The sequence below is a fragment of the Phyllostomus discolor genome, chromosome 15 (genome assembly GCF_004126475.2).
Source record: "Phyllostomus discolor isolate MPI-MPIP mPhyDis1 chromosome 15, mPhyDis1.pri.v3, whole genome shotgun sequence".
In the NCBI taxonomy this organism is placed as follows: domain Eukaryota; kingdom Metazoa; phylum Chordata; class Mammalia; order Chiroptera; family Phyllostomidae; genus Phyllostomus; species Phyllostomus discolor.
Window position 1 is genome coordinate 14927387 of NC_040917.2, and position 141864 is coordinate 15069250.

Below are 141864 nucleotides of genomic sequence, written 5' to 3' on the forward strand. Positions count from 1 at the left end.
CCGTTGTCCTTGCCCAGAGAATGGACCAGCCCTGCTTGTCTGGAGTCGAAATCCTTTGCCAGATTCCAATGGTTCTGGTGGTGATTCCATTCCTCCTTGGGGTGGTGCCCAGAACAGAGGGGGAACGGCTCCAGCTGGCCGTGGCAATCTGAGATCCGCCAGGGCTGCAGCCTGGCCTCAGGCACCTCCCACGCTCTCCCCAGTGCAAGGACCACCTCCAGGCAGGCCCTGGCTTGGGGCAGCAACTGAGGAAGCACATTGGACACACCTGCCAACCTAACGGACGCTTGACAAAACCCACCTCATAGTGTTGTGTTGAACAAGCTCAACTTTAAATCAAAAGCATTGACTTTCCTCCCTCTGCCCTTCTAAGGTGGTTCAGTGAGGGACTCTCCTGTCACTGGCAGGAGATTCTGCAGGCAGGCCCAGTGACTCCTCCCCTCCGTGGGAGACAGATGGGCTTTCACACCCACCGTGATTCTAAGATCCACACAGTTTCAGCCCAGCACCTGGCATGCCCGGTGCAAGATCACAACCAAACCTTGGAACGTAACTTAGCATGACTGTGACTGCTTCCCTTGGCTCAGGTGGGCCTGCTTCAGGCCGGAGGCCTGCGGTGGGAAAGAAAGAGGCAGCTGCTCTCCTCTGTGTCAGCCTCTCAACTTCCTGTCCCAGATTCTAGGCAGTTTGGGGGGGCCCCTGGGAGGTGAGGGGGCAAAGGCTGGGTGACAGGAAGGGTCTTCCCTGCACTGACTCCTGGCTGACCTGGCTCATGCAGGTATGTGACACCGCCCCTTAGGGTGCTTTTGTCAGCTTTTCAGGGGGTTCCTACTGGGCCCCTCAGACTGGCAGGTGCATGTCTGTTGTGGCCTCAACGCCCGGGCACTCCCCTCCAGCTTCCTGCCGCCAGGCGCCCCCGGTCACCCACACATCCCTCGTTCTGCCCATCTCCAGGAGCGTGCCCACTGCCCAGAGCCGTGCTCTGCCAGCCTCTCCTGCCAAGCAGGCCAGCCCCATGTCTCCCAGGAGACAGGCAGGCCCCGGCCCTCCGGGCTCCCACCTGAGAGTTACAGATAAGCCCTCCAAGGAGACAGGCCACCCACCGCCCCTTTGTAGGGAAAGGGGATGGGCTCATGGTGCAGGTTTCTTCTAAGACAGAAGAAACAGCCTTCCTACGAAGTGCTGTCTCCACACACTGACCCCCTTTTCCATCCCAACCGAAATCCTGAGCGTCTTGAGTCCTAGAACTCTTCTCTCGGACTGGATCCTTTTCATACCTATTGTGTTTTTTTAGTCCTCACCCTAGGATATGGTTATTGATTTTAGGGAGAGAGGAACAGAGAGGAACATCCATCGGTTGCCTCCTGTACACACCCTAGCTGGGGATTGAACCCGCAACCTAGGTATGTTCCCCGATGGGGCATCGAACCCACAACCTTTTGGTGTACAGGACGACACTCCAACCAAGTGAGCCGCCTGGCCAGGGCCTCACACCTGTGTCATTTTGAAGTCCTCCTCAGCTTTCCCCTCGACAGACCCTGGGTGCCCTCAGCCCCAGACAGAAGGCAATGCGGTCAGGCACACAGGCACCTATGGGTGGCTTTCTGCTGGTGCCTCTTCAAGGCAGTCAGCTGCCTGCTCCTTAGGTACTTCGGCTCAGGCAGCCACCGGAAGTAAAGCCAGCATTTCCAGGTCAGGAAGAACCCCCCGGGCCCTGTATTAAAAACCCTGTGCTCCGTCGGTATTCTGCCCCAGTGCTCGGCTAAGACATTTCAAGGGCAGTGAACAAGCATGTTAGATTTTACCCCTTGGATCCATCACAGCACTGGACTGAAAAAGCCATTTTCCATCTAGAAGCCTTTAAATACTTCCCTCCAGTTTGAAAACAAAATCGTTACCAAGAAACGATTTTGTAGAAAGCCTTGAAAACCATCCAAGCAGAAAAATCAAATCTATTCTCATTGCAAGGAACCTTCATGGAACCACCATCTTGGAAATTATTCCCGTTTAGTAGAAAGCAAGTAAGTGGACAAATTAAGGTGTCGGGGACTCAGGGAGTGGATCTGGGTGCCTCTCTTGCCGGGCTGTCCTTCGTCTTCTCCGACTGGACGTGAGAACCACCCTTACTTGCAAAGTCCACAGTCCTGCTTGCACTGCGTCTCACAGCGTGCAAGGTCTCCAAACCTCAGGCAGTCTTCCTCTTGAACGGAGTCTCAGTTCCCGATCTGTCCGTGTCGGCGGCTGGGCATCTCTGCTCTCCTTCGGAATGAAATACAGTGACAGAGTAAGTTGCAAGGACCTTGGATGGAAAATCCAGAAGGAGGAAAAGGTAAATAAACTGTGAAAGCAAGAAGGGCTTGAACAATGGCAGGGGTGGAATCTTGAGGGTTTTGTTGCTTGGGCCGGTTTTTCCCTCTCCTTGCATTTTCCCTAATCGTGGGCTATTAGATTGTATCTGTGGAGATGGAAGGAACCTTAGAGGCATTTAACTTAGCAATCCCACAAAGAGGCTCTGGAATCTGTGAAACCTCTACTTGGACGCGTGAGGTTTTGTTGCATGTGGGTGTGATTTTAACGTGTGCACAGTTTTTGATGATCCTCTCCTCAAACAGTGGAAGTGGATTCCTCTCCCCTTCGGTGTAGGCTGTATTCGGTGACTTGCGTCCAGCACACGGGTCATAAAAGGTGTGGCTTCCTCCTTGCCCTCCCTCTCTCTTAGACCGTTTGCGCTGGGGGAACCCAGCCGCCAGGGTGCGAGGGATGCCATCTGCCCTCACCAGCCTAGGAAGGAGCCAGCTCGGGAGGGGGTCTTCCAAACCCACTCAGGACTTGGGATCAGGCTCTCTCCACCTTGGCACTGTTAACATTTGTGGGGGCTCTCATGAGTTCTGGAAAAGGTCTAATGGAATCTCTGGCCTCTACTCACTAGATGTCCATACGCCCTTAGTGACCGAGAAAAATGTCTCCAGAGGTTGCCCAGTGTCACCTGGGGGGCAAAGCCACCCCTGGTTGAGTGCCGCTGTATTGGATGCCTGAGGCCTTCGTTAACATCTTGACTTTAACATCATGAGCTAGAATCACTCAGCTAAACTGCTTCTGATTCCTGACCCACAGAAACTGAGATAATAAGCCACTAAATTCTTGGGGGTGATTTATTATATAGCAACAAGTAACCAATTCAAAGGGCATGTGCATTTTTTCAAGGAAAAGAAGGGTCCTTACCTTTAGTTTTCTCAGGGGACTCCTGACCCTAACAGGTTTCAGACCCTCACATCTGGTCCAGCTTCCTAGCCAATGTAAAAATCCTTCCCAAGCATCCGTAGGTGTTGGTCAGTTCCTAGAAATGCTCATGCAATGTTGGTTTGACCTTTTCCAGTAATCCTGCTTCAGGAGGTCACTGTCACACAGAAGAACTTGACAGGCTCTAAGCCAAAGTCTCCCTGAGTCCACTTGTGTAGCTGGGGACCTGTGTTTTATTCGGATTGCCTTCCTAGCTCCTCAGTCCCTGTCAGAATTTAGTTTTTCTCTGCCCTGCTTTGGGTTTTTTTGGTTTTTTTGGGGGGGAGGGGTTTGGGTTTTTTTTTTTCAAGACCCTTGCTAACTGGTGCACTAATTCTTTTTCTGCGGGTTATCAGCCAGCAAAAGGCAGTGCATGGTCTGTCTAGCAATTCCAGAAATGAGCGCGTCAGGCAGATCAGATTTGTGACTGGGCCCTATTGGTGCACACGGGCCCTGCCTGTGTGCAGGGCATCAGCCACTACCAGCTGCTCGTCCTTTCTGTCCGATCCCCTGAGGTCGTGCCCATCAGTCCCCTGGACTGCAGTGATGTTTACGATTTTCTGCATCAAGTCCGAGGACTCCCACCAATCCTCACTCACCTGTTGATCCTCCTTGCCTGGACTGCTTCCTTGCAGGCTTCTCTCTCCTCGGCTGAAACCCAATATGATGCTTTTCCTTTGCCGCTTTGAAATGGGTCCAGCTCTATTACTTCTAAAGCAGGCCAGTGTAGGTCAGAACAACTTGCCAGAAACAAAATAGGTGCAGGAAGAAAAGCCATAGAGGAATGAACCCCATCTTTGCAGAACTCCTACAACCCCGGAGAATGCATAGGATGGGCATTCATTGGCTGAGAGCTCAGGCTGTAGGAGACACTTGCTTGTGCTCATTGGTTCAGGGTGTGCACAGCGCAGCTTGCTCTCATTGGCTAAGAATGCATGCCCAGTACTCTGAGAGCAAAGAAAGTTATTAATAAAGTACTGTGAATAATTGTGTTGGTATTGTTTTTAAAGGAACATATTTCTAAAGGCAAATAACCTTATAATGAAATTGTTCTATGCAGGATGGCATGTATAAGGGTATGCATGTATTCTCACTCTCCTAACTAGAAAATAGAGTAAGGGAATTAAAGGCATTTATCTCTGGTAAAGGCATAAAAATTTAATTTCTTTAAAGATTTTTGTTTTAGAGGGAGAGAGGGGAAGGGAGGGAGGAAGAGAGGGAGAGAAACATCGATGTGAGAGAGAAACACGGACCGGTTGCCCTTCACACGTGCCCCAACCAGGACCAAATCCACAACCAAGGCATGAGCCCCGACAAGGAATCAAACCGGAAACTTTTCACTTCGCAGGACGATGCCCACCCCTCTGAGCCACACTGGTCAGGGCTAAAAATTTAGTTTGATTCTTGAACCTTCAGATGCCTTCTGCTGTCACCCCTGATAAACTTGACAAACTGTCAAGAAGCAGTCGATATGACTGTGTGTTTCCCCCTTTCAGACTGCATCCTGGTGGGCGGGGCCCGTGTCCTGTGTATGTTCGTGTTCCTCAGGCCTCCCTGCGCGGTTAGTGAGGCTGTGCACTGCCCAAGGCCACCCACCAAGGGGACAAACGGCAGCTGGAATCCAGCCTGCTCTCCCTAACCCAGCTCTGTGCCTTGGGGGTCCTGATCTCCCTGGAGGGGGTATGCTTTGTCTGTCTGACCCGTACCTTGTTCTCATTCCCTAGCAGTGCCTTTTGGTTTCTCCTGAGCATTGTGGGAACCCAAAATGTTGTTTGAACAGGAAATGAATCAATGAATGCATGAATGGACATACTTTGCTTTCAGTGGAGGTGAATGGGTGAAACAGACACTATTTTTTTTTTTGCCAGCCCAACAATCATTCCTCTCCTTCCTGGTCCCATTTTTTTCCTGGTACCCACCCCTCCTCCGTTCCTTCCCCCAAACTCAGGGTAAATTCCTGAGGAGTCGTAAGACAGTGGTTCTCAGTCTTGGTTATATGTTACAATCACCTAGGGAGACTTAGAAAATCCCTATGCCCAGGGCACACCCCAGACCATTTCCCCAGGTGATTCCACATGTCGCACCTGGTTGATGAACTGCCGCCACTGATCCAAGCCACAGGCGGTGATCCCATTCCCTTTGCTGGCATGTCAGTTAGGAAAGAGCACGTGGCCCAGTCCTGGCCAGTGACGCAGGAGGGGAAGTCTGCTGAGGGCTTTTGGAAATGAGGTCCTCGCTGATGGGAAGTAGAAGAGGCAGCTCCTCCCATCAGGCGTTGCGGGACCTGGATGCCCAGACTCGCTCTGACCAGCGGTCACTCCGAGAGGAGCCCTGCAGGACAAGCAGATGTGCTGGGAAGGGCCAGGTGACGAGAGAGAAAGGCCCTGTCCCTGATAGCCTCCCCAAGTGCACGGCCTCCTCCAGGAGGCTCATTACCTGAGACAGTACCGTTCCTTCGTTGTTTCAAATCATTCGAGTTGGTGTGTTATGTTACTTAGAAACATATCAACAAATAATTAAGACTCTCAATACATAAAGGACTTTTAAAGATTTTCCTCATTGGAGGCAAAGTTCAGTGACTCTGTGTGTGTGTGTGTGTGTGTGCGTGTGTGTTTCCCCCCAGAGGAACAGCCACCTGTGAGAAGCAAATGCAACAGAGCATGAGGGCAGAGGAGGAGAGGGACAGAAAAAGCCAACAGCTAAATATAGACAAAATTCCATACACATAGTTCGGGAGGAAATTATGCTTTAGAAGAGGGCTTAGAATGAAGCAGGAGGAAGTTAAAAATGCTGATGATTAATGGAGATGGCCTATGGTCTGCTGAACACACAGGCCCGGGGGAGGATTAGAATGAGAGAACTACAGTGGTAGGAGACGAAACAAGTGCCAGGGCCGGGGGTGGGAGCCGGTGCACGCACAGATAGTTGTTAAATATCTGCGGCCTTTGTGCACGCAGGTGACAGTACCTCCAGGAACACCTGCAACCAAACTACAAGGTCTGCTCTCAGACGGCGATTGGAGAGCACTCTGCCCTACACGTAAGATGCACAAATGACTGTCGCTGGAATCCACCAGCCAACTGGTTGATCGAGAAGCCAGTTGTTGGCTCAGAACGGGCATGCCTTCGGAGTGCGGAGCAAGGAAACTCAGCACCGGTGCTGGAGTAATTCTGGAAGGGACTGGGATGTAGAGCTGGGTCTTGAAATGCACAGAGGGTTGGTTTGGGCATAGAAAGTGTGAGGGACTGAATGACATCACAGTGGGCGAACTCTCGGTGACCGCTCCCTGGCCGTCGCTGCAGGCCAGCTCACTCCTGTGACTGTGACGCTCCAGAGACAAGTACGTTATTGACGCAGTAGAATCTGCTGTGACTAAGTGTGTTTGATTTGAAAAATGCCAAGTATCCCATTCACACAGAAGAATGTATGAACTCGAGAGTGCCCAGTGTAACCCAGCACCATTCTTTTCGATGTTGTCAATTTTTTAAAAGATTTTATTTATTTATGGGGGGGGAGGAAGAAAGAGAGGGAGAAACATCAATGTGCAAAAGAAACATTGATCAGATGTCTCTCATATGTGCCCCAACTGGGGACCAAACTCACAACCCAGGCATGTACCCTGATTGGGAATTGAACCGGCAGCGTTTTTGGTTCTCAGGCTGGCGCTCAACCCACTGCATCACACTAGCCAGGGTCAATGTTAGCAATTTTTATATATTTTTTGTTTATATTTTATTTATTTTTAGGGAGGGAGAAAGAGAGAGAGAGAGAGAAACATCAATGTGCGGTTGCTGGGAGTCATGGCCTGCAACCCAGGCATGTACCCTGACTGGGAATCAAACCTGCGACACTTTGGTTCACAGCCCGTGCTCAATCCACTGAGCTACGCCAGCCAGGGCGCAATTTTTATATTTTTTCATTACTAAATGGGCATCACGTAGAAGCCTACCCGAAGGCCTCTGTGAAGCTTGGTGCTCTGGCTGGTGAGGAGTTAGAGCTGCTGCACCATCCTGTGGGAGGAGCGGAAGCTGCCTGACTCTTGCCACTAACGAGCTGTACGATCCCAGGAAGTGTCACAGGCTCTTGGAACAGGAGTGAAATGAGGACACTAATGGCGCCTCTCTGAAAAGGTATGAGGAGGTTAACTGAGAAAAATGCAGGTACTATTAACTAGTGACTTGTACGTAGCGGGTATTGTGTAAGTGTTAACTATTAGCTATTACGTAAATGCAGAATTACCGCAGGTATGCAAAAAGAACCTAAGACTGAAAATCAAGGAGGCCAGAAAAAGAAAAAATTAACCAATAATTACCAAATTATCATCTAATAACCAAAACTAGCTCTATTAACAATTTTTATATGTTTCCTTGCAATCTTTGTTTTGTTTTTTTTTTAATATAAAACATTTTGGTTATAACCCTAGTGTATCTACAATTTTACAATTACTTTTCTGGAAAGAATTTTTAAAACTTCATGACCTTTGGCCCTGGCCAGTAGCTCAGTTGGTTAGAGCATTGTCCCAATATTCCAAGGTTGTGGGTTCAATCTCGGTTCAGGGCACATACAAGAAGCAACCAATGAATGCATAAACCAGTGGAACAACAAAGTTCTTCCTCTCTCTCTCTCTTTCTCTCTGTCTCCCTCCCTTGCTGTCTCTAAAATCCAAATTACAAAGAAACAGATGGAAGGTCATCATTTTAGGATATCGATAAACGATGTCCTAAGCTGAGACTGAGCTTATCTGCTAATTTGAAAGCAGGTGTATCTGTTTAACTTGGCTACAGTGAATAATCAATATGGTCAGTTATCTCTTCAAGAATAAATATGATTACATAAAGTAAAATAGAGATCTGACACATTTTAGAAAAGGTCATCTCAAAGAAAACAGAGCAGTGTCTACATAGTTGTTTTGTTTTATTCAGTAATCAAGCGGGTTTTTTAAAAATATTTTATTTATTTTATTTTTAGAGAGAGAAGGGAGGGAGAGAGAGAGAAACATCAATGTGCGGTTGCTGGGGGCCATGGCCTGCAACCTAGGCATGTGCCCTGACTAGGAATCGAACCTGCGATGCCTGGTTCGCAGCCCGCGCTCAATCCACTGAGCTGCGCCAGCCAGGGCATAATCAAGTGTTTTAAAAAGATAAGTACTAAAGAGCCAAAGGAAGGAAGGCCCACCTCAACAGGGATGTTAGTACATGAAATGCTGGAAATTTTAATTATTGAGGGGGACTTCTCCCTCTAGTCATGACAGAGTAACAGGTACTACGCATGCTCTCCAGCTGTAAGGAAACTGAGCGAAACATAAGGAACTGATGTTCTTCTCCATTGTACAGCAGGCAACACAAAGCCGTGATCCTTGGGAAGGGACGGAACTAAATGAGCCGCAGGATCACCTAGGCTTTCTGCCTGGAAATACTCACTCCCCAGGCCACGGTGGTGCGAGAAGAGGGAACCTGGCAGGGTGGCAGTGTCGCTGGGTCGAAGGACAGAGATTGGCCTCAGGAGGCTAAGGTAGCCGGTGTTGGCAAGGCAAAGTAACACAGAGAAAGGAGCCCAGAGAAAGAACCTAAGAAATCTGTGTGGGGATTCCTTTGAGTCTTCTGCTGAAGGAGACTAAGCTGTCTATATCGAACATGAAACTGTGCAAAGCCAGGAAATAATAATAATAATAATAATAACAGCCATGGGAGAAATGTAAGTGGGACAGTTCCCAGCGCTCACGCTGTACAGAGAGATGTCTGAGTTCTGTCTTAGTACGTCCATGTTGCTATCACAAAGTATCATAGATGTACAAACAACAGAAATGTCGTCATCACAGCCCTGGAAGCTGGCAAGTCCAGTATTCACATCCTGGCTCATAAATGTCTGTCTTCTTTCTTCATCCCCACATGGCAGAAGGGGCAAAGGCGCTCTCTGGGTTGCCTTTGTCGGGGCACCAGTCCCACTCACGATGGCTCCGCCCCCAAATACCCTCCCGCTGGGGACTCGGTTTCAACATTTGAATCTCAGCAAGATACAAACATTCAATCGGCGGCCAGTCCTAACCAATCAGAGAAGTAGAAATAGCGAAGAGGTAGAGTTAATAAGTGAATAGAGATGGGGAAAATGGAATCATGAAAAACAGTCAAAAGGCAACAAAAAAGAATAGATGAGAACATATAGAAAACAACTACTAAGTGGCAAACTAATATTCGACCATACTGACAATGATTAAATATACATGGTCTGAACATTTCAACTAAAGGCAGAGAGCGTCAGACTGATTTGAAGAGCGAGACCAAACTACACAGTGTAAAGAAGTGTACTTTGAATATACAGACACAGGCAGATTTCATTCATCCACTTAAAAAGATACATAGCCCTGACTGGTATGGCTCAGTTGGTTAGGCATCATCCCGCAAAGCAGAGGGTCACCGGTTCTGTTCCCAGTCAGGGCACATGCCTGAGTTGGGGGTTTGGTCCCTGATCAGGGCACATGTGAGAAGCAGCCAATCAATGTTTCTCTCTCACACTGATGTGTCTCTCCCTTCCTTCCCCCCTGTCTAAAATAATTGATTAATTCTTAGTAAAAAAAATATATATATAGTAGTACCTTCCTTATCCACAGTTTTGCTTTACAGTTTCAGTCACCAGTGGTCAACTGCAGTCTGAAACTATGAAATGGAAAATTCCAGAAACAAGCAATTCAGAAGTTTTAAATGGCCCGCGTTCTCAGCAGCGTGACGAAATCTCGCACCGTCCAGCCTGTCCCACCCCTCAGTCACGCAACAGTTGTCTCAGCCAGCAGATCAGCGGTTGAGGTGTCACCGTGCTGGTTTTAAGTCACCCTTATTATACTTTTTTTTAAGATTTTATTTTTATTTATTTTTAGACAGGGAAGGGAGGGAGATAGAGAGAGAGAGAGAAACATCAAAGTGCAGTTGCTGGGGGTCATGGCCTGCAACCCAGGCATGTACCCTGACACCCTTATTATACTTAACAATGGCCCGGCAGCACCAGAGTGGTGATGCGGGCCACTTGGATACGCCAACGAGAAGCCATAAAGTGCTTCCTTTAAGTGAGAAGGTACGTATATATAGGAAAGAAACATAATGTGTACAGGGTTTGGTGCTATTCGCACTTCCAGGCTTCTACTGGGGAAGGGTGTCTCGAAATGTCTCCCCCACAGGTAAGGGGAGACTCCCATGCTATGCAAATGTGACTCATAAGTAATTTAAATTAATATCAGATGAGGCAAACTTCAGAATAGGGAATACTACCAGAGATGTTTTTGAAATAATCTCATAATGACAAAAGAGGCAATTCATCAGGAAGAGTCCTAAGTGTGTTTCTAATGACACAGAGGTTCAAATGACAGGACGCAAAAACGGACAGAACTGAAAGGAGAAATGGACAGATCCACAGTTACAGATGCGATTTCAATAACCATCTCTCAGTCATTGATAGGGCAAGGAGAGAGAAAATCGACAGGCCAAGATTTGAACGTTATCCATCAACTTGACCTGACTGGTATAGAGAGAGCCCTCCAGCTAACAGTTATAAAATACACATTCATTTCGAGTGCAAACACAACATTCACCAAGATAGGCCATATCCTGGGCATAGAGTAAGTCCCACACTGAAAAGGATGGGAAGACTATAGAGAATGCTCCTTGACCACAAAAGAATCTAGAAATTGATATCACTACACATCTATCAGAATGGCAAAAAAAAAAAGCTGATTAATACCAGGTGCTGACAAAGACACAAAGCAATGAAACCCTCAGGCATCGCTGGTGGGAATGCCAAATGGCACAATCACTTTGGAAAGCTATTTGGTAGATTCTGATAACATTAAACATCTACCTTATGGCCAGACATTTCACGCCTAGGTGTTTACCCAGGGAAAAATGAAGACACAATCACGAAAAGACCCGCGCACACATTGTCATGGCAGCCTTATTCACAACACTGCAGACGGTGAGAATCCACAGGCACGCAGGCACGCACACTGGGGTGTCCATACCATGGGATGCTACTCATCAATGAAAAGGAGCAAACCACTAATAACGGGTGACCACATGGACAAGTTTCAGAAACATCACTGTTGAGCTAAAGCATCTAGATCCTAGAAAATGACAGCAGATCGGCGGTTGCCTAGCGCCAGGAGGGGTGGGACTGAGTGCAGAGGAGAGTGAGCGGAACTTGTTGGTGACGGAAATGTATCTTATAGTGATGTATGCACAGGTGTCAAAAGTCACCGAACTGTACACTTAAAAGGGGTGCGTTTTATTTGTTTATCACAGTGCATTCTATTATGTATTAGTGTTACCTCCATGGCGCTGATTTTTAAAAAAAAATTGTCAAGATGTTAGCTGTTTAAGATTTGGGCACTTTACTAAACATGCATTAAACTTCAAATTTTTAAATCTTGATTTGGTACCAAGTATTTAAAGAAATAAAAAATAAGATGAAAATTCCCCCACAACCCCACCCTGTAAATAAACACAGCTGTTCTCACCTTTCTTCGTAGCTCCCCACCCTTTGCGCCTGCGCAGTTTAGTTTTACTACAGCATAGAAATAAGGTTAGTGGGGCCTCAGGTTGCAATGAACCCCAGGGCAGGAGTGCAGGCGGAGAAAGGGAACCAGGCCCCCGGGTTGGCGTTGGGGGCGGGGAAATCACTGCTGCGACTCTCTCCTCACTCAACAGCTTCCTGGGAGTCCAGCACTTTCCTTTCCTTGGGGACTGGCTTTGTCTGCTTTTCCTAGCCACAGGGCAGAAAACAGAGGCAGAGAAAAGGACAAGTTTCAGCGTTATTGTGTAGCCACTTGGAAAGTGACCAAATCCACTCTTCTGGATCCCATTGCACAATCCCTACGGGAGAGACTCACTGACTGAGCTTCCTATCCTCCAACCGGTTAACTGCAGCAAAGAGCGGGAAAGGAAGGAGACCTTGGGCAGACCCCAGGGGAGACACAGTTGCAGCCCCGCAGCCTGCGCTTGGTTCTTGCTTCTGATGCAGCCACGGGACCCTCTGCTGGAGCCAGATCACAGACGTTTAGGACGGAAGAGACTTATGTTAACATGCCTGGAATAACCGGTGGCAACTTTGAGGAGAAACAGGTTCATTTTCTGACAGCGGCGTGCATTCTTATTAATGAAGGTAACAATAAAATTGGACCTAAAACCAAAACAAATTGTCACTTGAAAAAAAAACATTGAGAAAAGACTATTGCATCGAACCTTAAGTGTCATTTTATTCAACATGGAAAATAAGCTACTGCCATGATGCTAAAATTTCCTTTTCGGGTCGTTTTCCCAATACTTGTAGTTATCCATTAAGTTTTCCAGAACAATGGGAAGAAAACAATGCAATTGGACAACAGGAGGAAGAAGGCAGCACAGAGCCCTGGGCAAAACTGAATTAAAAACTCCCATGGGCCCTGCCAGTGTGTCTTAGTTGGCTGCAGTGTCGTCCTGTAAACAGAAGTTTGTGGGTTCGATGCCCTGTCAGGATACCTACCAAGGTCTTGAGTTCAATCCCCAGTTAGGGCGTGTGGAGTCTCCAGTCCCGGCACATACAAGAGGTAACCAATCAATGCTTCTCTCTTGCATCGATGTTTCTCTCTCTCCCTTCCCCCCTCTCTAAAAGCAATGAAAAAAAATGTTCTTGGGTGAGGAATAAAAAACAATTCCCATGGAACAGGTCTCCCCAGAAGGTGTTAATTATTTACCACAAATTCCCCACAAGGCTCAACCTGAAGATATTTAGAGCGAACATGATGTTGACTCCATTGCATTTGGGAGGAAGACGAACCTCAGACCCAGATGCCTATGAGATTAAGAGCTATTGTTATCTGTCACAGGGAGAATTAGAACTCCTGAGAAAAGCAGCCAAGCGGTTAAATCAAGATAACGTCATGGTTTAAAATGACTTTACAGACTTTTTTCTTTACTCGGTGAGATAACTTTTTTTGAATCAATTTGTTGAACATGAAAAAACATGAAATGTGAGGGCATGGCTGAATGATTGTACAAGTAACTGAACCAGATTTTTAAAAACCAGATCCGAGATGTGACATCCTTTAGTGGTGGCGCTCATCTGCACCATCGCCACCCCCAGGATCTGACTTTGTTTTTTATTTTCTATTTAGTGGGGAAGGGCAGAGGGGAATTTCAGAGGCAGCTGGTTGCCCCGTTTAACCTTTCCCATTACCGTAGCTGTTACCCCACAGGCCGAGGGCTCAGTGAGGGAGGGGCTTTCTCCAGACCCAGGCTCCAGTCTCAGAGCCTGCGGAAATGACCACCAAGGGTGTCCACAGACACCCCCCCCCCCCGGGGCCTGTTGCAAGCCAGCCTTTGTCACCTCCTGTCCCCACCCCATCTTTATAGGGGCGTTTTGATGACTGCGAGCCGGTGACTGTGGGTGTGCTCTCAGACTCTGCATCACTAGTCCTTGACACACCTGGGCATTTATTTCCCCTTCCTCAGAGCCCAATCACCTGAACACATCGGTCCCTTGGAGGAATGAAATCACAGTGTACACTTGCCACCCTGTTGCTGGTTCTTCCTGCATTCATCAATGAGTACCAGAGCCGTGCGTTTGTTACAAATGATGAACTCCCATGGACACAACATCATCACCCGAACCCCATAGTTTACCTCTCGGCACAGAACAAAGGATGCACGCAGGGCAGTAACAGCAGGAGAAGTTCTGCAACAACAAGGGCTGGAGCTCCCGGCATGGGCGTCTGTGCCCTCCCCCTGCTGGATCCCACAGGATCCCTCCCGTAGGGTGGGGAGCGCTTAGAGCGAGCTGATCATGTAGGCATATTCCAGCTCCACCACCAGCCTTCCCCGGTAATCGTTGAAATCCCCAAGGCTCCACCGAAAAGCTGCAATTACCAAACAATGCTGACAAGCTGGTATATCCTGCTCTCCAAACAATCCACAGAACAAATGGTCACAGAACCTCAGTTCATACATCCTACACATTGGCCGAGGGTCACCATCGTGTGCAGGCAGCTCTGTAGGTAAGCATGCAGCCAATCCAGACCATGGTGTGCAGCAGCCCCAAGATGAAGATCACCCACTACAGGAGGCCAGATGGTCGGGTGCAAATGGCCATGCTCAGTTATTGCCAAGGGGCAGCCTGGGGAGGGCATGGCAGTGGCGTGAATGCTGTGTCAGATCTTAGGGTGCAGCAGCTGGAGGCTGTCAGCCAACGGCACTCCTCACAGTGGGAGAGCTGAGAGCCATATCTCCATAGCTACCAAAACCCACTTCAGGAAAGGTTTTTTTTTTTTTTAATTTAATCTTTATTGTATTTTTTCCATTCCCATTTAGTCCCCTTATATCCCCCTCCCCCTAAGGAAAAGTTTTTAAACGTCCCCCCAACTTTTGTGTGATCCCTGTTTATCGCTCTTCACCTACCTCTTGCCGTTTCTGAAACTCTCCAGCCCCCCTGAACTACTTAGAGTCCCTGGAATAAAGGTCATGTTCTTTCTCACCTCTGGGCCTTTGCCCGTGGCCCTCTGCCAGTAGTACTACTTTCTTCTTCCCTTCTTTTCCCCTAACTTCTACTCATTCTCCAGTCTCAGTTCAGAGACCATGTGCCTGAAAAACCTTTCTTGCTCCTGGCCCCCACACCTGCTCCTTAAAGCACCCTGTCCTCAACGCTACAGTAGCACTCTTCACACTAACTGTATTGCCGATAGAATTTGTCTGCCTTCCATTAGACCATAAAATCTATAAGACGAGGCACTATGTCACATTGAATTTTGCCTAATGTCTGCCATAGGTAAAATATTTGCCGCCCAACTACTGGATAATTGTATGGTGTTAAATGGCTCAGAATACCGGGTGTGAAGAAGAGGAAGAGAAATCAATGACATTCAGCTGTTAATGTTTCCTGACACCCCATGGACACATCCATGTCCTGAAGGAACAATCTTTTTGGTTTGGGCAGCCCTGATGACAAGCTCCCTCCGCCTTGGGGAGCCTGGTCACATGTGCCCCCTAGATGATGTCCCCTGATTCATTCAGAAAATTCTGGATGATTATGTTCACGTGTGGGGGAAATACGGCTCTCGGCTTTCCTTCCCATGGGATCATCTATCATAACTATTTCATCTTTTTTTAAATATATTATTATTTTTTAGATTTTATTTTATTTTTAAAATTTATTTCTAGAGAGGGAAGGGAAGGAGATAGAGAGAGAGAGAGAGAGAGGGAGAGAAACATCAATGTGCAGTTGCTGGGGGTCATGGCCTGCAACCCAGGCATATACCCTGACTGGGAGTCGAACCTGCGACACTTTGGTTTGCAGCCCACACTCAATCCACTGAGCTACGCCAGCCAGGGCTATTTCATCTTTTTTTTAGGCAAGATATCTGATGAAAGAGGTTGCTATTATTCCTTAAAGGAATAATAGAGTCCCTGGAAAAGTCCCTGGAGTCCCTTAAAGGATGTGGTGTTTTTCCTTAACTTTGGCTCCATGTTGCAGACTAAAAAACAGAGACCTCCACAAATGACCTGGGATACACCAGTGAGTTTTGCAAGCATACTGTCTTTAGAAGTTGTGTCTTAGAAATGCAACTAACAACATTTAGTTCCTTCTGGGTACCATTTAGGGAAAGAGGATACAGCAGAGTGGTGGTGAGGGGACGGTGGAGCTGGGCCAGGTATTTTACATAAGTGATCTCATTTAATTCTCACTACTACCTTAGGAAATAGATTTAACAATCCCTTCTATTTTTTAAAAAAAATAAATACTTTTACCTGAGTTGCAGGAGACACAGGTATTTGATGCCCCTCCTAGGGGCTGGGTTATTCCAAAGAAACAGGGTCTGTCGAGAATGCCCTTTGCATCTTTCTGTAGACACTTGGGTCCACAGGAAGGACAACCTGTCTTTCTAGTACAGTTTGCAGAATAGTAAGTAGACTGTCTGGCAGAAAAGATAGAGTGGAAAGGAAAGCAGTTTGATATTGGGGTTTTTTGTTTTGTTTTCATAGCTATTGTTTAAAATGGCCCAGTGGAGTCCTGATCAGTGTGGTTTAATTTTTTGAGCATCATCCTGCAAAGCAAAAGGTCACTGGTTCAATTCCTGGTCTGGGCATATGCCTTGGTTTCGGGTTTGGTCCTGGGTCGGGGCATGTGTGAGGGGCAACAGATCGGTACTTCTCTCCTCTTTCTCTCTCTCTTCCCATCTCTCTGCAAATAAATAAACAAAACCATGAAATGGCCCAGCAGAGTGCCTTTGACTTTGCATCTTCATTACCTGGCTTAGAAAAGGATTCCGTAAAAAGTGATTACCAAAATCTTTAGATCAAGACAAAACCTAAAAAGTCTGAAAAGTAAGATTTTTCTTGTAGCAGCTTTATTGAGAAATAAAAGTATTGAGATACACCTTTATTTCAATATCTGCTTTTATTAAAAAAGTAATAAGAATGTTACTGTAGAAAAATGGTAAATACAGACACAAAGAAAATAAAAATTGGCCATAATCCCACCACCCAGGTGTAGCCCCTACTGGATCTCTTTTATTCTGGATCCTTTAAAAAATATTTTATTTATTTATTTTTAGAGAGGGAAGGGAGGGAGAAAGAGAGAGAGAGAAAGATCAATGTGTGGTTGCTGGGGGCCGTGGCCTACAACCCAGGCATGTGCCCTGACTGGGAATCGAACCTGCGATGCTTGGTTCACAACCCAAGCTCAATCCACTGAGCTACGCCAGCCAGGTGTTATTCTGGATTTTAATCCCTTGCCTGTATATTTGGGATTATATTGGGTAAATGGGATTATATTGTATGTATTGTCTTTGCAAAGAATAATTTTTTATTGTGATAAAATATACATAATATGAAATTTACCATTTTAGCCATTTTTAAGTGCACAGTTCAGTGGCATTATGTACATTCACACTGCCACGCAGCCATGACCACCATCCATCTCCAGAACATTTTCATCTTTCCCAACTGAAACTCCGTCCCCACTGAACAGTAAATCCAATTTCCCTTCCCCTCAGCCCCAGGCAACAACCATTCTTCTTTTGCCACTGTGAACTTGACTACTCCAGGTACCACATATATATGGGATAATAAAGCATTGGTCTTTCTATGACTCCTTTATTTCACTTAGTGTAAGATCCACAAGGTTCAAGCACATTGTAGCATGTATGAGAGTTTCCTTCCATTTTAAGGCTACATAATATTCCATTGTATGTGTCTACCACATTTTGTATATCCATTCATCTGGGGAGGGACATTTGGATTACTTCCACCACTTGACCGTTGTGAATAATGCTGTGATAAACCTATGGGTGTACAGATATCTAAAGACGCTGCTTTCAATTCTTTTGGCATAGACAGGCACACCTCTTTACTGCACTTCACTTGATTGGGCTTCACAGATTTTTTAAAACAGGTTGAAGGCCAGCTCCTCCAAGCAGAAAAATTATGACTTGCTTTATTTTGATGCTCACTTTATTGTGGTGGTCTAGAACCGAACCCACGATATCTCTGACATGTGCCTATATTCAGAAGTGAAATTGCTACATCACATGGTACTTCTATTTCATTTTTTGAGGGACTACCATAGTGACTGCATTGTGTTCCCACCAGCTGTGGACAAGTTTCAATTTCTCCACAACTCTGTCAACACCTGTTATTATTATCTGCCTTTCTGATTATAGCCACCCCAGTGGGCGTAAAGTAGTATCTCGTTGTGGTTTCGATTTGCCTTTCCCTCATGACTAATGATGGGGAGCATCTTTTTGTGTGCTCATTGGTTTATTGTACATTTTTTGAGGCCTTTCCCCATTTTTGAATTGGACTATTATTTCTTTTAATTATCAAGTTGTAAGATTCTTTATATATTTTGGTTAGAAGTCCTTTATGTACTTTGGATATAAGTCCCTTTCCATATATGATTTGCAAATATTTACTCCCATTCTGAAGGTTGTCTTTTTGCATTCTTGATAATGTCCTTTGAAGCACATAAGTCTACACAGAAAAAAATGCAATATTTGATAAATGGGCCGTGGGACTGGAAATGATCAAACCTGATACGTCTAAAATGTGGCTGTTTATTTTTCTTATGGTGTATTTTATCTAGATTTTCTATGACTTGGTATCCTTGTCCAATTTTTTCCTTAAAGCAGTAACTCTTATGCAATCATGGCATTGTGAACTGAAATACAAAATTTAGAATGTAACAGTCCTGTGGCGGATCTTATCATCACATCACAGAGGAAGAAAATGAAGTGAGAAAAGGAGGCCGGAGTCCTGATTCTATCATCTGATGGAGGTTGTCCTTGAACAAGTTACAACGTTTTGGAGAGAATCGAGTAAACCAGAGACTTTAAAACCCCCTCTCATAAATATCTAATAAAGAGCATCATTGAGAATAATAGTTAAGGGCTTTGTTTGGGGTCACACAGCGAGTAAGGGGTAGATCTGCTGCAGGGATACGATTCCAGGCTTCCGAGTGTGAGAACTCATTGAAGGTTTTTGTTTAAAATGCAGATCACCAGAGGCGGGGTCTAAAAATACATATTTAAACAGCAGACCTGCTATGGTGTGTGAAAACCAGCTTAGCATAAAACCCGATGTGCATTGGTCTGAAGATGCCTTGACCATGGTTTACATTTAAACTTTTACTTCCACTCCCCTAACCTGATTTGTGTGTGTTTGTTTCTCTCCTTTCATTTCCAGAGGGTTGACCTTTCCTTGTATTCATCTCCCAACTGATAGTGTCCTATTGCTCACCACCCCCAGGGGCTCACTCCAGGGATCAACTGTTCTTCATCTTCTTAGAAGGTGGATCAGAATGTGCTTAAAAGGCACAGGAGGGGGTAAGTTATCCAGGAAGGGTTACTTTGTAAAACTGAATTTTTACACCTCTGCTCACATCCTGCCTTCCCCGCCCCGCCCCCAGCAAGCGGCAGCACCCAGTTACCCGAGGCTCCAAGCCGGCACCACCAATCACATTCCCTGTTCTGCAGTAGTGGTAGCAACAGCTCACCTTTGAGCCAGAATGGGTGCTGGAAAGTACAAGGTTTTTACAGCCATCGACTCATTTAATCCTCAAAACCGCCCTGTTACTATCTGCATTTCACACATGAGAAACGGAGGCACAGAGAATTGAATGAAGAAACAAACCTGCCTGAGTTTACACACCAGCCCCCCGAACCCTAGCCGGGCCTTGGACTCCAGAGCCCCCTCTCTGAAGCTCCAGGGTAGCTCGCCGCGACCTCTCCCTCCTGTCCTGGGCCTGCCCGCCCCAGCAAGCTTCCTCCCGACTGGTTCCCAGGACTGTCATCTTGTCTCCCTCCAATCCATCCATCATCCACATTTTTGCTCCCCAGCACTCATGGGGGAACGTGCCGCCACCGCTGTTTAAAAGCCGACCACTCCATCGCTTCAGGTCTCCAAGCAAGTTCAACGCCGGGGTGCGCTGGCCTGTGTTCTGCTGTCCTCATCTCAGGCTACCACCTTTTAACTTTGTAGTTCTTGGCATTCACCCCTGTTGGATTTTCAGTGGCACTGCCCTATCCCCCCACTCCCGTTACACTCCGGGGTTGAGAGAGCTGGAACGCCTCACATTTGTTAAATGGATTGTGGAAAAGCAACAGGGGTTCATCGCTGGGCAGTGCCACAGGCGGGCATGGTGAGCTTCTTCTCCCGGCTCCGTCCAGAACTGGCTGACTTCTCACCCAGCGTCCTCGTAACACGCCGCTCAGCGGACCGGACTGTCGCGTGGTGTCCCTGCCGACTTGGCTCGGCATCCTCCACAAACCTCTGCCGCTGGTTTTGTAATTCTCTGCCAGCTCACCGCCTCGTCTAGCGCCGACTGGATGAAAGAGCTGAGCAAAACAGTTCTTGAGCCGCTGACCTAAATGACTAACTTCGTGACCTCTCAAGGTCTCTCCTCCACGCTGGGATTCCGACATTAGGGAGGAGGGTGTCCCCGACCGGAACCCGGAGTCGGGGACGGACCAGCTGTGGGGCTGCGGCCTGAGCCCTCCTCCCCGCTCCCTCCCCCGGCTTTTCCGGAGAAGGGAGGGGACGGCGACGCCGGAGAAACGTGGGTTCTGGGGACCGTGCAAACGGACTGGGAGTAGAGCCCCCTCGGGGAACGCCACCCGGCACCAGGGGCTTCCGTCCCCGCGCGGGGCCCACAGGTGCCGCCCCCCTGCCCCGCCTCGGCGCTCCCGGGCCTCCCTCCCACCTTCCCTCCCTTTCCCACTCGGAACAGCCTGCAGTTCCCGCAGCCGCAGCGCGAGACGCGAACCGCGAGCCGGGAGCGAGCCCCGGAGGGGGCGGGCGGCGCGGGCCGGGAGTGGGGCCGGCGGGACTCGGGAGCTCGCGCGGCCCCCCACCCCCGCGCTCCCGCCCCGGGCCTTCCGGCTAGACGTCCTCTCGCTCGGCCTCCCCTCCTCCTCCCTCTCCTTCCGTTGTCGTGTCGCTTGCTCCTTCCCGCCCTCTTCGCCCCCTCCCCCTGCGTGCTCTTCTTCTCCCTGCCCCCCTCCTCCTTCCCCCCTCCTTCCTGCCTTCGTTCTCTTCGCGACGCTCGCCGCGGGCAGCGAGCTCTGCATTCGAACCTCCCTCGCAAAGACAGTCTCCGCCCCACAATGCACCGCGGCGGGCAGCCTTTGAAAAAGCGGCGCGGCTCGTTCAAGATGGCGGAGCTCGACCAGTTGCCTGACGAGAGTGAGTAGCACATCAAAGCACCCCCCGCTTCCCGCCGGCCGCTTGCCGCCGGGCGCCACCGGCCGGGACTGGCGGCCGTGCCCCTCTGGCCGGCAGGTGGGCCGACTGCCAGCCCCAGCCGCGGGCCCCCTAGCGTCCACCCCGGTGGTTTGCCGCCGCGTCGCCGCCTTTGTTATGGTGTCTGTGTGTTGGTTTCTGGGGGTTGTGGGAGCGCCAGGGCCGGAACTGAAGCCCGGGGGCCCAGCCCGTGCGGGGGCGGAGGCGGTGGCTTGCTCCCCTGGCCCGATTCCGGCCCCGGTGCCCGAGGGTGGGGGAACAGGGGCCCCCGGCCGCGGGAACTGTCCTCAGCTGCCGGCAACCGCTCGCCGAGCGCGGAGGAGGACGCCTGGCAGGTTATGTAACCCCCCTGTCCCGTGGCCGGGGAAGGGCTCGGGCTGCGGAGGGTGGGCACGGCCCCTTCTTCTCGCGGCAGCCTCGTGATCTTGGTCCTGTCACAGCTCCTGCCTCTACAGGCACTTGTGAGCTTCACTGTCCGCCCCCCCCCTCCCCGTGTGTCCACCCTGGAAGCGTTTCCGTGTCAGAGGGCTGGCCCCCTTCCCCTGGGACCACAGGTGGCCGTGGACCCTTCCGAGATGATCCAGGCGGGGTTCGCAAGTGTGCGTGGGGGGGCCCTATCCCACCGACTTTCTTCTGTGCGAGTGTCTTAGGACTCGCGTGGACACCTTTATCCACGGACGTGGCCGGCCCGGCGCGCCACTCGCTGTGCCTTCCGGACACCCACCCCGCGCACTGCCTCGCCTCCCCTGCCTGCTCGCCCCGCCGCTCCCACCTGTGTGCTCACCTGTGCTTGGCAGAACAGCACTCATTCCCTAGTTCGAGGCTAGGGAACTTAATGTTGTTGTAATTTACTATATTGCGTAAAGGATATGAGAAAGCAAGTCATTTCTTTAATTACAAGGAGGTCCCGATCCCCACTGCTCACTCTTCAGTGGTATATATTATAATCATTTCTGAGAGTTTTAGTGTAACAAAAGCAAAAGGCTCAATCACTGTGAAGTCTTATCTGGACGAGAGGCAAACAGACACTTTCAAAATGAAAGCCGATTGGTTTTCGTTGTGATAGACTCTTAGAATGTGCTGTAAAGTTAAAATAACAGCTCAGTGGTCAGACTGGTGGAAGGTTGCATTCAAAGACTTGCGTGTTACGTTGCCCCGGGCCAGTGCTGAGTTCCAGTGGGACTTTCACAGGTGAGGAGAGTGTTCTGTGTGGCCACATTGGAGAGGGTCGTGACCAGCCACCTGCCGCTGGCCAGAGCCACCGAGGAACTGAATTTTGAGGTTTATTTTAATTTTCGTTCATTCGAACATAAGTCGTGGCTCGTGGCTAGTGGCTGCTGCATTGGGTAGGGCACAACTGCAGAGCCTCCAGGGATTTTATTGTTTTTTGTTTGGAGGCAGACAGTGGCTTGTGGTTTAGGATGCCTCCCAGGTAAGGGTGGGCCTACTAAGCACAATGTATTGTCTCCTGAAAATCCTTGCTGTCCTTCATCACAAAGGTGTTTCATCACTTCTTAGAAGTCACAACCACTAGCGCTGTCGCTTTGGTTACTGCAGTCATCCTGTTCAAAGGAGAGGCGTTTTAAGTGGTTTTCTAACAACTGTCATCTGGAACATTTGCTCGTCATTCGGTGTTCAGTGAGGACTTACTGTGGATCTTTGTAGCGACTTGGGACTCAGGGTTTAATTCCAGCTACACTCTCAAATTGTGTAACATTGTCTTGGCTAGTTTGTGGCATCTCTGGTACGTTGGTGGGGGGCAGGTGGGGCGTGTGTGGTGTGCATCTTGTTCCCCGAGACCACAGCTTGTTGAAAGCAGGGATTGCCGTATCTGGCTTGTCGCACAGTGTCACACAGCAGAGACAACAAACACTTCAATCAAATGTAGGGTAAGAGGCATTACTAATGTAAGCTGGAGCTGAGTCTTGAAAAGAGGTGGCAGGGAATAGCTTATATGTTTCTTTGCCAGTTTAGTCAAGGGGAATAGCTAATAAATTAGCCAATAGCTGGTATAATATTATCAGTGTTAAAAGCTACCATCTATTGAGTACTTAGTATAACCAGCTGCTGTACAAAACATGATACCCATTTGCTCACTTAATGCTTACTTCATTGAGGTAAGTACTCTTACTAGTTTAATTTTACATACGAGGAGACTGAGGCTGTCTTCAGCCAGATCTTCCTCTGAGCTCCTGTTCTTGATGTCTCTTGCCTGTTTCACATCTCTTAGATGCCTGGGGCCCCTCAAATGTCACGGGTTCAAGGTCTACCTCATACTCCATCCCAGGACAGAGATACTTCCAGTGCTTCCTCTCCTAATGAATGGCTTCACCGTGCCTTCAGCTGAAACCTGGAGGTTACATTTGGAACTTGCCCCGTTTTTACTTGCCATATAAGGCTCACTAAGCCTTGTAACATCTACCTTCCAAAAAAAAAAATTCCACCCACTTCTCACCATCACCCTAGCCCAAGCTGACAGCATTCTTTCCTTGAACCAAAGCCTTCAGCCTCTCATAATCCGCCGACTCACCCCTACCACCCACCTCAGCCCTCACAGAGTGATCCTTATAAAATATATTGTGTATGTTAAAAATGTGTATATAAATATATGTTTATATGTGATATATATACTTGTGCACATATACATACTCACATATAATGTCATCCTGCTGCTTCAAACACTTTAGTAGCTACAAGACCCTTCGAGGTCTGGCCACTCCCCACCTCTCCAGCTTCGTTTTATACCACTCTTCCTCGCATTCCGTCCCTTTGAGCTCAGCTGGATCTTTTTCATTCCCTGTACTCACCAGGCTTTCTCTTTTTTCCTTTTTCTTCCCTTTTTTTTTTTTTGCAGGGCCTTTGCACACGCCCTTCTCTCTGCTTAGAGTGTTCTTCCTTCCCCTCACTTCTGGTTAACTTCTGCTTGTCCTTTAGATCCCAGCTATTTTCTGTCCTCCCTGACAAGATTACATCTTCTTATTAAATTTTTGTGTGCCACTGTGCACTTCTGAGTGGCAGCTGTCCATGGTTGCAGCTCATATCTGTTAATGTGGTTGGGAGCTCGGGCTGGAAGCTGCACTGAGGAGGGTGCATTACTGTTCTTCTTCGAGTGTGCGTTCCAGGCCCGTGTGCAACACCAGGCCTCTCTGACCTTTTTCATACCATTCGCCCCTCCGTAGCTACTCCCCAAGCTTGATGGCCTCCCTCCTTCCCTCCCTCCCTCCCTCCCTCCCCTCCCTGAATATGCTGAACTTTCTACTTCACGGCTTTTTTACCCACTGCTCCGCCCAGACTCACTGGTGTGCCCTCCTGCTCTCTCATGCCTGGTCCCTCCAATGTTCGCTCCTGAGAAAAGCCTTCCCTGGCTGCCCCGTGTAAAGTAAGTTCCCACGCTGAGATCGCCTTCCTTTATAACAACCGCCACGAGGGCGGTTGTTTTACGTGCTTATTTACCGTGTGTCTCTTCCTAGAGTGTGTCTCTTCCCACAAGAGAGCAGAGTCTGTCTTTTCCTTTTGTTAACCCGGCCTCTTGGAACAGTTCGTGTCAGGCACTCAGTGAGTATGTGTTCAATGAAATGAATGAACATATCCAGTTAGAGCAGGATTCTAACTTAATTCCACATGTCTGTAAAATCCATGTGTTGTTTTTTTTTTAAAGATTTTTATTTATTTATCTTTAGACATAGGGGAAGGGAGGGAGAAAGAGAGGGAGAGGAGCATCAATCTGTGGTTGCCTCTTGCGTGTCCCCCTCTGGGGACCTGTCCTACAACCCAGGCACATGCCCTGACTAGGAGTCAAATCGGAGAGACCCTTTGGTTTGCAGGCTGGTACTCAATCCACTGAACCACACCAGCCGTGGCTAAAATCCGTGTTCTTAATCTAATAGATATTTTTTAATTGGTCAAAGTAACGCTAATAGCATAATATAAAATTAGCCATGTGCTATGTTCACTGTTTCTAAGCACTTTTACATGTATAAATTAATTCAGTTCCCATTTTACAAGTGACGAATCAGCAGCACAGAGAGGTTAAGTAACTTGCTTAAGGTAACAGAGCAAGGATGTGGCACAACCAAGATGACTAACTAGTCTCAATCTGTGCTCTCAAACACTGTGCGATACTATCTCTCAAAAATGGAGAAAGGTTAAAAGTGGTGGTCAGAATCCCCAAGGTACAGCTCCTGGCTTCATGGGGCAGGGATGGAGATCCTTGTGGCTCACCTTTTCCTTCAGATGTCTGCTCAAATACCATTTTTCAGAGAACCCAATCACGAGGACTTTGTAGAAAAACAGTCTTTCCGCCCCAACCCCACCCTACCTTCTCAGTTCTTACGATCCTGCAGAATGTTTTTTCAGGTAGTGCTTGTCTGTCTCCCTCACTAGACCGTAAGTTCCGTGTTCGGCTGTGTTGCATGCTGTGTTCTCCCAGGTGCGGGCGGCAGGGGCCGGGGTGCAGCCGGCAAGTCTGCAGGAGCCCAGCGCATGGGTGCACGATCACTGCTGCTTCCCAAGAGAGCCGTGTTCCTCATGGTAGCCACGGGGATCTGTGTGGTCTACTGCTGCTGCGTCCCAGTTGTGTTGTATGAACTGGTTTTGGGCGAGGCTTTACAGCATTTCTCCCTGACTGCTTTCTCCCACAACGCTCCTGCCTTTGGTCATTGAACTTTCAGCTTGCCATTCAGAAGCTCTTAAGTTGTCCTGTTAAGCATTCTCCACATCCAGGAAGAGGAGTAGAGTGAAGCGACATTGGCTTTAATGTTGATGGGTTGTCTGTTATTCTATAAGCCGCTCAGACTGCCCTGTGGAGGAAAAGTCAATTGAGGTTTAAGGATCTGAAATGCATAAAATGTTTCATAGCCAGAACTGCAGTACTTTCTCTGTTGCTTTTCATTTAAGGTCTGTTGCCCATTTATGAGTTGTAACTCTGCTGCTTTTGTTAAACACCAAGGAGAACTCATCTTTCTTCACTGATTTATGTGTAAGTTCATGTTTCTTCTTTATCCCCTGAGATCACCCTGTATTTATTGATTTTATGTGTGTAGTATCATGATGACTGGCTCCTTAAAGATGTGTACTCACATTTTGAACATGCCATTTAAAAACTTGTCTTTTCTCAATGCAAGTAACTGACCACTTTTCAAATAATTTCACTACTGCTTGATCTTAGATTATATAGTCTCTGAAACATAAATGGATATCACAGTAACCAAGATGAGAAGTAGCTGGTTATAGCCCTGGCTGGTGTGGCTCAGTGGGCTGCACGCCAGCCTCCCATCTAAAAGGTCACCGGTTCAATTCCTAGCCAGGGCACATGCCTGGGTTGCAGGCCAGGCCCTTGGTTGGGGGCACGCAAGAGGCAACTGATTGATGTTTCTCTCTCCCTTTCCTCTCTCTAAAAATATAAATCTTAAAAAAAAAAAGTACCTGTCCCTGGCTGGTGTAGCTCAGTGGATTGAGAGCAGGCCTGTGAATCCAAGGGTTGCCAGTTCAATTCCCAATCAGGGCACATGCCTAGGGCATGGCCAGGTCCCTCAGTAGGAGGGTCGAGAGAGGCAACCACACATTAATGTTTCCCTCTTTTTCTCTTTCCCTTCCTCTCTCTAAAATAAATAAAAAAATCTTTTATAAAAAAAAGCAGCTGGTTTATAAGTAAAACAAATTTGAAAAACAAGTAATTGGTAAATAATTTGACTATAGTAAAGAAAAGCAAAAGATGTTCTAAACAGTTTTAAAAATTTTATTTATTGAGTTGAGAGAACTGGGGGAATGGGGAGAGAGAGAGAGACATCAATTGTTATCCCGCTCATATATGCATTCATTGGTTGATTCCTGTATGTGTCCTGACCAGGGATCGAACCCACAACCTTGGTGTATCAGGACAATTCTCTAAATGAACAACAATCCTCTAATGAATAGAGCTATCCAGCCAGGACTAAACAATTTTTTTTAATTTAAAAGAAGATTTACTAATCTATAATTCTATGAATAATTTTTTGTAGCACAGAAAAGGTTTTTTTCTGTTACATTCTCTTTAAAATTTGAGATATAACTGGCATGACATTATATGTTTTAGGTGTATAATATGATGATTTGGTGTATGTCTATATAACAAAAGTTACTACCACAGTAAGTCTAGGTGACCGCCCATTACCACACTCATTACAGTTTTTTTCTTGTGATGACGAACTTTTTAAGGTCCACTGTTTTAGCACCTTTCACATCCACCATGTTGTGCATTATATCCCCAGGATGTATTTGTCCTTGTAACTAGAAGTTGTACCTTTTCACCTATTTCCTCCACCCTGGCAGCCACTAGTCTGTTCTTGTATATATACCCGAGTTTGTTTGTTTTAATGCCACATACAAGTGACTGAGATCACCCTTTGTTATTTTTAGAATGACGTGACTTTTTTTGCAACTCACATTACACAATCTAGAGATTTTCAATTTAAAATCTTTCCTCTTTCCTAAAACTTCTGTCGATGCTCCTACTTGCCCTCACCTGTAATCCTATCCTGTGTTCACACCAGCAGTAGCCCGTTTTTCCCACAGTGAGCCTGAGGGTACCTGCAACAGGGTCCCCTGAGGACCCGAATTAGTTGTACACGTTCTGTGTGTTTGAGGAGCTTTATGGTGATTCTAATACACACTAAAGCTTTTTTAGGCAGTGATCCCCTCCAACTCTATGCTAGTCCCTCTGGCCCGTTCTGACCATCTTTTGCAGCTTTGGATCTGTAGGTGCTGTGCACACCTGCATTCTAGACATCCAGGGGACTTCCTGCCCGCTGGGACAGTGCCTGGGTCATGTCTGTCTTCTCCACTCCATTTCCTCTTCTGAACTTTGCCTCAGTAAACATTGGTTCCCTTTCTCTTTTCCTTCTCCAACACCAGCACACTTCTGGATGGGGATCCAAAATTTGCTTCTGTCTGTAGTCTACCTCTTTCCTCTCTTTCTACATTTTTCTCCCTAGGAAAAGTCTCCTCGACTTACAACTTCAGTGAGTCTTCCAACTGTTTCTCTAGTTCTTCATTAACCTCATCTGAGCTCTGGTCTATAGCTTGAATTGTCTACTAGTTATTTCTGATTACACGACCCACCCCTCACTTCAAGGCAACGTTGCTAAAACTAAATGGATCGTTTTTCTACTCCCAAGCTCTTGAGAACTTTCAAGAGAAAGCCAAGTTCTTTTTCTCTCAATCTGATTATGAAATAATATTGATTTGTTTTAATTGCAGGCTCTTCAGCAAAAGCCCTTGTCAGTTTAAAAGGTAAAGATTCACAGCATGATTCTTTAGGTATGGCATAAGCTAGAAAATTTAAGAGTCATTAAATTAATTTGGATATAGTGTTTCTTTTTCTGTTATGACTCATTATAGCTTTTATTATTGGGTTTCACTGATGATAACTTTAAATTCATATGCTGTTACATGAAAATTGGTGCTTGGTTGTTAGAAATTACTAAGAAAATATTTCCCTAGAATTACTGATTAGAGAACTTTCTTACTAGATTTAAAACATTTCTTTTTGTAAACATTTCTTAAACAATTGTTCTAAGCTGTGTTTTTACATAGTAGTTTATTTTTTAAGAATCTTACCTTCTCAGTAATAATGCAAGTCTCTTAAAAATAAAAGAATGACAGTAGTCCTCTTTTTAAGAGAAAAAGATATGTTTCCTTGGTCTTGCTATTTCTTTATGTAAGTAGTATTAATCAGACCAAACCCTGTTAATATAGTTCATTTATTAAATTTTACCTTAAGCAGTGTTCTGCTGGGTAAGTACGTTTGGAACCAGGCTAGATACTCTAATGTCCATTAGTACTCTTACCTTTGAAACTACTTTTTCGTACTGGGAGTTGGTGACTTACCAGGTTCAGTCCTTCTGGCCTAAGGAAGGCTTCCAGTTACCCTAATTTATTTGCCTACCAAAATCAACACCATCCCACCTCTTTTTTTTTTTTAAGGTTTATTTATTTGCGCCCTGGCTGGCGTAGCTCAGTGGATTGAGCGCAGGCTGGAACCAAAGTGTCCCAGGTTCGATTCCCAGCCAGGGTACATTCCTGGGTTGCAGGCCAGAACCCCGCAGCAACCACACATTGATGTTTCTCTCTCTCTTTTAAAATATTAAAAAATATTTTATTTATTATCTTTAGAGAAAGGGGAAAGGAGGGAGGAAGAGGGAGAGAAACATCAGTGTGTGGTTGCCTCTTGTGCACCCCCTACTGGGGACCTGCCCTGAAACCCAGGTATGTGTCATGACTAGGAATTGAACTGGTGACCCTTTGGTTCGAAGGCTGGCACTAGTCCACTGAGCCACACCAGCCAGGGCCACCTCTTTTCTTTTGTGCTTATTAAAATAAATGTTTGAAAAAGTATTTCATTATTTTTCCTGAATATTAAAATCATGTTCTTCACAAAAATATTAAGTGACATAAATTTCTAATAGAAAAAAATTAGAAAATGCAGATATGCAGCTAGGAGGAAACGAAACTGACTATATTTGTCTAAGTCTCTGTATAAACACATCCCTTATATAAAAATTAAACTCATCTTTTTCATAATATGTCTAGTTACTTGTTTGAAATTTTTCTGGTTGCATACAACTCAAGACGTTTCTTTGAATTAAGGAAAACAGAAATGCTGCACATTTCATTTTTTTTGATATCAAGGGTTTTACATATTGAAGCAGAAAACATTTAGATATAAGCTTTAAATGTAAGGTTAGAAGAAGCTTTCTTCATTGCCCCATTTTCAGTTAGATTGTACTTATGAGGTGGTTCTCAGATAATTAAAATGGAGGAATTATTAAAAACCAAAAAGAAAGAAGCCACATGTTTTAATTAAAAAGTTGAATATTTTCAAGATATATTGCCAAAATTATGGCAAATTATGCTAAAAAATACAGAAGAGAACTTTCATTTGTAATAAACTAAAATCATTACAGTCAGCGTATTTTTTCATATTGGCAAATATTTCATATATATTGCTGTTATTGAAAAGGCAATGTTCACAGCATGAAATCCTTTGAACTAAACTTAAATCTTATCAGTAATAATTATTTATTACAGAGGGAAGCTTATCTAACACATGGAATGAAAAGTTCAGTTCTTTACAAAAAACGCCTGTTTGGAAAGGCAGGAATACAGGCTCTGCTGTGGAAATGGTAAGGAATTGGTTTTTCTTACACTTTGAAGTATGAGCTAAATTGTCCTGTATTATTGTCATTACAAGTTTTTATAGCACAGTAGACATTGTTCAAGGTTTTTCCGCCAACTTCAAGCACTTGAGTCTTTTTCTTTTTTATTGATTGATTTGAGAGAGAGAGGGAGAAACATCACATTTTGCTGTTCCGCTTATTTATGTATTCACTGGTCGCTCCTTGTGCGTGCCCTGACGAGGGACTGAAGCTGCCACCTTGGCGTGCTGGGATGACGCTCTAACCAGTTGAGCTGCCCAGCCGAGGCAAGCGTTTGAGTCTTTAAGTGTCAGTATATGATCATATATAGATAAATAACCTGTAGTCTGTGATAGTTTGGTCATTATTAAGCATTTGTAGTTTTTTTTTAAATAGACAAAAACAGAGGAAAAAACTCTTAACAACCCAAAATCATATTATTAGTAGGTAGTAAAAATTTTACATGGTTGTGGTCCCTACAAAAAGACGTATAGGACTTCCGGCAAGATGGAGGAATAGGTGGACGCACCGTATCTCCTCGCACAACCAAGAATAGAAAAACAATAATTTACAGACATAATATCACTCAGAACTGACAGAGGATTTATCTGAATGGAAGTCGGACAGCCAAGAAGTTGAAGTAGACCCATACATCCAGACTGGTAGGAGACGACAAGCCGGGCTGGCATGGGTCGGCGGCGCGCGGAGGTCGGGAAATTTGGCGCAAAATTGGCGCGACAGCCATCCGGGTGCAAGAAGGCAGCGGTGATCCCTGAGTACGCAAGCTGCGACTGGCGGATCCAGAGGTGCCGCGATTGTGGGCCAGGGCAGAGCTCGCAGCCCAGGATCCCAGGCAAGGAAGGGTCCTGAGCCCAGGAGAACGGAAACTACCGCCATTGTTCCCTCCCGCTCCCGCCCCCGCCCCCACATATAACGTCACAATCTAGCGACCAGAGTGGTGAAACACCTAAGGCTCCACCCCCCACCGTAACAAGAGCAACCAGACCGGAAAAAAAAAAATATAATAATAGGAGAGACAGGGAAAGACATAAGATATGTTTCCAGCAGAACAGATCAGTCCCCCAGGACTCATCCTTTTGAGCGACCAAGAAATAGCCAATCTATCAGATGCACAGTTCAAAACACTGGTGATCAGAAAGCTCATGGAAATGGTTGACTTTGGACGCAATTTAGATAAAAGATGCAGGTTACCATAAAAGAGATGCAGGAAGATACGCGGAGGAGAGCCAATAGTGAAAGGAAGGAATCTGAGTCTCAAAACAATACAGTGGACCAGAAGGAAGATAGAATCAACCAAGCAGGAAAGCATGATGAAATAAGAATTCAAAAAATTGAGGAAAAGCTTAAGAGTATCCAGGACACCTTTAAACATTCTAACATCCGAATTATAGGGGTACCAGAAGGGGAGGAGCAACAAGTGGAAAAGTTATTTGAACAAATAATAAAGGAGAATTTCCCCAAACTGGCAAAGGGAACAGTCTTCCAAGAAATCCAAGAAGCTCAGAGAGCCCCAAAGAAGTTGCACCCAAGAAGAAACACACCAAGGCACATCATAATTACATTAGACAAAGTAAAAACGAAGGAGAGAATCCTAGAAGCAGCAAGAGATAAGGGGACAGTAACCTACAAAGGAGTTCTCATCCATCAGACTGTCAGCTGATTTCTCCAAAGAGACCTTACAGGCAAGAAGGGGCTGGAAAGAAATATTCCAAGTCATGAAAGACAAGGACCTACATCCCAGATTGCTCTATCCAGCAAAGCTCTCATTTAGAATGGAAGGGCAGATAAAGTGCTTCTCAGATAAGGTCAAGTTAAAGGAGTTCATCATCACCAAGCCCTTATTTTATGAAATGCTAAAGGGGCTTATCTAAGAAAAGAAGATAAAGAAAAGACATGTCTAGTAAAAGGACAGCAAATTCACAATTATTAACAATCACCCCTAAAGCAAAACCAAAAGAAACTAAGTAAACAACTAGAACAGGAACAGAACCACAGAAATGGAGGGCACATGGAGGGTTAGCAGCAGGGGGCTGGGAGGAGGAGAGAGGGGGGAAAGGTATAGAGAATAAGTAGCATAGAATGTAGGTTGAAAATAGATAGGGGGAGGGCAAGAATAGTACGGGAAATGTAGAAGCTAAAGAACTCACAAGTATGACACATGGACATGAACTAAAGGGGGGGAACGTGGGTGGGAGAGGAGGTACAGGGTGGAGGGGAGTGAAGGGGGAAATGGGACAACTGTAATAGCATAATCAATAAAATATATTTAAAAAAAGATGTATAAATAAGTTGTAAGATAATAAAATCTTTTTTTTTAAATATCTCTGTCTCCTTCCTTAAAAAAATTTTATTTATTTTTATAGGGAGGGACAGGGAGGCAGAAAGAGAGGGAGAGAAACATCGATGTTCAAGAAATGCATCGATCAGTTGCCTCTCCCATGCCCACAACTGGGATCCTGGCCCACAACCCAGGCATGTGACCTTACTAGGAATCGAACCAGTGGCCTTTCAGTTTGCAGGCGGTACTCAGTCCACTGAGCCACCCCAGCCAGGACAAGATAAAATCTTGTGCAGGTCAATGGCAGGTGCATTTCGGGGTGGGAAGTAGAGATGAACGTACAGTCGGCAGGACTAATGATTTGGGGGACCTCTGCTCCTCCCCTGCCCACTTAGGTAACCAGGAGGCTTTAGGGATCACTCATGAAACAGGTCTGGAGCTGGGGTGGACAGCACTGGTCACAGTAACCTGGGCATCTGGCCACAGTGAATATGCAGGACTTTCGGCCGTCTATCAATTCTATCGCCATCCTTCTCTCCCTCCTCTCAGGGGGAGGAGGAGCAGGGGAGAGGGCACTTCCTGCCAGGGCTGTGGAGTGTTGACACACTCTGCAGATTTAATTTCAAGGATCTATACCTCTAGCTTTGACCCAATTGGGTGCTGTCCACATGTTGCTAGTAGCTCTCTGGACCTGCCTCCCTTCCAACTAGGTGTGAAGCTCTGTCTTGAATAGTGGAAGAAGGATTTGAAAAAGGATGCAGGTACTATTGGGGTATTATTTCTGTCATTCTTTATTAATGAGACTTCTGAACATAGAATGGACTATAAAATGTTTCATATTATAGATCCTTAAGTGTATGATGTACTTTGGGTACTTAATTTTTTTTCTTAGTTCTACAGGCATTTGTTGAATATCTGCTATAGGTATCTTGTATTTTTACTTACAAATGGAAATTCAGTTAATAATTTTTGACAGCAGATCTAGTTTAATAATATATACATTTAGATTTACCCTCTAGAATGATCTAGTAACTTTGCCCAGACCAGCCCTGTGCAAAAGGTGTATTATGTGATACACCCAGCTGGTGTTGATCCAAACACCAACACAACAAGAACTGGAATTTCCAGAATTTATTATCCCATCTTCATTCCAGACTGCCAATGTGCTAAGAAGATTTAGATTCTGGTTTTAGTCATCAGCTAGGTGTGTTTTCCTTGTAAACCAATTGCATAAACATTTATCTTATTACTCTTTAAATCTAAGATCATTTGTCTTTGACCTTGCATGTTTTGTATTACCCATACTTCATCCTTCTGTAGTGGTTGCTGATAATCCAGAGTTAGCTGTATTTTCCAAGTACAGAATTATATTTTGGAACAAAAAGGGGAAGTGTTCAGTCTTTCCATGAAATAAAAAAAATTTTCTGTCATAGCCTTTCAGAAATTCAAAACGAAGTCGACTCTTTTCTGATGAAGATGACAGGCAAATAAATACAAGGTCACCTAAAAGAAACCAGAGGGTTGCAATGGTTCCGCAGGTATGTGTGTGCTGACATTTTGTTTCACGTGATAGGAAGTAAGCAATTGCTCTGTGCAATAAAGTTTATGTTAATTCTGTTACATTTTGAGTAACAAGTTCTTTTCTTTAAATCAGTGCTCCAGCTCCGCTCCTATTTTAGTTACCTAGAAAAGACCGTTTCCACTCTGGTTTCAGACGCACTTGGAACCGGAGTAGAAGGCCAGTCCTCAGTCTTACACACTTTTCCCTTAAGCATGGAGATAGTGGACTGTGAGCAAACGGGTTTGACAGCATGGAATCAGCTCGGAGTTTGGCGTGCAGAAAATACACAGCATGAAATTTTATCTCCTTTTTCATTTTTGACATCTTTTGAAAAAATTCTAGTGGATATGTAAGAATCAAAGGAATGAATGAAAATTGGATAACAAAGTATTAAAGAATAATGTAATTTTTCTGATCAAATTTATAATTTTTGGTATAGTTATTTTCTACTTCCCTGTCATTTTTTCCCCAAAAGTGTTATAAGATTTTCCAGTAGGATGGGCCATAGTAGAGGTGATTTTTCTCAACCATGGATTGGGCAACAAAGGAATTAAAGGTATGACTAGCAATTAACCTCCCCCCCGCCCCCCGCCGAAAAAAAACCCCTAAAAAGTCTTACATACCTTTATGATAATATAAAATAGTAAAATATGTTCATGTTCTGTAAAATGAACAAAAATGTATTTTGAACTTTTTTTTAATGTCAAGGACAAATGTACATAAGCATCTAAAATTCGATTGAAAATTGAAACGAATACATAATGAGCATTGTTTGACTCAGTAGGTATTGGATACAAGGTTACATGAATATAAAAAATAGTTAAATAACTCTTGTATTAACTTGAGTAGAGCTGTGTTATTAGGATGATTTGAATGACTTAACTCTTTAGTTTTTAAAATTTTCTAAATGTGGATGTTTTTAAAGTTCTTTTTTTTCCTCCAGCTTTTTATTAGGGAAATTTCCAAGCACACAGAAAACAGCAGTCTTTATGACTGTAATAGAGCCAGCCTGCCCCACTCCATCCACTGCCTTTCCCTGCGGGCACATCATTCCTCGCAGGACTATTTTTCAGAGTCCTTTCTGCTTCTGAGCATGACAGGAGGCTGCTCGAGCCTCCGTGTTTCCAGCCTCGACATGCCTAGTTCTTTCAGTCTTCATTCACGTGACGTGGCTTGTTCCCTTCCGCTCCTAATCACACCCTCTAAATTCTTGTATTCTGTCTGTGTTTCTTTTTTATTTTATCCTCACCCGAGGACATTTTTTTATTGCTTTTAGACAGAGGGAAAGGGAGAGAGGAAGGGAGAGAGAGAAACATCAGTGTGAGAGAGAAAACAGGGGGGATCAAACTACAACCTAGGTATGTGCCCTGACAGGAATCGAACCTGCAACCGTTTGGTTACAGGACGATGCTCCAACCAACTAAGCTACAACCGGCCAGGGCTGTCTGTGCTTCTTTAAAGAGCACTGCCCAAAGCTAAAAAATTACAAAAACCAAGTTTATTGAGTTCTTAGTATGTAGATCTTGTTCTGAGCACCTCTTTTGTATTACTTTGATTTAATCTTCAGCAATCTGGTGAGATAGGTTACTGTTATATTATCTCCCATTTTTCAGATGAGAAAACAGACCCACAAGTATCTTGCTTAGGATCACAAGGTAGGAAGTAAAGGCTGATTCTAAAATGGAAGGCATCCTGTCTCCAGAGCCCTGCTTTTTGTATTTATTTTAAATCACATATCATGCAATTGAGATACAGTTCACGTATCATGCAGTTCATCTATTTAAAGTGCGCTGTTCAGTGGTATTAGTACAGGCACAGAGCTGAGCAACCATCAGAACCAATTTTATGACGTTTGCCTCACCCCAGAAGAGACCCTGTGCCCAAGAACAGCCGTTCTCCGTTTTCTGTGGGTCAGATAAGCCCTAGAAGTGTAATTGCCACAAGGGTATTAACATTTAAACTTCAGAAGACAGTGCCAAAAAAAAATCTACTCATAAAAGTTGTGATAATTTAAATTCCCACTAACAGTTTGAATATATGTCCCCACACTCAACAGGGATCTTGAATGCAGTTTTGTATCCAGTAAGCCATCGATGCCTCATTTAAGAATCTGGGTCAGTAACTCAATGGAAAGAAACAGAGCACTTTTTCTGACAATACAATTTTATAGTAATTTGGTTATTTATGCTTAACTATTTTTGCATTAAAAAGTACAAAAAAATTTTGCATTAAAAAGTTAATTTTTTAAGTACAGTGTGGATTCTGGGACAGAAAAAGGACACGAATAGAAAAAGTTGAGAAACCCAAATGAAGTCTGTAGTTTAATTAATGGTATCGTACCAGTGTTAATTTCTCGGTTTTGGCAAACCTTGGTTATGTAAGCTGTTGATGCTAGGGAGCGCTAGGTGACGGGCAGAGGAAAGCTCTGCTGTCTTTACAGCTTTTCTATAAATCTACAATGTTTCCAAAGTAAAAAGTGTATAATAAAAAAGTTAGTGGTGCTTACAGCTCTTTTTGAATTTGTCTAGTAAGTCTTCCTGTCTTTACCAGAAGACCCGCTAAAAAATAATAAAATAAAGATGTTAATTTTGACCTTTGCCTGCCCTCCAGATCTGCTTCCCTCATCTACGGGCAACCACTGTAATTAGCTCAATTATTCCTTTTGGCCTTTTTAATACTTCTAAAACTGTGTTCACAGAAAATATATAGTATTAATATATGTAGTTTTAAAATTACATTTATAATTTCAACTTCATGATACTATGTCATGCATCATTCTGTAATTTATTTTTTTCACTTGAAACATTTTGAGGTCTGGTGTGCTGGTTGGTTTAGATAGATGGATGGAATGGTAGGATAGGCAGGCCTTACTATTCCATTTTTTTTTTTTTACTGTAACATAGTATTCAATCTTATGGTACCGTAATTTATCTATGAATTCTCCTATATGGGCATTTAAGTGGTTTCTCAGGCTTTACTATTACAATGCTGCAGTATCCTTTTCTAGGGCAGATGCCTACAGTGTGGACCTGTTGAATCACAGGGTGTGCACATTTAAACATCTTTTTCAATATAGGCATTTACCCTATAAATTAAAATTTCCTCTAAGCATTACTTTAGCTGTGTTATTTAACTTTTGGCATATTGTGTTTTTTCAGTGGTCTCCTCTATTTCTATTCTATTAAGAGTTGTTTTAATGGATGTGGAAGTTTGTCAGATATCTTTAGCATCAGTGGAGGTGATCATATGACTTATTGTTTTGATGTATTCATAATGGCAAGTTATATTAACAGTTTTTTAATGCTGGACTACCTTTGTATTTTTTGTTTGTTTTGTTTGTTTATTATCCTTGGATTTTTTACATAAATTCCTGTTGGTTGTGTTGTACTCTTTTGATATTTTGATGGTATTTATCTGGTAGCAGTCTTTCTTTTTTTTTTTAATTTTTTAAGATTTTATTTTTTTTTTAATTTTTTAATGTTTTTATAAGGAAAGCATTTTTTCTTTTTTTTTAAGATTTCATTTATTTATTTTTAGAGAGGGAAGGGAGGGAGAGAGAGAGAGCGAGAGCGCGCGTGCGAGCGTGCGCGCGCTCAATCCACTGAGCTATGCCAGCCAGGGCTAGTCTTTCTTTTTTTTTTTTTTTTTTAAGCTTTTTAAAAATAAAGAAATAATGACAAAGCATATTACCTTCAAATGTGCAATATAATAATTTTATACTTGTATATATTCAAAATGATCACTATAATAAGTCTAGTTAACATCTGACACCACAACTACAAATTATGAGAACTTTTTTCTTATAATGAAACTTCTAAAATCTCTCTTAGCAACTTTTGAATATGCAATACAGTGTTAGCTATAGTCATCATACCTTGTTTTATACCCCCATGAGTTATTTCTTTTGTAACTAAAAGTTTCTGCCTTTTAACCTGTTTGGCCTATCCCACATCTCTTGCCTGTGGCCACCACCAGTCTGTTCTCTGTATCTATGAGTTTGGACTTTTTTTTGTTAGTTAGGTTTTGTTTGGTTTAGATTATACATGTGAGATCATATGGTGTTTGTCCTTGTCTCTCTGACTTATTTCACTTAATGCAGTATCCTCGAGATCCATCCGTGCAGTTGCAAGAGCAAGACTTCGTTCTTTTTTTATGGCTGGGGTGTGTGTGTGTATCACATTTTATTCTTTCATTCATGATGGACCCCTGGGTTGCTTCCATATCTTGGCTATTGTTAACAGTGCTACAATGACCATGAGGGGCATATATCTTTTCAAATAGTGTTTCATTTTCTTCTGATAACTAGCCAGCAATGGAATTACTGGATAATGTGGTAGTTGTATTTTTAACTTTTTGAGGAATCCCCATACTGTTTTCCACAGTGGCTGTACCAGTTTACATTCCCACCAGGAATACACAGTGGTTCCCCCTTCTCCACATCCTTGCCAACATTCGTTATTTCTTGTCTGTTTAACAATGGCCATCTTGACAGGTGTGAGCTGACACCTCACTGTGCTTCGGTTTGTGTTTCCCTGACAGTTGACCATGCGGAGCATCTTTCTGTGCACCTGCTGGCCATCTGTCTGTGTCCTTTGGAAAAATGTCTGTTTGGATCCTGTGCCCATTTTTTAGTGGATTGTTTTTTTTTTTTGCTTGAGTTATATGAATTCTTTATATATTTTGGATATTAACCTCTTAGTATATAATTTGCAAATACGTTCTCCCATTCAGAAGATTGCCTTTTAATTTTGTTTTTGGTTTTCTTTGCTGTACAAAAGCTTTTTAGTTTGATGTAGTCCCACTTGTTAGTTTTTATTTTTGATGCCTTTGCTTTTGCTGTCAAATCCAAAAAAGTCATCACTGAGACCAATGGCAAGGAAGTTACTGCCTATGTTTTCTTGTGGGATTTTCAGGGTTTCAAGTTTTACATTCAGTTCTTTAATATATATTGAGTTAGTTTTTCTGTATGGTGTAAGATAGTAATTCAGTTTCATTATTTTGCATGTATTTTTCCAGACTTCCCAGCACCATTTATGGAAGAGACTGTTCTTTCCCCATTAAATATTCTTGGCTCTTTGCATTAATTTATCATATGTATGGGTTTATATTTGGGCTCTCTATTCCATTCCACTGATCTGTGTGTCTGTTTTTGTGCCAGTGTCACACTGGGGTTTGATGACTGTAGCTTTGCAATATAGTTTGAAATCACAGAGCGTGATACCTCCAGCTTTGTGCTTCTTTCTGATGATGCTCTGGAGGTTTGGGGTCTTTGTGATTTCTTACACATTTTAGGATTGCTGGTTCTATTTCTGTGAAAATGCCATTGGAATTTTAATAGAGATGGTATTGAATCTCCAGATTGTTTTGGGTACAATGGACATTTTAAAAATACAGGGCGAGGCAAATGTAGGTTTACAGTTGTGAGTATGCAAAACACAATTTATTCGTATGTCATTATTTATTAATTATTGTATTATTTTCCATACAAAGAACTATATACTTACGTTTGCCCCACACTGTGTTAATTTTTGCAATCCATGAATGCAGAATATCATTCCAAGCATTTTTAAAATTCACAGAAATGAGTGATATTTTCTCACTCACTAATTAAACTTTTATTATACTTGGGCACATTTTATTATCTGTGTTATGTTGTCTTTACAAAAATAGTTTGGAACATATTTTTCTTCTTCAGCGATTTGAAACAATTCAATAGCGTTGGAGCTCTGGTTTGATACAGAATTCACTGGAAATCCTCTGGGCCTATTGCTCGCTTGCTTGTTTTTTCTCACACTCTCTCAAGAGCAGCAGAGCTCTTCTGAACTCTCCTGGCCCAAGAACTCTAGGAATATTTCTCACAAGTGGCTTCTGCCTGCATGCCTTAGTTGAAATTGCACTGCGGTGCGGACATGGCGGGGGCGAGTGTTCCACCTTCCTCGTCAGAATGTGTTGTGAGACTGGAGGCCTGAACTTTGTTAGGGCTCATCAGAATGTTTATTAAATAGCAACAAAAGTTTCATGTTGAATACTGTTGAATCTTCTTGAGTACTTAACCACAATCTACCATTTCACAAGTGTATTCAGTGTTATAGATCATCTTTTTCACTTAATGGAACTATAATTAATCTTTGTTTTTTTATTGTACAGAAATTTACAGCAACAATGTCAACACCAGATAAGAAAGCCTCACAGAAGATTGGTTTTCGATTACGTAACCTACTCAAGCTTCCCAAAGCACATAAATGGTGCATATATGAGTGGTTCTACTCCAACATCGATAAGTATGTATCATGGCTTACGGCATGAGTATTACTTGAACGAAAGATTTAAGTTTTTCAAACATTATAAGCGACAACCTTTTCTCTAGGTCCATTTTGATCCTATTCTGTTCTAAATTCCTTTCTCTACTCCTCATTGTTGTTTGATCCCTTTCCATTTCTTAGTTTTCTTCCCCTTTTCCTCTTTTGAAGAAGTTATTGTACATTTTAGTGAAAAATAAAAAGAAAGTATAATTTCTACATAATTTACAAGGACTGTGAAACACAGCACCATTATTTGCAGTGAAGGGAACTTGTTTTATAAATCTTGAGATCTTAAGTGCTAGTATAATGGTAGAGAAATAGCTGATCCAATAAGATTTTTAGGATACTCTTTCTCATGTTGTAGTATTTATGTACTTTAGTTACACATAAATATTTAAATAAAATATTAAGAAATTTGAGTGAGATCTATTCAACAGAATTTACGGAAGAAAAATCCTGATTTCTCATCCATTCTAATCTAACCCACGCCAGGTATTGGCACCGGCTTTGCTGGCTACTTATCTTCAATTCCCTTCTCTGCTTTCCAAGTAATTGCCTGCTCGAAGCTCGTGAATCTCATGAATGTTCATTTTCAAGTCCAAGACCTTTGTGAATTATTACTGGTTCCTGGTTGCCCAAACTCGTGAATAGACTTGTTTTATTTTTGTCCACAGATTTTCCACAGGAGTATAAGCAAGCTCTGGGGGTGTCCTAGCGTGATAGGAGTTCTGGGGTTCCTAATCTAACTCCCTGGAGTTCTCCAGTTTCCTAAAACTGCTTGAATCTCCAAGAGGACTCCTTGACGATGGTGTTACCTTTGGGACAGGTGCTTCGTAGCCGACATTGTTTGTCCCCACCAGATACAACGCCAGTGCCAGGGTGACCCCCCAGAGGACAGACTCCCGTGGGAGCTTTAACAAAAGTCAGTGTCTCCTGGACATCTCAAGCACAGATAGTATTTCTTGAGTAACTTTTACATATTATCTGTTTCATGTATGCCACGATTCAATTTAGCTTTAGCATTTTGAATATGTACCTGTTGTGTTTATGTTTTGGGTAGAAGGGAAAGTTTGGCATTTCAAGATTAGTTTGACATTGAAAATTGAAATGCATATTTTTAATTTTATGTCTCAAGTATCAACATTGTATATTAACCATTAAAATGCCCTTTGTATTTTATAGACCACTCTTTGAAGGTGATAATGATTTCTGTGTGTGCCTAAAGGAATCTTTTCCTAATTTGAAAACAAGAAAATTAACAAGAGTAGAATGGGGTAAAATCAGGCGGCTTATGGGAAAACCACGGAGGTAATAATCTTTTTGTTTAAAATAAAACCAATAAGTTGATAATATCATTACTACATTGATTTTTTTTATCTTCAAGAGGACTAGTACTAAAAGATAAGTTTTCAGAATGATTAATTATATGTTAAATATATTCTAGTAAGCAACTTTAAGGGCTTTTTATATTTACATATCTTATAATTAAGTGTACAATTTCAATTTTGTTTACATCACAGGCTTTGAATATAATTTTGTTACATGTAAATATACTCCACTGTGTTTCAAAAAATATTTAGGAATGCACCAAAAAGTATTTAATGAAGCTATAAGGTTATATGTGCATTGTTATTATCTTTTGTGAAACTATCACAAGAGCCTTCACACAAATGCATATTTTAATTTATATAAAAACAGTAATCAAGTGAGTCTATCTAATATGTTACTTTCTGAGAATTACTTTTCATGTGACTTTTCCTTTTCCAGTGTTTTCCTGCTTTCTAACACATTATACAACCTTCTAGTACTTTTTTGTGGAATCTTGAAATATATTAGAAGAATTAGATCATTAGTTCTCATATTATGTCTACTTGCCTAGTAAAAAGCATGTGTAAGATTTTTTTTTTTAATTTTAAATAGTGGGAAAAATTCAAGGAAGGTCTAGAAATTACAGTTACTCGTACAAGTAGAAATGGAAGTCAGTTTTAATGATTTCTGGAGATAGTGATGAAATGCAAGTGGGAATTTTAGTTGAACTGGCAAATTTTGTTTTATCCTTCGTGTTTAAGCATGATTGCTTGAAAAATAAAATTAAAAAGACACTTAAATGAAAAAAGAGATGATCTTACTGATAATGTTTTTAATATTTCCCTCATTTACAATAACAAAATCGATATGTGACACGTTAGTGTGTTCCATACTGGTACTTTATGGTCTTTGGTACTTACTTCAGGCAGTTTGGGGAGGCCTTGCTGTGACTCACATGTTTCCGCAAGTTGAGTTACATTGTTTCTAACTGTCCATCCGAATGGGACATTGGTTAGTTCATTGTGCTGTTTGTTATACATCTGCAGCTTGTGTAAGACTGTCATTGTATTTCTCTTGTTAGTTTTTCCTCAATTATCTTACCATAACACTGCTTAATCTTATAGTTCTCTACTTTATTATGACTAATTAACAGTTAAAGTCTTTATTTTCAACAGAAGTTTGTAGTTTTTCTGTTCTGATGAGGTCCAGGTACAGTACAAATCATTGATACAATAAACTTTTCAAAATATTCTTTAAAAAAAAAAGATGAAATACCAGGAAGGAACTTAACAGAAAATGTGCAGGATACAGATTCGGAAATGTGAAGACTCAAAATCCTAAGTTAATCTGTAAATTAAAATCAGTCCTAATAAAAATAGCAGTATGCCTTTTTTTTTTTTTTAACTGGATGAATCAGTTCTAAAATTCACCTTTAGAAGAAGAGAAATCAAGCAGGAAGATCCAGGAAAATTCTGAAGAAGCAAAGTAGTGAAGGAAAATTACATTTATCAGATATTAAAATTGATGATAAAGTACTCATAATTAAAATAGTGTGGTAGTGGTGCATGATTAGGAAGATGAATTGAAAAGGAGAGAAGGTCCAGATGGAATCACAAATGCCTGTGGCCATTTGGTACATGGTAACTGCTGTTGAATCTCAGATACCTGGGGGACAAGGGGGTCAGATTATTTATCAATGCATATGGAGGTCACTGTGTAGCCATCTAGAGAAGAAGTAAGTTGGTTTCATACCTCACACCTTATACCAGGAAAAATTGGACAAGGATCAAAGAGTTAAATATTTTAAAAATGAAACTACTAGAGGAACCTATAGGAGAGTTTTGCTTAATTTTGAATTGGAAAAGTTCTTTCTAACAGGCTCCAATGCTAGGAACCATGAAAGAAAATATCAATAAATTTTACTTTATAAAAATAAGGACATTTTGCTTTGTTCTCCTCAAAAATCCATAAATGAAATTGAAAGAAATATTTACAACATTTATCACAAAGAGCTAATTCCCTAATGTGTAAAGAACGACTATGAATCAACAACAAAAGTCAAGTAGCCCATAATAAAAAGGATTATAAACAGTTTATAGTAAAGAAAAAAAATGGCTCTTCTAAACATATAAAAGGAGTTCAGTCCTACTCATGATGAGAAATACAAAAGCAAAGTATGCTCACATACTGTTCTCTAACTTTCAGACTGACAAAGTTCACAAAGCTTTAATGTGTTGTTGGGTTGGTAGTGGTGTGATGAAGTAGTCCCTCTTGCTGGTGAGAACTTAAATTTGTATGATCTCTGTGGAGGGCAATTTGGTAACATCTACCGAATTTACAAGTTTCCGTACCCCTTGACCTAGTACTTCTGTCAAATTATATCACAGAAATACTTGTACCTGGGTAAAATTACATGTACAAATTTATTTATTACAATACTGTTTGTAGTAGCAAAAGATTGGCAACGACCTAAATGTCCATTAACAGGGGAATGGTTAGTTAAAATATGGCCCCTCGAATATCAAAAATGCCTGAGACTCGGCGTGGTAAGCATCGGTGAGGCGGGGGTAGGGTGACTCACACACTGCTCATGGGGGCAGGGAGTGGCACAGCCACTTTGGAAAACTGTTCAACAGTTTCTTTATTCTTTTCCTTTTTTTTCTTAAGACTTAATTTTTTTAGAGCAGATATAGGTTCACAACAAAATGGAGGGGAAGGTACAGAGATTTCCCGCCCACGCCCTTGCCTCCACGCACGCCCTTGCCTCCACGCACGCGTACTCTCCTCAGTTACCAGCACCCTCCGCCTCGGGGGTCCGTAATCACCCAGAGTCCGCAGTTCGCCTTAGGGTGCCTTCTTGGGGTTGTGCGTTCTGTTGTTTTTGGCGAATATGTAATGACGTGTTATCCACCGGTACGGCGTCATCCAGAGCACAGTCACTGCCCTGCAGATCCTCTGTGCTGCACCCACTCGCCCTCCCTCCTCCGTCCAGCTCCTGGCAACCACCCGTCGCTTTGTCCTCTGTAGTCTTGCCTTTGCAGATGTCACGTGTTGGAATTATGCAGCGTGTAGTCTTTTCAGATTGGCTTCTTTGACTTAGTGACATGTATTTAAGGTCACTCTGTCCCTTTCTGTGGCTTGATAGCACATTCTCTTGGCACTGAGCAGTATTTAATTATTAAGATGTACCATTCACCTACTGAAGGACGTCTCAGTTGTTTCCAAGTTTTGATAATTAGAAATAAAGCTACTGTAGACATCCATGTACAGATTTTAGTGTGGACATAACTATTTAGCTCATTTATATAAATACCAAGGAATGTGATTGCTGGATCATATGGCAAGAATATGTTTCATTTTATAAGAAACCACCAAACTGTCTTTCAAAGTGGCTGTACCATTTTACATTCCCACCTGCAAAGAATGAGAGTTTCCATTGCTCCACACCCTCACCAGCATTTGGTGGTGTCAGTGTTTCAGATTTTGGCCATTCTAATAGGGGGGTAGTGGTGTCTCATTTTATCTGCACTTCCGTAATGACGTATGGTGTGGAACATCTCTTCATATGCTTGTTTGCCATCTGTGTATCTTCTTTGGTGATATTTGGCTTCTTTGGTTTCTTAAAAGGTTAAACATACACTGACCATTTGACCTAACCATTTTATTCCTAGGTATTCACTTTAGAGAAAGTAAAGTAAATGATTATATAAAAACCTATACAAAAATATTCATATCGACATTGTTGTAATAGCCCCAAATTGGAAACAACCCAAACGTGCGCCAGCAGGTGGATGGATAAACAGTGTGCGATGCAGCGTAGAGTAGAATACTATTTTCCAGTAAAAAGGAGTGGACTGATGCGTGACAACATGAATGAATCTTAGAATAACTGGGCTGGATGAAAGAAGCCTGGCAAGAGAGTACATTCCAGATTATTCCATTTATATAAAGTTTAGAAGCTAGAGAAATGATAATGACAGAAAGCAACTCGGAGGTTGCTTGATAAGTAGGAGCAGAGAGGTGTAAGGAATGCCAAGGAGGGGAAATAGAGTGGCACAGGGAGGCTCCTAGGGATAGCTGGTGTCTTCAGTTTCATTATCGTGACTGCAACGATGGTTTCATGAGTATATACTTTGTGGTATGAAACCTATGTTTAAATACCTTTGGTTCGTCATAGAATTTGAAACTAGAAGACACACAGACCCTAAAGAGTAAATTCAGCATTCACACTTCAAGGCAGGAGGAATGTTTAAAAGTTTACACAGTGGCAAGTGTCATCTTCAGCTCCTATGTTGGTACGCTCACTGGGTGGCAGGAAATGCCGTGCTTTTCTGAACAGAATATTAGAACTGAACTTTGTCCTTAGATAAGACCTGGCATCCAGCTCCAGTTTTGTCCAAGGATGTAAACAAGTCCTCCTGCTTCACGGGAAGGAATAGTCTAGACTTGCTTATATATCTTTGAGTTTTGTAAGGCCCTGTGTTTTAAAAGGTGTAAAAGTAACTTATTTTGAAAGGAAACGATTATTTCTAAGAATTTGTTTTTAAATACAGTACTCAGAAGAATGAGAAGAAGAAAGAAAACAGTGAGATGCAGGGTCTGATGTCAAGTTTTTGTGTAGGATAGTTGTTTTATGTTATTTTTATAATTTATTCTAGATGTTCTTCTGCATTTTTTGAGGAAGAGAGATCAGCACTAAAACAGAAGCGGCAGAAAATCCGGCTCTTACAACAAAAGAAAGTCGCGGACCTGTCACAGTTCAAAGACCTCCCAGATGAGATTCCTTTGCCCCTGGTTATTGGAACCAAAGTTACGGGTTAGTGGAGATACGCTTGTTAATATTTTGACTTGTGATTTTTCTCCAAAATAACCGTTATTAGAGAAGCGGCTTTTAAATTTAGAAAGCTTAAACTATCGTTCTACAGCAATGTACTGTAGAGATGACTGTGTCTTCATCTGTGAATCGTTTAAATTTCAAAATTTTAAATTATTCTGTTTTTTTTTTTTCCTTTTCTAAGCAGTCTTTTCTGGGTAGTCCATAAACACCATTGTTCTTATGATCCTTGGGTCTAGAAATAGTCCATTTCTGATGATTCGATAAAACTAAATTATTCGCTGGGTAGTTTACTCAAAATTTTATAAGGGTATAAATTTTGTCAATTTATAGAGATGGCTCTGTATATTCGCTTCAGTTATAACATGGAGAGAAAGCACCGCCAAAGCCAAGTTTAAATTAATCTTAAACCATTTGGTAAACTAAAACTGCAACTTACGTGGTACAAGAAATAGCACGGTTTTATGTGAGTGGGTAGGTTAGTAGTCGTTCTGAAGGTTTTGAGAAATGGTCAGTCAGGGAATGTTTTCTGGAGGAGAGTTAGCCCTCGCTTTCCCTTTCGACCAGACTCTCTCAGGTATCCCCACCCTTCCACGTGGTGTTCTCAGCCAGGGATTTATGGGGCGCTTATGTCAGCCCCTTCACGGCTTTCTGGTTTCCGGGATCTCCCCGTTACATTTTCGGGTGTTCTGCCGTTCAGCACAGCCAGGCCTGCCCCGGGGGCTTACGGAAGCTGTGAGTTTTTCTTTTTCTTTCCTGATTGAGTTCATCACTCTAAACTGGCGGTCACAGGTTTTTACCCACTGGTCCCCGTGTAATCTACCCGCTGTTGCGGCAGCGCTGCTGGTTTGCATGACCAGCTTTTACACTTGTAAAACCCTTTTACCAGCCGACCAGGTGGTGGTGCTGGGGTGTGAGTAGCCTCATGCAGAAAGGCCGCTGCCTTCCCCGACCTGCAGCTCCGGCAGGTTTTCAACACTGAATGGGTCTTAAGTGTTCTTTGCATTTGGTTGTGTGTGACGATCTTGTACAGGTTTATACTTGTCTTTCACAAGAAGAATTGAAAACCTTTTCATACTGCCATATAACTGAAGTCCTTTTCTGTATTTATGTTTGTTTATTCAACTTTATTTTTTACTTATATCTTCTGTGTACCTGTTTACTTTTCCCTTAACTGATCTGTCAAAGACAGAATATTTTAGGCTCCTACAATTGTGGTTTTTTAATCAATTGATTCTTTTAAACAGTTTTACATCAAATATTTGTACTTTTATAATGGTATTATGTATTGTACTTTTTTATCCATATAAAATGTGTCACTTTGTCTAATTTAATACCTTAAATGCTATTCTTATGCTTTTCACTCACGCTGGGCGTTTTCTTGGATTTTCCTGATGTTATTTCAGACTGTGTTTAAATAATAGTGACATAAAAATTCATCTGTGTGAGGGGCCCCCAAGTTTGGCGATTCACTAGGAGGATTCAGAAAGCTCAGCACTCATGGCCTTGGTTATCACAGAGAAGCATACAGAGCAAAATTAGCAAAGGGAACAGGTGCGCAGAGCAAAAGCTCAGAGGAAGCTAGTTCAAGCTCCCAAAAACCCCCTTCCTGTAGTGTCACACACAACTTGCTCGATACCTCCAGCAAAAGTAGTAATACATTGAGGTGTATTCTGCCCAAATAACCTGTTAGAGATTCAGTCCCCGAGGTTTCTACCAGGGGCTGCTCGTGTAGGCACCCGTGCTAGCATACACTGGAGCTCCAGACTTCTGAAGGAAAGCAGGTATGCAGCATAAATCACGTCACTTTCACAAACAGTCTAGGCCCAGGGAACCGCTCTTGTCAGTAGGGAATGCTCTGGGAGTCCAGTTCCCAGACACCACCCCTGCAGTCAGGCCTTCCCAAGGAGGGCAGTCTCGGGCCAGTATCCTCATTGTTTTCTTCACCGCATCCTTGTCTTCTCTTTAAAGTTCAACTGCATTGCACTCATTAGCATGATGACCACAGTTCTTCTGTTGACTTGTTCTTTTTGCAATTCAGAATTTGAAGCAATGACTTTAAAATATTTTCTTTTAAGTTTGGTAGATATGTGATTTCATATATCAAAATAGGGATCATCATTTATAGTTTTGTTTTTTGTTTAAAATTTTTTTGTCTAAACTGAAAATAAAGTGTGCACTGTTTTTTGAAGCTATAATAGACAACAATACTGTACTTTCTACATTTTAAATTAGATGTTTGGAGCAGTTTTATAACTGAGAGTTCTTTGTAACTTCCAAACGTCATGATGCCTTTTTTGGTTATTTTCTCAGCGCGATTACGCGGAGTTCACGATGGCCTGTTCACTGGGCAGATAGCTGCCGTGGATACTTACAACGCCACTTACCGAGTGACTTTTGATAGGGCGGGGCTTGGAACCCACACTATCCCTGACTATGAAGTTCTTGTAAGTATTTCATATATGTTTGTATATGTATATTATGCATATTAAATATGTTATATAGAATTTTTGTAGAGATTGTGTTATATGATAGAATCAAGATTTCAGGTCACAGAGGAAAAGGTCCTCAGGGGTTCCAGCTCCTGCCCACTGGACCCCTGGGGCAGAACTATACTTGAGTCGTCCACAGTTTTGAGAATCGAGCATTTCTCTGTTGTGCCTTCACCAGTAGCACCTGAGGGTGACAGAACTGATCACTCCTGACTACATGTAGTCTTGGGGAGTAAGCCACAGAACATTTTCCTTCTGGCTGTTTTGTTATAGTTCTCCTGCAAAATGATTTTTAAAGTATGAAGTAACATCTTGCACTTCAACATTTGTTCTCCTGTTTTATCCCCAAAATTACATAGGGTAGGATACAGAGACATTAGTAATTACAAATTACTGTGAGTAATGTAGCCAGGCTGTGGAGCTGGTTTCCGGACTGTGAGACTAGAATTCAGATCTCTCGAATTTCTTTGCAGTCCATTAAACTACGGGGCCATTATTTCATGATTATGGCTGATTTAGCAAAGTCATGAAAATTACACACCTTTCTAATGAGTTAAAGTAATTTTAAGAATAAATCTATGCAGTCTAACAAAGTTTTGAAAAAATGAATAATGAACTTATTATAACAGAATTGTTTGCCTCTAAGCATTGTGAAAATTAAACTGTTCCCCCTTTGCTCCCCTTTTCATTTCTTTGTTATAAACTTGATTTTTAAGGTGTATGAGCTTAAAATTAAAAGTCAAAATTTCTTTATCTGCTTAGTGCAAAAATAGAAGAATCTTCCTTTCTGATATGAACTTTTTAAAAACTATAACTCTGTTTATTGTGAGGGTTTCCTTATCAAACATAATTTTTAGAGAACAAATATGAGAAAAAGACCATTTGGACTAAATATAGATCAAAGTACACAACCTTAAGTTTTTGCATTAAAGGATGAACTCTTTCAACCTCCCTTTCCAAAACAAGAACAATTGGTCCTGACCAGCGTGGCTCAGTGAGTCACGGCGCGTGCCTGCGCTGCGGGCCTGGTCCTCAGCTGGGGGCGCGCCAGAGGCAAGATCTTTCTCTCCCTCTCTTTCTCCCTCCCTTCCCCTTTCTCAAAAAAATAAATAAAATAAAATCTTTTTTAAAAAGGAAAATTGCTTTCTGTTTCATCAATGTAATTCCTTTTATGCGATCACCCAAGTGTTCCTCTCTGGCCAGAGACTTGACTTTAATTACAGGAGGTGATACTGAGACAGTCTTCAACACACAGACAACCGAGGGCGGCCACAGAACACTTTAATATTCCATACTCATCTTTGATCCTCTGTTTCCGTCTTTTTGTCTTTTTCTTTCCTTAATTCTCTTGTTTTATGTGTTCAGTCTTTTGGTAGCAAAATAGTATTTTCGTACTCTGACTTAAGTTCTAGCCCTTTGATCTTCGTAGAATAATATATCCTCTGATAAACCGTAGTGTGTGAGCTCATGTATATCATGCAGAAATATGTACTGATTGGCAAGTTCTACAAGCCTTGTGGACTTTTCTTTTTTCCCAAAGAGTAATGAGCCTCATGAGACAATGCCAATTGCTGCCTTTGGACAAAAACAGCGGCCTTCTCGGTTTTTAATGACTCCACCACGGTTACATTATACGCCTCTTCTCCCGGCACCAAGCACGGTAACGTTTTTAAAATGTCATCAGCAATTTAAATGATTATTATTAACGTAAACTATGTCTACATCTATTACAGCAACTTCAGGAGGTACCCACATTATTTTGAGATTTTAAATAAAATAATAGTTGCTTCAACTCTGGAAATTTTTTGGTAGGATTTTTAGTTTTATATTTTGTATCCAAAATGTGTTTATTGGGTGGTTCCCCACTCGCCTGGATTCAGGGCACTTTTAGTGCCGCCCCCTCCGACGGAGCACCCTTCTGCAGGCCTTGCTTCTCCTCCTGCAGCCGGCAGACGCCCGCGGGGCGGCCAGCGCACAAAACTACCGCCTGCGCACGGCCAAGGACGGCGGCGACTTGACAGCACCCTGGGCACTGCACCCGGCGCTGCTTCTTGTGTTTCCTCTTCTCCTCCTCTGGAGAGGGACGAAGGAGAGAGAGCCTTTGCGAGAGGCGTGTTGTCATGGGGAGGTCATCACTGCTGGAAAAAGTGGATTTTTACTATAATGTTAATTATAGTAGAATTTACTCTTCACCTAAATATCAGATACTTCCTTTTGAACAGCCCGTGGTTCAATGATTCCTGCTTGTGCCCACAGGATAATGACCCTTTGTTAGGGCAGTCACCTTGGAGAAGTAAGATCGCAGGCTCCGACACCGAAACCTTGGGTGGCTTTCCAGTAGAATTCCTTATCCAAGTGGTAAGAATTTTTCTGAATGTCTTGACTGTTCATTAAAAAACTCAATGTCTTTTGTGTTATTGAAGTTGAAAGTTTTCCTAGGACCTAATATTTAAATATTTTTTAATCATTGTATTGGTTTTAAGAACTTTGTTATTTCCATCAAAGCTTAAAAATAAAAGTTATAACAGCCAAAATAGACTTTGAGGTCCGTTAGGCTTTAGTTGGGTTTGATTCTTATTGTTTTGTTATGTTAAGGACTCCCACATGCTAGCCTGTGCCCTGTGAAACTGTGACTGGTAAGCTGTTACTAACTTGTATAAGTATGAAGCTTTTATTTAGTAACCTCAATGCATCTTGCCATTATCAGTCAGCTGAACAGCTGCGATGTGTTGGCTAGCTCTTTGGTTAGGAGGAACGTTCTGAGACTAGAGATAGCTGTTCACTGAGAGATCTAAGCCTAAATGGAAACAAGTGTAGGATTATTATACAGAACAGTTATCCTGAATAGCCTGACTCTTAAGAATGTAATGAGTCATTTGTTTTGAAAATTAGGTTGAATTACTTAGCTTGAATCATGGTCTAATGTTTGATTGAAAAGAAAAAAAGAGAAGAAAAAGTACTTCAGCTTGGGACAGTCTTTATAAATAAAAAGTTATATAGCATGGTCCATTCAAATACTCAGTGTCACCTTTTGCAGTTGATGTTATTTTGAGGAGAAGTCTTGCCATTTGTGTGCACATATATACTATTTTGTATTTCTGTCATGTGTTGTTACATTTCCTTGCAATATAGAATTTTATTTTGCCTTTTGGCTCCCAAAGGTAAATAAGATATTTTCATATAAAAATTTTAAATTATGAAAAGAGCTAAAGGTTATGCTTTTCACAAATAGAACCCTTGTTCACTTGTTATTTAAAGGCATGCTTTCTTTAAATAGTGAAAGTGAAAACAAAGCGGGTAGAGAGGGGGAGAGAGAGAGATTGAGAGATTGAGATTCACCAGCAGGGGGAGCCAGAAACTGAGTACCACTGGTCTAAAGTATTGATATATATTTTTTTTAATTTTATTTTTTTATTTTTAGAGAGAGGGAAAGGAAGGAGAAAGAAAGGGAGAGAAACATCAATGTGTGGTTGCTTCCCACATGTCCCCCTACTGGGGACCTGGCCCACAACCCAGGCATGTGGCCTGATGGGGCATCAATCTGGTGACCCTTTGGTTCCTGGGCCCACTCTCAATCCACTGAGCTATACCAGCCAGGGCTAAAGTGTTGATACTTTTATTGATGCTTAGATATTTGATTTCAGTGCTTTATTTCTTAACTTCATAATCTACATATGTTAAGCCTAGTTAAATCATGTAATGATTCCCATTATTATTTTAAGCTATCTGAGAGGTAAAAATAAAAGGCCTTTTGTCTTGTGTAGTATGTAAGGTTTTATGAAACTCAGGTTTGGTCTTGTAAATATTAAGCTTTGAAGCACATGGATAAGTAGATGGATATGTTTTTATTTTTTCTGTTTCTAACACTTTTCTCATAACAAAACAAGCGTTAAAATATTTTTGCAAATTTCATAATTCATAGTTTACAGTGAATTTTCTTTTTGAGAGAACTTTTTATTCCTGGGGTTAGAGATTTGGAAGAATCTAAAAACATCTACCCGCTTTGTTATAGAGAACTTAGTTTTGAAAATAATTAAAAGGAAACAGTGATTTTCTATCAAAAACAAATAAGCAACACAAAACTAAAACAAACAAAAAAGGGGAGAGAGAGACTGTTGCCTTCATTCCATCTTTTACTGCCTCCAACTCCAAAAAAAAGTCACACAAATTTCCATAAAAACTCAGGAACTCAGAGAAGGGAGAGCTGTCCAGGGCACTGGGCCTGCTGAGCAGTAAATACAGGTCTGTGTGAACAAGTATGTAACGTATATCACCAGGCCAGCTTTTAAGAAATTTTTGTATCAAAAATTTAAAGAACCTAAAAGCAGACAGAATTATATAATGCAGTTTTATGTATCCATTATTGTCTATAGCAGTTATTAACAACTTCTGGCTAAATTCAATAAAAATAGATTAAAAACAAAAACCAAAAAAACTCCTGACCAGTCCTGTTTCATCTTTACCCCCACCTACTTTCTCCCTTTGTGTTATTTGGGAGCGAATACTAGACAGCGTATCATTTATCTGTAAATATTTTATTATGTATCTCAAAGAGATAAGGGCTCTTATTTTTTAAAGAAATATAGCTAATATATAATATACCATTGTCACATCTAAAAAGTTAACAAAAATGCCTTAATAGTATCAGATATCCTGTTAGCAGTTAAATTTTTCATTTCCCCTCAAGTATTGGATGCTTTGTTTCCCCATACAATTTATTTGTTAAAGAAACTGGATTATTTGCCCATAGAGTCTCACATAGCCTGGATTTTGCAGAATCCTTGTGGTATCATTCAGCATGTTCTTCTGTTTTTTGTATTTTTTTGTAAATTGCTCATTGGATATATAGTTTTGATGAGATTTGGGTTATTTGGCTGGTTTACGTGTTTTTATGTGACTGGTTTTATAGATGGTTATATATTGTGATAGGAGACATATTATTTTCTTTTGTAATATCATGTTAGCTGGCACTGTTTATCAGTCCTAGGTCCATCATTTATTGGGATTGTAAAATGATGCTCTTCTCATTCCATCGACCCTTCTTCACTACTAACTGAAAGAATTCTACAAAGAAAGGTGTCCCCTCATCTGTTATTTGGTTACCTAATGGTTCAGTTTGTATAGAAAAGGCAGAATAAATGTTTGACTCTTTCTTTGTTTTTCAGTTTATAAAATAATGATTTTAGTCACTAGCATTCTCTAACAGAGGTTACTTTTTTAAAAAGTATCAATATGAACTCATATTGGTGGATATGAATAGTGGATTTTACATATCTTCTTGTCAGCCAATCAGATTAATAAAATAAAAGGTCTATGCTATTTCTATATTGAAACATGAAAATCTGCTAAAATGTCTTAGTGAAAAGTTGGAAATTTGATGTCTGATATACTTAAATGTCTGTATTTGTTCCAAAACATCTCTTCTTTCTCTATAGACGAGATTATCAAAAATTCTCATGATTAAAAAGGAACATATCAAGAAATTAAGGGAAATGAACACAGATGCAGAAAAATTGGTAAGGTGTTTCTTTTTGCTTGTCACATTTTAAAATGGTGGGGGCTTCTATGTTTAAAGATGTTTAAATATTGTATGGAAGAACACCTTGAAATACATGTTATTTTTAAATCCTCATTTGATGGCACTGTCTCCTGCCCCGCTGAACACACGGTGAGCGGGTGAGCAGTTCAGTGCAGTGCACCTGCCGCCCCTCGCTGTGCCCTTGCCTGTGCGGTGGCACAGGGCTCCTGGGTGTGCCGGGTGCTTTGACAGTTGGCGCGAGTGTAGAATCCCTGGCGTTGGTGCCTCTAAGTAGGGAAGTCCTGTTAACAGAGGTTGTTCAAAGTGATGCAGAATAAATAAGTCAGGAAACACATAAGTTGGCATGTTCAGGTTATTTGGACAATTTGTATCCTTTGTACAAATTTGTACTTTATTAGCCTAAGCAGTCCAGAAATATGACAGTTTTATTCATAAGAGAGATTTATCCAAGTTGTTTATTTTTATGTAGAAAATGCCAAGAAAGTTTTTAAACTTTTTTTGGTGTTTTGTTTTGTCTTATTTTTTGTTGAACTTACTGGGATGACGTTGATTAATAAAATTATATAGGTTTCAGGTTGAACTATGTTGAAAGTCATAACTTGCTCATGGATTTTTAGGATGGTGAATAGAGTTCATCTCCAGTACCACACCGTCTCCAGGAGAGGGAAAATGACTGCATGGAAGTATTGGGGGGTGGGGGCGGAGTGTTACAGCTGACCACCAACATCTGTCACCAGTGCAGGAATAGGGAGTTGTGACATCAGTCAGCTCTGGGAGGGGATGGTACAGGGGTGGCTGGACAAGTGGATGCATAACTAAATGAGGAGCAGTTCTCTTTTAGGGTTGTAGAATTTTAAAGTCTGAATTATCTAATTCAAATCCATCATTTTATGGAATTGGAAACTGAAGACCAAAAATGTCAAGAGATTTTAGTCTAAGATCATACTGCTACATAGAGGTACCAAAACAGGCTTCTTGGTCCCCATTTAACTCATTTAGGCTTGATATGAAATTATCAGATGAATAGGCTATCAAAAATTGAAAAAATTAAATAAGTAATTTTATTTATTTAATAAATAAATAGGAAAAGGGAGGAAGAAAGAGAGGAAGAGAAACATTGATGTTGTGAGAGAAACCTTGATTGGTTGCCTCTCGCATGCCCCCAACCCAGGACCTGGCCTGCAACCCGGGCTTGTGTTCTGACTGGGAACTGAACCAGTGGACCTTTCCGTTTGCAGGACAGTGCCCAGCCCACTGAGCTACACCACTCAGGGCAGTGTTACCTACTCCTACATAGAGGCCTGTTTGGATGTTGTTTTGGCTTCTTGGCATATGAGAACTTTGTAGAAATCTAGTTGTTTTAATATGTTTTATTGTTTGTTTTGCTTTATTTGTGGTTAAAAATAACTTCTATTATAAAAATTCAAATATTGTAAAACTATTTAATAAAGAAAACAATTCTTTATAATGCCTCTCCTGTAGATAAATGCTATTCAGTTTAGTGTATACTATAAATTTAGCATATAGGTTTCTTCCTCGGTGTATATACAACTATCACATATGGTCTTGAAAATTATTCTCTAACAAAAATGGAATTATGTCATTAGAAACTTATCTCAGTCTTTTAAAATTTCTGTATTGTACATCAATTAAAGAATCCCTTAATGGATATGTGGGTTGTTTCCATTACTTGACCAAAACGGGGCTACAGTAAATGCTCGTGTCCGTGTAGCTTTGTGCGTTTGTTGGGGTCTGTCTGCAGTGTCCATCGTTGGACAGCAGAATGGCCGGGTCAGCATATTTGAACTCTTTAAAGGTTTCATGAAACTTCTAGTTTAAGGTGGTAGGCTGAACACTTTTCTTCCTAGCCCTTACAATTTCACAGAGAGCAAGTACAAAAGGAATAAGTAGAATAAATGGAAGCAGGTATTTAACAAGGTATGAAGGATTTTTTAAATTTCCCTGACGCACTGGATGAAACAAAAACCACGGCTGAAGGCTGCACGCTGGAACCCCGGCGGGGCCCCAGGCCCAGAGCCGAGCGTGTGATGGAGAAGGGCAGATGTGGGAGGCAGTAAAAAAGACATTGATTCAGTGTCTGCCTCTTCTTGTCCCTTCTTCAACCCAGTCACAGAATTTAAATGTGGCATTTACCCAGGTTATCGGGAGAAAATGAAACAGACACATTTCTAAAGAATTTGGACATATCATTTCGGAAAAATTAGGCTTTCTTTTGCTTTTGGTAATGGTAGACTAGGTGATCTGTATTAACCTTTCTTTTTTTTTTTAAATATGTTGTCTCATATCTTTTTAAAGATTTATTTGTTTTTAGAGAGGGGAAGGGAGGAGAAAGAGATGGAGAGAAATATCAATGTGTGGTTGCCTCTTGTGTACACCCAAGTGGGGACCTGGCCTGCAACCCAGGTTTGTGCGCTGACTGGGAATTGAACCAGCAACCCTTTGGTTCGCAAGCCCGTGCTCAATCCACTGAGCCACACCAGCCAATGCTGAATTAACCTGTCTAATTTAAATAGCTAAGAATAACTGTTTCCTCTGGAATAAAACATAAAAATAAGACACTGGAGTATTAACCAGGCATTAAATAATTACAGGGACAGAATCTGGGAAAACATGTAAACTTAGAAGGGGAAGTCTGGCTTGCAAGTTTCAGAAAAGATGGCTTAGAAGCTGAGTCGCTTTCTTGAATGGCTTACAACGGTAGGGAGGACAAAAAAATCAGAGTCCAAAGTCCCACCAAGGGTCAGGAGAAGCTGGCACACCTTCCGTGTTCCGGGTTGGAACCTGGAACATGGAAGCTTCGGATTGTCACGTCTCTGAAACTGAGCTAAGAGATTCTAGAACTCGAGGGCCTTAAGCAGCCCACTAGAAGTAACTATGCCCTCTTTAAGGAATATGACATCATACTAGACCTCAAATTATTTCCACACTGTTCAACATACAGTGTCTGACACTCCGTTTTAAATCCCAGACACACCGGGAGACATGATAACCCTAACAAAAACTGAAAGAAAGTATAGACAATTGACATATTCCAGATAATGGAATTTTTAGGCATCGATTTTAGATGCTTAATTTGTTTAAAGATACTAGAAAAAAATGAGAATATTAGATGAGGACTGGAAACTACAGCAGTAAAAAGGACCAAATGAAAATTCCAAAAATAGCCCTAGCTGGTGTAGCTCAGTGGATTGAGTGTGGGCCTGTGAAGCAAAGGGCCGCCAGTTCAATTCCCAGTCAGGGTACATGCCTCGGTTGTAGGCCAGGTCCCCAGTAGGAGACACATGAGAGGCAACCACACATTGATGTTTCTCTCCTTCCCTCCCTCTCTCTCTCTAAATATAAATAAAAATAAAATCCTTTAAAAAATGAATAAACAAGCAATACATAATGTTGTGCACACAAGATGTCATTGAGTGTTGACAGTTTCAATAACTCTTGGTTGGTACCAGGTAAGTCAGACCTCTTATTAGATCATTGAAATCGCACTGCTTAAAAAAATTCCTTCTCCAAATCTGATTCTTTTCTTCTCAGAAATCATATTCCATGCCCATTGGCATTGAATTTCAGCGGAGGTATGCGACCATTGTTCTGGAGCTCGAACAGTTGAACAAGGACTTAAACAAAGTTTTGCATAAAGTTCAGCAGTTCTGCTATGAGGTGGGTGACCTGCACGAATTTCCGTCGAGGGGCTGTGCCCTCTACACTTTCTTGTTTGAAGCTTAATACTGTTACCTTCACATTTTAGAAAATCCAAACTAAGCCAATATCTTTTTAAAAAATCCTTTGGCAGAACCACATTTTATATATTTGTATTCCTTATAGCATCACTGTCACAGAGTGCTTGACATCCGGTGAGCTTATCATTTGTTTGGATTACAGCTGATACAGCACAGCAAAAAAATTTAGAAAAGTAATTACTGTTAATTCTGTCATTCCAAAGACTGTATTTTGATTTACTTGTCCTTGGTTTTATTTATATATATATTTTTTTTTTACATGCTCTTTCTCACTAGGTTATGATCATGCTGTGTATACAATTTTGTTTCTTCCTCCTTTAAGGTTTCTATTAGAACTGTGAGTGGTCGAACTACAAACACATAGATTATAGAGTTGTTTGTGAATTATCATTATCATGCACGTAAAATTGTATATTTGAATGTGGTTCGATTCACCTAAAATTTGAATTAAATGATTGAGATGAGTTTAGAATGCTCCGCATTTTTTTTCTTAGAGGTTTCATGTTTCCAGTAAGCCACCTTTATTTGTGATATGAGATTCTTAAACAGGTTGCTAGGACACTAGCCCCATTGATGAATCCCCTATGTCGGCCATAGGCAATACTGTCAACACACTAGAATGAAACTGAGGGAAATGAACTGTGGTGACCCTCAACTAAACTCTGAGTGTATTTTACTCATTCCTCTAGCCATCAAATTTTTTTTCTAGTAGTTATCACACACTACATAGCAAAATGTGTTGTCCTAGCGAATGCATTTCTCCCTCTGGGCCAGCTGCTCGCTGTGAGAGCTGCAGGCCGAGCAAGCTGAGCTGACAGCAGAGCCGACCGTGCCGCAGCAGTGGGCTGCTCACCAGTCCCTGTGTGGATTTCATTATTTATACAGCGTTGTTTGCGATAGGCTCGTTATCTAATGAAGTAGACTTACTTAATTTTCAGAATACTCTTGTGGAGATATAATACTGGTTATATCAGAGAGAACACTGTGACTAAGAAATTCTACCCCTAAGCATATACCTAACATATATGTGAACAGATATTTACCAAAAGGTGTACCCTAGCATGTTCATAGCATCACTGTTCATTATAGCCAAGAATTAGAAATCACTCAGTACCCATTGATATTAGAATAAATCAATAAGCTGCCATAAAATCATACAATGAAATATTACTCAGCAATGAGAATGAATGAACTCAACTACATGCAGTACCATGGGTGAACTCACAAATATAATGTTGAACAGATAAAGCCAGACACAAAAGAAAATACATATAATGGGTGATTCCATTTATGTAAAGCTCAAAAGCCACCAGAAGCCAGCCTGTGATGCCTGAAGTCAGGACGGTTGTTACGCTCAGAGGATTCCACTGGGAGATGGCGTTGGAACGGCCTCGAGGGGCCAGCGATGCTTGCTTTCTCAATCTAGGTGCTGGTTTCTCAGGCATACTTGATCTGTGGTAATTCATTAACCCATACACTTCATGATTTGTGAACTTTCATGTACTGATTTGAAACTTCAATTGCAATTTTTTAAGCAAGTGTTAAAGGACAAGGCTACTCATTGCAGCATTACTGGTAATTACAAAATATGATACAAGTCCTGAAGGCCCGCCCCAGGGGCTCAGTTATCTAATGTCTAGTGGTCCACACAGTGGAGCCCTGTGCTGCTGTTGGAGCGAGCCCGGACGCGCTGCATTTACTGGTGCAGGTCCTCCAGGACGTATTCAGTGAAAAAGGTAACATACAAAAAAGTACATATAGTGTGTTACCTTGCAGGTAAGCAGAAATAAAATATACATGCACCTGCTCCATCTTTCAAAAACAAACACAGGAAGGATAAGCCAGAAACCATTACAATCTGGGAATGGGGTTGGGGGGCAGTGAGAAGGACTGACATTTCTCTAAGTGTTTGTTCCCCCAGCAAATACGGGTAAACGCAATACGAACAAATGAACCTGACTGCATTCCAAAGGGACAGCATGGACACACCAAAGGGGGCACCGTGAATCCACGTAACTTTGCCACAGCATTTTGGCTGTACACCCTGTAAACCAGACTTTAAACACATATCGAACTCCAGTTGGTGCAGTTTCTCTCATAGCAGTAAAGGATGAGAGCTCTGAAGCTCTGTGTTCCAGGACTGAGCAGACCAGTAAACCAGCATACCGAGAAGAACGGGAGTCAGGTCTGCCCCTGCCGAAGAAGGGGAAGATGAGACGGAGCCCGTGGGTCGTCAGATTAGATTAGAATGGGCAGGGATCTGTATGAATTCATGGTTACTTTTACAGTATGGGCATCACTGAGTGTGGATGCGTGCTGAGCGAGCCTAGAGCTACGGCACCCCGACACACTCACGGGCCACAGCTCGCACCCCAGTGTCGGTCTCTAGGCGCTGTTCTCCGATAAAAGGAAGCCGGGCTCCTTGGAAAAGGGACTGATTCCAGAGCTAGGACAGAGAAAGTGGAAGACGAGCCTGGACCATCTCCTTGTGGCAGGAAATAACATGTGTCCCCAAAACAAGGGGACATATCAAAAGGATCAGCTTGACAGGGTTTCCACTGCCTAGATCTGGGACATTTGAGCTTCAGCTAAGTGATTACAGGAAGAGATTATAACCCACTGAATAAAATAAGGTCCATGAGTCCACTAATAATTAATTAACTAATTTTTAAGGAAAAGTTCTTACAGAAAAATACCCACTAATGAACATAGAAGGAACAATAAAAATGAGAAAGACCATTTGTCAACCATTGTAGGAAAAGTTGGTAAAGGCAAGAATCATCAACAGATACTATAAGTAGCGGATAAAATTTGATGAGGAACAAAATCTTTACCGAGCCTCAAAACATCCCGTCACAAGTACTTTCCGTGGGGAATCGGGCAGGCACTTACCTGCCTTAACCGAGCGGTCCGAGACAACACCGTGGTGACGGGACAGGTCAGCGCCAGTGCCTCCGCCTCCTGATCACGGGGCCCCACGAAGCAGCCATCACCGCCCTTGCGCTCCCACCTGGACTGCGCAGCCTCAGTGAGTCTCCCGGAACAGACAAACCCACGCTGAGGGGACCGTGCAAAATAATTGGCTGGTGCTTTTCAGAAAGATCAAGGTCGTGCAAGACTCAGGAAGTGTTCCAGAATAAAGGAATCTAAAGAGACGTGACAACCACATGCATTCAAGGGGAAACATAGCCGTGTGTAGGACATCATCGGTCAGTTAATGAACTTTGACGATAGTCTGTTAGAAAATGGTGTTATATCAGTGTTACATTTCCTGAGTGTAATAATTGCACTATTCTTATGTAAGAGAATATCCTTGTACTGAGGAAACACAAATGAGTATTTAGGAATAAAAAAGTATAAGGGAAAAGAATTAGATATACACAGAGAGAGATCAAATATTAAGTCAAATGGAATAAGCCATAAATAGTGAATTTGGGAATTTGGGAAACTTCCCATTGGGGAAAAGAGAATTATCTAGAATTCTCTTTTCTCTAGAAAACTATTCTAGGAGTAAAAAGCTCCTAAGGTAAGAGTGCCCCTCCTTTTTGTTATAAATGCTGGTTTTGTAAAAATCCAAACCTGAAAACAGGCACAGCACGCAAGCGAGACGGCCTCACGAATGTGCACCTTGTGTTTCCATCGTCCCGTGCAGCTCGCTCCAGACCAGGGGCTCCAGCCCGCCGACCAGCCCACGGATATGAGGCGGAGGTGCGAGGAGGAGGCGCAGGAGATCGTGCGGCACGCTAACTCCTCCACGGGACAGCCCTGTGTGGAGAACGAAAACCTGACCAACCTAATCTCCAGGCTCACGGCTATTTTATTACAGATTAAGGTGTGTTTCGGAGAAAATACTTCCTTAATTTTGACACCTACATGAACTTTGCTCATTTGTTGCTAAAATAATTATGACATAGATTATGTCGGGTATTTTCTTGTCTGTAGTTGAACTGTAATTCACTTAAATTTTGAAATGTTTTTTTCCTTTAGTGTCTAGCAGAAGGAGGAGACCTGAATTCCTTTGAATTCAAATCACTCACAGATTCATTGAATGATATCAAGAGTACAATAGATGCTTCTAATATCAGGTAATTCATTAGATGTACCCTAGTGATTTTTATATTAAATTCATAGCGATTTCCAGTACAGGTTTTGTGTTTGTTTTGTTTTTGTTTTTTTTTTAGAAATATCTTCACCAAAGAGAAGCCTTTTTTTTAAGATTTTATTTATTTATTTTTAGAGAGGTAAGGGAGGGAGAGAGAGAGAGAGAGAGAGAGACACATCCATGTGCGGTTGCTGGGGGTTCTGGCCTGCAACCCAGGCATGTACCCTGGCTGGGAATTGAACCTGCGACACTTTGGTTTGCAGCCCCCCGCTCAATCCACTGAGCTACTCCAGCCAGGGCTTCCAGTACAGGTTTTAAGAATTGTGCATATTTGTGAAGTATTGGGTTGGCCAAAAAGTTCGTTTAGTTTTTTCCATAAAAAATAAAAGACACATTTTTCATTTTCACCAATAACTTTATGAGTTTGGATATTTTGGGTTGTCAGCCATCTGAATTGATGTCTCCGTTTGATCGCTATCAGCCTCAATCGGTCTTCCCGACTGCGGCGCATCATCCAGCGAGAACCCTCCAGCACCACGCTTGGCAAACCGCTTTTGACATGTTTGCCCAGTCACAGCACCTTCCCCGTACACTGCCCAAGTCTTGTTTTTGCTTTGCAGTTGCACTTTTACCTTTCTTGAGGTAATAAAGCATAATATGCAGAAAATGTTGTGTATGTTTTCCATTTTCAGTATTAAAATGACCATACAAAAAAACACTAACTTTCACTTTTTTTAAATGCCTGCTGATATGTCAGCTGTCATAATGCAGTCTAGCAAAATCATTTGGAATGAAGTTAAAGACAACTAAGCACTACTAGAGCCATCTTACAGGAAAAAACAAACTTTTTGGCCAACCCAATATTTATATAATTTGTATCCTTTAAATAAATTGTAAAAGAGCTTTTTATTTGTATTCATTCTGATAGAAACTTCACATGGAGTTTTTAATATAAAGGAATTAGAAGACATACAGTACTTAGGTTTTGGTTTAGCATGGAGGCCTAACTTAGAAGTCGAGATTCCCCAGTCAAAGAGTCCGCCCTCTTTCCAGCACTCCTTGGCTCCTCCTCCTTTGGAGCGTGCTTTTCCAGGGACTTCACGTAGAATTAGGGCTCGTGTGAAGGGGAGATGTGTTCCTTCCCTGGGATCCTTATCTTAGCTGTCTCCCAAGTAACGTTAAGCTCTTCCTTTTTAAAAATTTGTTTTTAATGTAGTGAAATAAAGCAGTTAACCATGTTCCTCCTTTCTTTAGTTGCTTTCAGAATAACGTAGAAATCCATGTTGCACATATTCAGAGTGGCCTGAGCCAGATGGGAAACTTACATGCCTTTGCAGCGAACAACACCAACAGAGACTGAGGAAGAGATGGCCACCCCAACCACATAGACACTGCGAGAAGTCCATTTCCTTTCTGTAGGCTTCCAACACCAAATAACCCAGCTGCTGGAAGACAAGGGAAATTTCGACCTCCAAATAAGGCATTTTAATATACTGTACTGCTTCTTGAACCAGCATTGCTGACCATCATTATATTTATTTTTCTTTCATTATTCAGCTGCAGTAGCATTGCTTGTATTATGTATGTTTATCAGTCAGTAGCTTTTAAACGGAAAATGTCTGAACATAATTTCACGGAAGAATACATTGACCCTTTTCTTTAATGTGCATGAATTCAACCCTACACACGCAGACAACTGTAACGGAGAACACGAAGAAACACGGGCTTTTTGTGCACATGCATGGCAGTGTGGAAATTCCATCTAGAACACGACATCTCCAGTTCGTTTACTTGATCGCCATCTCAGTCTTCGAAAGAACATGGTGAGATCGGGGAAGCCCTAGTCGGAGGAAGGCACCGGCACGCAGATGGGAGATACGGACTGTGCAAGTATAGGGAGCCTATACTTGCAATGTGACATGGTTCTGTAGACCGTTTTATAATAATAAATATTTTAATTTATCATAATTTATAAAAGAAGCTTTTGTTTGTTGAAAGAAAATGAAGGAGCAGGAAAAAAACGTAACTTGCAAAGTGCTGAATTTCAGCGAGTGGATTTGGCATGTCTTTTCCTGTCAATTCAGGGCAAGAAGTGCTATTGTTATGAGATTTATTAAAAAAGGAAAGACTGATAACACACTATTTTCGTATTTTTTGTTTATTTGCACAAATTTTGAACCAGATTGCTGGTTAAAATCCAACAGTATACCATTTATAAAGTAAAAAGATTTTATAAGGAAAACAGATAATAACCAGTGCTGTGAAATACAGGAAAAAAGGTTTGTATTTGGTTGTGGTTTTGTTTTCTTGTTTTGTTTTTTAAGGAAAACCCTGCCTAAAATGTTAATCTTGTAAAAAGTGTGTATTTGGAATTCTCTTTGTTTTAATATAGAATATTATAAAGTCAAAATATAATAAATTGTTTTCAGATTTGGAGTTTAAGATATAGCTGTAGAAGTGGCTTTAATTCTTTTAGATGTCTCATAAAATGAGGCTTTTTATATGTTAATGTATAATAAAACTGAAACAAGATTATTTTCCATTTGAAATTTTTGTATAGTTTAAAAATGCTTCCATATTCTGTGCCACTGCAGAACTTCAGTGCAGAGTTTATATTTAGCTCAACTGTTATGTTAATTAAGAAAAGCATAAATCTTTTATTCTTAATATTTGTAATTCTAAATAAATTGATCTATGAAAATTAATATTGTCTACATTTTTATTTAATTAATATAAGCTGATAGGTATCCCTTCTACTTCGGAAGTTTTAATAAATTGTCATTTCTACTAAATTTTATTTTTACGGGAAACAGTACAGACTAATTACCAACTTATTCTGAATTACAATACCATCCAGTATTATCTTAAGGAGGATTTTTCTCCCACCCTACGTCACTGTGGAAAGCACTACACAAGTAAGTTACTGGTCTTACCCATGGACCTAGTGAGAGGTCCATTTCAGTATGTCCTGCCTAGCGTTAGGTAAGTATATTTTACACTTGTTTTGCATTTTACATTTTTCAAGGCTTACTTGTCACACTTAAATCACACTCATTTTGCACATATTTAAGTGCTGTCCACGACTTCCAGTGCCATCACGTATCGACCGCAGGAACTGTGCCCAAGAATATGTTTGAATTTTATTTCTGTGTGGGGAAGAAGAAGTCAGCACCATCCAAAGTAGTCCTTTTGGGTCGTCCATACGTGAATTGGAGTGAGACGGCCACTGCCTCGCAGCTTCCTGCCACTCTGGAGAAAGCTATCGATGCCAGATGACACCAGATTGAGCGAGGAGCAAGCACACCATGGGTTAGGTCGGTTTGCTTCCGAATTGCTTGTAATCAGTTCAGATACCAGATTGGCTTGCTACCGTGGAGAACCTACCAAAAGATTTGCCTGTGACACGTTTTCCCTTGATTTGCACACCTTTCTCCAGCTTCATCATCACTGCGGCTCTGCCCAGCAGCGGCCACCACTGGCCGCCACACTGCAGCCATCTCCTGCTTTATCAGCTGCCAGTGTTCACTCGGTCCTCACCCAGCAGCTGTCGTTGAGAGATTCTTTTAAAATGCAGAATCACTCTTGTTCTCCCCATCTACAGTCTTAGGGCTCTCAGGACAAATTTGGAACTTGTACAAGACTCACACCAGTTTCTCCATCCTGCTCCTCGCTCCCCAGGGCCTGTGCACATGCAGAGCCCCGGGCTACCTCTCTCCCTCACCTTGGTAACAGCTGCGGCCTCCTTACCTTCAGCATCTCTTCCTCAGAAGCTTCCCTGGGCTACAACCCTCCAGGCCTCCTACCGTTCCTTCCAGCACGTGTCACGTGTGCGATTTTATATTTCTTTTGCATCCCGGCTGCCGCCTTTGCCCAATGAGGGGAAGGACTGTTTCTGGTTCTCGCACCATTTTATTTCCAGGCCTTGGTAAAACATCTGTTCACAGGCACCAAATATATATTTTTTTATTTTAATCATTGTTCAAGTACAGTTTTCTGCCTTTTACTCCCATTCCAGCCCATCTACCCATCCCTCCCCACTACCCTCCTGTTACCACCCCCCGCTAGTTTTTGTCCATGTGTCCTTTAAATTTGTTCCTGTAAACCCTTCCCATTGTCCCCTGAAATTCCCTCTTCTCTCCCCTCTGGTCACTGTCAGCCTGCCCTCTATTTCATTGTCTTTGGTTATATTTTGCTTGTTTCTTTGTTTTGTTGTTTAGGTTCCTGTTAAAGGTGAGATCATATGGTATTTGTCTTTCACTGCCTGGCTTGTTTCGCTTAGCATAATGCTTTCCAGCTCCACCCATGCTGTTGCAAAGGGTAGGAGCTCCTTCTTTCTTTCTGCTGCATAGAATTCCATTGTGCAAATGTACCAAAGTTTTTTGATCCATTCATTTACTGATGGGCACCTAGGTTGCTTCCAGCACTTGGCTATTGTAAATTGTGCTGCTATGAACATTGGGGTGCAAAGGTTCTTTTGTATTGGTGTTTTAGGGTTCTTAGGACATGGCACCGACTATTTGTGGAATGGATGAACAAATGAGGGTCTCAAACGAGCTCTAGCATTAGTGGCACTGGAATAAAAGTATGTTCTTTCTTGATGATCGCTTTGAAAGATGAGACAGTAATAAGATGGATGTAGAAATTCTAATGAGGGGGTTGCCTTTAAACCTATGATGTCATCACTAGTCCAGGTTTAATAAGGCCAGGCCAGTATAGAGGCATTACATGGTGGTGGGTAAGCGGCGGAGTGAGTTACTCTTAGGTTTGCGTCCCCGCTGTCATTTTTATTAGCCGTGTGGTTGTGAACCTCTACTTAACCTAAGTTCCCTGATCTTTAAATAATAGGCCCCACCTTATTTGGCAGTTGTGAGGACTAAACAGAGAATGCCTGTAACACACTTAGCAGTCAGGGTCTCTTCGGAGTTTGAAACAAGTGCAGACTACTGTTCTTAGAAGACCCATGTAACCAAATCTTAAAAAATGTTCCCTGGGGAAAACAGCAGTATAAATGCAATACTACAATTAATAAGCTAATTGCAAGGTTTGCTTGTAAATGTGATCGTTAGCGGACTCTAAGTTTAAAGTGTTAGGTCTTTCAGCGAAGGTATCTCATTTGGCCATGTCACACGTCTAAATGCAAAGGAAGGCCCGTGACACCTGGCTGCCCCCACAGTCGGCCCTGAGCATGGTGTTCGGCCCATGGCCAACACTCGAAAGAATCGCTAATGTTTACCATCTCATTTGTGGTTTCCAACAGTTCTCAGGGTTCCAAAGTCAAGTCTGCTGGGAAAGCCTGAACTATGTGCTTGTTGCTTTTAACTGTGGATTTGCTACCCCGGGAAATGCAAGCCGTTTGAACACCACCTCTATGAACACTAGGGCAATTGGCGTGTATAATCTGGAGGACATTCAACAGGGCTCAGGCTTTCCTAGGAACCACCGAACGTGGGTCCTGGCCCTAGCCACGGCTTTTCACTAGCCTTCTCCAAAGTGCAGTTTACAAAGAAACCTCCTCTGGTTACCTCCCATACAGTTTCCTTTGGCCTTCAGCAGTTTGAAAACCCTCAAAACAGCAAAACAATCATTTATCTCAGGCTGACTTAGAAACAGTAATTTACATATGTTCTTAATGTATAAATTGGGATAGAACGATCTCCTGAAACCAAAAGACTCATGAGACTAGATTTTGATCAAGCCAAAGATATGTTTTAACCAAGTTAAATTTCTCAGCACAGTGGCCTGCTGGTATAAGAGACATTTTTCTTTTGGAAATTTTTTTAAAAGATTTATTTATTTATTTTTAGAGAGGGAAGGGAGGGAGAAAGAGAGAGAGAGAGAGAAACATGAATGTGCAGTTGCTGGGGGCCGTAGCCTGCAACCCTGGTATGTGCCCTGGCTGGGAATCGAACCTGCAATACTTTGGTTCACAGCCTGCACTCATCTTTTGGAAATTTTTTCATGGCCCCATAATATATTATACTGAACAACTCAGGAGCAAGACACTGTCTAAAGGACAGAAGTTATTTAAATAGAATTACAATGAGACATTCATGGGAAGCATTTAATAATTCAGTAAAGTTGCACAGAAGTACAGTAACAAGTGCTAAGGATAATTAACGTTGGAGTGGTCGAAGTAACAGGTACGAAGCTAGAACTAGCGAAAGTTTCAGACTTCAGAGGGAAGGGGTTCTCCGGTGTTTGAAGGAGGTATTTGTTTGGTCCCAGAAACTGAAAGGAGTGTTTTGAGACAGAGGCATAACTCACGGATGGGTCACCTTAAGAAGGTCTCCACACCTGCTCTGTAGGTTACAGCTGTCGTGTATCTGAGGGTTACCAAAGGTTTTTATAATTTGATAGCAGTTGGAGACTACTACAGATTCCCAAAGACAGTAATTTTTTTTTATTTTTACACATATGGCTTTATTAAAATCTTTTGGATATGTGACTTAAAGAAGTTAATGAACTTTCTTCTACAGTTATTTTAATTTTGTCCTGAGGGTGTTTGAGTCTTTATTATCCCTTTTGCATGACTTTGCTTTTTCCTAACCAATGTTTAGCTTAACTTTCTAAAAAACTACATCAAGTTTTTAAAATCAGTCATTTGTTAACGTCTACTGTATTTCACACTCTTTGTCTTAACAATTTTAAAAACCAAACCCAAAACTCTGTGTTTTAATTCAGCAGTCCAAAAATTTATTTCTGTTTTGCAATTTACCTGTCTGACCTAATAGAGTAATTTTTGGAAGCTGAGAGCCTAGATGCAGGGAGCGCTTGAAATAATCTGGACACAGAATCATTGAGGCTACAGCTCAGTGTAAAGGTGACAGACCAAATTAAAAAGCGGTAAAGCTTGGTGCTGGGTTGACGGTAGATGGAGATGGGTTAGACCGCGGGGCTGTTCAACCTGCGGCCCGTGGGCCACAGGCAGCCCAGGATGGCTGTGAATGCACCCAACGCCAAACCATAAATTTACTTAAAACATTATGAGATTTTTTGTGTGTGATTATGTGTGTCACAACGTATTTAATGTGTGGCCCAAGACAACCCTTCTTCCAGTGTGGAGCAGAGACGCCCAAAGGCTGGGCACCCCTGGATTACAGTTTAAGGTTATAAACCTTTCAGGAGGCGTGAGAGGACGGCCGCTGTCGAGCCCAAGGGGAAACTGAGTCAAGCTCAGGCACTGTTGTTAAGATAATGAGTTTTTTTAAAAACCAGTTCAAAAATAACACAACCTGCAAGAAGGAACACGGACAGAGATGGAATGGAGCGTGCAGGTTTGGAGATGTGCAGGTGAAAACAGCCAGAAATCCTGGTGGGGTGTGTGTGGGTGCATTACAGAGGGAAAAACAAATGAGCCGGGGCCCAGGCTCGGAGGCAAAGGGGGAGGAGCCTCCCCAGGTGACAGATGACGTCAGAACCGTCATCAGGATTCACGTGGAGTGTCCTTAACACGGAAGCCAGGAAGGACCGCATTCTGACGTGCCTCCCTGGTTGCCGGTCAGTCGTGGCTCCTCCGAGCTCATCCCGAGTTCCAGAATCCTCAGGAGTGACCAAAGGCAGAAAAGATGTGTTCCTCCCAGGAGTCCAGCTTGGAACCAATGTCTTCCGGGAGCGAATAGGTTTCACAGCGCTGACCTTGCGAGCTAAGGTCAGAGCTGCCCCCTCCGACCCTGTTGGAATCGGCCACCTCGACGGGCAGCTGGGGCCGCAAACGTCCGGCTTCAGTTCCGTGGGCCGGGTGGGGGAGGAGGAGCTCCGGCCGGCCCGCAGGCTGGAAGGGTTTCCCGCTCTGGCGCCGAGACTTGGCGCGCCTGTTCTGGAACCACACCTGGAGCAGGGGACAGAAAACCTGCTTTTGGTTGCACTCCTGAGCAGAAGCTCCCGATTGATATGCCCCAGCTCCTGGCTCCACGCTGGGGCGCAGAAATAAAAGCACTTCCATTGGGGGAAAGCAATACTATTATGCTTAAACATGATAAAGCCCTGGCTGGCGTAGCTCAGTGGATTGAGCGTGGGCTGCGAACCAAAGTGTCGCAGGTTCGATTCCCAGCCAGGGTGCATGCCTGGGTTACAGGCCACAGCCCCCAGCAAGCACACATTGATGTCTCTCTCTCTCTCTCTCTCTCTTTATCTCCCTCCCTTCTCTCTCTAAAAATAAATAAAATATTTTTAAAAAAAGATGATAGATGTTACAATAATTCAGAAAATCAATGTTTTAAAGTGCAAGTACTCCTCGTCAAACTCCTCGCGGAGGTATTTTGTTCAATGGACGTCACTTTTCTGCCCACTGTTCCCCAGCAAACACTGAAGGTGTCCCACTCAGGAAGAAGCCACTGCACCAGCTGTGGAAACGGACACGGGGACCCCACGGGGTGCAGAGCTACAAGCCCACCCTCTCCCCCGCGTTAAAACGAGCTCCCCTCCTTAAAACCGCGCCTGGGCTCAGACGAGGGGGCTGCAACAGGCGCACTTCTCATGACCACTGGACTCCAGGGTTCGGGTCTCGCTTAAGCCATAACCGCACCTTGCACTCAACTTTGCAGCTTCTGACAAGCTCCTCCACTTCCAGCTCTATCCCCAGAGGCTCCATCCTTTGGAACCAAACTTCGAGACCCCAACCCTGCCAGCACAGTGGCCTGGGGCCCCGGGGTGACTTGGGGAGCCCGGCCTGCCCTCCCTCCCACTCTCCTGCCGGAGGGGAAGCCCAGCCGGGCCTCATCCGCCTCTTTTTTCCAGGAAGAAGTGGGGAAATACTTCCCATCACCTTCCGGCTCAGGATCTGCTCTCTGACCATTTCCAGGGGCCAGCCAGCCAGCCTCCTGGGCGGGGTGGGGGTGGGGGGATGTTAATCATACTTACTAGTAACAGAGGTCATCGAGCCTCCCCCCCCCCCCCCCCCCCGTCACACTTCACTGAAGCCTCGCGAAGTCCCTGTGCGGTGGGGACTGATGTCGTCCCTGCTTTGGAGTCGAGGTCACCGCGGCTCAGGTACGGCGGGCACCGGCCCCAGGGCCTCCACCCAGGGCGCCCCGGCGACGCGCCGCTCACCTGGATCCTGGACTCGGGGAGCAGCGTGAGCGCGGCCAGGCGCTCGCGCAGGTGGATGTCGGGGTACATGGTCCGGCGGAAAACCAGCTCCAGCAGCTGCAGCTGCTCGGGGCTGAACGACGTGCGCTTGCGGCGCTGAGAGGCCGACGGGGCGGCCGCGCCTTTCGGGGGCGCTGGCGGGTCCAGGCCGGCGGGGGGCAGTGCGGCGGGGCCGGGGCCCGGGCTCCTCCCCAGGAAGCCGGCAAAGGCGGCCGGGGCGCCGCGATCCGGGCCGGGGCCCGAGGGGTTCGCGGGGTGCAGCGGGGCGGTGGCGGGGCCCGGGGGCGGCAGGAGCGTCCCGCCCGTGTGAACTGGCCGGTACACCGGGAATGCGGCGCTGTCCCCGAGCTGGAACTGGCGGGACCCTGCCGCGGCCATCGCTGCCCGACCCTGGTGTGCCCCCGAGCAGGGCACAGGCTACGGTTATACGGACCCCAGGGCCCAGGGAGGGGACCAGGGTGGCGGGCGATCAAAGGGGTGGACGCAGGGAGACCCGTGGCTCTCGGGGTGTGAGCCCTCCCCTGGCCCCGCCAGACACCGGCGGGAATAATCGCTTCCGCTGCCCGTGGGATGCGGGGAGGGAGGCGCGAACTTGGGCCCGGAGCCCCCTCCCGGGCCCTCCCTCGTCCATCCGCCCGCCAGCCCCTCGGCCGCAATCAACATCCCCGGGGACGCTTGTGCTCTGGGAGGGGAGGCCTGGGACCCCGACGGCCTAGGCTAGTGGGGCAGAGTGACCCCCTCCCCCAGGGGTCAGGTCACCCACTCGGCGCGGGGGGCCTTGGGCCAGCCTATCTGTCGCAGGGCTTGGTGGTGAGCCCTGCCCGCGGTCCCGCCTGTCATCTTCAAAGGCATTTATTTACCCCCCCTGATACGTGCTAGACCCTGGGCCAGGTTGGTCAAACAGCCCGCCCCTGACCTCCTCAAGCCTCCCTAACACATCCTGGCTCGGAAGGAGGGGGTGCAGATAAAGGGACCTCAAAGGCAGGCAGTAAGCTCACCCTGGGGAACTGGGGAACTGGGGGTGGAGGGGACAGGGCAACCCTTTTTTGCTGGAATGTGGCCAGGGTCTAGGAATAAGGATTGCTTGAGCACGCAGGTTTGGAAGTACGGTGATCTTTAGCAGACGCTGATTTGGCCTTTCTGGAGGCGTCCAGTGATGCTCAGGGCACGGCCCGCTGGAAGGGAGGAGATGGAAAGGGGCTCCAGAAGTTTCCACCCCTTTTAGCCTCTACCCTTTTGCCCTTGTTTAAGGGTTCCCCCTCCCTTTCATCTTAGGGAGCAGAAACCCATTTCTCTCACTTGAGTCTATGGGGCGACTGGCGGACACACCTGCCACTATGCACCAGGCTCTGTGCTGCCCCTCCACCGACCTCGAGGAAGCGACTGCCCCGGGATTCACGTGCCAGAAAGGGTACACACAGACCAGGGCGAGGCCTCAGGAGAGGAACTCAGGAGACCAGGTCTTCCTGCTCCCAGAACCTGAGCCCTGATTTCACCAGGACCTTTCAGGGCCCCCGTCCTGGTGCCATCCATTCCAGAATGCTACAGGGCCACGTCAGCAAGAGCTCGGATGCTTTCATCCTGGGTGGACATTTCAGCTGCCAAAGCAGGAGGGATTCTGGGTGCTGCTGGAGGCATTCTGAGCTTGGTTTTCTCCTGGCGGGGCGGGGGGTGTCAGGGCCTGTCCCAGACCCCTGCATGGCCCCTGAGGCTCTAAGAGGCAGCCCAGTAACACTCACCACCTGCCCCTCCATCTGCCCCAAGCTTCCATCCCTCTTTTCTTCCTTTCTCCCTCTCTCCTCCCTTCCTCCCTTATTCTTTTGCCTGCTCATTGGGGACTTTCATGCAGAAGGACATAGGACTGTTGTTCTGTGCTCTTTCATTCTTTCATTAACTCATTTCTGAAGTGTCCCTGTGTTAGGCCGTGCTTTAAGTGTGTTTCTATAGATTAGGTATTTCTGTCCCATCTTTACAGATCAGGAAAGAGTTCACCATCTAGACGGGCCCCCTGGCTCCAAAGCCACTGCGCCAGGCTGGCCTCCAGACATGGCTCCAAGCTCACCTCGGAGTCCCCTGCCACCTCAGGAAGAAGGCAAAGCCCCCTGTCCTGCCCACTCCAGGGGTGGGGGTGGGCGTGGGCAGTGTTGTCTCTCAGGCACATGGGGCTCCTTAGGTTCCCAGGAGCAGGCAGCGGTGACCAGGCCAGATCTCTGCAGACCTGAGTTCCGCTGCTGTAGTGACGAGCACCAGGAAGCCAACCCCAGGAGGCAACCAGGGTATGCTGCTGGCTGCTGGCTGAGGGCTGCTGGCTGCTGGCTGCCAGCTGAGGTTTGACAGCCAGAAATGGCCCAGCAACCCAGAAGCCCTGCCAAGGGCTAGGAGTCCTGGGGGTTCTCCGGCCTGTGTGGAAATTCCCGAGGCCTCTGGCCAAGCCTTACTCCTCTGCTGCTTGGGCGCACTGGCGAGGCCTCGAGCGAGCGGGTCTGCTTTGCGGTGGACCAGGAAAATGGACCCGCAGAGACGAATGGGCCGGCCGACCACACATGGAAACTGCGGGTGGCCTGAGGAGGCCGTCCAGCCGGGGGCAACCACAGCCTTTCTCTGTCTTTTAAACTGGTGGCAAGAAACTCCAGCCCTCAGTCTGTGGCTCAGTCATGATCCAAGCGAACTAAACAAGCGTTATATTTTATGACTTTTCCCGAGAGCTTGTGTGGTATTACCATCTATACTGAATTAAGACTTCAGCCTTTCCCCTTCTCTCCTCCCTTTGCTTAAAATGAAGTTTTAATTCTGTCTGCTTGCATGTGCCTAAAAATAGCCTAGAGTGGAGACCCAGAGCTGGAACTGGGAGTGAGGGGTTGGCGAGGAACTCTCTACTGTATTCCCTTTGGTGCAGCTTTGTTATTATTTTATTAAATCATGTGCCTGTATTAAGTCTATGTTTAAAACCTAGTGTTTCGATGACTAAATGCAATGTGGTCTTCTGTGCTGGATCCTTAGGAAATAAAAAAAGGACATTAGTGGGAAAATTAGTGAGATGTGAATTAAAAAAAAAAAAAAAACTGAAGCAGAGGGTGCAATGTCATAGATCTGGAAAGAGATCATTTTAACCCGGGAATAGATTTCCCAGTGCCATTGGGGTCTTCGCTGGTGAGGGTTAGCAAGATGGGCCCTTCTGCTGGTCACTGCAGAAGCTCTGATGTGTGCACACACTCAAAATTCAAGTTAGCTTCCCACTTCCCTTCGGTTTGACGGACACCTATGAAATCGTAAGTGGTTTGCGCCAAATAGCATTTTCTAGATTCCTTTCTCAGTTACCCTGCAGCAAATGTACCATGAATAATTTGTTAATTCTTCTATACCTGTATCCCAAATTGGAAAATGGAAAAGAGCCCAATTTGGGGCAATATAAAAAGGAATTATTGCAATATACTTTTCCCAAGTAGATAATCTGTGACATTGAAGTCTATTTCAAGTTGACTCTATAAATAAGGTTTTCTTTTTTTTTCCAATCAAAGTAAGCCCGTGTAAGCAGTTTCGGGACAGCCAAGTGAAGTTCGGGGCTAGCTGAAGACGCTGTCGCTGAGGTTGAGGACAGGAGCCCCCTTGCCAGCACCTGGGCTCGCTGGCTGCCCACTTGGTTTGCTTTGGCGCTGAGCTGTATTTGTCCTGTCAGCTGAAATAGACACAAGGGGAGGGCAGGGTGACAGAAGACAAGGCTCAAGGATTCTTTCTGTAAAGTGGGGGAAGGCCAGTAAATACAAGTAAAGATGCAGTAGGAAAGCAGTAAGCTTTAAAAAAAGGGGGGGGGCTGTCTGGAGCACCTGGGGAGGGATGGAGCCACTCATTTGGGGCTACTGTCCACTTCTGTCCTCTCCTGCATCCTCAGCATGTCCCCGCACATTTCCCACCACCGTGGTTCCTGGCTCCCCCAGATCTCTCAGGGGCCTGCCTGTCCTAAGTGCTAAGTACTTTCTTCCCCAGGTCTCTTTGTTGTCTGAGTGAGTCCTTCTGCGCTGCCCTGAGCCCTGGCGCAGAGCCCTGGCTGTTTGTTAAAGAGAGGACCCGGAGAGGCCGCCTGGGGGAGTCGGTGGCTCCGCTGCTTTCGCCCTGAGACCCCGGGGCTGTCTGCCCCTTTGATCCTGGCCTCACTTTGATTTCATCGCCTCTTCAGACCCCCGAGTTCAGTTCAGAACCAGTGGTTGCAAGAGACTGAGAGACAACACGCCCCCAGAAGGCACTGATGTGCCTGGAAAGTGATCCGAGCTGAGAAGATTTTGTTTGTGGTTCAGTGCGACCCCATATACATTCAAATAACAAACACAAAATACATCTTGAACCCAACGGGCTGTGTTTCTTATACTTCTTTTCTTCTTTCAACTTTTTCTACCCAAAGCTTCCGAGTAGGGGAGACGCCCCCCCACCCCCGCCGCCCCCAGCCCCAGGTGAGCCTTTATATCATCCACCGGCAAATCACTCTCTTTGCTGATAGTTTTTTATACATAGACACAAAGAGGTATCTAGCTGGCATGAAATCATACACTGGGTTGGAATGGTGACTCTCACTGGTGGGGTTTGAACGGAACTCTGCCTCTCTTTTCAAACCAGACCGTCGTAGCCGGATCTGAGCACCACATCTCATGTCACTGTGGCGTTCGTAAGCAGTGCGTGTTCAGGGCCTTTCACGCTGGCTGGTGATGGGCTTGTGATACTACGGAGTTTCTTTTTCTTTTTCTTTAATTTTGTGAAAGTTGATTTTTTTTTCTTTTTTTAAGATTTTATTTACTTATTTTTAGAGAGGGAAGGGAGGGAGAGAGAGAGCGAGAGAGAGAGAGAGACATCAATGTGCGGTTGCTGGGGGCCGTGGCCCGCAACCCAGGCATGTGCCCTGGCTGGGAATCGAACCTGTGACACTTTGGTTCGCAGCCCACACTCAATCCACTGAGCTATGCCAGCCAGGGCTTCAGAGTTTCTTCAACGTCGTCATTTGACGTAAGCCCCACTTCATTTGGTCACTTCATTCTCTTCTAACCACACAGCGAAGCTAACTTGGCTTCAGGAGCTCTCTGACTTTCTTGGCGGGGATGTGACCTTGTATTGAATGAGTGTCTACCACGGGTCTTCCATGAGGCCTCACTGGACAAGGAAAAGTAAAGAGAGAGGTGTCAGGAGAACACAGCATCTGCCCGTACCTCTCTTTTCTGCCCCCAAATAATTTGTGAAAGTGTCAGCTGATACCCAGAATAACCTAAGGTCAATGCTGGACTCTGTGTCCCTGCCAGCACGGACTGGGTGGGCATCTTCAAGGTTGCCTTGTGCTGGAGATTCGAAGCCCACCGTAGCTGAGAGGCACCTGGGCATGCCAAACACCACCCTGAACTGGCCCCAGCAAACACAGATTCTTGGAGGCCGTAGGATATAATAGGGCGCTCTCAAAAAGATTCTGATCCACTTTAGTGTACACCACCAACACGGAGGTTTAAATAAACTGTCCCTGTCTCTCAGGCGGTTGAGCACTTAGCTTTCACAGTAATCTGAACTCCCAGCTCCCGTCTGGATGGAAGAGGAAACGACACCGAGTCTGGGCTGGGATAGCCTGTCCTACCCGAACACCTGGGAAGCCTGGAATACTTAGTCGTATCTGAAAATGACAAAACTATTAGAAGCTACGGAGGCGGCGCTCTCGAACAGGACACTCTGAGGATCAATAAGAATCATGAAAGCAATTGAGCGAAATACATCAGACACATTAAAACCCAATGGGTCACGGTCATCGTTGAAAAACAAAGACCGCCACATCTGGGAGGTTCTAGGGAACAAACCCTTTGTTCTGGCGCACGAAGAAGGAAGCAAGCATCTATCCTGCTCTTTCTGTATGACTGTAACTCAGGGTAAACTGTTTGAGAAAGAAAACTTTCCCCTTGTAGAAGTGTCCTGCCGATAAAGGCAGGAGGCATGGTGGAGTTAGACTGTGCCCGTGTTGCAGCTTCTCATGAAACCGTGAACCTAAGCAGCGGTCCTTACTGCCTTGTAGAAATGCACAGCACCTGGGAGAACCACTCTAGCCGAAATGAAGGACCAGAACAGAACCCAGCAAACCATCCCTCACCGGGAGGCCCCTGTCCTCTCCCCGCTGTCGGGTGCAAGTTCTGGGGGCTCTGGGATGAGTCCTGGGGTATCTGCAGGAACTGTCTTTTCTGTTTCCTCCTGTCCTGAGATGAAGGGGCTAGAAGTCATGTCAGCCAAGGTAGCAAAGACCCCCACAGTCAGAGAGTCAGTTTGGTGTTTCTTTGTAAGTCTGGGAGCAGAGGCTGCAAGCTGCAACCACAGGGTGCACATCCCCTGGGTCATCCCTGCGGGGGGGGGGCAGTAAGGTTATGTTTTGAGGTGCAAGTGGCGGGAGGAGCCTACCTCTGGGCCCTGGGCAAGAGGGGGTGGTGGGACACAGGGGTGCTCTCCCGATGGTGCAGACCCAAGGAGCCCACCCCAGCAACTTTCTAGAGGAGGGAGGACCGCCTTGGGTTCACGGCAGCCAGAGATCCCGCTGTTGCGAGTTCTCCATGGTGCCTGCTGCAGGACTGACCTATCCCGGCACAGCTCAGCCTGGAGGTCTCTGGGGAGGGGGGCCTGCGAGGCACCGATGGCTGCAGGCCTTTGCGCGTTGGTTTTCAGGAGCCTTTCCTCCCGGTGGGTGGCTCCGTGGGTGAGCGGTGACTGGAGGAGGAGATGGGCCTAGGAGGCTCGACGTCCCTGGTATCAGAGCCCTTTGACCAATCCGGGGCTTGCGCTCCCCCTTCAGGCCCTCTCTCCATCCCCACCGGTTAGCGGACCCCTCCCCCCTCCAACCCCGCCGGTCCACTACCACCCACTGGGCACTCCCACTCTAAGCTGCTTTAGTCCCTCCTCCTGATACTGTGTCCACATCCGGCCACCTTGCCAGACCCTTTCCAGGGCCTCTGTCCCCTGCAAACCACAGGTCTCTCACTCTCTCTCTCTCTGGCCCCACCCGCCCTCAGCTGCCTCTCACAGTTCCGTGGATTCCCGGGCATCTCACGGGAGTCCTAGTTTCTGTACAAATCACGTAAACCACAGAGAAGAGGAAAAGACCCACAAACAAATCTGAGGGCGGCTGCTGTCAGCCCTTTCACATGAAGACTTTTCTGTGTGTGTACATGTACCTGTGTGTGGGTCTGCACACATGTACACGTGTGGGTGTGCTTTTTATATGTATAATAATATAAACTTCATGTCTATGAAACTAATGTTGTTTCCATAACCTGAATATAATTTCTTTGTGGGCATGAGCATGTAACATTAGTTTGTCCAGACCACCTCCCTCCCAAGAGCCTGGCACACCATGATATTGTGATAGGCTCTCAGTATGTATCGGATTGATTCATTGGAAGAAATCGCACAACTGGCAACCCAAAATCTGTGTGTGTGCCCACCTGTGGGGAGGGGGGCTTTCACATGTTCCTTTTCATGCTCTTCAAGTATCTGTATTTATTGTATAGCAGTCATTCTTAAACTCTTGAAATCTGCCACGCGTTTGAAATCTAGGTTTGGAAGGACTGGGAATGTGCCCGGGACGCGCCAGTCCTGGGAAGACCCCGCTTTCCCGGAGTCAGACCTGCTCAGAGAGCATCTGAGGGTGGCGTGGGGGGAGGAGACGAGAGCCATTTATTTCACTCCAAGAAGGGCTGGGGCGAGGTCTGGTCTGAGCTGGGGCCTTGGGGACGATAGCCTTTGCCTGGGCCCGAAGAGGTTCTGACAGTCTTCAGGTCCAGAGAGGGTCAGAAACCCGGGCCCGCTGGAGCCTCAAGAGGCGTGAGGTTGGGTGGACAGTGTGGCTGGTGGATCAGGGGCATCTTGGACTTGGGGGCCCAGGAGGCACCTTGAGTCTGCAGGTTGGGGGAGTAGGTACAGGCTGCCAGCGCAGGAGGGAGACAGGCTGTTCCGGGAGCACCCTTCCTGGCCTCTGAACGGCCTCTCCCTGGGTTAGCCCCACGGCTTTTCCTGCCGCAGGCGCCTACTCAGGCATCACTCAGAGCGATGCCTGGGTGCTGGCCCACACCCGGAGCCACACCGGCGGCGCGCACAGCCCCACCTGAGGGACTCTCCCTTCCTCCCACGCAGTCGCCCGTGTTTCTGACCTGAGCCAGGTGGCCCGGGGTTCTGTCCCACAGAGCAGTGTGGGTGTGGACAGTCCAACGGAGCCCTGACCCCAACACTAGGCCAGGGTCTTCTGGGGCGGGGGGCAGGGAGCCCCCAGCAGTGCTGCTTACACATCCTGCCTTTCCGACTGCAGCCCTGGGTCACCGGGTCACTGGGTCCGTCCCTGGGTCCCTGTGTCCGTCCCTGGGAGACTGGCGGAAGCTGAGCCCCGGCACCAGCCTGGCACCAGCCTGGGGTGCTCGACACCCGTGCTCAGTGAACGGTTCATTAGGAATAAGCACCTGAGGCTCTGGCTGCCTCCGGTGCACCGGGCACGGAGTGAACTCAGGTTGTGAGTCCCTAGGTCAAGTCCCGACCCAGGCCGGGTGCAGGCTCTCGAACTTGTCTTCTCCTCTGTCCCTCGGCAGCTGTCTCTGAGCTTTGCTCTCCTCACCCACAGAATGTGCCTTTGAGGAGCCAAGGAGCGCACTTACAAGGAGGCTTTCCAAGGCAGCCAGCCCACGCCCGGCCAGCACGTACGCGGTCATGGACGCGCCACAGCACACAGCCCTCGGAGCACCTCCGTGGTCCTCAGGAGGTTCCTGGAGGCCCTGAAACTTGAGTGAGGGACCCTGGGCTCGGTCCACACCCCCTCCCGCCCTCCAGGGCCTCGGGGCCTCCACCTGGCCGGGCTCCTGGCCAGCACCTGTGCTGGAAGTCTGTCGCATCTCACCCACTGCTGTGCAAGTGTGTTTTGGGGTGTATTCATCTCGGGTCCCATTTGGCCTGTGAGCTCCCGGTGGGCAGGGTCCCAGGTGTGTGCTGAACTCGGGGACCAGCTCCAACGGTGGCAGCCAGGTGTGAGCTCCCGACGGTGCAAAGGTGAGGAGCACAGCATCCTTGCAAGGTGCTGAGACACAAGAGATTACAGTCCGGGCGTCCAAGCAAGACCAGCTGTCTGGGTCACCATCTCTTTCTAGAAGGCTCTCAGTGGGGTTTCTTGCAGACTCTGCAGGCTTCTGTCAACTGATTTATCTCAAGAGGAACGGGAGGGCTCCACTGGGGCCCCTGACAGCGCCTCCCAGAAGCCTCAGCTTTGCCAGCAGTGAAATGGGGAAGGTGGTTCTTGCCTCCCACCTTCTTCCCAGGCTCTTTGATAGCTGAAACTTTTCACGGCCCTTTAAAAGGCTCAGATGAAAGGCACTGAGGGGATGAAAGGGTCTTGGGGCCGCATTAAGCTTCCGAAGCCTCGGAGAGGCGGCTGGAGGAAGTGGTCCGCTGACAGGTACTTGTGAAGCTGCGCAAAGGTGAGGCCGCTGGAGCATTAGCATGCCAATGAGCCACACCTAGGGCGCGAGGGCCCTGGCGGGGACAAGGATCTGTCATTTCCCCAAGGAGGAGGCGGCGGCTGGGGCGAATGTGCGGAAAAAACTGGGCCCAAGGGGTGGAGGCTCTGAGCCGCAGTTTCCTGGTGTGTGGAGGAGGAAGCTGAGGGCAGGAGGTCCCCCAACTGGGCTGCATATCCTAATGGCCCCGGGAGTTTCTTAAAACACTGACTCCAGGCTGCAGTGCGCCTCCGAGGAAATGAAATCTGAGCCTCCGGGGGTGGGACCTTGGCATCAGAAGTTTTGAAAACACCCCAGGGGATTCCAATGTGCTGGTGTAGTCTGAGGACTGGAATGGAGGATTTCTGGAATTCTGTGATTCAGGTGCTCATCGGAACGCCCTTTCCCACCACATGGAGAGTCTCTTTGGGAGAAGCCGGGGCATTTGGAAACGGAACCTGCAAATCCAAGTCTTTGGAAGCACCTTCCGTGTGCAGAACTGTTAGGAATGCATTCACCACCACTGTCCCACTGCACGTTACAGGCAGAACGGGGCAGAGCTGGAATCCACAGAAAACCTTTTTTCCAGTCTCCTCCTCGGCCCACTCTTTAAAAAAAAAAAAAAAAGCCCTGGCTGGTGTGGCTCAGTGGATTGAGTGCTGGCCTGCAAACCAAAGGGTCGTGGGTTTGATTCCCGGTCTAGGGCACATGTCTGGGTTGCAGGCCGGGTGCCCAGTAGGGGGCACACAAGAAGCAACCACACATTGATGTTTCTCTCCCTCTCTTTCTCCCTCCCTTCCCTGCTCTCTAAAAATAAATAAGTAAACAAACAAACCTCTTTAAAAAAAATAAAATAAAAAAACCAGAGTTTGCCCTGGCTGGCGTAGCTCAGTGGATTGAGTGCGGGCTGCGAATCAAAGTGTCGCAGGTTCGATTCCCAGTCAGGGTACATGCCTGGGTTGCAGGCCATGGCCCCCAGCAACCGCACATTGATGTTTCTCTCTCTCTATCTCCCTCCCTTCCCTCTTTAAAAAATAAATAAATAAAATCTTTAAAAAGAAAAACAACTATGAAAAAACAAGCAAACAAAAAAAAACAGAGTTGCCAGTTGACTATCCCAGCAGGCTAATTGGAGCTTTTGATGTCTTCATTTCTCCTGACCCTCTTTGGCCAGAACCACGGACAACAGCCAGCGGCCAGGAGAGAGGAGGGCGGGAAGGAGCCCCAAAGTCTCAACCAGCAGAGCTGAGAGGGGTTCGAGGTCCTGCCTGGCTCTTCTCTGCCTGGGAGACTCCAAATCAACACTCGTGCCACCCAGGACAACTTGGAAGGACACCGGTTTCAGGTCCCCACCGCGCCCCGTGTCAGGGCACTGGGCCTGCCCCAGGACCCTGGGTGTGCAGAAGGGAACTGTGGTGCCCGAGGGTGGCCAGGATTCTCTGCTTGACAGAACTGCAGTCCAGCTCCAGAACCTTCTCCTGGGCCCACCTGTGCGCTTCCTGGTGAAATCCAGTTTTAATAAGAACGCCTTACCACCCCCCCATAACTAATCTGATTCTTCATCCTCCGCCCTGCCCCCCACCTCAATGACGTCTGATCTCTCTGGCCTGTCTGCAGCAAGAACCCTATTAGATCACTTTAGCCAGAGTCCCCCTTATCCTGATGGAGTTTTAGTAGTTTTAATGTCATTTTATTAATCACTTTTCAGTAATTTCCCAGCCACCGTCCCCCACCCTGCTGCTTGGCTGTGAACTCCCACCTGCCCAGGCTGCCCTTGGGGGTGGGGCCAGTCTCTCTCCCTCCCCTGCAGAATTCTATGGTCGCGGTCCCAGTGTCTATCACCACGGTCCCGAGTAACATCTGCCGTGCCGTCTTTAACAAGTGTCACCGTTTCTTTAACACAGAGTCCACTTCAGAGAGGAGAGGGCCTCGGGGGTCTGACAAGTTCCTGCCCACTGTGCAGGAGCCCCCTGACTCCCAGGGGCACCCAGGCCCTCTGCCCCAGAGGGCTGAGGAAAACGGAGGGAGGCTGAGTGCTGTGTAGGGACAGAGGTGACAGGTAGAGGTGGCTGCACGCCCGGCAGGTGCTTCCCTGGCCCCACCACCTGGCTGGACTCTGTGCGCATGTCCCAGGGGGTGTGCGCCCTGGTCCCCTCCCCCTGCCGACCCGAGAGCAGCTACAGCTGGGCTTCCCGAGCAGCTCAGAAATTGTTAGGTTTTTATTTTTTTTATAAGATTTTATTTATTTATTTTCAGAGAAAGGGGAAGGGAGGGAGAAAAGCACCGATGTGACAGAGCAACATCAGTGGGTTGCCTCTTGCACACGCCCGACTGGAGACCTGGCCGGCAACCCAGGCATGCTCCCCGACAGGGGGTCAAACTGGTGACCTTTCAGTTCACAGGCCAGCGCCCAATCCACTTAGCCAGCAGCCAGGGCTGGGTTTTTAAAAAAATAACATAGAGCCCTGGCTGGTGTAGCTCAGTGGATTGAGCTCGGGCTCCAAACTCAAGGGTTGCAGGTTCAATTCCCAGTCAGGGCACATGCCTGGGTTGCAGGCCAGGTCCCCAGTAGGGACCACGCGAGAGGCAACCACACACTGATGTTTCTCTCTGCTTCTCCCTCCCTTCCCCTCTCTAAATAATAAATAAATACATAAAATCTCTAACATATATATATATATATATATATATATATATATATATATATATAAAATAAATAAAATAGGTAGCTGTCACCTGGCACACAGGCCTGTGCCCAGGGGGGCAGGCATGGCTGGCACACTCTTGGTACTTCTTTTAAGGTGCTTTACTGGGAGGGTGTTATTTGATTATCACCTTTCTATCTGCCTCAGCCAGAATCCTGCTGTCTGACACCTGGGAGGCCAACACCCTCGTCCCCGCTCTGGGGTCCGCACACCACACTCTTCTGGGTGTCAGGGCTTCCTGCTGTGTGAAGATAAGCAGTGCGACCGGCCCTGCAGAGCTCCAGCCTCTGAGGCCTAGCCTGGCTGCCCCTGGACCCCGTTCTTCCGGAGCGGTGTCTCCCCTCCAGGCCTTTCTGCCTTTCTCAGCCTTGGGGACAAGGGCCTGGTGATCCAGGGGTGGGGCCAGGGGCGCAGGATGTCCTATCACGCCCCAGTCCGCTCGCCCGGTTTCCGGTGTCCCGCTGGACGGACGGCCGTCTGCAACCATCTGCTTTAACACACACTGCATTGTTTGAGATTTGAAACATCGCCCCAGCAGCAACCGTCCCATTCACCCTCCGCACCTGTAGCAGCTGCCGCCCAGGGGGTTCCACAGACAGGAGCGAGCACCCCCGGAGTTGCCTCTCCGCTGCTCCGGAAGTCATGCCCAGACACTCCCGGCTCTGCTTCTAACCAGCAAGCATCGCGGAATGAATAACGGAACTCTGAAAACAGTGGGAGAAGCTAACACCAGCCCCTTGCTCCGTCCTGCGCGTGTAGTAAGTGACAGATGAGACATGTCGTAAATGCATGTGTGAAAATGGCCGAGCTTTTGGGGTCGAAGAGGAAGGCTGCACAGGTCACATTTGCAATAACCTTGTCACCAAACCTGCTCTTCAGAGATTGTGGGGCTGCACTGTGTTGGTGCAGTGACTTTAATTCTGGGAATAAAGGTCAGAAAGAAAGGCTTACAACCTATTCACCAAACTCAGTCACTGAATAAGCATTTATTTAGTATCTACTCTGTTTAAAAATGTTTTTTTAAAAAAAGTGAAAGTTAAAGCCTCTCTCATTTATCCCATGTATACTGATTTCTTTAACTATACAAATATTGTAACCCAAAGCACTCATACTGTAAACGTGGCTCTGCACCTTGATTTTCTACTGCAGTAACATATTTTTGCAATCTCCCCATATTGGGGCATGTTTAAAAAATTTTTTTATATATTTTATTTATTTTTATACAGAGGGGAAGGGAGGGAGAAAGAGAGAGAGAAACATCAGTGTGTGGTTGCCTCTCATGCACTGCCTACTGGGGACCTGGACAGCACCCCAGGCATGTGCCCTGACTGGGAATCGAACCCACAACCCCTTGGTTCACAGGCCAGTGCTCAATTCACTGAGCCACACCAGCCAGGGTGGGGTATCTTTATTAACAGCTGCTGGAATGCCACCGAATGGATGCACCACTAGGTATGTTGTTGTCTCTTATCGCTGGGCACTTTGGTTGCTCCTATTTCTTCTGTTATAAGCACTGTTGTAATAAACAACCCTGAGTCTGTGCCTTGGTGCCCTTCTGAGGGACTCTGAGCCCTCGACAAGGAGACTGAGTTCAAATCTCGTCCTCGCCTGGCCACCCCAGGCAAAGCCAAGGGGCCTGGGGAGGTGACTTTGCCTCCCAAAGAGCGGTCTCTGCTGGGCTGGGCCAGGTGGGCGCCCCGAGGAAGCAATGCTAAGACCCTCAGTGGAACCTGGGTTCACAGCGGCTCTCTGGGGGGCAGAGTTCTGCATGAGTATGCTTTCCTCATATTCATCCACATGGCCAAAATTTTCTGTCAGTACAACAAACACGTACAGGCTCCGTGTAAGCAGCTCAGGTGTGGGGGAGGAGCTGGGCTTTGTCACTATGTTTTGGAGGTTTGGTGACAAGATTTTCCTTACCTCCTTGCTGACTCAGGATTCTGGGAGTCTTCCATAAAAACTATAAAAGTAGTTTATAGAGTAATAATAAAACGGCTGACACTGATGGAGGTTTCTTCTTCATTTCACAGAGAAAGATCTCTCTTTACATTGCTTAGGAGTGCCAGGGTCCACCGGGAAACCTCGGTCAGCCTTCAGCTTGGCCACCAGGGAGCTCAAGCACGTGTGCAGGTTTAGGAAAGTCTTGCTGTCGAAGAGAGAGTGTGGAAGGAAGCGCAGGCTGGCTCAGAGTCACAAGACCAGTGAGTGCCAGGGCCACACTGGACATCGGGCCTCTGGCTTGAGGCTGTGCTCTTCCAAGAGCAGCCCTTGAGTATGCCGCCCAAATGAGGGCACAGATTCAGAATCTGTGGGGCCTGAAGCTTATTGAATTCTGGAGGGGGGGGGGGAGGGCAGTTTTGTAAGACAAAGAATAGAAAATTAGGGACAAACAATGAATGTTTACTTAGAATGAGAAATAAAACCACAATGATCACAAATGTTAAAAAAAGCTGACTAGTATGACAAAGCTCAAAAGACAGTAATAATTACAGCTATTGTTACTATTATTATTTGACTTACACGTCTCTACATTTATTTTTTTTTCCTTTTTTTTTTTGGCTGCATACTCCTTGGTCTCCATATGATGCCAGTTTCATGATTTAATTGTCTATTGAGAGGATGGAAAAATAATTCAGTCTTTCTTTTAGCATAGTTAATTGAATTTTGGTTTTAATATTCATCACTTAGAAAAGTGTCATCATCCACAGCGTCTTGCCTGGGGCAGACCCACCCAGAGCTCCAGCTTTTGTCCTGACTCTGCAGCTCCAGGGCAAATGTCCTGTCCCCGTCCCTCTTTCGCCACCCAGGAGGTGGCCACCGAGCCTGGGGTTGCGGGGCTGGCAGTCCCAGGAGTACCGGGGACTGGAGAGTGAGCCCGTCTCGGGCAGCGCTACCGTCTCTGGCCAGCAGGTGGAGATAAGGAGTCCTGACATTCAAGTGCTGAGAGCGGGAGGAAACGGGGAAGGACAGACAGACATGCTGGGGGGACTGTTGGGAACTTGAGAATGATGCCCTTCCTCAAGGAAACGGCCTCTACTTCGCTCCAGGTCACTGTGGCCTAACACCAATGCCGGGCCAGTGTCATAAAGTTTCTTCATTTTTAAAAGGTAACTCAAAAAATCTGGATGGTTTTACACTCAAATTCCAGCTTTTAAAATGCTGGCAACCAATTCAGATTTAAAACACTGTAGAGGCCAACTCTTTCTCTCCCCCATTTACAAGTATTTATTTAGGTAAGAGATCATAAAGTACATTTTTTTATAATACACATAACGAAAAAGCTCATTGAAATGCATACAAGATAAAATGGCAGGGGGTGACAGAATTTATTTTTAGAGAAAGGGGAAGTTGGAGGAAACTTCCAAGAAAGAGAAATTATTATTTTCCGAGAAAGAGAGGGAGAGAAACATTAATGTGTGGCTGCCTCCTGCATGCCCCTTACTGGTTATCTGGCCCTCAACCCAGGCATGTGACCTGACTGGGAATTGAACCAGCGGCCTCTTGTTTCTCAGAGTAGCACTCAATCCACTGAGCCACACCAGCCAGGGGAAGAATTTAGTGTTTACAAATGAGACCATCAATAGCTAGCAATTCAAAGTGTACTTAAACGTTTGAGACCATGCTTTACAATATTTTACAACAAAAATAAAGTTTTAGGCTTTTAACGAGAAACATCACTTAATAGTTTTCCAAATGATTTTATAACAGATTCTTGACACTGTCATATATGGACATGAAAAGTAAAAAAGTCAAGAACTTCGGCAAGCCAAGCATTATTAGTCCACAGCAGCTTGTAAAGTTTACTTTTGAATATAAAGATTCTTACATTTTTTTTAAAGATTTTTTTATTTATTTATTTTTAGGGTGGGAAGGGGGGGAGAGAGAGAGAGAGAGAGAGAGAGAAACATCAATGTGCGATTGCTGGGGGTTATGGCCTGCAACCCAGGAATGTACCCTGGCTGGGAATCGAACCTGGGACACTTTGGTTCCCAGCCCACGCTCAATCCACTGAGCTATGCCAGCCAGGGCGATTCTTACATTTTTATGGTGTTTTTTCCATTACCCCATACCCTCTTCCATTTACATTTGTACTTGTTGCAGGAACAAAAAGAAACTAACATGCCAAATATATTGGAGGAGTCTGTGAGCTATATAGCAAAGCTACTTGCCTTTAAAAACCTATATTCTATGAAAATGCGCACCACACGGCATTACAGTAACTGAGCAAATGTAAACCAGGTGATGGCTGAGTCTTCTAAATAAAACATGTGGCCCAGGGGCCGAGTCCTGTAAGCCAAGTGAGAGACATTACTGGGCACACTTACCTGTGAGCCCCCAGAGTGTAACGGCCCTTCTACATTGTAGTGGAACATCGTCCATAACAGCGACCAATGTTTATTAAATGCTCCTGTGTACCAGGCAGGACTTTTTCTAGGTGATTTACCTGTACTCACACATCCAGTCTTCCCAACAACCCTCTGTTTCTCTCCCTCTCTTTTCCTCCAACTTCCCCTTTCTCTAAAAATAAATTCTGTCACCCCCTGCCATTTTATCTTGTATGCATTTAAATGTGCTTTTTTGTTATGTGTATTATAAAAAAATGTACTTTATGATCTCTTACCTAAATAAATACTTGTAAATGGGGGGGAGAAAGAGTTGGCCTCTACAGTGTTTTAAATCTGAATTGGTTGCCAGCATTTTAAAAGCTGGAATTTGAGTGTAAAACCATCCAGATTTTTGAGTTACCTTTTAAAAATGAAGAAACTTTATGACACTGGCCCGGCATTGGTGTTAGGCCACAGTGACCTGTGAAGGAGTGAATACTATTGTTATCACCATTTTACAAAATAGGAAACAAAAGTTAAGTAACCTTCCCTGGCCGGTGTGGCTCAGTGGATTGAGCTCAGGCTGCAAACCAAGGGGGTCATTGGTTTGATTCCCCTTGTCAGGGCACATGCCCCGGTTGCCGGCCAGGTTCCCAGTAGAGACCACGTGAGAGACAACCACACATTGTTGTTTCTCTTTCTTTTTTTCTCTTCCCCTTCCCCCCTCTCTAAAAATAAACAAAAATCTTTTAAAAAAAAGTTAAGTAACCTGATCAAGGTCATAAATCCATTCCAGTACTGGCAGCCCAACCCTAACACAGGGTCTCTCACATGGTTTCATCTACTGAACCGTTATCAACCATGATCGACCATGATCTAGACACGACAGCCCACCTTTGGGTGTCCTACAGTGTCTGGAGTACAAGGCACTCTTCAAATGTACATTGAGCTGAATTGATACTGTGCGTATTATACCTGCATTCATTCACTCAGTCAAACATTCCGAGTGCCTGCCGTGTTTCCTGTCTTGTGCTGGGGACCATGGGAGTCCAGGGACATGGCCTTTGTCCTCCAGGTACGTGCACTCAAGGAGCAGAAAATAATGATCACTGCTAAATTGCCCTGCATTACTAAATAAGACTCCCTGCAAATTTTTACCGAGTGCCGATTATTAATTCACCAGGTAAAGCAGGAAACATACAATTAACCCCTGTCTCTGTTTGATGATCTAACAGCATTTCCCAAAGCAGATGGAAATGTGTGGAGAGAACAAAGGGAAAGGTTGATTGTAGGGAAGAAACTTCAGAAAGCACTTCGGAAATGGTAACATTTCTGACAAATGACTGAATGGAATGAAGCGTAACTGAAATTCACAGAACAAAGAAGCAGAGACAAGGCGGTTGGTTGAGAAGTGCTCTCTTTTATACAGGAACAAACTTGGGGAAGCTATCTGAAAGGTTTCAGAAAATAAACCTTTTTGCTAACTCTGCGTGCCTGCTCACAGAGAAAAGACCAAAGCATGGAAATGCAGGCCATTTTTCTGAGCCATTCATAGAAGTCAGAGTCTGTTGTGACAAGCGCATTATGAGAAACGTCCATTGAAAAGTCTTGGGGAAGGAGGAGATTACAGAAGGGGTGGTGGTGGTATTCGTTATCTCGATGGTGATAATGGTTTCTCAGGGACGTGCTGTGTCAAAACCTATCACGTTGTAAACTTGGAATACTTGCAGCTTATTGGATACCAGTTATATCTCAATGAAGCTATCAAATAAGTTTCCTAGACTCTTGCTATTAAAGATGTGGTCTACAAACATCGGCCGCAGCCCAGAGAGCTTATCAGAAACACAGCCTCCTTTCCGAGTCACTATCTGCAGTTTAACAAGACCCTCACGTGATTCTCAGGCACATTAAAGTTTGATCTTTTATTGTAGTGAACGTCTGGAATTCATTTCCCACACCGAGTTGTTGCAGGGAAGTTACATTCCCTAATATTTTTTAGGTCAGTAAGAGCAACTACCTACAGGACTATGGTTCTATTAGAAGATTTAAGTGTTTGATCTAGAGGATGAGCAAAATTTTCAAGAATATTCAAAATGTACCCCAACTGGTGTGGCTCAGTGGGTTCGGTGTCATCCCACAGGGCAAAAGGTCACTGGTTCAATTCCAGGTCAGGGGACATGTCTGGTTACCTGTTTGGTACCTGGTTGGGGCGATTGATATTTCTCTCTCACGTCAATTCTTCTCTCCTTCTTTATCCCTCCCTACCCCTCTCTAAAAATAAATGTATAAACTCTTAAAAGAACATTCAATATGTTAAATTCCAATGCCAATAAAAAATGCCAATGATGATTATCATATTTTACCTGTTATTTTCCCAGGTGTATTCCATAGCTTTTAATATTCATACTGCTCTAAAAAAAAAACTTTTTTCTGATTACAAAATAAATGCTTAGGTAGGAGACTTGGGAAAAAGAATCTGTAATTCCATGAAGTATTGTATTTTCCCCTCTCATAAGTTATTGAATACTAATGGTAGAACACTGAGCTAGACACAGCCAGGTAATATATTTATGACTTCTTGGAGGTTAGGCCTTGTAATATGCAGGTTTGAAAACTAATTAAAGCCAAGTCTAAACGTTCGAGCTATGTGGGAGAAAGTCACTTGGCTTGGAGTAGTAGAATTAGTTTGGAGTCCCCTACAGCTAGAGATGGGATACCATAAATTAATGAAGCTTAAGCTTCAGGCCCCTCCCTCACTTACACGGGCCCCCTCCAAGGCCCCTGGAGGCGCCCCAGCAGTATGTTCACTTGGTCAAATGTTTCTGTAAAAGTTTCTAAAGTAAGATGTTTAAGACTTCTTTCCAGCCCTGGCTGGCGTAGTTCAGTGGATTGAGCGCGGGCTGGGAACTAAAGTGTCCCAGGTTCGATTCCCAGCCAGGGTACATTCCTGGGTTGCAGGCCATAATCCCCAGCAACCGCACATTGATGTCTGCGTCTGTCTGTCTGTCTCTCTCCTTCCCTCTCCAAAAATAAATAAATAAAATCTTTAAAAAAAAAAAAGACTTCTTTCCATAGCTGCTCCCCACCCACCGCCCCCACCTCCAACATTAAGTAATATAGCCATGGCCACGGGCTTTTTTGGGACCTGACTGAGGGGCCAATGATTGAGTTAGGGCTCATTTAATTCAGGTTTACTGGCACGCATTGATGTGGTTTGCAGTCATTTCCGCATACAGTGAAATGACTGCTCTCCGTGGGTGTAGGTCTGGCTTTCTGGAATACACCTCCTGCCCATTACGCCGACTCCGCCAGCACCACGTCAAGAAGGTGCAGGGCCAGAGGGCAAAGGAGCTCTGTGATGGCCGGCACAGGAAACGCATGGGTAGTAGAGCAGAAAGAGTATTTGAAAGGGAAAATGAGTCCATAGAAAATCCTTTCAACCATCAGAAGCAAAAAATTACAAGTGAAGGATCAGTTTCCTTAATGCCTAATCTAAAAAGCCTAACCGAAAGTGGAGATTTTCACTGATCAGTAAGCTACCTTGTATGTCATATGTACATTTATAAATGCACCATACTTATTTTTGTTTTTATGTGAATCATGCTAAATGGAATATATTAGAATTCCTGTTTATGGGATTCAAAATTGTAGTTGAACCACAGCAAGTCTGTATGTGAAGTCACACGTCTTACTCATTTTACTGCATCAGACCTCCTCTTAATGTAGCAGACAAATCTTGTCCAGATAAACGCTGGAGATCCAGTAAAATCCATGCACAAAATTGCCAGTGAAGCAGTAATCAGTTGTGAAGCTGAAATTTAGTAACAATTAAAACTAAGAAAACTCATTTTAAGCACCATGCTAAAAAAAAGACCAATCTATTTGCTTTATAGAAAATATGACCAAATAATTGTCATAGAAAAAGGTGATCAAGAGTGTGCAACTGAAAAATGTGGGGAAAGGACCATAAATGGTGCCCTCAAGTCTTGAAACACAGGTGAATACGCATAATGTCATCAAGGGCATTTTCAATCTTTAAAAAAGTAAAATGAAATAATGATGTTGCAGGACTTTTGGGGGCCCCGTAGAAGTGTGTCAGGCATTTGATAGAGATGCTGTGATTATTTGTGTGATGTTTGTGGGTGTACTTTTCAAAATGTCATGTGATTTCTTTCTCATCCAAAATAATTCACTTTCCTAACTTTTGACTTGTAATTTTTAAAGGTTATTTATTTATTTATAAAGAGGAAAAGGGAGAGAGAAAGAGAGGGAGAGAAACATCGATGTGAGAGGAGAAATACCCACGGGCTGCCTCCCTTCACGCGCCCCCACCGGGGACCTAACCAGCAACCCAGGCACGTATCCTGACCAGAACCGAACCGGCGACTCTTGGCTTTGCCGGAGGACGGCCAACCGACTGAGCCACACCGGTTAGGGCTGCTGGTCGTGTTTTGTATCTTTTTCCTAATGAGGGACACCAACCGAATAGTGCCTGCAAATCCAGGATCTGCCCGTTTACAACCACCGCAGAGAAGCCCCTGGATTTCTCTGCTTCCTCAGTGTCCTCTTTTTCAAAAAAGGCATGTCTCCTGAATTTCTTGAGTTGCAGGGAAGACCGCGTTGAAACCGTGGTGTAAGAACTATGCCAGCCAAACTCTCCACTGATGGGAAGGGTCCCTTCCTGGAGGGTAGGGCGCTTGCCTTTGCAGTCACCCTCCTTGCACAAACACCACGCAGGCATTGCCTGCCGCCGCCCTGCCGGACTCCGAAACCGGGGGGACAGGGCGGTTTGGCGGGGGCTGCCAGGAGGGCGTAGCCTGCATCCCCGGGAGGAACGAGGGCTGAAAGGGATGGAGCGGGTACCCAGGCAGACTGCACGGGACCCTCTTGAGCTGGGGGGCGTGGCGCGTGGCGGAGGAGCCCGCCCGACTGTAGGTGCTGAAGGGGCGGGGCGCCGGGATTCTGCTCCTTTCGCGGAGCGTTGCAGCCTTCTCAGCACCGGAAATTCCGGTGTTGGTAAGTAAAGGTCAGAGGTCAGCAGGAAGTCGATACGTGGCCGCCGCCTGTCCCCGCCGAGGAGGCGCAGGAGCCGGAGATGGCGGCGGTGCTGAACGCTGAGCGACTCGAGGTCTCCGTCGACGGCCTCACGCTGAGCCCGGACCCGGAGGAGCGGCCCGGTGCAGAGGGCGCCCCGCTGCTGCCGCCGCCGCTGCCGCCGCCCTCGCCTCCCGGGGCCGGCCGGGGCCCTGGCGCAGCCGGGAAGCAACCGGAGCCCGGGGAGGCGGCGGCTGGGGGCGCGGCGGAGGAGGCGCGGTGGCTGGAGCAGCGCTGGGGCTTCGGCCTGGAGGAGCTGTACGGCCTGGCGCTGCGCTTCTTCAAAGGTGAGCCTGACCGGCGCCGCCCCTCCCCGCCGCCCCTGCCCGGCCGCGGGAGCCGGGCCCGGGCTGTGGCTCCCAGGGGGACTGGACCAGTCTTACCCTCACCGTACCGGGCCGCGGCCACCGGAGCGGGGCTCCGTCCTTGGGGGTACCCGAAGTTTGTCACTACAAGCTTGGCCACTGGGTCTGGGTCACACCCTTGAGGGGCCTGGAACCTTGGTTTGTCGTCCGAGTCCCGCCTCCCCGAGATTACCGGGGCATTTTAACCGGTTTAGCTTCTAGGGTTTCCGTGAGCCAGGATGGAAGAATGAGCCCTCTCTCTCCCAGAGGATCCCATTCTAGAATTTTTTTTTTAACCGTTGCATTCCTTTTTCTGTTGCCTCTAGCTTTGCACATCACACCGACCGATTTTTATCCTTTCCCCCTAGTGGAAGAGGTCTTCCCATAGGTTCCTACATACCCTTTTCAGCCTGGGGAACCATACACTCGAACAGGGTTTGATCTCCTTGCATTGATGGGGCAGAGCGGAGGAAGTATTAAGCTAACACATCCCCTCCGGCTTGTCAAACTCGAAAGAGAAGGGGTACCCACTATGTCTTAGTAACTTCCAGAAGGTTAAAATTTTACCCTATAAGCAGTGTGCCAAGACTGAATTCCCGGAGTAAGGTTTGAAAGTGTCCTCTGTGCTCCTCGCAGAATTAATTGTAAAGTGCCTTTTGCCTTAGAGCAGGATTGTGGTGTGTGGGTTTAATTGGGTGACTCACTTGGTCAAATGGTGGTCATACCTGTCACATGATCTTGGCAGTGGGAAAGAGTGATGAGGGACCGTTAGTTTGATCCTTAGAGATAGCTAGGTCTCGTGGGCCAGATGGGCAAGGAGAGAGGACAGCAAATGCAGCTTTAAAAGTGGTTGCTAGGTTCCAGAACAGCGTGTTTTTGACACGTTAAGCGGAGGGCTTATCTTTTGGAGTACACATTTTACTAGCGGAAGTTGAGTAGTTAAATGTAGTGACACACGCAAAGGTTGTTTGCTTTTTTTTTTTTTTTTTTTTTTTTCTTCAGAATACTTTGTGCGAACTAATGGCAGTCTCTCTTTTTTAATTTTTCAGAACAGTTGATCATTGCACGTTCATTGCACTTTGTGTTAAAAGCTTACCCTTGAAATATTCATCATCACCGCACAGTGAGCCCAGCCCTGTGTGCCTTCCCTCGCCTGGAAAAGTGGAAACGGCTGAGGGGCTTTGGGCCACTTGACCCTTGAACTCACCGTTTCCTGTAGTGATGAATTCTTGTCACTTAACATAAAATTCTGGTGGCTTCTGCACAATTCTTATAACTACATTTTACTTTAAATTTTTAATCGTAGAACTTACTTTTCCAGATTCAATAAGGTTAAAGTGTATTATACCAGAAGTGTGTAAGAATAGAAAAGAACCAACTTCTAACCCTAGCTTTTGCCACATGACTAACAAAAAAAAAAAAAAGAGGGTGATTTCATTTTCTGAGCCTGTCCTATTTGAAAATAGAAGTTAGTATCTTCTTTGAAAAATTAAAACACTAAATAGCGTGCAGTAGACTCAGCACTGCTTTGGCGTCAGGAAGCCCTGGGTACCGCCTAGACAGTTACCTTTTCTCTTCTAGACTCATTTTCTGCCCATTTATATATGTGGAGCTGGATTAAATGAAATCCGATGGTTCAGATTTATGATTTCATGGTCTAAACCTAATATTTTGCTGAGCGGTAGGACTCCTCAGGGAACCTGTAATTTGAGGGTCTAGTTATCTATCAGTGACCTTAGATGGAAAAGCTAGAGGGATAGGTACTGTTCACTTACTTTCTGAGTTAGGCTTTGAAAGCAATATCCAAGTACTTAAAAGGAGAAATAGCAGAAAGCCACGAAAGGCTACCTTTCTGCATGGATCATTACATAGCTAGTGATGAGGAGGCTGTTGGTACATGAGATGCCTTTGGGGAAGGGGAAGGAAGGAACTAAAAGCAGTAAGAAAATTATGGGAAGTGGAGTGAGTAATGTGTTAATGACTTTTTGTTTTTTAACTTTTAGAGAGAGGGGAAGAGAGGGAGAGAAACATCAATGTGTGAGAGATACATCAATCAGTTGCCTCTCACGGGCTCCGGGACTGGGGACCTGCCCTGCAATCCAGGCATGTTCCCTGACTGGGAATCGAACCAGACAACCTTTTGGTTCCCAGGTTGGCACTCAGTCCATTGAGCCTCACCAGCCAGGGCTGTGGCTGACTGTGTTTTAATGTGTGAATTTTTCCCATGTGATATTTGATATTCTTATCAATACATCATTATTTCATGGTTTTGTACTAGCGTTTCATAAGAATTAGAAATTACATTATACTTTGTCTTCTGCAGTGGAATAAATATGAATCTTGAAAGCATGGATATTTTGCTATTGAAAATAACCTGGGTTGGGAGTCGGGAAGCCTGTTTCTCATTCCGTTCCCGTCAGAGTGCTCGTAGGCCGTTATGTCTGCTACTTGCCCTTTTACTCTTACGAAGGTAAAAGTAAAGTAACAGATGAAAATACAAGTAAATGTAAGTCAGCGTTTCACCACCTAAACTTCAGACGTTATTGAGTTTTATACGTGAAGTTTCGTATTAGGTTACCGCCATGAGTGGACAGTACCTTCCCTTTTGCTGGCCTATAAGGAATTCAGAGGCCAGAGGAGTGAAAGACCTGGTGACAACTGCAGGACACTCTGGAGGATCCAGGGAGCAAATGCCATTCCAGAGGGTGGGGGAGAGGCCCGGAGCCAGGCCCAGGGCCAGGCACGAAGGTCCGGGAAGTGGCAGGTAGGAGGGAGTGGTGTGATGGAGAGGGCTGCAGGTGGAAGCCCTCCGACCCTGGACCCACTGGAGTGCCCTTGTACACGGCCTTTTTGTCAGCACGCAGTGAGGAGCCCTGGAAGGTTTTTAGAGCAAGGAGTAAGGTTGTTCAATTCTCTTAGCGAGAGTGAGCTGGTTTTCTTACCTCTGGGTTAAGTACTAAGTTGGTTGGCTTTATCATAGCCTTCATACTTTTTGGATGCAGTTAACTTGGGGAGTTGTATTTTGGATTTTAGAGTTTGTAGGGTGACTTTTTCCTTCTCTAACACCTTATTACCTCATCTCATTAAGCTGGTAGATGGTCGCATTAACGTGAAATTCCGGAGCAGTAATGGCCACCAGTTATTGAGCAGATGTTCACTAAAAGTCGGGCATACACACACTTTCTTGTTTAGTCCTCCGCACACCCTTCCGTGAGGGTGTTGGCCCGGTTTCTCAGCCAAGGATCGTGCCCCAGGCCACTCAGTTACTATTAGCAAGAGGCAGGGTGGGCTCCAGGTCTGTGTGATTCCAGACGGGCCTCCCCCAACAAGAGGTGATCAGCAGGCAGGGACCCTGGGTTCTGGCGATGGTCTGAGGAAGGTATTTTCAAGTTCCTGCCCTGTAGCCTCACCACATTTTGGAACTTACTTAGTGCACAGGGTCCGGCAGAAGTAAGGCCTGCTTGAGTGAGGTTGGTAGGGTAATGGCATCATAGTTTTAGACTGAACATTTCACCTAAAACGTCACATGGTGTGCTTGAGTGTGATAGTGCTGGGTTACAGGATTACATGCTTCTGCTTTTGTAAGAAAAGATTTTGTAGTAAAAAAAAAAAAAAGATGTTATTTGTGCCAGACCCTGTATTTACTCAAAAACATTAAGAGCTAATGAAAAGATTCATTTTGTTTTTTTATACAAGATCACTTTTTTGAGAACCACTTCAGATATCTCTGGAAAAGTAAAGCGAGAGAGAAGCTTCTGCTCTGAATTCTGCATAACAGTGCTGGCAGGTTTGGAATAGTCATTCTAGGGGTGGGGGGCGGGGCGTTGGCGGGGAAGGGGCGGGAATCCCCGCGGAAGGGCTGAAGTGCGTGCCCATTGGAAACCCCGGAATGTGGAGTCCTGTTCCTGTGGACTCACTAGTGGACCTTGGGGAGGCCTGCACTTCGCTAACCTGATGATTGCTTTTTGCTCTTGCAAAGTGAAAATGGGCGTGCTTTAATTTCATAGGGGATTAAAAAATAGTGATGTTCTGATTGTCTCTCCTTCACTGTAATACTCTCCCTCATATACTGTGTGGTTTGGGGTTCTGTTCAAATAGGAAAGGTAAATGCTTTTTCCCTTTAGTTATCAGTTTCCAAAATAATGAGTGTCTCTAACAGCCTCAAAACGTGACAGTTTTTAAAATGTCATACATACTCATGCTTTAAACATACTTGATTTTTTTTTAGCTCTTAGTATTGATGCTCGCATGGTAGCATCTTTAGAAAGTGGGGCCTCTTCAGATTGGCTCCTGAGTTCCTTTGACAGGACTAGTCCGTGGCCTCCCGTGGCGTCCGCACTGCCTGGTGTGCTGAGCTGCGCCGCGTGCATCCTCACGTGCCCGAGGAGACGTGGTTCCGTTTGGTGGGACGGGACACAAGAGGAGCTCTAACCCGGGTGTTAGGAGCTGGGCGCCCATTGCTGGACTGGTCATTATTTCCAGGCCTTTGCTGTAGATAGATCTGGGGGAGGGGGAGAAGTATTTTGGAGGGTATGATAGGTAGAAGGAAACTAGCTGAATTTGGAGGAACTTCAGTCCCGGACTCAGTTTCTGCAGTGTCTGCTGTTGATTTCACTTGGTTATGTTACTCATAGCAAGGAGGCAAGCACGCCTGGTTGTGCTGGAACGGTTCCATTTCCTTTTGTTTTCCTTACACGTAAACATCTACAAGAACTTTCATAAATGGCCCCGTTAATGGTTTTTCTCTTTACTTCAAAAAGGGACATTTATTCAAAGGGGGAAAAGAGGGGGGGGGGGGAGACAAGATGTCCATCCCCAGGCCCCCTCCCCTCCCCAGCCCACAGGGACTGGCCCCTGGCTGGGGCGAGGTGGCGGGCAGCCCCTCTCACGGAGGGGGTCAGCGGCATTGAGGGGCGTCTCCTCCATGGAGGTGTTGTATGGGGTTTTGGGGTTTCAGGGAGTCCTCTTCTCTTCTGTCTCCATATTAATAGCCACAACCTTAGAGCCAGAGCGTCAGCCTGGCCGACCCCGAGGATGTAGTTTTCCCCTTTGGTGGGAAGGTCGCCGTTGGTGACTAAAGAACCCTGCTGCACATCAGTGCCCCGGCCGGTGGCAGCCAGAGAGGACGACCTCAGTGTCAGTGCGCGAGAAGAGGGCACAGTCCGTGCAGAAGGAACCCGGGACTTGGGTGCACGTGCCCCAGGCGCCTCCCCTAGGCGCCAAAGGAAGGCGAAGGGAATTACACACGACCCTGGGCCCTGAAAAGCTGGGGCATGCCGGATTTCATTCCAAGTTGCTGCTTTCCCCCATTAGTGATTTAAAATACTGGACTGCTGTAATTTTTTCTTTGGTAACATACATAATTAGTGTGTGCTTCCTGGACTTAAGTGGCAGCCTTAGGTGATTTCAAGTTTAATTGTTACCATCGAATATCTATTAAATTTTGAGTTTATTTTTTCCCCTCTTCTTGTCTTCCTCTCTAGACGTAGTGCATGCTCATATAGGAGGGTGCACAAACCTCAGAGACGCCCGTGAGAAAGAAAATCGTAGCTGCCAACAACAGTGCTGCTTCGTAAACATCTGGATTTTTAGTTTGCTAGTTTATATTCAATTTGAGTTGAACTAACATGCGAAGACTGTGTTCAAGGATGTGTTTGTGTGTGTACTTTATGTAAATGATTTTAACATTTGCCCGAGGCCTCCCTTGCATTTACTGCGCACACAGAAAGTGCGCAGAGCACAGTGGACGGCTCGCAGACCTCTCCCAAGGCGAGCGGACTCGGTGGCCGCCCGGCCCTGTTTGCTGTTAGCGGTCACTAAAGTGAGAGCCGCTCCAGCTCAGCGCGGAGGGGTCCAGCTCGGGAGTCGGCAGCACCTAGAGCGCTTTTTCCTAGTCCTGCCGCTCAGTTATTTAAACTCGGCCTTCCTTCACTGGGGGTTGTCAGGGTTCTGAGAAGTTCTATAAACTCGGAGCAGCGTGCAAGGCAGTTGGTATTCTGCAGCTGAAGAGGTGACAGAAATTTGTTAGAGAGCGTGTAGGCTCCATGGGGGTAGAAAGTCAACTTTTATCGAGCACTTTGTCCGTGCAGGGCGGTTTCCAGTGTTTTATGTCCACCTGCACAGTGATGCTGCGTCGTGTTACACTTTTCTTGCAGCTGGTATAAGAGTTCACCAGTAGTGTTTTTTCTCAGCCCGCTATGGGAGAGATGTGGTTTCAATTTTAATATTTCTAAAATGTTAGAATGGATTCTATTCAAACTGTAGTCCCTGTGAGGCAGCAGTGTGGTGAGGGCTGTGGGAGAAAACAGGTCTGATTTTAGCTGCAGGGTGGCCTTACGGTCCTTACGGTCCCTACGGATGGGAGCGTGGTCCCTAGGATGTGGGTGGGGGGGTGGGGGGGAGATGGCCTTGCTCCCTCTGCACAGCTCACACGGCCCCTGGTACGGCTTCAGGCTGCAGCCCCGCCCTGTAGGGCAGACACAGACGGAGCTCACTTGGAAGAGAGCCACGTGTGCACTGGGGGAGTTAGGTCCCTGCCCTCTGTCTCTCGGGCTGCTGTTCAGCCTGTGTCTGCCCTGCAGGTGCTACCAGGACTTTGGGGCCTGTTATTCCCAACCTGCACAGGAGCCCCCCGGGAGAAGGTAGTTTCTCCACTTCGCTGGTAGCAGCCCTGAGGCTCGGGAAGGTGGCATTGCCTGTCCATGTTACGAAGTTAGCACAGAGCCAACTGGGGTTTAGGAGGGGGTTGGGGGGAGGCTGTGGACATGCAGCCCAGGGGGTAGAGAACTCAGGGCACACGTGGTAGGTGTCGTGTGGCTCGGGAGGTCTGATCTGACAGATGCGTTTCCTTTAATGCTGAGGACGAGAAGTGATCCTGTAGATAGCAATGAGAGAGTTGAACTCAAGAGTAAAGGAGTAGAACCCACAGCTCCCTGGTGACGGGGGAACTGCTCTGGGACAGCGAGTTTCCCGTTGCTAGGAAGTGTTCAGGCACAGGTCAGCAGTTCAGGGCGGCACGCTTTGATTCCGTGTGCGTGTCTACTACGGGTTTTGGGGGGGGGCGGCAGCTACTGTGAGGCTTATATAGAACGTCTTATAGTTCTACCAGTTTAAGCTCATAATTTCCACAGCACACAGAAATCCTGTACTTTTGTGTCTCCCTCCCTCACATTTTAGGTTATTAATGTTACAGTTTACATCTTTTTCATATCACATATCCAATGACAAATGACTGGGGCTTTGGTTGTGCAATTCAGTCACCCGTCTTTAACATGTTTTCCAACCCATATATTTTATGGCTTTCGTTTCCTCAGATAAAGGCTGGATGGGACATCAGAATAATTTGTTACATCCTTTACCTCCAGACAAAAGGAGAAAATACGATTTCTCCGTAAACCTACTCTAGCAATTAAGGTGTGAGACTAATAACCTTGTGTATGATTAATTTCAGGTGCAAGGGACTTAATTTTACTTGGCAAGCCTTTGGCAAGGCTTGGTCACTGTGGTTGTAATACTCTATTAGATTATTTATGCTGTCTTATTAGGGCTGTAAAGTTAACTGCTTACACCTTGAATGAGTACAAAATCTATTGTAGAAGCCATTTCTATTTTTAATTGCTTGGGAAAACGTGTTTTGTGTATTGTATTGGCTTTCTGTTGCTCCTGTAACAAATTACCAGAAATTTAGTGGCTTAAAACACCACTGGGTTAAAAAGGGGGGAGGTCAGCAGAGCTGTGTCTCTTCTGGGGGCTCCAGGAAGGAATCAGTTGCCTTGGCTTTTCCAGCTTCCAGCGGCCCCCGCGGGCTTGGCTCACGGCCTCTTGTTCCACCTCTAGAGGTAGCAGGAGGCATAATGTCTTCAGGTCTCCCTCCGACCCTTCTTGCTCTGTTTCCGTTTGTAAGGACCCTTGGCATTGCATTGGGCCCATGTGGGTCATCCAAGGTAAGGTCAGCTGCTTCCTTAACTCCCCTTTTCATGTAATCTAACACTCCCCAGGTTTGGGGTCAGGATGTAGACGTCTTGGAGGGGCTGGTATTATTATGCCTGCCATGCATGTCATAAAATCTTAACTGATTACTGAAATTGAGTGTATTGTGATCTACTCATTTGACCTTTTTACCAAAATGCAGAGCAAAGCAATTTAAAAAGTCAAGTTGCACCATGAAATTTAAAATAAAAAATGGCCATCCCATATATCTGGGGAAAGGAGGGTGGGGGGCACAGCTTACCATTTACTAGGGAAGCCCTCTGTTTCATTTCTGTCCCAGTCCTGCCTTTTCCTCCCAGCCTGGTGTCCTCCCGCCCGGAGCAGCTGGGACTCGTGTTCTCGAGTGCACGCCTAGACCGCCGCTGAAGTCGGGCGAGGTAGCCGTCCGCCTGCTGCGCGGCCAGGCAGAGCGGGGGCGGGGGGTGGAGAACCCGCTTCTCAGATTTTATTTTGTTTATTTTGTCCATTAGATTCCACATGCAAGTGAGATCATATGGTACTTGTCTTTCTCTGACTGGCTTATTTCCCTTAGTATAATACTCTCCAGGTTCATCCATGCTGTCACAAAAGATAGAATTCCCTTCTTTTTTACCACCAGGTAGAATTCCACTGTGTAAACGTACCACAGCTTTCTTATCTATCTACTCATCTACCCATGAGCACTTGCGCTGCTTCCAAATCTTGGGTATTGTAAATAACACTGCAGTGGACATAGGGGTGCACGTATTCTTTTGAATTAGCGTTTTGGGTTCCTTCGGATATAATCCCAGCAGAGGAATTGCTGGGTCATAAGGCAGTTCCACTTTTAATTTTTCGAGATCACTCCATACTGTTTCCCACGGTGGCCGCACCCGTCTGCAGTCCCACCAGCAGTGCACCAGGGTTCCCTCTCTCCACGCCCTCGCCAGCACTTGTTGTTTGTTGATTTATTGATGACAGTTATTCTGACAGGTTTGGGGTGGTGTCCATTGTGGTTTTAATTTGCATTTCTGTGATAATTCAGTGACAAGAGCATCTTTTCATATGTCTACTGGCCATCTGTATGTCCTCTTTGGAGAAGTGTCTATTCAGGTCCTCTGCCCGTTTTTAAATTGGATTGTTTGGGTTTTTTTATGTTTCATACTACATTTGAATGTTGGCAGTTAGGTCTTTACAGGTCCAGCTGACTTCACTCTTAGTTGCCCGTTGGAAACCCGTCAGAGCTAACCGCGACACCAAGGAAGGGCAAGGATCAAATACTGTCACGGATACTGCCTGTTGCCTCCGAAGCAGCAGTGGGCGCCCTGCTCTGCTGACGGGTCAGAGAGGTTTGCGGCTCTGCATCTGGGCGGTGTCTGAGGGCAGGTGTACCCCCAGGCTGTCTGATTCCAAAGCCCCTTCTGCCACGTCCTACTGCCTCAGCGGGATCGATGTGTTTTGCATCTAGCCTTTCAAAGTAAATGTACAGTCATAATTGAAAGGGGTTGATACTAAGCTGCTTTTAAAAGAAAAACTTTTTTGCCTTGGCTGGTGTGGCTCAGTTGGTTGGTACATCCTCCCATAAATCAAAAGGTCGTGGGTTTGGTCCCCATTTGGGGGGTGTGTGAGAAACAGCCGATCAATTTCTCTCTCTCTCTCCCTCTCTCTCCCTCCCTCTCTCTCTCTCTCTCTCCCCCCCTTCACCCCTCCCTCTCCCTCTCCTCCCCCCTAAAATCAATAAGCATGACCTTGGGTGAGGAGTTAAAAAAAAAAAACAACTTTTAAGATGGTTGTTGAACATGCTTTGTATGTGTGCAAGATGTCAGTGTTACACCTGTATGTGTGTGCCTGACTAGTAGCTTGACTACTGAGTTCTCTGTAGTAGCTTTAACATAAATATTGGTACTTGGCTTCCTTGTTTTTTTAATTCAGCATAAAGTCTATTAAAATTTACTATTTGGGAAAAAGTCTCACCATAATGGTGTTTATATTTATCACAGGCGTTTGTGACATGCCTGATAGCAAAACTTCAGGATACAGTGCCGAAAATTATTTATTTTCCCAGTGCTAATTATTTTCTTTGTGTTTTTTGTTTTATTACAGAAAAAGATGGCAAAGCATTTCATCCAACTTATGAAGAAAAACTGAAGCTTGTGGCCCTGCATAAGCAGGTTCTCTTGGGCCCATACAACCCAGACACGTGTCCTGAGGTTGGCTTCTTCGACGTGCTGGGGAATGACAGGAGGTAACCGTGCGCGCTGTGGAGCTAATTTAGCGTGACTACTGTTGAAACTGGGACAACATAAGTTGGTTAAGATGTAAATCACTGGTTTATTAGCTTAGAACCGAAACAAACATTTTTGCTTGCAGCTTCTGGAGTCTTCAGATATTTATCTGTTTTTGGCTGACAGGTGTTACGGCTAAATATTGTGGAAGAAGCTTACTCATTTGGTTATGAACCTAAGACAAGCACAGCTTCATTTGATTTCTCCTCTTAATATTTAAAGCAGCCATCTAGAATACGTAGTGATTGGTTCCCTCATTGGGACACGGAGCTGTGACAGAAAGAACACATTGACTGTTTTTTCCAGTTAAGGCTGAAGTATAAGTGAAACAGAACTTAGATATGCTTCTGCCAGTACAGACATTGTCAGCAGTGCAGTTACAGTGCTGCTCATGGAGTAAGTTTGGACTGTACATGGCATGCCTAATTCAGTAAATCAGTACACGCTTGTTGAAACTTGAGGTTCTGAGCCTTTTGTTTACACTAGAATTATTCTTTATTTTAAGAATGACTGAGAATTGTTCATATTTAAGTCTCATTCTCACTCTGTTAAGAAGAGGGGGTGACTCCTGGTGTTCTTCCTTGCAGGAGAGAGTGGGCAGCCCTGGGGAACATGTCTAAAGAGGACGCCATGGTGGAGTTTGTCAAGCTTCTAACGAGGTGCTGCCATCTCTTCTCAACGTACGTTGCGTCCCACAAAATAGAGAAGGAAGAGCAAGAAAAAAAAAGGTGACGTTTGAGGGCACGAAACCCTGTGTCCTTGTACAGCCCAGTATACTCATGCTTTGCTTTATGGAGTGTTCTCGGTCAGGTGTCCCAGCTCCCCTCAGATCCCCAGTGATGGCAATTGCTCAGACTTCCCAATGCGAGCAGGTATTCGTGAGTTTGGGGAGGGGCTTGCCGCCCCTGTCCAACTGTAGCTTTAAGAGGAACCACCCATCCATTAGGCAGCATTTGTCTCGTGTCATTACACTAAATTTATTTTAAACATTTTATTTATTTATTTTTAGAGAGCAGGGAAGGGAGGAAGAGGAGAGAAACATTGATGTGTGGTTGACTCTCATGCGCCCCCTACTGGGCACCTGGCCCACAACCCAGGCATGTGCTGTGACTGGGAATCGAACCTGCAAACCTTTGGTTTGCAGTCTGGTGCTCAGTCCACTGAGCCACACCAGCCAGGGCTCATTTCACTAAATTTTTGAAGAAGCATCATAAAGTCTACCACCCTCTCCTCCTCATCTTCTGGTCTAACACACCCTTTGTGGCTGTCTCTCTTGAGTTTCTGGAATATTCATACTTTGTATGAATCATGGTTGTCAGCTGTGCTACATGTCAGGCTGTAGGCATGCCATGTAGCCTCTGGCTTCCAGATGGCTTATTCCTTATTTCCAGGGGCAGGGGGTGGGGGTGCTGCTGAGTGCACTGTTTGTGTCTGTGGGATTCTCTGTCGTGGTTGTGAATGTGGCAGAATTATAGTTACCACCGTATTTGTCTAGAGGTTATATTTTCAATAACTTTGAATATTTAAATTTTCTACATAATGAAAATGTTGCTGTAAAACCTATTTTTTCCTAAGATCATGTTACACTTTAGAAACAGTTGGTTCTCCGGTTTCTCCCGTTAACCTGAATGGAAATAATAGGTGAGAAGGGAAAGTGGCCCGGTAGTGCGGGAGCAGCCGGAAGGCCCAGAAAGCAGCACAGCAACCCGACAGTGCGGCGGTCAGGGCCCCTTTAACGGGAGGCGGACTTCTCCGCCACTGTGTTACGGCCGGTCCCGTGTGTGTGGTTACAGCGGGCCGCCGGGTGTAACTGGTTCCTGTTCAGAGGATAGGGAGCAGCGTGATACGTTTTCTTTGTTTTCCTTTTTTTTTTCCAATGAATAAGTTTCAGTAGTTTAGTTTATAACATTTATAAATAAACCTGCTGATTTTTTAGGAAGTAGCTTAGTACATCTTTGAAGCTTGTTTTTGCCCAGAGGAGAAGCTTGCGTTCCTGTAGGAGTGGAGTGGGGTTTCTTTGCTGGAAGACCGGTTTCCGCGCTGCCACCCGCTGTGTGGCGATGCGGGGCCGGTGAGGTATTGCTCTGCACGGTCCTTGCTAAGCAGAAGTTGATGGTTAAGTTACTATTCAGCATTAAAACTGCATTTTTCCTTTTAAAAATATACTTTTTCATGAGATTAAGTCGACATAGAGTTCTTTTAAAGCATTTAAAGACTCGACTTCCTCTCTCCTAAAGCTTAAGCACTGGCTTGTGGAGCAGCTTGCCCTGCGTACCAGCTGTGAAACATTGAAAGTAGGCCATGTTATTACTGTATTTTGTGTCTGGGCTGGAGTTCAGGTGTCGTTAATGACTTAGTAGGAGTTAGGGAGAAGAGAGCGTGACCCAGACAGTGCTCATAGTAGGACCAAGGAATAGCGTCTTTTCTGAGACTCTTCAGAAACCTGCTCTTCCATGCCGCCTTCGGCCTCCCGGTGCTGCGCCCCACCCCGTGTCACGACCGGCACTGGGGACACCAGGAACGGTTCTCCCTGGCAAAGGGGCTGTGGGCTAGCGGAGAGCTGGGCACGGGCTGCACCTTGGTTTCCAAGTGTTTTCTCTTTCTTAAACTAAAAGCTTTACAATCACTTTTAATTTCAGAAATAATACACACATGTGCAGTAGCAATTATTTTCCGTATATGTGGCACATACTTAAAACCTTCCTTCCCACCTTGCCTTTACTCTCACTCCTCTCCCCGTAGAGAATAATTGCCAGATTCAAGGTGTATCTTTATAGACCTTTTTCTGCGTACTTACCTGCTTGTTTTTTTATACAAATACGTTCAGTGTCTTTACACATCAGTGCATTCGTGCTAGCCTTCCTTTATGGCTGCGTGGCATTTCGGGGTGGGCTATTCATTTCCCTCCCAGTTCGCTGGCCGCGTGTGCTCTCCGGCACCACGCTGAGCCCTGAGGATGGAGTGGCGTGAGGTGGGCCGTCTCCGCCCTGGTGTAGCTGTCCTTGCGTGGGTGAGGCGGACGTGCTGCTAAATTGATCGCACAGCTGGAATCGAAGCCACAGCAAGTCGTATGAGGGGAAAGCCGGCGGTGCTGCGAGCACGTGCGAGAGGCGTGGGTGTGTCGTCGCCATGTGCGGAGCAGCTCACCCATGGACACTGGCTCTCTTGCCGTGCAGCAGTGATTGTTGTTGCTGGGATCACGTGGGTTGTGGGGCCGACTCCGTAGGAGGAGTGTATGCACTTCAGGTTTTGATGCTGCTCCATAGTTCTCTGAAAAGGCTGTGTCCATTTTCCCTGTAAAATAAAGTCTGAAGTTATTTTTAAACAGGGTTCTTTGTGTAGGGCTCACTCTCTCTGTCCTGTGCTCTGTAGGAAGGAGGAGGAGGAGCGGAGGCGGCGTGAAGAGGAAGAGCGAGAGCGCCTGCAGAAGGAGGAGGAGAGACGCCGGAGGGAAGAGGAGGAGAGGCTCCGGCGGGAGGAGGAGGAGAGGCGGCGGCTGGAGGAGGAGAGGCTGCGGCTGGAGCAGCAGAAGTAAGCGCGCCGTGTGGCTTACGTGTGCGGGGGGGGGGGGGGGGGGGGCCGCCATGGTGCAGGACTGACTTTTTATCGTGTTGTGCCTTCGAATGATGGTGTGGTTTGTGTGGCTGGCAGAAAGGCCGGCAGCCACTGGCCGTTTACGCCCATGGTGTGTGGCCAAAGAGGCTGCATCCAGAGCATCGTTTGGTCACAGAAGCAGGAGCGAACTCACTGGAAGGGTGTTGGATGTGCTCCCCAACCCAGGGACTGGGACAGGAGCAGAGCATGTCGCCTGCTCCCCGTCTCGGGGTCCACATGACCTCCTGTCTTTGCCTCTCAGCCTATGCCTCTGTTTAGCCTTCCTGGTCTCTGCACGCTGTCCGATTCGGCCCACACAGGCTAGGCTAGGCCAGCCCAGCCCGGATGTAGGAGTTTTTTGTTGTCATTCACCTGCCAGACGGGTTGGCCTCTGAGAGACCCAGTTTCCAGTTCCCAGGACAGGGAGTCTGGGTGGGGTCGCCTGCGTTGGGTGTCCTCCAGTGGAGGACTTGGGAGCTGAAACCAACGCTGTGAGGGCTGCTAGAGCGGCTGTCTCGGGGCTCCTGCTTCCTCCAGGGGGCGCTCTGGGCCCAGGAGGAAGGGACCGATACTCATGAAACACGGTGGGAAGAAGGCCAGGGGCTCTCGGGGCGGCAGGGCACGTGGGTTGAACCGGAGCACGCAGATTTCTCCTCGTTGTTTCTGAGTCGTTCTCAGGAAAGCTTCAGCCCCACCCGGGGCCTCATCCTCCTCGGGAGAGAAGCCGGGAACACGGCTCTGGGGGGGGGGGGCGGGGGGCAGTGCCCCGTCTGTTTGGAGTGGGTGAGGCTTCCTTTTGTCGTCCTCCTGTCAGCAGATGGCTCGGAGGTCTCTGTTCAGTTGCTCGTGTGTCTCAGGCACGTGGTGGTTCCTCTGTGACAAAGAGTGAGGGAGTCGTGGTGGTTCACGGGAGTTAGAGCCTTTGAACGCAGTGTGCGCAGGTGCGGTTTTCAGCGTGCCGTTCTGAGGCAGGCCTAAAACCGAGTGCTGGGAGCCCTGGCATCCTCACCAGCTTTATCGATTCTTACCAGGCCGCCTCCGCTTGTAGCATCTTTAAGCCAGTCGTCCGCCTCTTGCTGCTTGTCACGTGTGGAGGCAGAGAAGCCCCGGCCAGCAGCCGAGTGCCACAGGGCCAGCCCCTCCTCTGCTGCGTCCTGGTTCGGGCGGGCAGGCTGGAGCCGGTCTGCCTAGCTGCAGTGCTGGCCCCGGCGTGCGTCCACGGGCAGGGTGTCTCTGGCAAGTGACCGCACCCCCATGTCGTCCCTGTGCGGCCTGCCTCCGAGGGCGGCCGGAGAGTGGGCGGGGCAGGGACAGCGCAGCGCCTCCAGCACTGCCAGCACATCGCCAGGTCACGGACAGGCTCGCCGTTGTGACAGCGACGGTGGCCACGATGGCGGTGTGCTCATCATTCCCTCTCTCCAGCCCGTTTTCCTTGGAAACCCTGGGTGAAGTATTAGGGGCTGAGTTTCTTTCCTTAAATCTTCTGGGCCTGGGCACATGCTGATCAGCGTACATTACTAGCCTGGTCATTTCCAAGAGTCACACATTAGAAAAGTAAGTAGCGAGAACACTTTATTCCATCACGACCAGTCCACTGCAGTCAGACGGGTGCGTGTGCTTGTTTCCAGGCAGCAGATAATGGCAGCCCTGAACTCGCAGACGGCCGTGCAGTTCCAGCAGTACGCAGCCCAGCAGTACCCGGGGAACTACGAGCAGCAGCAGATCCTCATCCGCCAGCTGCAGGAGCAGCACTACCAGCAGTACATGCAGCAGCTGTACCAGGTCCAGCTCGCACAGCAGCAGGTACAGCGGACAGCCCAGCGCCCGGCCTGGGGAGGATTCAGTTTCCTCGGAACCCAGGTTCTTTTTTAACAGTTGCTAATGAATTTTGCATTAGCCTCTCAGGTGTAGAATAACTTTTAGGTGACCTTTATTAAGGGAAACTTCAGTGTCATGCTGACAATTATGAAAGAAAATGTGTGCTCCTAAAGTGACAGATGATGTGGCCGCTGTTAACATTGTCCCAGGCATGTTTGGGAGTTGTGTGAACTGAGTGTCACTCCAGTGAGCCTGAAGTCGATTCTGATAGTGGTCCTGGCACCAGGAGGACTCGGGTCACTAGCGTGAGCGAGTTCAGGGACGTCCTTCAGGCAGGGCACTGTCACAGGCCCAGACAGCTTCCACTGGGAGGGCCCCGCCCCCTACAGCCGTCAGCCGGCTCTGCAGCTCCGGGTCGGGTCCACCTTGACCTTCGCATGAAGTGCAGGAGCTGGACGGCGCTGCCTCACAACACACCGGTGGTCTCCCTCCAGAGCCCTCCCCCAGCCGTGTCTGCTGCGGGTGAGCAGGCAGATCGGGGGACCCCGGACTCCGTCCCGCCTTGGCTGTTATCCAGTCTGAGCTCAGACGAGTTCCCGACGGCTCTGATTTTTCTGCCTTTTCTCCCAGTCGGTTAGAAGGATGTGACATCCTGGGTCGTGTCCTGTTGTCCCCACAGGACCATCAGAGGGATAAAATGAGAACTAGCTACTCTGTGAAAGTGTTTCCTACCTTTGGAAGGTAACTCCTTTTTCCATCTTTTGTACATCTTGCAGAGGCATGAAATGCCTCTTTAAACTTAATCTGGTCGTGTTTTACTAAAGTAATTTTGATTTATAAAGCATTTAACACCTGTCAGAAAGCCTGAGTGAAGAAAAGAGTTACCTTACTGTTAGTTGCTCAGCATTTCTTGTTAAATGAAGTAATCTTTGTTGTTTTGCCTAGCTCTTTAAATTCCTTGAAAATTAATATTCTCTTTTGTTTTCATTTTTTAAAAGATTTTATTTATGTTTTAGAGAGGGGAGAAGGGAAGGAGAAAGAGAGGGAGAGAAATATCAGTGTGTGGTTGCCCCTCACATGCCCCCAACTGGGAACCTGGCCTACAACCCAGGCATGTGCCCTGACTGGGAATCGAACTGGCAACCCTTTGGTTCACAGGCTCACACTCAGTCCACTGAGCTACACCAGCCAGGGCTGAAAATTAATATCCTTACTTCAGATACCTTTTCCTCTGAGTATTTTACATTAGTGAGCCGTTAAAGAGCATGAGAAGAGGAAAAGGACGTCAGCCCAGAGCTTATTCAGGGCAGTGGGGTGGTTTTGAGGGATTCCTTTCTGTACTCCAAGGCCTGTTTCTACGTTAGCGTCATCACTCCCTTTACTCTGCTGCTCTGATGGGCATTGAGATGATTTTTTTTAATGAGATAGTTCCCACACATCCCCGTTTATTGGTTGCCATCACTTAATGAAAGAAAAGTCAGTCGAGGAGGGCAGCCCTGAGAAGCTCTGAGACGGAACCGGGAGGCTGTGGTTTAGATCGCATTGCTCAGCCTCGGTCTGTCCGATCCATCGGTTGTCTCTGGAAGGAGAGCGGGAAAGGGGCTGGAAAGAGAACAAAAGGAACTTCAGCCCCATAAAGTATTGATTTTTATATGAATGCTGAGCGAAATGACACAATGCGAACATCTCATTAACTTGGGGACATAGTTACATAGGTGTTTGTTACACTGCTCCTCGTACCTTTCTGTGCTTTTAAAAACTTCCCGAAGTATAAAAGAAAGGTGGTATGTGTAAATAATTACACTCTATATATTATGTGTAATCAGTGCACACCCCCGGGCAGTGGGTCCCAGGGAAAGGAGGCTCTGCCAGAGCTCCCAGAAAGGCTGGTCCGGGAGGGGCCACCTGACAGGCGACTCATCACCAACAGAGATGCTCGTTCTGCTTCCCGTCATTTCCCGTCGTGCAGGAGTGTCCCCAGTGTGCTGACTTGTTTGGGTTGTGTGCACTGTTTCTGGAAGGTGGTACTCTTTCTAGAAAGCTCACATGAAAATGACTGAGAATCTAGGCCTTGGAAAAAGGTATTTAAAATCTTCGTGTGCTACTAGCCTGCCCTGGCAGCAGAGCGCCGTGTTGCTGTTAACGTAATTGGTTTGTGAGTGGTAAGTTAAGTGAAGGGTGTGTACAGATATGCCACAATATGTCATTATCCCTAAACCATGAGATTACAAAGGCGTTTTCCATATGTACATATTTTTTACTGTTGTAAACATAGGCTCGCTTATATTTAAAGAGCCGTACTTGAATGCCCAACTACATAGCAGCCGTAGAGTGGGTAAATGAATTTTGTGCGTTCACAATGGAATATTCTGCAGCAAGGCAATCAAACAAAATGCAGTTTGTAATCCTGTAGGTGAAACTTCACAAAAATAATGTTGAGTAAAAGGAGACAGACACAAAAAAAGCATATATTATATAATTCCATCTGTATGCAGTTCAAAGATAGGCAAGGATGCCTGTAGCGTTACAAGTCAGAATAGTTGTTTCTCGGAGGCGGGGGCGAGGGGGGGGTGTGGAAAGGGACGCCAGGGACAGCTCATGTCTTGATCTGCATGTTGGTTGTTGCATGGGTATGTTTTATTTATGGAAAATAATCAAGCTGTACGTTTAGGATTTGTATACTTTTCTATATGTATAATTCAACTTAAAGTTCCCCTCAAAGTTGCTGAAGGTATTAGGGTTATTTCAGTATTTCTAGTAGTAATCATATCTATTATCATCTTTGAGATAAGAGAGGAATATCTCAAAATAATTGCCCTTTGGGATTAAGATGTTTTTACTCCCATTTTGACTTCATGAATATACATAATTATAATTATGTAAACACTGATGAACTTTTATTGAGAAGGTATTTTGACCTCAAGATCCATTTTATAACCCTATTTAATTCTGATGTCAGTATTTTTAATATGATTAACAGTTTTCAATTTGATTGTGGTAAGAATTTTTCTGTTTGTAGTTTACAGTGAAGATTTAATTTATTGATTCTTTTTGTCCATATTGGAATGATTGTCCATATTTGATTTATGGGTTACTTTGGGGGCCCATGTCAGATTTTCCAATTACAGCTTTTACCTTGGTGAATTTTCTTCTGTGACCATTGATTTTTACCAAGTTTCATTCTCCTGATTCAAATTTTATACACCTGAATTTTATCAAGATTTTCTCTGAATTTTAGGAACAAATGTTACTGGGTTCAGTTTTTGCCCTTAATAATTTTATTTTGAGTCGATTGTTTCTACCTACTTAATTTTTCTGAGTTTTTCTAGTGATCCCCAGATAACAAAAATGTGATTCTCAGTTTTTCATCCCTGTTGATTTTTTGTCACTTTTAGCTGTGGGTTCTGTTACTCTCCGTTGTGGATAGGATAAGAACCGATGAAGTGTACTAGTCATTTCTCGTAGCAGAAGGCTCGGGTGGGGTGGAAACATGCGTCAGAACGCAGTGCCGGGCAGATGTCTCGTGCGCTAGCCCTCCCGCTCAGCGTGTCTGCACTTCTTCTCGACTTGCAGGCAGCGTTGCAGAAGCAACAGGAAGTAGCAGTGGCTGGGGCTGCTTTGCCGACGTCGTCGAAAGCGAACGCCACTGCACCGAGCGATGTGATGCCGGTTAACGGACAGGCCCGCCCGCACACGGACAGCCCCGACAAGGAGCCGGAGCCCGAAGCTGCAGAGGAAGCCCTGGAGAACGGACCAAAAGGTACGGCGTCCCCATGGCGCGGTTCAGACTCCACGAAGGCGGGGGTCAGGGGGTCAGGCTAACTACCTCTGAGAGCAGTTACAGCTTTTCGAGGGCCGGATGCGTTTCCACTCTCTACGGCCTGAATCTGATGCTTCTGGCACCCGTTGGAATAGTGCAGGAGAACGAATCAGATGTCCGCCGGACACCTAGGGCTGTCTCGTTGTAGATATTGGTTTTATCTGTTGCTGTGCGACAGATCGCACCCAAATTTTGCAGCTTAAAGTAATAACGAACTTTTGCCTCCTGCACTTTCTGTGGGTCAGAATTCAGGAACAGCTTAGCCGAGTGCTGGTGGCCCTGGTCCCTTACGCAGTTGAGCTTGCGTTTGAGGTGTTGGCTGGGACTGCAGTCACACGAAGGCTTGACTAGGACTAGAGGCTCTGCTTCCAGAGGGTTTCCTCGGCTGACCAGCAGGTGGGGGTTGGCTGTTGGCAGGAGGTCTCGGTTCCTTGCCTGGAGAAGCCTCTCTGTAGAGCTGCTTGAGTGTCCTCACCATAGTGGCTGGCTCCCCTCCAAGCACAGGATCTAAATGTGAATGAAGCTGCCCTGGCTGGTGTGGCTCAGTGGATTGAGTATCAGCCTGCGAACCAAAGGGTCAGCAGTTCGATTCCCAGTCAGAGCACATGCCTGGGTTGCGGGCCAGGTTCCCAGTGAGGGATGCACGAGAGGCAACCACACATTGATATTTCTGCCCTCTCTTTTGTCCCTCCCTTCCCCTCTCTCTGAAAATAAATAAATAAAGTCTTTTTTTTTTTTAAAGAAGTGGACAAAGCTGAAGCGGCTTTGTTCTTTTATGCGCTGACTTTGGAAGCGCACATCAACATTGCTGCTGCATTCTACGGGTCACACACGCCAGCCTTAACACATTTTAGGTGGTGACTTCGCAAGTTCATGAACACCCAGAGGCAGGGATTCCTGGGGGCCGTCTTGGAGGCTGGCTGCCACACACTGCAGTGAGTTTTCTGAGACTAAAGTGCCGTGTTACCCAGGGAGATGGCTTAGCGTTTCCAGAGGTCTACTGGATTCTGATGGGCAGCTGATCCATTCACTCAACGACTAGTTGGAGATGTTCTGTGCGCTCACAGCCGGGTGGTGAGACGGAGTAACACACACACACACGTAAATGGTGGTCCTGGCGAGGGAGTCCTGTGGTAGGGAGAAAGGTGTGATGTCGGGGGTGTGACCTGGTCAGAGAGGTCTGTCACCGGAGGCTGTCCTGGGGAGGGGTCACCTGAACTGAGAATCTGAGGCAAGAGTAAGTGTCAGCTCAGGAAGAGGGAAGAGCAGAGCATTCCAGGGACAGCGATGGGGTGGGGGTTTCAGATCCTTGTCTTTTTAGAACAAGTAACAGAGAGTAGTTTCAGAAAAGACCTTGAAATGCCTTGACTTACACTCCCCCCTCCTTTTTCCTATTAACACTTTGTGAATATTTTCAAATGAACCTTTGCCCAAAGCTCTGTGACTGACTCTGGAAAACCCACGGAGTGGTCTGTGCACGTGGACGCTGCTCAGTAACCAGACTTTCCCCCCCTTGCCGAGTCCCCAGCAGTTCCGTCCTGCCCGAGCTGTTCTGTCTCTCCCAGTTCCCTCCGAACAGCTGCTGGGACTGGGGGGCACGGGGAGGTCGAGGCTTCCTTCCAGCAGAGACCGAAGTCGGAGCCAGCTTTCTTTGTCCACAGTGAAAAGTGAATTTCTTTCTGAGTCTGGGTCTTTCTACCTTGTTGCAGATAGGATAAAGACTGGCAAGGCTCCAGTGAGGAGGTGCCCAGGGCCATTCTTAGATCCCCACATGTAATTAGAATGTTAAGAAAAACCACTTCTAAGATTCTGGACCACTTGTCTGACTTGAAGCGGCATGGTGACCTCCGAATACCCGTGACGTTGTTCAGTGTGGTGACTTCGGGGAGACATCCCTGGGCAGGCCTTCCATGTCCCTCCAAGTCCACGATCTGGGGAAGACTGTGGTGAACTTGGTGCCCAGGTTCAGCTGGGCAGGTGGTTCTCTGCAGGTATTGCTGCCCACGGGTGAGGCTCATCCTCCAGCTTTTGTCATTCCTGTTGTCTTTAGAATCTCTTCCGGTAGTAGCAGCTCCGTCCATGTGGACGCGGCCCCAGATCAAAGACTTTAAAGAGAAGATTCGGCAGGACGCGGACTCCGTGATTACGGTGGGCCGAGGAGAAGTGGTCACTGTCCGAGTTCCCACCCACGAAGAAGGGTCCTACCTCTTCTGGGAGTTCGCCACAGACAGCTATGACATTGGGTTCGGGGTGTATTTTGAATGGACAGACTCCCCCAACACTGCCGTCAGCGTGCACGTCAGCGAGTCCAGCGACGACGAGGAGGAGGAGGAAGGTAGGGCCGTCGTCTGCGCTCGGTCGCTGCTGGGCTGTGCGTCGGCAAAAACGGCAGCTGTCGGAGGGCGGCCAGCCGGGTGCTTCCTGCGGGCGCGTCACCGGCAGGGGTCACACCGGTCGTTAGCGGGACCTCAGGCTGGAAGGGCTGTGAGGGAGACCAGCCTCTGCGTGGGACTGGTGCCTGAACGTGAACTTCTCGAATGCCAGGGTCTTTGTAGCCATTTATTTTCTGCTTTCTGAATATTTTACCTCCAGCCCTGTGTGTGTGAAAAGCTAAGTGTGCAAGGTCATTTTGACAGATTTCAAAGGAGACAGTAAGAAATTCTGCCAACTTTGGAATTTATTTAAATTTTACTCTGGTGTTAACTTTTTAGGTCATTATTCTAAAATTTTTAAATGTAAATACAGAAACTCACCAGAACATCCTACCTAAAGGAATTTTTTGTCACTTGTTCCTCCCTGTTTTACTAAAATGAAATTTTTTATTTTCTCTTAGTAGACAAAATTGTTTCCAGGGAGAGTCCAGACTATCTTGGCCTAGGAAGTAGGTTATAAAATGTATAGCTTCATGTACTGAGAAGCTGGTCTCCTTCACACTGCTAGCTAGAGAGCTGGTCCCGGGACTTGGAGCCACTGTGCCCTGGAGGCGCCTGATCATCTGTGGCCCCGGTTGCGAGTAGCCGGGGAGGATAGCCTGGCTGGGAGGAGGGGTGGACACGCTCTTGGCTCTGGGCACGCGCTCTCAGGCACCTGGTGAACAGCCTGCTTGCTCCTGCAGATGGTTGGGCGGGGACATTAGCTGGATTTAAAGTGGGAGGGAGTCGTCGGAGGTGTGTGGAGGGAGGCTAACTGCCAGCTGTGGAGATACGCGGTGGAGATACATGGTGCGGTCGCATGAGCACACCATGCTGCCGCCGGGGCCCTGCACGGACACCCGGGCCACTGTCGTCTAGGAGCTCGTTGTCTTACATGGTGTCTTGTTTCCAGCGGCCTTTATTTCTGAGTACCAGCAGCAAGGTAAAGCCTTGTCCGCACATACTACTGACCGAACCAGGGGGGTAAAACACCAGCGTGAAAAAACAAAAGAGGTGAAAGAGAGACCCCAGCCGAGCAGGGGCCCCTCCGTGCCATCAGGACCAGGGACTGAGCCGGGCTGGCCTTTCTCGTGCATCACGGGGCTCGTTGAAACCAGACTGTTCACCGGTGTCTGGAAGGGAGTGTGTGTGTGCAAGCACAATTAATTGTGTTTGCAGAGAGCTTTGTGAATCACAGAAGAAGTCTCTCTTCGGAAGTAGGCAGTGTGTTTTTCCTGGCTTGCCTGCTGGAGATCCTCGAAAAGGAGGTTGCTTCCTAGCCTGAGCCCTTAGCTGTTACCGTTTCTGGGTTGTTGCTGTCGGAAGGAGCCTTGGTAGAAGGGGCTGGGGTCCAGGACTGGCCTAGAGGGGAGAGCCCTGCCCTCCAGAACCCGTAACGCCCCCCAGATGGAAGATGGCTTGTCTGTCCTTGTGCTGTTTCGAACCTAAAGACAACTTGCAGCCAAAACTAACGCATTAAAATCTCCTTTAACAGCAACCACAATGAGCATGTATTGCCCCTGAGAACCGTGTGCTAGGAGCGAGCACAACTTTCTCTCGATGGGAGATGCCGCTCACAGACTGTGTTGGTCCGTGCATTGGCCTCATCGAGGCCACGGGCCACCACGTCATGTCCACGTTGTGCGTTTTGTGGGGATCCTTTCAGCTCGGGCAGATGGGAGAGGAGTCCCGTGTTTCTGTGTGCTGCTGTGGTTGTTTCCCATGAGGTCCTGAAAGACCGGGGTTCGTTTTCTCTGAAGGAGTGTGGATGGGTGGTACCCCATCCTCCTCCTGTCATTCTCCCCTTTTCTGTCTTGCTTCCAGGTTCTGAGTCTTTGCTTACATTGATGAACGAAGCACTGTTCACCTATCCTAGTAACCTTGAGTTTTACAGATTTTGAACGAAAATTGGATCTCGAATTAATGGAGCAGTAACCAGTTGGGTGGATACCCTCGTAGGCAGCAGTGTGCATTTTGAATGGCTCCGTGTGTGTCACTTGTGAAGGAAGGGCATGAGATTTCCAGTGTTGCTGCGATCAGGCGGAGCTGATCTGGGCCTGTTTATAAGTGTCGTCTACTTTTTTAAACAAACTTTTTATTCTAGAATAGTTGCAGGCTTATAAGAAAAGTTGCCAAGAAAATACATGGAGTTCCCGCGTGACACCCACCCTCTCCTCCCCTGCACCGTTTCCCCTGTTGTCACTGGCGTATGTCATACTGTGGTCCGTGCGTCGTAACTGATGAGCCGGTGACACAGCGTTATTTGTAGTTTCTGCCTGGTGCTCCAGGGTCCCATCCAGGGTGCACACTATAGGTAGTTCATTATCGCAGCACCCTGAGCTCCCCTAGACTCTGGGAGCCGGGCAGACCTCCCTCGCGTGAACCCCTGGCGGCGGCCGTAGACGAGCATCACCACAGCCGCCTCGGGCACCGGCTCACCTGCCTGTTATAAACCCGGAGGCCTTTTGTCGTCTGTGCTGAGCATTCCCTCGGCCTGTTTCCCTGGGGGCTGTTTCTGTGTAGTATCTTCTCATTCCTGTAGGTTTCAGAGGTGTTTCCCCCAGCCTCATATCATCACGGTTCAGAAAACTGTTCACTGGGGCAGACCTGGAATCAGAGCTCGTATTTTTGTCACTCGGCTCGTCCCTAGGCTACACAGACCCAGTGAAAATGATTGAAATTTTAGAGTGTCTCTGAATGCCTACCTCTCGTGTGGTTTTCTCATTTTACTTCTTATACTTAAGCTGGGTAGAAAATAGCAGTCCTTGCAGGTTCCCTTGCACCCTGAAACTGAGGACTTCCAGACTGGCGAGCATGGGGAGCGGGGTTTCTGAGGTCTTGCTCACGTGAGCGAGAGTCTTCCTTCGGGAGGAGCTGGGAACCGAATGGACGTGGGAGGAGAGAGTGGGCTCAGCAATCAGAGCAGTGGTCAGGGTGCGGGTGGGGGATGGGGCTGCCGCCGCTTCCACCACCAGACGTTCACCCCTGGGCTCCCAGGGCCCCGGCAGTGCTGGGTACTAGGTACATAGCAGTGGCTCTCAGGTGTGCGAGTGAGTGAGCCAGCGGCCCAGCCCGTGTACACTTGAAAGCAGTAAGTCGTAGAACGGATCGAGTGAATTTCTAATGAGGTTTCTGAAAGAAAGGATGGACATTCAGTGCTCGGTGCCGTGTGGTTTTCCCAGATCTGTTCCTGACTTGTCTCTGCTCTTTCTCGCAGAAAACGTCAGTAGTGAAGAGAAAGCCAAAAAGAACGCCAGCAAGCCTCTGCTGGATGAGATCGTGCCTGTGTACCGGCGGGACTGTCACGAAGAAGTGTACGCGGGCAGCCACCAATATCCAGGGAGAGGGGTCTATCTCCTCAAGTTTGACAACTCCTACTCTTTGTGGAGGTCAAAATCAGTCTACTACAGAGTCTATTACACTAGATAAAGATGTTACTGCAGTCTGGCGTCTCGGGTTGGGCAGAAGACGGCATTTAATCTGGAAGTTTCTTTTGACTTTGGTGGAGCATGGCGGTCAGTGTGTACCTGCTGGTTGTGGTCTGATAGTTTGTGAACTCTCGTTGGGAACCAGGCTTTCCTTGAGACTCTTGAGCATTAATCCTTTGGGGTTAAAGGGATTCCTCAGACTCATCCAGTCCTGGGTGCTGACCGGCAGAGTCACTAGTGGACACTGAAGCAAAATGAGCTACATGTCAAATCTTTCAAGTCTCCAAAATAAACATCCCAAGGTCGGCCCCAGCTGGCTAGTGGTTAGTCCGTGGCTCCCTGCTTGCTGTGTTTAGGAGAGCTCACAGTTCCAGGGCCCTATCTCGTTTGAAAACCCGATGTTACAGTCCACATGAGGTGCAGCTGACCCTGAAGATCCCCATTTTTTTAAACTCAAAAACTTGAAACCTCATGGATTATCATAGGGGGGAAAAATTGCCTCGATTTAATCTGGTCGTGAATGACCCAGATTGTTTTTTGCTTTGGGTTACAGCTATTTAGTTCAGAGTTATGTTACAGAGAGTTATTTCCTGAGATCATCCTAAAACAGAACGTCCAAACCGGGCCGAAGTGTCGCTGTGCGTGGAACACCACAGACACCGTGGAAGCAAGCCTCCACGAGCCCGCGGTCCTTTTCTCTCCATCTGGTGTTGATGCCACCGCTAGCAAAGCAAAATCCACTCACTTGTGTCTCGATTTGGCTTCACGGAGCATCTCAAATTGAAAGTGTTTTCTACACAAGCATATAGTTAGGGATTTTGTAAACTCAAATTGCCACCTACTGGATAAAAGTATACAAAACCATCTAAATAGAACTCAGTGTGTGAAGAGTAACATCGCACTAATACGGCAATCACTGCCAGAGAAGGTCCATTTTTGATGTTACCCCTTAGACACCGGCCCTGCACGGTTCCCGTCCGGAATTGCTTCCTGGAGAGGATCGGGAGTGCGCATGCCCATGCTTAAATTTTTTATAGCTTTAATCTGTATTAAGTCTTTATCGAGGGGAGGAGGTACACTTTTGTTTTCTTTACTGAAAACAGATAATGGGTTAATTAATTGCCTCAAACACGTATAAGTGATTGACTAGCCTAGAGATTCTTGTTTTCAGAAGGGAGCGTAGTCCAGATAGAACACAGATGACAAAGATGGCAATACACACGTATGTCGTTACTCTATGTTGTTACTGAAATACTTCGATTTTCCAAGTTTCCAATCATCACTTCTCGTAGGAGGGTTTTCACTGATTAGCTGCAGTCTCTACAGTTCACTGCTTCAGGAAGGGGCTGTTCGTTTTGCGTGCTGCGTTTCTGTTTTTTAATACCTGGTTTTGTACATGCCTAACCGTTCTCTCTCGTTTAGAAACTGGATTGTTTTTCCTAAGAAGTGCTTAATCTGTGTTTTGTTTTGTTTTTTTAATTTTGGTTCCGTAGTCTCAGCTCACGGGTGTCCGCACTGTTACAGCGGAGCACTGTCGGGCTGTCCCTCGGTGAAACCACGGGGCTCGGCACCTCCTGGCTTTTTTTTTTTTAAATACTGTATTTAAAATGTAAAATAAACTTTTAAAAAGCAGGCACTAATATATATTTCTCCCAGCCTTTGATTACAGACCTATCCTTGCACATGTTAAGATGAATTACCTTCTAAAAATACCCTTGTTTTTGGGAGCGGTGTTCGTCACGTCACGTGGCAGTGGTTCCTGTCGCGCGGCCACGTCAGAATGTTCCGGGTTCAAACTTTCATGCTGCCTTTGGCTGTTGACTAGCACAGTTCAAACTCGATTTCAAAAGGATCTTGAAGATAATATATTTAATCAATTAAAATGTTGATCTGTAACTTGTTGATGTTTCATTAATACAGTTCCTCTCTGCATTTCTTCACTTGGGTAGGACAAGAAGAAATGTTTTAAATGACGTTTTTTGTTTTAAAAGGTTAAAAAAAAACAACGGCAAACTATTTCTGGCTGATTATTTAGTTTTTGTGAATTACCCCGGTGAGTTAAAACAGATCACAGTTTTTCACTTCTTCTTACTGGCAGTGACGTCTGTAAAATTACCGCCCCCGCGCTCCCGGCCCAGCCCCCACGTCCCCCCTGGAAGTGCTGGGTGGCGGCCTACTTTGGAGCGCCCCGAGGGGTGGCAGCGCAGAGCACCGAGTGCCCCGGCCACCAATTGTTGTGAACGTGACCCCGCTGAAATAAATGTGCAGGGTCTCAGACATTGAATTTTTTTTTTCTTTTGAAATCTGGGGAGAGAGGATGAGGCCATCGTCTTGGTTTTTGCTGTGCTGAAGAACGGGGAAGCCGGAGCGGAGAACAGCCCCGCCAGCTGTTGCTGCGGGAGCCGCCTCGGAATCCGTGCGGCTGAGTGTGCGCCACCTGTGGGAGGGGAGAGGAACAGCAGCCAGTTCAGAGTAGTCAGGGGTGGTTAATGGTTTCTCGGGCTTCGAGTACAAATCTACAACCAAAAGCCACGTTTGCGTCTGTCCCAGCTTCTTAGTTCAACACTTCTGTCAGCAACCTAAAAATGTGGGCATGTGTACCTGCTTGGAGTAGAGCAGATCTTTCTTTACACTAAACCAACTTTTCAGAATGAATGAGCTCAGATTTGTACTCATCCCCCATATATTTGCCCAGGATTCTTCAACTTTCTTACTGCAAGTTGTTAACGACCAAGTTGCTTCTTGTCCTTTTTAACACCCTTATTTTTAATTTACTGCCCTGTCCTTATTTCAGGTGCTTATTATGCTGCTTCCTTTGTAATGCAAAGGGGAGGCATTGGCTCCATTTTTATGAGTTGACATGCCACTCACAGGTTGTGATGTGATTAGAGTACTTGGTTCAGTAGCGGGACACTAGGTGGCTGGGTTTTCCAGAATTCACGTCGGCATTTGGACTCAGGCTGTCAGGCAAGAGGGGCAAAGGTATACATTGGAGCAGCTGACCCCCCTTTCCCAGCCATAGCAAAAGCTTGTGTGTGATCGCCCAGTTCAACCCGCCGATGGATGGTGACTGCAGATCTGTTTATGAAAAGAGCAAGTTCACATTCGATTACAAATGCTGATTTTAAAAAAAAGCCTGTAATTGCATCTCTTATACGAAGATCATGTTTACTCTTTGCCAAGGTTAATGTAAATATCTCCAGTGGTAGGTGCAGAAAATAGGGGGAGCACATGGCCCAGTGCAGAGATGTGAACATGTTTCATACGGTCTGCATTTTGCAGCTTCTACGAGTTCCAGGTTGTGCCGGGGAGGATTGTCCCTGTTAGTAGTGCAGGTCTGCTGCATTCTTTCAGCCTGCTGTGTCTTCTTCTGTAGAGGGGCTCTTCGGTGATTTTTCTGTTACTGAACATTTTAGGTTCCTTCTAAGTTTTTATTAAAAGTGGTGTTCCAGTGATCACCCTTTTTTTAAGTCTTTCTGCAAGTCTGCATGAGCCTTTTAAGAGTAGATACCAAGAAAGGAGATGGCGGGATTATAAATTTGGTGTGTTTTTAATTTTAGTAGATCCTGTCTAATTGTCCTTCGGAGAGGCTGAACTAACTTCCCCTCCCACTGGTGCTGTATCAGAGGGGGAAACAATGCTTTTTCCCTGTCAACACCTGATATCAGGCTTAAATTTTGGTCAGTCTGATGAGTGAAAAGTGAAATTTCATTGTAATGAGTGTTTCCCTGGTAAGTGGTAAGATTAATCATCTATTTTTTTGTCCTCACCCAAGGACATTGTTTCATTGCTTTCAGAGAGAGGAAGCAGGGGGGAGAGAGAGAACCATTGATGTGAGAGAGAAACATTGATTGGTTGCCCTGACTGGGAATTGAACCCAAGACCCTTAAGTCTATGGGACGACACTCCAAACAACTGAGCCCCACTGGCCAGGGCAAGCATCTGTGTTTCTTGGTTATTCGTATTTCTTCTCTTAAACTTGCCTGCGTCCTTTATCTATTTTGCAATTGGGTAATCTTTTATATTGATGGATTAGCATTTAAAACCAGTTTGTATACTAATCCTACATTGCACATAAGTCTCTCCTCCCACTTAATTGCTAGTCTGTTAATTTTGTTGATGGTGTTTTGTGTGTGTACACGTTTTGTGTTTCGTCATAAACCATGTTTTTAGTTTTATTCAAGTTTTTCCTTTATGAATTTTGCTTATTTCCACATATGTATGAGTCTGATTCTGAATTCTGTTCTATTTATCTGTTAGTTCTACACTGTAAATGACTATAGTTTTAAAATATATTTTTATACAAGCAGATCTCCCTGTTCTGATGCTTTTCCTTGACTGTATTTGCACCTTCCATATGAATTTAGTCCTGAGCTTGTCCTAGTTCATGAAAAATCTTGCTGAGATTTACTTTGGAATATTGCATTAATTTATAGATGAATTGGTGGAGATTTGGCCACTGGTTTCTAGTGAGCTTAGGTTGCTTTTTTAAAAGGTTGATGGTTCTTAAATGGAGGTACAACTCTTAAGTGGCCTTTCCTGCCATTTTTGGTTACGATACTGGCTAATCTGGAACAACAGACTAAAAAAATAAGGTGGCTCCGATAAGATAGTTTGACACTGCGAACAGAACATAAAAGACAGGTGGAGCTGGGCAGGTGGGCTCCGCCACCTCACGAAGTGGTTGAGAGCCCAGATTTCTTTTTTTTTTTTAGGTTTTATTTATTCTTTTTTTTTTTTTAAGAGAGGAAGGGAGGGAGAAGAAGGATAGAAACGTGTGGTTGCCTCTCATGTGGCCCCCACTAGGAACCCGACCCGCAACCCAGGCATGTGTCCTAGACTGGGAATCAAACCAGCAGCCCTTTGGTTTGTAGCCCGTGCAACCAGATTTCTTTTAATTTTGTTGCTCTGCCATCCTAAATGATGGTATTGGTTTTGTGTTCGTGGTTAGAAGCCGGCTTGCCAGGGTCCCAGTCCTGGTTCACCCACAGTGGGTGGGAGGCCCACTTTTAACAGGTAGGTAGTCACCTGGCCCGGCCCCCTCTGGCTGCACTGTCTCCTGCTGGGCAGTTGTGCCTAGCCCAAGAGCGGGTTGTTTTCAGCCTGCATTCTTCAGGTTAGGCCTTAGGGTAATGTATCTGTCGATTTGAGAGAGAGAGAGAGAGAGACATCAATTGGTTGCCTCCCATGTATGCCCCAACCAGGGACTGAACCTGCAACCTAGGTATGTGCCCTGAGCAGGAATCAAACCTCCAACCAACTGAGCCACCTGGTCTGGGTCTATCAGGTGAGTTTTAAAATATGTGACTTCCATTGACTTTTTGCATTATAAAAGCCATACCCATTTATGGGAGAAAACTTCACATACATAGGTGAAAAGAAATCTAAATTTATAAACCTATCACCAAGGCAGAAGAGTTACCATTTCCTTCTAGTCTTTTCCTACTTTTTAGTTACAATTACTTCTAGCGTACAGGAAAGTACAGAGCATAAAATGAGCCTTCTCACACTGACCACCCCCCACCGACCATGCTTGCTGGTTGGCCTTATTTGCATCAGATCTCGTCTAAGTAATAAAAAAGTTAGTGTGTGCTTTCTCCTGATTACCATTCCTCTTGCTTTTGCCTAAAGATAATTATCTTTTTTAAAATTTTATTTGTTTTTAGAGGGGGGAAGGAAGAGGGAAAGAGAGGGAGGGAAACATCTATGTGGAAGAGGTACAGTGGATCAGTTGCCTCTCGCACACCCGTAACCCAGGCGTGTGCCCTGACTAGGAATTGAACCAGGGACCCTTTGGTTTACGGCCCATGCTCAGTCCACTGAGCCACACCAGCCAGGGCCTCTTTACCTTCTTTCAGTCGGTCCCTACCCCCACCCTCTGCCATAGGGTGTTTATAACAATGTATGTTGCTGGAAGAGGAGACAGTATGGTTTTGCAGAATATTTTTGAATTTTATATGAAATGATAGCATTTGACCTTTTTTTTCTGATCTACGTTGTTTTTGTGATTAGCGTCACATGCTACAGTCGTCCATCGAGTGGACAGCGCCGGGTCATCATTCTGCTGTGGCCATTCAGGGTTTTTCTCCAGCTCCCACTGTTGCAACATTCTTGTCCATGTCTGTCTGTGCTCATGTGCAAGAATTTCCCCCGTGTTCATACAAAGAAATAGAGTCGTCATAAGCTATGTAGGTCTTCGACTGTTGTAATAGATACTGCAAAATTGCTCTTCAAATGTGTGTACCAATTAAACTCTCAAAAGCAATACACAGGAGTTCCCGGGTTCCACATCCTTCCCGATGGATTTGGTCACCTGACCAGTTCACTGGGTATAAAACAGGCTGTCATCTACAGTGTAGTGTGTATTCTCGTAACCACTGAGGATAAGCATCTCCTCACGTTGCTGGCCTTCTTGCAAATGGCATGTCTTGCATCCTCGGTCCATTCTGTTGGGCTTTTTCGTGATTTGTGAGAGTCTCTTTATCTGGAGACGCCGGTTTTTGAGTCACGTTCATCCCCAGTAACTGGTGCCACACTTCCGGTCGTCCTTTTACTTTGTGTAAGGCCTTCTGTTGTTTAGAAGTTTTGATGCAAGTGGATTGAATTCTCATGCTTTGTGTTTTCCGTCTCTTCTCTAGGAAGTCTTTCCCAGCCCCGAGGAGGTAAAGGTATCTTCTCTGTTTTAAAATGCGCCTTGCATTTAGCTCTCAGGTAACCTGAAATTTATTTTTGGTGTGAGGAGTTCATTTTTGTATAGGGATAACTAAATTTATTCCACTGATGTTCATAGACTAGTTATCCTTCGTACAAAGATTTGTATATTCCCTACATACAAATAGGCAGAGGATATCATTATATATTTTCATTTATGTATGTATGAGTCCCGTATGCTCGTGTGCGTGTGTGTGTTTCTGGGCTCTCTCTTCTGATGAGTTATTTTTGTCTACTGGACCAATGTCACACCTTCTTAATTACTTCAGCTTTCAAATAAGCTTAATATCTGGGTGTGTTAAGTTCCCTTCTCATTTTTCAAAATTGTTTTGTCTAGTGTTGGTACTTTGCTTTTCCATGTGAATTTTATTTTTATCCACCCCTGTAAGTTTTTTTGGATACTGACATTTACATAGTGCAAAATGCAAAAGGCTCATATGAAAACGAGCCTCCCGTCTTGTCCCCAGACGCACAGCCTCAAACTCCGGTCCCTGGAAGCAAGCAGTGTTCTCGGGCCGTGTGTGCGGTGTTCATAACAAGTAAACGAATACAAATTCATGACTTCTCCCCTGCCTCCTCCTCTCCGCAGCTGTTTTCCCTGAAGAACTTGTTTTGGTGTGTTTCTGTAATCAACACATGGAGCTCATCGTTGGATTTTTTTTCTTTGCATCGGGTGAAAATCATATCCCATTAACCATTTTAAAGTATAGTTCAGTGGCATTTAGTGCGTCCGCAATATTGTGCAACCACCGCCTCTAATTAAGACTTTTTCACCCTAGAAGAACACCCGTTAAACAGTCGCTTCCCATTGCCGCGCCCCTCACTCCCCTCTGCTGCCACCCGTGGGCCAGCACTGACCTGTTCTCCATCTCAGTGGCCTTACCTGTTCAGGACAGTGCGTGTGCAGGGCCACCCACCACGTAGCATCTTTGTCGCCTTTCACTTAGCGTGGCGTCTTCGCGGCTCCTCCAGGTCACAGCGTGCACAGCATCTCGGCGCCTCTGTGACTGAGAGATGGTCCACCCTGGGGGTGCCCCCAGCTTGTCTGCTCCTCCGCTGAGGGGCGTTGGGGGGTTTCTGTCTCCTGTCTCCTGACCTTTTGTGAACAGTGCTGCTAGAGACGTTTGGGGAACGAGTGTTTGAAAGCCTGTTTTCATTTCTTCCGGCTGTGGATGCCTAGGAGCGGGCTCCCTGGGTCACGTGACTCTTCGGTGTTTACGTTCTTGGGGAGCAGCCCCGCTGTCCTCCGCGGTGGTTGCGCCGTTTTACACTCTCACCAGGAATGTGCGAGGGTCCTTTTCCTCCACACCCCCCTAATGCCCGTTTTTTGTTTTTGTTTTTATGGTCGACGCAATGGTTGCGTGGGGCTCTCTTGTGCTTTTCATTTGCATTTCCTTTGTAACCCTTTGTAACCAGTGATGCCGGCGCCTCTCTGTACACGCAGAAGCGGGATTGCGGGTCATACAGAAGTTCTGTTTTCAGTTCTTGGAGCGGCTGCCGTGCCATCTCCATGGTGGCTGCACCTCAGTCCGTTCCCACCAGCAGCGCACGAGACTTCCGTCCCTCGCCAGCACTTGTTTTTAAATGTGGTGTCTCGTTGCAGTTCTGATTTTAATTTCCTCAATGATTAACCACATGGAGCGTCTTCTCATGTGTCTGTTGGCTCTTCGTGCATCTGCTTTGGAGAGACGTCTGTGCGAATCCTTCGCCTGTTTTTAAGTCGGCTTGTTTTCCTGTCGTTGATGTAAGTTCTTTATGTAATCTGCATGTCAGTTCCTTATATGGTTTGCAAATATTTTCTCCCACCTTATGGGTTGGACACACTGATTGTTAAAGGTGTTGTGTGGCATTGCTGAACCTTTTAATTTTTTTAAGAATTTAATTATTTATGAGAGGGGAAGGGAAGAAGAAAGGGAGAGTAAGTGATGCATGGCCCCAACTGGGGACCTGGCCCACAACCCAGGCATGTGCTCTGACTGGGAATCGAACCAGCGACTCTTTGGTTTGCAGGCTGGCACTCAATCCACGGAGCCACACCAGCCAGGGCTGCCTTTTTTTTTTTTTAAGGTTCTTTTCTCAGCAGTCTTGCAAGTACTCTGGGGGTGGTTTCCGCCTGTAGGGTCCCCCACAGGGACTGTCAGGGACTCCTTGGGATTCAGCCTCTTCTAAATAAGGGCCAGCGGCAGCCCGAAGCCTCAGTTAATTCTCTCTGGGAGCAGAGACGTGTCCCCAGAAACCTGTCGCCGTGAGCTGGGAGAGAGGAGCAGAATCTTCCCCGGAGCGGAAGACTCCTTTAGCTCCTCAGCATCACTCAACCCCGGATGCGACTTCCAGGCCCCGTGGCACACACCGTCTTCATGCCCCGCTGGGGTGCTCCGAGGACTGTTCTGCCGGAGGTGCTGTGCGCCTCCGGAGAGCCCCGGGGAGCATCTTCACAGCACAGGACACACGGAGGACACAGATAGCCGCCCGCCCACCCCGGGCGATGGCCTGTCACGGAAGCGGAGGTTTCTGTTTCTCTCGGCCCGAAAGTGGGCCTCCCACAGAGCCCGTCACACTCTCTGGCTCCGAGTGCTGACTGCTGGAGCCCGAGTGGGCTGCCTCCCCCTTTCCTCCTTTCCTCGGCCTCCCTGTCTCCCCAGGACAGTTCCCAGTGTGGGGGGTGAACGCCGCCACCAGCTCTGAGGCTGACAGGACACCCGACTCCTCTGGGCTGGACTCCTGTCCGTCCTGTGCGATGGGAGGGGTGGGCCGAGCGAACTGACCTCTCTGACTCGGCAGACACCTTTCCCCGGGGTGGTCTTTCCTGCTCCGAACGCTTCCCGGCGCCCTGCTGTGAAGGTCTCCATGCGGCCAGGACCCAGGACGGCCCACAGTCTGGGGGCGAACTGGGAGAATGAGTGGCTAGCGCAAGCCCTAGACTTGAACCGTCCTTGGGGACGGGGGCGGGGCGGGGCAGACCGCAGTCCCGGTGGGGGCGTCTGCCGTGGGGTCCGAGCCACCAGGCCGGGCCCCATGGGCTGTTTTGAGCCGAGAGTCTGCAGCCGTCTCGTCCACCCCCTTGTAACAGTAAGGGGGGGTGAGGGGACGGAAGCACTGCACCCACCCGACAGCACATAATCACACACGGCAGGCCCAGAACTAGGCTCGGGGCTGCCCGCTCCTCTTCCGCCGGAACGTCATTTCCCGGTTTCCCCCAGCCATGTCTGCGGGGCCCTGATACGTATGCTTGGGTGAGCGGGTACACCTCGGCCTGTGCATGCAGGCCCGAGTCCCCCTTTCCGTGTGTTTGCCGGCTTTTATGGGAAGTTTCCCCCACGGTCCGTGTGCTCTGTTGTTGAAACTGGCCCCCGTGGAGCCACAATCCTGACACGAGGGACAGGACTGCGGCCGCATGAGAGGGTGTGCAGGAGGGAAGCAAAACCCTGGGACCTGTTCAGACTCGTGGGCGGGTACAAGCAGATGGAGAGCACCTGCCCCCCCACCCCCACCCCCGCGCCCTCTCCAGGGTCCTGGCCCAGGTCCTGTGGCCGCAGGGCCCTGGGCTTCCTTCCGCAGCCTTGCACCCCCCTCACTCCCTACAACTGCCCTTGCAGGCCCAGCACCCCTCCTGCGGGTGAGTGAGGAGGCCCCCTCCACCTGCCATCTGCGTCCAGCTGTCCCACTCCAGCCCGGTCTGGGGGCTCTCCCTGCACCTTTCACGCCCTCTTCCTGGCCATCCCGGCAGGCCCGATTTCCACCTCCAAAGCTCTCGTGGCCCAGCCCCATCCTCATTAGCTGGTGCCCAGGCTCCGTTTCTTCACGCGTGTGAGCTCCTCAGGAACAGGGGTTCGGCTCCTGCGTCCACGGTCTCACCACCAGGCTGGCTTCTGCCTCTCCAGGGTTTCCCGGCAATCTCTGTGGTCAAAGCTGTGGACACCTTGGCACCCTGGGCTGCCTTGCAATATTTGACCCCTTTCACTGCTTCCTTCTCAAAGGCTTCCATTGCATTTTGCTCCAGCCGTTTCTGCCAACTTCCTGCCGCACCTCCGGGTCCTCTCCCGCCCTCTCCTTGGCCTCACCTCCCTGCCATCTGTCTCCTGTGGGCCGGTCTTCCTAGGACCTTGGCTTCAGTCCACCCCCTGCACCAGGGGAGGCACCCACAAGGGTTCATGGGCTTCCTCTTTTTTGGGGGGGGGAGGGCTTCCTCTTGCAATCTAAGAAAAGGTCCCCTCAGGGCTCTTCCTGCATGGCCTCTCGGCAGGTTTCAGGAGGTCAGGTGTGTAGGTGCCTTGGGCAGCCAGGAAGCAGTGTCACTGGTTCGAGGATCTGGCCAAGGGAGGCTCCTGACTTGGCCTTGGACCCCTGGACGGGCTGTGGCGACACACAGACGCCCTGGAAACGTGTGTGAGCCTTGCCCTCGGCTTGCGCCCTGTCCTCACAGGACTCTGCAGCCGAAGAAGTCAGCGCTCGCCCCTGTGCTCCAGACGACCGCCTCCCTCCTCCGGCTCCCACCGCTCCTGCCTTCGGGCCAGCCCGGCTGCAAGGAGAAGGAGGAGGAGGAGGAGGCGGCGGCTCCCTAGCAGGAGTGCCATTCCCCAGCACAGGCAGCGGGGTGGACTTCGGCACTAGGGGACAGGTGCTGCAGATAAGCTGGCCCCGATCCACACTGACTGGGAGAGGGCGGGCCCGCTGCCGGGGCTGTGCAGACCGGCTGCGCGTGCACTCAGCAGGGTCAGGAGTCGACCGTCACCAAGGGTGACAGGATTGTCCCACCCTCAGCCTGACACCTGTCACTAGGTGCTGCCTTCCGTCTAGGGACAGGGTTGTCACCAGGTTGCCCGCCAGGGCTAGGAAGCGGTTTGGACCCAGGGCTCTACAGCATTTTAATTAACAATTCATTGAACAAATAGTCCTTGTCACCTACTCTCCTCTTGTGCCGGATGCTGGTGACCCTGGGGGCGTCGAGCCCCGAGGGCCCTGCTCTGGGACAGCTGACATCCCACCTGGCAGAGACAGGCCCAGTAAACAAGGAGATGACGTCAGGTAATGAAAGGGTGAAATTCTGTCTGAGGCCTAAGGAAGTGCCCGATGCCCACCCACCCACCGTGCACGTGCACGGCAGAACCTTCCTGGGAGGGAACAGCGGTGCAGAGGCCCTGCCGCAGAAAGTAATGGCTCGTGTGTGAAGGGGGGTGGCCAGGGTTCGGGACCTGAGGCCTGGGCAGAGCAGCGGGGCCGGGGTCAGGAAAGAAAGTGGAGACCGGGCGGGCAGGGCTTTGTCAGCCGGGTGCGCTGGGAGTCGCGGCAGGAAGGGCATTAAACGGAGCAGTGACACAATCTGGCTTGTGTTTTGAAAAGGTGCCCTGGTTGCTCTGTCGGGAGTGGGGAGGCAGGAGAAGAAGTGGAGACGGTTTAAGAAGCCTCGGCGGTGGCCCAGGGCAGGTGGCAGTCTCGGGGGAGGCTGTGGTCCGGCTGAGGCGGTGGTGGCGAGAACAAGGGTGGTGCAGGAAAGGTGGGGCTGTCGGCACGACATTGTGAAGACAGTGCTGACGGGTGACAAGAACTGTCCTGGGCAGCAGGAGTGCAGAGGACGGCTGGGCCACAGATGATTGGGTCGGCCAAAAAGCCCGTCACGTTCTTTATGTACAATGACTCTAGCAAGTGCTCAGCTGTCTTTAATGTCATTCGAAACAATTTGGTTAGATTGTGTTATGCCAGCTGTGCTTTGAATTTGCATTTTTAAAAAATCTTACCAAGATCAGTCGGTTTTGTGTAGCCACTTTAATATTGAAGATGGAAGAAAACATGCAACATTTTTGGTGTATTATGCTTTGCTATTTCAAGAAAGAGAAAAACACAACTGAAACACAAGAAGAGATTTGTGCAGCATGTGGAGAAGGTGCTGTGACCAACTGAATGTGTCAAAAGTGGTTTGCAGAGTTCACTGGTGCTGTCGACATTTGGGCCAGCTAATTCTTTGCTGCTGGGCTGTCCTATGCACTGGAAGGTGTTTAGCAGCAACCCTGGCCTCTACCCACTAGAAGCCAATAGCAGGGGATAGCCGACGCACTGAAAATACCCAAATTAGTAAAGTTATTGGTGAAAATGAAAAGTGTGTCTTTTATTTTATGGAAAAAGTGAAACGGGCTTTTTGGCCCACCCAGTAAGCAGAGGGTCACCCCACCTGCCGGGGAGGGGCCCTGCTCGGTGCTAGTGGGTGGTTGGGGTTCTCTCCCAGAAGCCAGGGCTAACTGCGGCTTCCCCCACTCTGGCCACATGCGCTTCCTGGACATGCATGAATGAGAAGCAAGCAGCCCCTCCTCTGGGCTGTCAGGCCTGTCCCACAGCCTGAATTTCAGTCCCCCTCCTTGGCCAGAGCCCTTGGGCAGTGCTCACCTGTAGAACCATTCATGGCTGCCCCACCCCAGGTGTGCAAGGGAGGGAGCTCAGGGCTTAGGAGAATCTTGCCCAGCGGTGTAGAACTAAGGCGTCCCACGCTGGAACCTCTTAGCCAGCAACTGGGGCTCTGAAGCGAGGGCCTCCACTTTCTGACTGTGGCGCCACCTAGTGGACACATCTGGGCCTGCGCGGACCGCAGCCCTTTTCTGGCCCAGAAGGAAAACCAGCAACTTACCTGGTCATATACTTGAGTCTGGACCTCTGAGTCTCAGTCCACAGCCCAGACACTCCCACCCAGCTCATTATGCACGGCACGTTGCATGTTCTACACCTTCACCTTCAGACCAACAGGGACTCAAACTGGGACCTTCCCTCGACTTCTAGCCCCTGTACTGAATTTGTGCACAAAGGTGATTATTATAACAGCAGAATGCAACAATCCAAATGGCCATTGAGATGGCAGGCACTGACTCCATGGAATATTAGGTGACTATATTGTGGGCGCGCTGCACTGGAAGCATCCCCAACACGCATGTTACAGAACAGTATTTAGCTCTGGCTGGTGTGGCTCAGTGGGTTGAGTGCCGGCCTGAGACCCAGAGTTTCTGGTTCCAGTCTGAGTCAGGGTACGTGCCTGGGTTGGGAGCCAGGTCCCCAATAGGGGGCGATAGAAAGGCAACCACACATTAATGTTTCTCTTCCTCTCTCCCTCCTTCCGCTCTCTAAAATAAAATCTTTTAAAAACAACAACAACAACATTTACACTGTGGTACCAGTCGCTAAAAGAAACAAACCCAAACACCTGACCTCTTGGTCACACATAAATTTGAAAATGGCTGGCGGGGGTGCTGGTTAGGACACCCGGATCTGGAGAGGGAGGAGTCGGGGAAGGGTGAGCGAGGCCTTTCCTTCTGCAAACCCATACTGTCTACCTCTCTAAGTTTGTAAGACCAGAGGTAAACTGACCAGCTGAGACTCAGCTCTGGCCGTGGCCGCCAGCCCTCCCCACGCCATCATCCCCTGCTTCAAGGAGAAATTCGAGAGAAGACGGGCCCACTGCCTGGACAAACACATTGCCGGTGATTCACTGTTTGCACTTCCTGTAGTAAATTGTCACCTTTACGAGATCATTTTGCCCAGCCTCCACCCCACCCTGGGCGGGGCACTCACGGGGCCCCTTACTACCCTCCGGGGACCTATGCCAGCCCTCAGCCTCCCCTGCACCCTTCTCTTCAAGGAGACGCAGTCTGGAGCCTCTGCTCCCCCAGGTGGACCCCTCGCTGCCTTTGTAAGCCCCTAAGCTCCTGCCAGGCTCCAAAGTAGCCCCTCCGATATTCCCAGCCCTCCCTGCTCAGCCAGAGCCCACCCAGCTCAAGTCACATCGCCCCTACAGACGTTAGATACTTATTTATGGAACACCTCCACGTGCCAGGTTCTGGAGAGTGCAGAGGCCCCGGCGAGGGGCGCCCTAACCCCATCGACCCAACCCCCTTCCTCCGGAGACTTGCACTACCCGACCCACCACCTCCTGCTGCTCCCGCCCCTGGGTTGGAAGGCAAGGCAGGCCGTGCCGTGCCGTGGTTGCAGCTGACCCCAAATGTAAGCGCCTTTAGTCTCGGGCCGGCAGCACCCGGGAGGCGCACCAGGTTACCCTTTCTGTTCTGATTTCCAGGCCAGAAAGCGGCGCCTCTGACCGGCCTCTGCAGAGAATGGCGATTTTTAAAACTCAGAGGATGCGGGGGATTTATTTATCCAGTTAATTGTGTCCCCCACAGCGACCTGGCAGCCCTTCCCTGACCGCTGGGCCTCCGCCCGCGCAGGTAGGGGGGCGGGAGGCGGATCCCGGGTTGGGGTCCTGGCTGTGCTGGGTGACCCGGAGCCAGTCCCCTCCCCTCCCGGTGAGGTGTTTCTCCGCCGGGGAGACGGGGGAGGACGCCCGCCTGCTGTCTCGGCCGCGGCGGACTGGCTCCCGGCGGGCCCCGCAAAGCCTCGGGCGGGGCGTCGCCTGCGGACAAAGAGGGGCGGGCGCCCCGGCGGCCTCGCGGGGGGCGGAGCCTCCGGGCGGTGCCCGCTCGCTGCTCCCACTGCCCGCCCGCCCCCGCCCGGATGGGGCTCCGCGGCCGCGCCCTCGGCGGGCGGCCGGCCGGACGGGTAATGGAAACTGGGCGGCCGCGACAATAGCCCCAACTTCCTCCTGCGCTGCTCCCCGCCGCTGGCCTGGGGCGGGAGGGCGCTTCTCGCTCGTTTTAGCGATCCGGTGGCCCTATCGATCTTATTGATTTTACAGAAATCCCGTCTCACTACCAATATGCTTCCTTTTTGTAAGAAAAAAAAAAAAAAAAGCCTGCAGCCACGAGATCTTGTCGCCCCCGCGAGCGGGGATCTCCGGTCGCTTGCCGCCCCCGCTTGGCTGCGAGCCCGGGGACACCGGGCTCCCGGCTTCTGCGCGCGGCGGCCACAAGAGGGCGCCCGGGCTCCGTCCCCTCGGCCTTCTGCTCCGGTTGCTAACACCCCGCCGAGCGCGGAACCCAGCCCCCGGGCCGGGGTACCTCCGGTATTTGACGCGCCTGCCACCCCGCCCCTGCGCAAGGCGGCCAAGGCCCGCTGGTGGGGAAAGGCTGGGGCATGTGTGAATGTGTGTGTGTCTTGGGGGGACAATCGAGCAGTCCTTGTCCCAGGCCCCAACTTCCACAGGCCACCACCAGTTAGAGGACGCGGCTGGGTGGCTGGGTGGCCGCGGGGCAGGTGCTGCTGGCCCTCCCTGTGCCTGGGTCTCCCGCCTGTGAGTGCAGAGGGCACGCTGCCCGTCTGTAACGCAGCGCGGTTCCCGGGAGCCCCCCCCCGGGGGGGCCCAAGGGTGAACTTGCCCAGACCAAGCCCTGAGGAGCCCCCTCATTCCCAAGTGTACCTACTGCTAACGCTGTGAATTTTCTCGTTAGTCGGTACAGGCCTGAGACGACCTGAAGGGCCCTTCCTTTTATCATCCTCCCTAAAGAGAAATCTGGCCGACCCAGGAGACAAGCGTGCCCTGGTGAAAACGGATACAGGGCCAAGGGCGGGCATGTGATCCCCAGGAGCTGGCTCAGGGCTCACCTGGTGGGTGCCAGGACAGGCTGCAGCGGGACCCTTTTCCTCCTCCTCCACTGCCCTTCCCAGCAGGGCGCCAGGCCTCTGCGCGAGCCAGCCCGGGGATGCTAACGCTGGGCCCCTCCTTCCCTCGGGGTCTCTGTGCACTCCCTGCTCCACCCCTCACATGCCCCCTGCCGCTCCACTGAACCCACTGGGCCGGCTCTACAGCAAGGAGGGGGTGGAGCTTGGGCTCCAGGACTCCCAGTCAGGCTCCAGGACCACATTTCGGCCCACCAGCTCCAGGTCACCCAAAGCAAGGAAAGGTTCAACTGCCCACCCTGGTTAGGGCTGGTCACCCAAGCCTTGTCCCTCCCTGGGCCATTTGGTGTTGGGCAGCGACCCACCCGTTAGCAGATACCACCGGGCATTCACTGCTCGTAAATTCCCTGAACTTTGTGGACTTTTCATTAAGTCGGAAGAGCTGGTGGAACAAGCAAGCTCACCGGCCTTGGCTGAGGAGGGGGCAGCGGTTAGTGGATGCTCGTGGGGGGGGGGGTCCTCTTTCCCCCAGTTTAGGCCAGAAGGCCCTGGTCCTCCTCTAGTGCTGCCCAGCCCGCCCTGGCCAGAGGACGAGGGCTGAAGCCTGTGGAGAGACCCCCAAGGCCTCAGGTGGGAACCCCTGCTGCCTCCGCCACAGCCCTCTCCGTGCCGCCCCCGCCTGGAAGCCCCGCCCCCTGGGGGCGCCCCGCCCACGGTGGGACAGGGGCTGCGTCCTCTGGGCAGACGGCACCTCGGGCAGCGTTCTCTACTTGCGCATCATTTCTTTGTTCCACCCACGGTTCTGACCCTGACTTTGAATCGGCCTCCCCAGGCGAGGTGCAGTGGGGCGGAAAGACGTGTCTTCCTAGGATTCCCGGGGAGAGCTTCTTACTCCTAATCTAGTGTAATGAGCTCTGACCTCACTGCTCACCAGCCCTGTCACCTGGGGCAAGGACTCGACCTCTCTGAAACTCAGTTTCCTCGTCTGTGGCGTGAGGCCCAGGGAGCCTTGCCCAGAGACCTCCACCGCGAGTCTCTCCGCAGGGCTGTGACAGGTCCCGGTGTGCCAGAAAGACAGCCAGAGGCTCTGGGGGCCAGGGCAGAGCCCAGACCGTCCTTAGTCCTTCCTCCATCGCCCCCCCCCTCGAGGCTCCTCCAGCCCTCTGGGTTTTCCCAGCCACCTCGTCCCTCCCTGCCGCCCTGTGCCGTCTGTGGGGCTGCTGCCTGTGTGACTGAGGGCCGACTGACGAGGATTCAGGGCCGGGAGGACTCCCATCTGGGACAGGAATATCCCACAGGAGAGAAAGAGCTCCTCCCTCAGCCCCCCCCCCCCAGGTCAGGAGGCCCCTCCAGGTCCCAGCTCTGCCGCTGGCTGCTGTGCACCCCTCTTGCGGCCTCACCCCTTCTGCTGAGGGCCTGCTCTCACGCCCCTGCGGGCAGCCATCAGCCAGCAAAATGTGTTAGGCTAACTGTCCCCCCCCCCCCCCCCCCGCTACACCCACCAAAGCAGCCCACCCAAGAACCAGGCCTCTGAGGGAGAGCAGACCCCACTTCCGTTGCCCCCTTCCCCTTCTTCCTCCCGCTGCAGTGGCCAGTGGCCCAAGGTCAGAGGGGACACCGTCAGGGCACAGCACTGCCCCTCCCCCACGGCAGTTCTAATTACCTTGATGAACCCACGCGGCGGAGGCCTCCAGCTGATATATCCACAGCCCCGCGTGGGGCCGGCAGCAGGGAGACGCAGGGCTCAGCTCACCCACATTCATCATCATTATTCTTCATCGCCTCTCTGTGCGTGTCACCAGCTTCCTTAATGAACTTTGGAGCTGCCACTGCCCCTCAGGGAGTGATCCTCAGGGAGTGACAATCCCTGCTGGAGCAGATCACCCTACGAGGGACAATCCCCCCAGCCTCCGACCTAGTTCCCCAAACACTAAAGGGTCCCACGTGTGCCGCCCAGAATACAACTGGCATTTGTTCCCTTTCCAATTGTAAAACAGGACCCCCTCCCCCGCCCCCCACCTCAGGGACAGGGTCTGTCCTCAGGAGCCGCCTGCTGGGGGCAGGCAGAGACCTGGAATAGAGTTCCCTCCCTCCCCAGCTTGAGTGGCACTTTGAGACCCTCAGGGAAGGCAAGGCTCAGCGGCCCTCCAGGCCCGAGAGAGGGAGGCACTCTTAGGTTCACAGGGAGCCAAGGTGCGCACGAGGCCACCAGCACCTGTCCCCACTGGGCCAGTCAGAACCACGCGAGTCAGAGGGAGGGGAGAGTCAGGACACCACCCTGGTTTGGGCCCAAGACGAGGCCCTAACCACCCATGTGCCATGGAGAAAGGCTGTGCGTGATGGTGGGGCCCCCAGGCCGCTGAGGCTCGTGCCGTTGCAATAGGATGGCAGCCCCAGCCTGGGGCAGGCAGGGACACAGTGGCACAGCTCCCCATTCCCTCGGACCCTGGCAGGGCCCGCCCCTCATTGCAGGAGCCTCTGAGCTGGTCCACAGGCTTCTAACCTGTGCTCTGCCCCAGTCAGGACACCCGCCCCCTCCTTCTGTGTCAGCTGCTCATCAAGGACCAGCCTCCTAGAGGACACACGACAAGAGGCCCCAAGTGTGGGCTCCAGGCAGCGCTCTGAGGTGAGCTTCACTGGCTGTGGAACTGGGGGGCACAGGGAGCAGGAGGGGGAGACAGAAGCAGGGGGGGCATGGATGCTCTTTCATCCTTTTGGGGCCAAGTGTCTGCCCACCCACACTTCCAGCCCTGGCTCATCTGCTCCGTCCACCTCCTGCCCTTCTTGGTCAGGGCACCCAGGGTTCTGTCCTGAGGCTAATTGTTTACCTGCTCCCTTCCCCCGACCCGACTCCTGTTCCTCGTACCTGAAAACCAGGTCTTTGTGGTCTCTCTCCCCAAGGTCTGGGCCAGGGCTTCTGAGGACATGAGTGAAGGGGAGTGAGTGGGCCGTGTTGGATTGCCTTGGGAGCATGTCTTCATTTTTCTTTTTTTTTAATGTACTGACTTTTTAGAGGGGAGAGAGAGAGAGACATTGATTTGTTGTCGCACTTAGTTATGCATTCATTGGTTGATTCTTGTATGTGCCCTGACAGGGGATCAAACCTGCAACCTTGGCGCCTCAGGACAACACTCTAACCAACCGAGCCACCTGGCCAGGGCAGCAAAAGTCCACTTGAATGGGACTTTCAGCTCCAAGCCAGCAGTGGTTAGGAGGGCTCCTCCAGGAGCTAGGGGACAGACGTACATGTAGGAAGTGCAGAAGCAAAGAAGGGACATTTTTGCTGGGCTAGGGCTAAAAGCCTCATTGGCTGTTTGTGATGGGTTGTATTGGTTTGATTTCAGAATCTGGAAGCATGCACACCACAGGCTGTGATTCGGGTTGCTTTGTGGGCCCCCGTGCATCAGAGCCCCGTCAGTCTAACAGCCCCCTTGTTTCAGTAATTTAACAGCTGACCCCCCAAGGGCCTCTGCTGCCCTTGCTTCCCTCTTGAAGAGGTAAGAAATGAGGCCCCCAGGAGCCCAGAGCCGGTCCGACATGCTCCCTCCCAGCAGAGGGCGATGCTAGCCATTTCCTAGGCAGGTGCCGGGCACACTTCTGTCCTCCCCACAGAGGGCTGTGGGGGGTGGGGAGGGCAGTGGGAAGAGGCCTCATCCACCCCCCTAGGATCCTCTTTAGCCACCGTGTCTTAGAAGTGGTGCCATCATTCTATTTAATGCAAATCACACTCAAAGGAATGGTTGCTGGCCCTTCCTCTTCTCCCCTCTGCAGCCTCTGACTGTTCCAGGCCGTGATCGAGATTGGGCTGTGGGTCCGCAGGACATGGATGGGAGGCCCAACCATATCCACGGTGGACCCCCCAGGGAAATGCAGCTCCCCTGTCTCAAGGGGAAGACAAAGAAGCCAGGAACAAGGAAAATAAAAGGTATTAAAATAGGCTTAGCTACTTTGGGGTTTTCCTTTGTATGTATTTTTAGCAAGGATTGTGTGCCTAACTCTGCATTAAAATAGCTGATGCCGCCAGCCATTGTTCCAGGCCCTGCACCCCGCAGCCTGGCAGGCTCTCTGCAGCTGGCAGGGCCCGGCCCACCCAAGCTGGGGAGAAGGCGTTCCTTTCCAGGACCCCCCTCCCAGAAGCCTCAGCCGCCGGAAAGCAAACAGAAGCAGCGCACTCTGGACCCGACTCAGGGCTGGGGGAGGCAGCTCACGGCAGGCGGCCATGCTGGAGCGCAGCGCCCCCTGCTGACCGAATCCAGCAGAGGGCTGACGATCCTCTACGGGATCTCCACGCCTGGCAACCCGGGAAGACAGAGGCCGCGGCCAGCTCTGCTCCGCTCCACCCGGGCTTTCTTTTGAGTACTTTTCCCAGGAGATGGGGGTCAGGGAAGACTTTCTCATCACTAAGTCCTACCTCAAAATGCCTGAACCTGTCACACCCTCCTCTCTGGCCCGCGGGCTAGTGGGGCTCTGATCACTTGCGAGACGCACTTATGGCTGGAGCGTGGGCGGGGGTGGGGGCGGGGCTGGGGATCAGAGCGAGAGGTTCATGAGGCAAACTTGCCCTCCGCCCGTCTTGTCCAGGCGGTCAGCGAGCTCCACGCAGAGTGGGGCCGATGATCTTGAGCAGGAAGGTCGCCATTGTGTCCACGAGTGACTTTGAACTGGGGACGACATAGTATGACGTTGCTGTGTGTAATGACTTACATTTTTTTTAACCCTGGGGACGGTTAGTTATCACTTGAAGTAGCCTGGGCAGCAGCCCACCCTCCAGAGGTGGCTATGCCAACCCTTCAAATGCGCGTCTGATGGGTGTTAAAGGGAAATTTTCTTTGGCGAAGTGATTGGCGTTGCAGACGTGAGATTGGTTGGGAAGCCTGAGCAGGCTCTTCAGAGGCGAAGGAGAGGGACGAGGGAAACCTGGTCCTCCGAGTCCGGAATCCTCCCGGTTCCTGCGGTCCCCCCTGGGGGCCGATCCTGTTGGCTGATACCACGGAACACAGTTGCATTTGCTTCCGGGCACCCTTTCTTGCAAGATGTGAGTCCGAAACCGCGGACCTTGCTGTAGGGCAGCAGCTGTGACCTCGTGCAGGTCAACTTCTCTGAGCTACACTTCCGCTTGTAGATTGAAGATGACGATAACCTTTCAAGGGTTGTGAGGCATCTAGTTGCTTTCAAGGGTCAAGTTTCTGCTGCAGCGCCCTCCCGCAGCGTGGCCCAACCAAGGTCAGAAGTGGCGTCCTGACACCGTCAGGGCCCCGGCTCTGGCTCCGGCTCGGATTCCGGTTCCCAGGAGGGCAGATGCGGCCCTCGCTCTCGGGGCTACGCCTCCCGAGCCGGGGTGCTCCCAGCGCCGCCTTCCCCTCCTCCCCCGCCCGCTAATCGCGGACATCTGGCGGCCGGCTGGCCCATTCCACTCCCGCCGTCGCCCCCGCTCCGGGAAGCCGGGGTCTGGCGCGCTCGGTTTCGTCGCAGCCGCAGGGTCCGCCTCTTGCCCCGAGCGCGTCGCTTCCCAGCGCGCCCGCCAGCTCTCTGGGTGGCAGCTGCCGCCTCCCACGGAGGGGACCAGTCCGGGAGGCCCCGAGGCTGCCTCTCGGTCCCGCCGCCGCAGGCCTGCGGAGTACAGCGGGCCGCGCGCAGCAGCTCCCCCTCCCGGCATTGAACTTGGCCCTTGCCCCTCCCCCAGCACTTAAAGCAGCTGCCAGGAACTGAAATATTAATAGGCACAAACAAACTTCCTGGAAAGATTTTCGACTCCGAGATAGACGACTCCGCCTTCCTCCATCAAAATAAAGAAATGAAAGGCAGCGGCGGGGTCGGCCGGCGGGGGAGCCTGGGACGCGAGCGGCGGGTGGGCGGGCGCTCGGGGCGGCGCTCCGAGCGGTCCGCGGGCGCCCAGGGAAGGGCTCCCCTTTGTAAGCGCAGCCCGGGTGCGCGCACCTGGGCACGCGCTCGTTCCCCCTTTCCCCGCGCGCCCGCGCCGAGCAGCCCGGGGTCCCAAGGCCGCACGCCCGGCCCTGAGCGGCGATGGTCTAGGCCCACACAGACCCCGGAGGCGGGCCCGCGGCGGACACCAGGGGATTTACGCGCTGCCGTGCGTCCTCCGCCATCCTCCGCAGCCTCGCCGCCCACTGCCCGGCCCCACAGCCCCTTTTCGGGGGCGGCGCGTCCCGCGGGGTTGGGGACCGCGCGGTCACGTGACGCACGCGCGCCTCCTCCCGGGACAAAGCGCCACCAGCCCTCCACGTTCCGCCGTGGGGGCATTTATCACTTCGGATCTCAAAACAAGTCCACCCCCCACCCCACCTCCTTGCACTTCGAAAATGCGATTTGCATTTTGGAGTATTGGCGTTCGTGCCTCCCGGGGTCCCCCGGGCCGGGGGCAGCTGTAGCGAGGGGAGCCAATCCGCCTCTCTCCTGGCCTCCCGGGAGGCTACAGGCCGGGCAGCGCCGCTCCGCTCGCTGCTTTCCCGGGCGCCGCGGTCCTCGCGCCCACTCCCGCAATTCAGACAGAAAGTTCCAGCGCGGAAGGTTTCGACGCCAACCCCAGACCACTCCACTGCCCCCGCCCGCCTGGGGCTCCCCGGCCCCAGCTTCAGGCTTCTGAAGACAGCAGCTGCGCGGGGGTTTGCTCCACCTTTTCTGCCTGCCTGGAAGCCGTTCGTTCATTCCTTCATTTAAAATATTTACTGAGCGTCTAAGAAGTTCCAGGCACTATCCAGACAGTGGGGATAGAACAGCAAAAGCAAACACACGAACCTCTCCCCGGAGCTTATATTGTAGTAGAAGAGGCAGAACGGACGTAAAATTTATTAGATGGTAATAAGGAGAGAACAGAAGGAGGCTACGAAATGTGCATTCAGGAGAAGTGGGGTTTGGGCAGACCGGGAAAGCCTCACTGGGAGGTCCACAGTGAGTTTTGGATAAAGGCCC

The 141864-nt window shown here is 47.3% G+C and overlaps 3 protein-coding genes and 1 non-coding gene across 6 annotated transcripts; 3 read left to right on the forward strand and 1 right to left on the reverse strand.

The window, feature by feature from the left end:
* The first annotated feature begins 20830 nt into the window (after positions 1–20830).
* Positions 20831–65102, forward strand: LIN9 (lin-9 DREAM MuvB core complex component). 3 transcript variants are annotated; one of them, XM_036016040.1, is made up of 16 exons: positions 20843–20972; positions 25926–26007; positions 28266–28298; positions 30096–30190; positions 33935–34039; positions 40210–40343; positions 41547–41672; positions 46331–46488; positions 48820–48953; positions 50539–50658; positions 51255–51356; positions 54434–54514; positions 58090–58215; positions 61948–62127; positions 62283–62380; positions 63652–65102. In XM_036016040.1, the coding sequence occupies exons 2-16, from the start codon at positions 26004–26006 to the stop codon at positions 63755–63757; spliced, it is 1602 nt and encodes a 533-aa protein (XP_035871933.1). In that variant the 5' UTR covers positions 20843–20972; positions 25926–26003; the 3' UTR covers positions 63758–65102. The 3 variants fall into 3 exon arrangements, 2 of the variants coding, with proteins under 2 accessions (XP_028387144.1, XP_035871933.1); XR_004900793.1 differs by lacking the exons at positions 25926–26007; positions 63652–65102 and adding an exon at positions 62709–63230 and having other exon boundaries at positions 20831–20972; positions 62283–62441; XM_028531343.2 differs by lacking the exon at positions 25926–26007 and having other exon boundaries at positions 20831–20972.
* On the forward strand, positions 36559–36621 carry LOC114512496. The gene has a single exon (XR_003685803.1). It is a non-coding gene; the product is annotated as a U7 small nuclear RNA (small nuclear RNA).
* A 4832-nt stretch (positions 65103–69934) lies between the features above and the next one.
* Positions 69935–72389, reverse strand: MIXL1 (Mix paired-like homeobox). Its single transcript, XM_036016070.1, has 2 exons — positions 71446–72389; positions 69935–70249 (listed from the first exon to the last, which is right to left on the reverse strand). The coding sequence occupies exons 1-2, from the start codon at positions 71860–71862 to the stop codon at positions 69938–69940; spliced, it is 729 nt and encodes a 242-aa protein (XP_035871963.1). The 5' UTR covers positions 71863–72389; the 3' UTR covers positions 69935–69937.
* Positions 72390–93023: 20634 nt separating this feature from the next.
* On the forward strand, positions 93024–120630 carry ACBD3 (acyl-CoA binding domain containing 3). The gene is made up of 8 exons (XM_028531383.2): positions 93024–93374; positions 103482–103623; positions 104251–104391; positions 107036–107194; positions 108886–109060; positions 112649–112835; positions 114946–115230; positions 118524–120630. Exons 1-8 carry the CDS (start codon positions 93089–93091, stop codon positions 118733–118735), a joined length of 1587 nt encoding a protein of 528 aa, XP_028387184.1. The 5' UTR covers positions 93024–93088; the 3' UTR covers positions 118736–120630.
* Positions 120631–141864: the final 21234 nt, after the last annotated feature.

Bases quoted from the DNA above. Each gene is read 5' to 3' on its own strand.
- MIXL1 (XM_036016070.1), bottom strand. From the start codon at position 71,862: ATGGCCGCGGCAGGGTCCCGCCAGTTCCAGCTCGGGGACAGCGCCGCA. The intron at 70,250-71,445 runs GTGAGCGGCGCG...TGCAACCAAAAG, and splicing joins TCCCCGAGTCCAGGATCCAG to CAGGTTTTCTGTCCCCTGCT.
- ACBD3 (XM_028531383.2), top strand. From the start codon at position 93,089: ATGGCGGCGGTGCTGAACGCTGAGCGACTCGAGGTCTCCGTCGACGGC. The intron at 104,392-107,035 runs GTGACGTTTGAG...TGTGCTCTGTAG, and splicing joins GAAGAGCAAGAAAAAAAAAG to GAAGGAGGAGGAGGAGCGGA. The intron at 107,195-108,885 runs GTAAGCGCGCCG...GCTTGTTTCCAG, and splicing joins CTGCGGCTGGAGCAGCAGAA to GCAGCAGATAATGGCAGCCC.
- LIN9 (XM_028531343.2), top strand. From the start codon at position 20,894: ATGCACCGCGGCGGGCAGCCTTTGAAAAAGCGGCGCGGCTCGTTCAAG. The intron at 40,344-41,546 runs GTATGTATCATG...TGTATTTTATAG, and splicing joins TTCTACTCCAACATCGATAA to ACCACTCTTTGAAGGTGATA. The intron at 51,357-54,433 runs GTAAGAATTTTT...CTTTCTCTATAG, and splicing joins TAGAATTCCTTATCCAAGTG to ACGAGATTATCAAAAATTCT.